Source organism: Coenobita brevimanus, chromosome 50 (assembly GCF_032717465.1).
Source record: "Coenobita brevimanus isolate Jiangsu-jjx chromosome 50, ASM3271746v2, whole genome shotgun sequence".
Classification (NCBI taxonomy): Eukaryota; Metazoa; Arthropoda; class Malacostraca; order Decapoda; family Coenobitidae; genus Coenobita; species Coenobita brevimanus.
The window spans coordinates 54,719,464-54,863,642 of record NC_137003.1 but is presented as its reverse complement, the minus strand read 5'-3'; the positions used below and the strand labels follow the sequence as shown (position 1 = coordinate 54,863,642).

General features: G+C 41.8%; 4 protein-coding genes across 11 annotated transcripts in view; all 4 read left to right on the top strand.

Annotated features, from left to right (window-relative positions):
• The window catches only part of para (sodium voltage-gated channel paralytic), a 234,681-nt gene extending 233,546 nt beyond the window's left edge, over positions 1-1,135 (top strand). For all 8 annotated transcript variants that reach the window (XM_080272415.1, XM_080272413.1, XM_080272412.1 and 5 more), the window contains one exon: positions 1-1,135. This exon is cut by the window's left edge and continues 2,679 nt beyond it. The gene's annotated coding sequence lies outside the window, so the exon portion shown is untranslated.
• A 7,320-nt stretch (positions 1,136-8,455) lies between these two features.
• On the top strand, positions 8,456-41,999 carry Ras85D (GTPase ras-like protein 1). The gene is made up of 6 exons (XM_080272406.1): positions 8,456-8,629; positions 16,730-16,778; positions 23,823-23,936; positions 26,512-26,654; positions 30,028-30,188; positions 38,801-41,999. The coding sequence occupies exons 1-6, from the start codon at positions 8,599-8,601 to the stop codon at positions 38,864-38,866; spliced, it is 564 nt and encodes a 187-aa protein (XP_080128532.1). The 5' UTR covers positions 8,456-8,598; the 3' UTR covers positions 38,867-41,999.
• A 10,613-nt stretch (positions 42,000-52,612) lies between these two features.
• Positions 52,613-72,395, top strand: LOC145399800 (uncharacterized). The gene is made up of 11 exons (XM_080272349.1): positions 52,613-52,682; positions 58,568-58,708; positions 61,996-62,097; positions 62,666-62,739; positions 63,199-63,364; positions 65,320-65,496; positions 66,090-66,173; positions 68,598-68,714; positions 69,824-69,939; positions 70,283-70,465; positions 72,255-72,395. Exons 1-11 carry the CDS (start codon positions 52,613-52,615, stop codon positions 72,393-72,395), a joined length of 1,371 nt encoding a protein of 456 aa, XP_080128475.1.
• A 25,016-nt stretch (positions 72,396-97,411) lies between these two features.
• On the top strand, positions 97,412-143,977 carry LOC145399672 (beta-catenin-like protein 1). The gene is made up of 11 exons (XM_080272214.1): positions 97,412-97,526; positions 99,139-99,342; positions 106,130-106,239; positions 110,802-110,973; positions 112,217-112,394; positions 119,235-119,458; positions 122,288-122,436; positions 130,066-130,240; positions 134,453-134,638; positions 141,100-141,286; positions 143,494-143,977. Exons 1-11 carry the CDS (start codon positions 97,497-97,499, stop codon positions 143,589-143,591), a joined length of 1,713 nt encoding a protein of 570 aa, XP_080128340.1. The 5' UTR covers positions 97,412-97,496; the 3' UTR covers positions 143,592-143,977.
• The last annotated feature ends 202 nt before the right edge of the window (positions 143,978-144,179 follow it).

The following is a 144,179-nucleotide window of genomic DNA, read 5'->3' as shown; positions in this document are numbered from 1 at the left end:
ACTCTGATGCCCGTCACACACGTCATCCTTGACATCAACACTTTTTTCATTTATGGGTTTATTATGCAAGTTTGATGCGAGGGAGCTGGCGGGGGTGCCTGGCCGCCACCAGTCTTCCCCAGGTGGCAGCCAGCACTCCCCCACCCCCCGGCCCATCACACTGTTATTATTGTCAGAATCAGGCCTGAGACGTACCAGCCAACTTACTGTCAACTCCCTCTCTTAATTCTGACTTGTTTTTTACAGGAAGGACAAGGAGAGGAGAACGCTGCTTCTTACCATGCCTCTTGTTCTTCCTGCACATCAAAATCGGAATTACGAGAGGGAATTGGTGATGAGTTTGTTTGTGTGTCCGGGTCCAGGTGATGTGGCCGCCGTCTCCCTCCCTCACTCTCCGCGCCCCGACCCACACAATGCCCTGGGCGCCCCGTTGCTGCTTCTCGCGCTAGCCCTCTCACCCTGTCTTCTCACATCCTCATTCCTACCATACTGTTCTCTCCTCACATCCTCTTTCCTACTTCTCATGGCTTCTCTTCCACGCTCTCCTCTTCTCGCATCATCTCACCAGCTCCCATCATTTTCCTTCCAGACTGTCTGCTTGTAACATCGTCATTTCTACCACAGTCTCTTTCCCGCCTCTCATCACTTTCCTTCCACACTGTCCCTTGCCTTCTATTCCGTTCATTCCTCACTGTATATATATATAGCTTGAAGCGCACTTATTTACATATAAAGAAGTCAATGCACAAATGTGAACTTCAAACGATACCTTCATCTTTTGTTCTTGCTCTTCTCTCACTCTTCTCCTCCTCCTCCTTCTCCTCCTCTTCCTCCTTATCAGCATCTTCCTCTACCCTTTTATTTTTGTTCCTCTTCATGCGCTTTTGTCTTCCTCTTTTTTCTCTAGCTTGCCTCCTGTTCCTCCTTCTTCAGCCAACAGAGGACCTCCCACACCCACCCCTTCCGCCCCTTGTCCCTCATTTCTCTCTCTCTCTCTCTCTCTCTCTCTCTCTCTCTCCTTTTTCAGTTCCTTTTCTTTTCTTACCCTGCTCCCTCATCTCTCAGGATTCTCTCCACTCTGCTTTCTCCTGATTCCCGGTTCCGCATCTTACATTCCTTTTCTTTCATCTCTTTCCTTTCCCTCCCCCAGTTTCTCACTCCTTCCTTCCTTCCTTCCTTCTCTCCCTTTGTTTCTTTCACCCCCCCCCCCACTTTCTTCCTCACCATTTTCACCAGATCTCCATTTTTCCCTCATTACTCTTCCCTCCGCCCATCTCTTCCTTGTTTCCCTTCCCTCCTTTCATTTCCTCTCACTTTTTTCTTTTTCTTTTCTTTCCTCTTCCTTCATTTCTTTCCTTCTTTCCTCCCTTTTCTTCCAACATTTTCTACCCCATCTCTTCTCAGATTCCTATCCCTCCTCCCCCCCATCCACCCCACCCCACCCCCGGCTCGCAGCACGGCCATGGTAATATCTTTTTAAAAATTACGCTAAACTATAATTGCTAAACTTATGATCAAGGAGACTAAAAAGAAATATACCGGTATAAACAAATATATATATAGATATATATATATATATATATACATATAAAAAAAACGGCGCCACTCATTCTATACATTTCAGCCTTTTTGCTTGCACTTTTTAACATGTTTTGGATTTCACAGTTTGTACTATATTACTGTACATAATATGTCATCGAATAAATTTTGATAATTTACCACGAATGAAAAAACTGGAGATGGTTTCTTTATGGCTACCCTTTACCTGTGTGTGTGTGTGTGTGTGTGTGTGTGTGTGTGTGTAAAGTAAACTGAGTATTTGAATCACCTCCAGAGTGTGTGCTTTCACCTTTACCGACGCATATTTGCGTGGACTCATCAAGGTGGAGAAATACGTTCGGCTGATACTCCGCCACTTCTGCTTCCTTACACATGCTGGCTGATATTCCTAAGAAAAGCTTGTTATGTTTCTCTGCACTGATATGTCTTTCATATGATGCAGCAAGGAGGAAAGTGACAGACATGTTGCAAATGTGAAGTAGATTCAATGGAGTAATAGGCGAGCTTTTGTTCAAGACTGTTCTGGTATATGTATAAGTTTGTTGCATTTGTCCCAGACTGTACCAGGTATAAAGGTAAGTTTTATTAAAAGGCCCTAGGCTCTGTACGATGGATTAAGAAGCTGTCTCTAGCGCCTCCCCATTACCAGTGTACTAATGCGGACACACTGGCCTGTGTCACGGTGGCTGAGTGATCAGCATTGCTGACTGCCAAGCTGCCAGCCCATTAGCTCCAGGGTTCCAATTCTGGTGCGGGCAGCAGGCGTTCCTCAACTTAGATGTCCATTCACCCCTTGTGGGTTGGTAGGTAGAATGAGTACCCAGGGTAACACCTTGGGGAGGTAACTGGTAACAAGGATGTAGTAGCCTTGTATCCCAGGGTGGGTGAAACATCTCCACATTCTTAAAGGCTTAAGTTACGGAAAACCACCGCGACTAAGCACCTCATGGCGCCTGCCCCCAACTTTACCTTTTACCTTTATGTCTGTGTACCTCCTTACCATAAATAACGACACTATCTCTTCTGTTCTTCCTGTAAAATTAAGACTAACATATGTCACCGTCAGTGTAGCGCTGATGCGGACGCTACTTACTTAAATCTCCAAGATCAATAAGACAATAGTGCGTGTTTTCGTCTGGCAAATATCCGTAACCATTTTTGGCTCGATGGCGAAGCGAAGTCAGAGTGGAGGTTCAATTTGTCTATATTCGCTTGAGATATTGAGAGATTAACACTACATTATGGTGCTAGTCAGAAAGAAATGCTATGGAAAAGACGTAGAGTCGTAGTATTATCTCATTCTGCCATTGAGGTACGGGAAATAAGCTGCAAAAGGACGAAAATCGGGGCTAAGTTAAGGTGATTGAACTAGTAACAAAGGAGACTCGTTCTGGCATCATATCTAAGGCTCATCGAAATCCATGCAACTACGGCTTAGTGTTTATGAGAATGGCTAAGTTCCCTCAGATTAAAGGAAACCTACTGTACATCCCTTCTCAAAGCCGTATCATCGTCTGCTGGAGAACCTTACAAAACACTTGTACAGTCGGCCCAAGAAGTGACGGCGGAGTATCTAGAAGTTTTCGGTCAGCGATAGTGCACATACTCTTGCTCATATCTCTACGAGGTGAAACCTAATACGTAAAATTGTTACAAAAAAAACAATAAATCAATGCTAAAGTACCTGTATATTTCAAAACTGTAGGAAGCAGTTCGTTAGTTACGATAATAGGAAATCCTAAACGGAACTAATTGAAATTTCACAACTATCGCTCAGGGACAGTCAGGAATAATTTGTGGAGTTCAAGTCTAGTATGGTAACACGCAATCATTTTATAGTCGTAAGACTGAACAAGAGGGAGCTTCAATAAACAATTGAAATTAATAATTATTATTTATAAAATAATTTCCGTTACAATACTAGAGAATAATTTAAAGTCATTTATTTCCGTTTCCAACGTCTTCATGGACGACGACAGAAAGCGGGAAGGAGGCGCAAGCCAGTAAGCTATTTTAAATGTTTCGATCAACACGCACGAAAGGAGATAACATTTACTCAAAGATATGAAGTTATTACACTGCATTTGGCCAGTTTTCCATCAAGAAAAATATCTGGATTATTTAATATATGCCAGAGGGCTATCGGTGAAAGATGTATAAAAAAAAGAACCCCGAAATTTCCCTAGAGTCGGAGCTCCTTGGAGAATGCTGACTTCTGTCATAGAGTCGCGTTCTCGTCAGCAGGGGAAGACTTCTATAACTTTTTTTTTTTTTTTAACTTGGATTCAAATTGCCATCTTCTCATTTAGAATGGTATGTTGTCACAATATATTAACACTAGAATATGATGTTAATCGCAAAGAAGTTCTATGAAAACGTCGTAGAGCTGTAGTAATGTTTCTGTCAATGAGCTGCGTGAGATAAGTTGCAGAAGGACAAAAGTCTATGCCAAGTTAGTGTAAAAGAACTATAGCTCTTTTTATTTTTAACGATATATCTCAAAGTTCAATTACACATGGAAATAAAATCTTGGGCTCCATATGGTATCAGATGCTGTAATCCTCTTTCTTTGTGTCATGTGAAAAATATGTATTTTCCTTAGACATAGACAATTTAGCAACACGCATTCGAAAAATTAAGTTACCTGTATCTCGTCAGAGGAAAATTTCAATGTGATGCCTTGTCCAAGAGCTACGTATATGTATCCTTTCTGCAACACAGTGCACCATTCACATCACTGGACACTCCTGTATCATTTTTGACTTACATGTCTTGCCATATAACTATCGAGGTAAAAGAAATGATTCATGACATCATAGGATTTTTTTTTTTTTTTTTTGTCTGGCCCCCAGACATAGATGTCATTATTTACATGGAGTGTGGTCACAGGGACGTTGGGGCGTTTATTATTAAATAATTTAATAGTGGACCAGACTTTGCTTAATGGGGTAAAACTTCACCGTGGACACAAAAGTCCACCAGGAGTCATGTTTAGCCCTTCTGATTATTCTCCTTGCCTCAGCACGTGCCTGTTGGTATACAATAAAAATTTTCTCAGTAGGCTGAGTATAAAAAAAATCCTGTATTTCCTGTTGCGTTTCCTTAATGTTTGTCGGCAATACGGTGTCTACTTATGAGCTCTATGGGAACTGTAGAAGTCTTCGGAATAGCAGCCTTAGCCGCGTGTAATAATGGAGTTGGTCAGATTTTCGACTTAAACATCAATGGTCTCCCCAGATATATCTAGATCGGCGATCCTTGAGAAGGATCCTCAGTCTGTTTTCTTAGTTAAATTTTGGGGGTGGAGGGTCCGAAATAATGTAGTGTGTATAAGAATGACAGATGGGTAAATGATCACTTCCTAAGGAATTGGCAAAGGGGTCTCACAAGAAGTCTTGATGTATACCTGGGGAAGCCAGAGATAAGTCAATAGCAGAAAAGTTATCAGCACGATCATTTACACTAGTCGCTCCACCATCGTTCGGTAGACAGAGGTTGGATTGTAGTATCAGGTCGGCTACTTGCTCCCCACGACCATCGATTCTCAAGTTGCCCCATCGATAGTGATGGGTGTTATAGTCGCCCAGCTCTAACTTATTCCCAAGAAGATGTTCAGACAGTGAATTCAGAGCATCACTGAGTATCAGTGGGACCATGTGGAAGACCATAGAGAGAGCAATTAGACAGAAACGTGTTACTAAATTTTACTCTGCACACGACAACTTCCAGAATTGAATTTAGAACTACTTCCGTTTGTGGGTGTGATCTGTGTGTATATATGGCAACTCTTTGACCATCATATCTTTTATACGAGTGGTAGTGTTTGAGCTGAGGAGGATCAGGGTGATCCACGAAGTGCGTCTCCTATAAACAATTAACATCTGGCCTGCGTATAGACAGCAAGATTGCTATATTATGTAATTTGTTCCCAAGAGTCCTACAGTTCCACTGTAACACGGTGAATGCGACGGTTTAAGATGTACGATGGTGGCCAGTGGGCTTAGTTTTTTTTATGCCGGCCGCCGCGCCGCCAGGCGAGTGGATACTGGGGGACCTATCCCGGTGCTTACTAACGGAAATCTCCATACGATCATCAATAACACGACTCCCACACTCCGCCGAGGAAGAGCTAACTCTTCTCTCCCTTGCTGGACCAGAAGCAGGTAAGAGTGGTCAAGTTAATCTTGTCAGACTTTGGTTTAGGCCGTATACTGAGAAGCAGCAGCTGCCTGAGAGTATGAAGATGCAACAGGGATGTCAGATACATAACTGAAACGTACAGGAGGGGCAGACGAGGGGCATAGTGAGTGGCAGGAATGCTGAGGACAAGGTCAGTCTGAGTCTCCACTGTGCACATAACGGGACAAGACAACCGCCGATGCACAGGAGACACTGAGCTTGGGGGTCGCATGCAACTCCCTTACCTTCTTCCTAGCACTGTAATATGATATGCCCTCTGTTGCTTTCACTGTGCACACCTCCTTCCCCTCTTTCCAGTTTGGGCAATCCCTCGAGGAAGTGGAGTTAGCACCCTTTAAGTTACAATGATAGCAACTTACAGACTTGGACGCGCAGTGTTCAGCCTCATGACCCTGAACTGCACACCTACCGCACACTGAGAAGCCCGACAAGCCTTGTCCGTATGCACATGTAGCTGGCATTTAGAGCATCGAAGGGGATTGGGGATATAATGTCTGACATTTAGAATTTCATGTCCAACTTTGACACTCGAGAGGAGTGTGGCCCTGCAGAAAGTTAAAACGATTGTAGCAGTCTTCTTCCTGAGGCCCTCCGTAGATCTGGTAATAAATCGAGCATATCGATATAACATCTTGCTCCCCAAGTTCGCGTACAATATCGTCCTCATCCATTACCATGAGGTCCCTACAAATGATAACTCCCTTGCAGGAATTCATGGAATGACGGATCCTTGGCGCAACATCGTAGCAATGAAACTTAGGTAGCTGAGCAAGTCTTTATAGTCTTAATAAGGAAATCTCCAGAAGCAAGTTTTTTTACTTGTTCAACTTCACCAGCACAGTCGTCAATTACTTTGTTGATAAGAAAAGGATTGGGACTAGCCAATGAGGCAGAACCAAAGAATACATAGGTAGAATTATGTACAGCAATGTCAAGTAGGGCTCTAGTCCGGGAGCGGTCATTCGGAAAGTCAGTCAGTCCGTGAGATAGTCTAGGGTTCGTCCACCCCTCCCCAAGGGGGGAGCAGGGGCGTCCGCCATAATAACCACTTCCCCCTAACGGGGAAATGGAAAAGGAGAAAAAAGAGCAAGGGACAAAGTAACCAGGGAATAAACACCTAGTCTGAGATAAACCTCTCAAACTACTCTCGGGAGGCCGCGTCTGTGTTAACACATTCACACCCCAGAGGGGTAAGTAAGCAAAGGTAATCTCATTATAAAGGTACAGACACCTACTGAACCAAGCTATAAGGAAGGGGAGGAAAATTAGAAACTACCGGTAGCTTGCCCAGCGGTCAACAGAAGGGGGGAAAAAGTATATAAATAAAACTAATGCCGGTGGAGCAGCCCTAGAAATCTAGAGGAGAGGTCATCACACACGTCCGCTAGCACTCCACGACCATGCATCAAAGTCCTTTAGCTTGCGTTAAATATTGCCTCATCGTTTGCAGACCAATAAACCCGTAAGTAGCCGTTTCATGATCTTGATCTTTGTTTCGATCTGCCCTCGATCTTTCGTTACTCAAAAGCACCTGACCTGCAGCTTCATGACTGTAAGACCGTGTCCAAGTCGTAGTGCAGCAATAAAATTCATTGCAGCTCTAGGCGCCTTTGTAACGTGACTCACTTCTATACAGAGGCACCCTTGAGGTATTCCCCTCTGATAGACTAAACAGAAAGATAACTCAGGTAGACTGTCGAGTGACTCACTGACTACTCACGCCCAACATCTGTTTGTGCAAACACATAGATAAAACATATTTCTTGGTTAAATTATTTATAAAGCTGGCAATTCCTTAAAGTCATCTTAGGTTTGACTGATGCCAAGACGGAAAACGGATGTGATTGTTTCGTTGATTGATGGTCGAACATACAAGCCACGAAACATTATATGCCACTCTAAGTTTGCCTTGCTGGTGTTCATGAAGTGATTATCCTGTCCTCTCCAGCCCGTTCGTTTCACCTCAAGGATCGCCTCATGTATTCATATTTTATTTGGTCTCAGCACTTGACAGATGATGCATATAATGCACGCAAAAATGGTCAGAGGTCAGGCACTTTTTTATTTACTACTATACCCGTGTGCCTTTGTCATGAGTCACCCTGCTCACTCCTTGCCGTGTGTCGCTAATTTATCTATTAGTTTTTAATGGCTTATCTAGGCACACGAAAATAGAAAGAGGATTCACTGCTTCGAGAATTTCGTTTTCCGTGGTCCAAATAATGGCAAGACTTATTTTTATAATTGATTGCTTGATTGAGCAAAATAAGGAGTTTGTCCATACGCCACATTGTTCTTGTCACCCCTTGCTCCCCCTCACCAAATGCTCGCATTTTTAGTTATGTATCATGAACGCTATCCTGTTTGTGTAAAGATACTCAAAATTACAGTATTTAGATGGCTTAAAAGTAGATGTACCGATGATACTCAAGACAATGTTAACGATATTGTTATTAAATAAGCAGTCTCTGCCACACTCTCGAACACCTGTATTCTCATTCTGCCTATGGTAGGGGTCATGTAAACTCATTACAAAATTATATGACTTCAGTAGATAATCTACTGCTTTTATTTTCTGTTATAAAAAAGAAACATATACCTTGAATAACGCTAAAGGACTTGTAACAGACGGTACAGTTTGGAAGGTTTGTAAAATGAATATGCGCCGTGGGGAAGTATTGGAACACGTCGAATGAAAGAGGGTGGGGAATCTCAGTGGTGTGTGTCTGGCTGGTAAACACTTATTATGCCGCTCATGTAGTGCCCTCAACTCCACCAGTAGACTAGAACACGGTAGATTGCGCCCCCAAGTAACTTATACTCGCAGAAGGAGCAGCCATGACGGAATACAAGCTGGTGGTGGTGGGAGGTGAGTTGGGACGGGTGATCTGTCAGGGGCGGCTGGCCGATTTGTTCGGGCACCTGTCGTGTTTCCTCACTTCTGTCGCTATTACTTTTATCACATTTTACTTCTTCCATGCATTCAACCAAACCAGTGGCCATTGTTGACCCCTTGCCGTTTCCCAGCGTCACGGCGAGTTCAGTTTGTAGACACAGGAGCTGTCAGGCGGCTGCCTGACTTGTGGAGGAACCTGTCCTATTTCTCTATTTCCTAATATTGGTTGTTCCTCTCTCATTATTACTTTGACTTTTGGTAAGCATACGCTTTACTTTAGACAACAGAAGCACCTTACCAAATCAGTTCTTCTTCCTTAGTTCTTTATATTTTTCTGGTTATTTTTGGGGTGGTAAATGTTTTGCAGTAAATTTTCACAATTGTTTTTAGCATTGTTCCTTCTGTTGTATCAGCTGTTTCTTTAGTATAATGGAGGACACTTATTCCAACATACTTCCCAGTTGCCTTTTAGTTCCTCATCTTACCTTACATTTAACCTTAACCAAACTCAACAACCTAATGTATCAGTTTAAATAACCAAACTTAATCAAAACTCAAGTAAGTTTTAGTAAGTCCACCATTACAAACGTCGGTGAGGTGTAAGGAACCTGATAGCAAAAAGAGGAAAAAAAGTCAACAGTGTACATTTGTTTACCACCATACAAATAGAAAAGTACAGAAAACTGGAGTAATAAGAAATGAATTGGTAAGGTCCTCCTGCTGCTTGAAGTAAAACATATATTTACCCCTTTTTTCATGAATCCTCATTCTTTCCTCCTCCATTCATTGTTTCCCACCACATTTTGTGATAATGTGCACATTTCAAGTACTGGTATTAGCCAGTGATGGGAGACTTTGTGAGGTTTATTTGTAGGCAAGTGGCGATGTACAATATTTATGCTTTACAGTTTCTTAGTTTCTTACAGCTGTGTTACTGGAAGAGGCTCGTTAATGAGCCTGTGACTTCAGCTCTATATCATTGAAATTTTTAGGTGGTGGCTGAGTGCGGTGGATGTTATTTGTGCTATAATAATTAAATTTTTGCTCTTGACATTCCCAAAATTATCAAGCCTTCTCTCAAATTCTTCCATTGCTCTTGACAGCACTACCCTCTCTGGTAAATCATTCCGCATATTTACAGCTCTGCATGGGAATGAGTATTTTCTTACATTCTTTGGTATTGAAATACTCTTCAGTTGAACTGCCTGTCTTGCTAAATCCATTATAAAATTCTAAAGTAGAACTAGCTCATACGATTCCTGGTGTTATGAAATGTAACTAAATATAAATAGTGTTCCCCTGTATGTAATATAGTCATTATTAACCCCCAAACACTGGGCTATTTTTAACGCAGTCATCACCTCACTGGGCAGTTTCCCAGAAATTGCATGTTTTCAGACCTTAATATCTTGGAAAGTTTAGTACTTTTGGAAACATATTAAAAACCATCTTACTTATCAACTCTTCCTCTTGCATGATGGTATCTCCAGGTCTGTAGGTTGTTGCTTTGATGAGTAATGATGTGAGGAAGAGAAATAATTTTCAGCTTGAGAGCAGGATGTGTTTGTTCGTCTGCGTGCCGCCAACCGTGGCTCTGCTCTCAACGTGATAACTTCTCCACAGCTAGATAAAGTAAACACTGTCGCATCTGAGGCATTCCTTATGACACTATCACTGATCCCTTTTCTAGCATCCTTGGAAAGAGGCTTGGCAAGGATGGATGATAACAGTTGTTTACAGGCAGTGCAGATGGAATCAGACAAATAAAAGCCTGAAGACATGTTGTACACCTGGCAAAAGCACAGGACAGACTCACTCTCACCTGTATGCCTTGGAGGGACTCCCTTCCTACCATTTGGTGCTGAAATGAATGGTGGCAGGAAGACACTTGCATGTATAGCTGCTACCCGGCAGCCACGTAGCACCCTGATTGTTATGTGTAAAGACGGTACCCGGCAGATGAGGGTTAAAAAGATAAACTGTGCCCAGGTTAGCATGATTGAATATCATGTGCTAGATAGGAAGAGGCTTTTTCATTTAAGGATTTGTGGTACAACCTTAACAGGAGTATCTGCTGTTATAGCCAAAACTGGTAACCACACCTAAAAAGAAGAGATAGCTATATTTACATAATAAAGACCCACATGCTCTCCAGTGGCTAATAAGTAGAGTTAACCATTGCTGACCTCATATAAGGCACAGTGAAGGTCTGCATGAGCCAAACTGCAAGCCTTATGTGAGGTGCAGTTTACATTGGTTATAAAAGATTGACTCAGGGAAGGTAAACTACCTTATAAAGAGTCAGCCCAGTAGGGGTTAAGGAAGCTGAAACTAACCATTTTGTTAGATGAAATAGCATGGAGAGATATTTAAGGTTTTTAATTTTTTGGAAAGGAAGCATCAGCCCAGTGAGTGACAAGCATTACTTTAGCCTAATAAAATAAACATTGTTGTTATTAGCTGTGGTAGGTATGGGTGCTCACATCCACTCAGTGTAGTGCTGCCCTCAGGTGACTGCCCTTTCCTCTCTTCCTTCCATCCCTCCACTTTTGTCTTTACTTCATTCTTTTCTCATCCTTCTGCCCACGGGTGACTTTACATTCTCTCTTCTGTTATTTTCCTTTATTCTTTCCTCTTCTTCTGCCTATGGGTGTCTCTACATTGAGTGACAAGCCAAATGGTTTCTTATACATCAGGAAACCATTTACTATGCTGGGGGTAACCATTTAACCAAATTTTGGCACCTGGTGGTTTAGTGGGTAATTACTGCTCTCCAATCGGATTGAGCCGGTGAAGGTTTATATCCAAGGGGTGACTTGGGGTTTATTGCTCATGTAATGCCACTCAGGGATGAGTGAGGCTGGTCACTCTTATCTTAATTGTCAGGACCAACTTGTCTAGCCCTGGGCTCCTACGCTTCTCATGGGGAAACATAGGATTGGCTGATGGATGGATGGTAAAGAGTTTTGTAGACCTTAAACTCATTTAGTATTCACTTGATTTTTTTTTTTTTCCCCTAAGTGAGTAAATGCTAAATGGTCCATTCCCTGAGGCCCAGATGGCCACATGCCTTCACATGTTGTCACTTTGGTGCTAATACCCACCAGCTGTGTTCAATATAAGCTAGGGCTGTCTCATTCAGGCCAAATATAATGGTGTTAGAAGGAGTATTTGTATGTTGTTGATGGATATCATGGAAGAGATCAGTACCGGTAGTCTGTTTTAAGAAAATTCAGATTGTCAGTTTTCAGCCTGAGTCTGGGGTTAATCATGCATCCTTACAGATCTTAGATTACCTCTTGAACCACTTGACCAGCACCTTCCCTGATGTGATGGTAACATCAGCATGTAGCTACAGGAAAGGAATGCAGTATACAGTGTGCTGAATGTTGAATGAAATAGTTGGCCAGAGTAAGAACAGCTTTGACTTGCATAATATGCAGTGTACATTAGAACTTTACAGTAATTTTTTATTTCTCATGGTAAACTGACAAGGAGAGTGCATGCATGTGAGGGGAGGGTGGAGGGGGAGACAGTATGAAATGGAGGAAAGGAGTAGTGAGATATATGAAAGAAGGATACGTGAGTTGAAGGGAGGGCAGCCAAATGGCAGACAATATGGAGGTGATTTGTTTGCGGCTGTCCCACATGAAATTGAGATATCTGGCTGTCAGTAGATAGATTTAAAAAAAAAAAAAAAAAGTAATAAAAAATCACTCTGAATAATACATAGTGGCAAACGAAAAATCTTTATATAATTACGTTTTACCTTATCTAAATGATGACTTGGAGACTGCAGGAATGTGTTCTGGCTACTGCCAGATTGCAACTGAGGGAATCACTTCTATATCTCCTTCAGTATAAGAGGCCTTTTGTGAGCTGCATAAATTTACTGCTAATAACAAAATAAGGAGAACTTGGACCATGCAACACCTGCACCCTACAATCAGTCTAAGGCCGAACCTTTGACCCTACCTTATGACTTTGCTCTTCACCTAGTTGTTTGCCAACTCAGAATATTTCCTCTTAGCCAGACCTCTCAACCAATCCCACCAGTTTTAGAATGAAGAGTCTTTACACAGACTTTGCCCTGTGGTCTTGACCTTTGACCTGTTGCTTTCAAAACAGAATACTGTAATTTCATCTTTGTCAGACCATGAACCTTTCCTCTAAGTTTGGTCAAAATAGTAATCAATATTATTTATTATTTATTTTTTTTTTATGTGTCTGACTATGGGGATAGGCTTCACAGCCTGCTCCCAAGGCCCAGTAGTCCTCCTACATACCATACACCTCTGCATGTCACCACTTTGGTGCTAACATCCACCGTCCATATTGAATACATCCTAGGGCTGTCTCATACAGGACTGGTGTGTTGGTATTAGCAGGGGTATTTTTCAGACATGTCGGCGGGTCTTCTGGTAGATCAGTAAAGTCTGCTTTTTATGAAATTCAAATCATTAAACTGTTCCCTGCCCCAGCGGGGATTTGAACCTGGGTCCGCTAGGATTGCAGGCCACCTCCCTACTGACTGAGCTACCGCCTCCCCCAAACCATTTAAATTGTCCTGTGGCCCTTGCCATTGATTGATTGTTCTCAAAATTAACTGTATCCATGACTGACCTTGAACACTAACATCAAGTGTGGTCTAAATCAGATTAAAACTGAGTTGGTTTTGCACATGACATATGATCTCTCCCCCTCCCCCCCTTTTTTTTTCTCTCTCTCTCTCATATTTAATCATTTGTTCTGATGGACCCCTGTTGTTTTTCAAAAATTTTTGCAATTCCATACTGTAGTTCTTCCATAATGCTGCTATGAGACAGACAGTTAAATGAACAAATAAACTGAACCAAAGTCATAACTCCCCTCTTTTGTGTCCACAGTTGTAATAACTCTGATTAAGGGATGACAGTTCTTTTTTGGGGGTGAAAATGAAATTATGCGTCAGTCTTCATGAAACTTTACTGGATAATAGCTATGATACCTACTTAAGCGTGTAGGAAGTTTCAGGACGATACATGAAGAAAAGAAAAAAAAATATTCAGTAAAATCATAATATATTTAACCTAACTTTCACTGACTACTGCTCCTAAGTGAGTAAACATATAATCATTTTAAAAATATCAGTGATTAAGTTAATCATTTACAAATAAAGCTCAGGGATTAATTTTGCCAAATATAGCTTTTATCCAGTAAAATTTCATGAAATTGATGCATAATTTCATTTTCAACCGAAAAAATGAAGTCTCCCCTTAATGCCAGATACTGTAGTTAAATTTGCTACTTGGAAGTCCTTCATTGTCAAGGGTTAAACAATATTTTGATTAACCTTAAAACTGTTGTCCAAAAGTTAATTGCAGAAGTACAACTAGTAAGAAAATGTGACTGAGATTGCAATGAGCTATGCCTCTGTGTATGTACAGGTATTTTGTGTTAATTTATACCGTGTGTCCATATTTGATTTAAATCAATGAAAATTAATTATTAGCCCATTGTCAATGGGAAGTTTGCATCTGCCAAACAAAATCATCTGACTAGCCAGGATATATTTCTAATCAGGGCTCTTGCTAACTTCTGATAGTTGCGAAACATTTGAATCCTGTGGTTTCAGATTTACAAGCCAAATAAATTTTTAGTAGCCAAACTGACTACGAGCCGAAATATTTTACGAGCAGTAATTATATGTATTTATTTACACAATGTGATGATTAGAATCATATAATGAGGTTTTAAACATTCACAGTGGCGACAAGGAAAGACTTAATATAGTCCATCACAACGTGCTTTGAGATCTACTTATTTTGTAGATTACTGGGTTTTGAAGTGGATGTATTTTCCCCCCTGCCAAAAGGCTATTTTCATGTAAAATTTGTTCGTCAAAGGGAAAAAATATTTGCATTTGCGAGCTGTGGCTCGCCAAACAAGAGCCCTGGTAATGTGTGTGCATTGTCTGTCAAGATGAAAAAATAAATAGTAGTTTGAATTATTTATCACAACATAACCATTCTGTAATGAAAATGGTGTATCTCTGACAGCTGCTTAGGTAATGAACACTTGCATATCACGAGTCTTGATAGCACAACATAACCATTCCGTAATGAAAAAATGGTGTACTCTTGTGTATCTCTGACAGCTGCTTAGGTAATGAACACTTGCATAATGTGCTTCTGGTTGAGGCAACCTTGAGTACAGTAATAAGGATACTGTACATACAGTACAAGCTAGACTTCTTATGTGTGTGTGTGCAGATTTTTGCCTGTGCTAATAGTAAGTGCATAGGCCTAATAGTAGGCTCACTGTAATAGCTGTTGGCAGTCAGTAATCACTGGCAACCATTGGTGTTTGGTTTGGTGGTACATTCATCATCTGATACTAGTCCTTCCAATATGAGTTCATTCCCACCTGAGGGCAGACATTTAAGGTTCAGTGATGCCCTTGTGTTCACACATGTTTATACCCTATCAAGATTCCTTTAGTATAATTGACATGGCACTCAACACGAAATTCCACGTTTTCTTCTCATTCTTCATGCAAAAACCATCCATAGCTGCTGTGTGTGTGTGTGTGTGTGTGTGTGTGTGTGTGTGTGTGTGTGTGTGAAGTAGTGGGTGGGGTTGGGCACTTCACCAGTTACATAAAATGATGTTCCTTGCCCCTGGGGCACTTCTCCAGGTAAAGAAAATGGTGTTTCTTGGCCCTACAGATCAGCTGCCCTTCAGGATGTGTAAAACAAGGCATAAATATGTTTCTATCGTAGATAGTGGTAAGTGGTGGTAACCAGCATCCCCTCACTTGATTTAGTACTGCTTACTTCTCCGTTAGGTGACTCTAGGCTGAGTGACAAACCTAATAGTTTTTTGTAACCCATGAAACCATTTATAACACTGAGTGGTAAACATATGCCCAAATGAAAGTGATGAGGAGCCTACTGTGGTGCCCTAATTAAATGGGTGGAGAGAGAGAAATGTGTCCATCCAGGAATCAAAGCTCCACACTTTTCACTGTGCCAAGTGCTGTCCACCGCAAGGGAGCATCAGTTCACTGCTTGTGAGAGCCCTGCAGGTGCCATTGCTTGCCTGTGGTTGATGAGCATGCTCAGGCAGACAAACCAGGTTTACTCTGCAACTACTACTAATAAGTTAGAGCTGCCCATTCATGTAAGGTGTGTGCAAGTTGGTCACTGTGTTACATACTGTATACAGAGATCACCTGTGGTTGATGAGTGTGCACAGCCAGAAAGACCAGGGTTACTCTGCTCCTACCCCTAATATGGTAGAGCTGTCCACCTATGTCAGATGTGTGCTAGTTGGCCACTATAGTACAGTACATGGATTGGGGTTGCCAGTCTTCATTGCTGATTATTTTCTTAATGTAAATTGTTTATGTACAGACAGTTGTCTTTTGTACAGGTATGTGCTGATAATTTAGCATCACCTTCAGGGAGAATAATATTAAAGAAAGTAATGCAAGTTATGCAGTAATATTAGAGTGAGCAGTTTTTGTCTTGTGGAAGCTGCTTCAAATATTAAATATACGGAAGTTAAAACTATCCATGGGTAAGGAGGGGGCAGGTTGTCCAAGTTACTGGCTAAGTGAATACATTAGTACAGTACCTGTTAGTAACCTACTCAGAACAGTATTGCAGTTTCATAGCAGTTTAACACTCCAGTAAGCTATGCAGGGTATAATACTTAAAATTACTGTAAAGGTACGTGCTGTCTGATCACTGTTGTTATATTTTTATGGGATCAGTTACAGTACACTACTGTTACTCCCTGACAGAACCCAGATGACATTATATTCATTTTAATACTTTTGGTGTACTTGATTTATTTTTGTACAGTGCACAACTACTTAACACTTTCAGCCAGAGAACATCTTTCTATTCAGTTTTGGCTTGTCAGACAGTCTTATTGATACTGATAGGGTTGAAAGGTGGCCAGAGAGAGAGAGAGAAGATTAAGCAGTATACTGTAGTTCATTTGTTTAGAGAGTTAGAGGTGTACAGATTAAGGTATAATATAGCTTTGTTGAAGTGTGTGACTAATGTGTCTGTTTCATTGGTGACAGCTGGTGGCGTGGGCAAGAGTGCACTCACCATCCAACTTATCCAAAACCAGTGAGTACCTTTGTGCCATTTTTACATTGTTGTATGTACAGTAGTTCATTGTTGTATGTATTGGGGGGCATGGCGGCTCAGTGGTAGAGCACCTGACTCGAGACCAAAGGGTCGTGAGTTCACGCCGCGCCCAGTTAAGTTACCCTGCCAGGAGAGGTAGTGTCTCCTGTCGCCTAGCTGGCTGTAGCAACTGTGGCTCAGTGGGTTAGAGTGCTCTGACCAAAGGGTCACAGGTTCGAGTTCACCTGAGGGTCGTTGGTAGACATAAGGAAGGGCATCTGTTCACAAAGTGCCACAAAACCAAAGTCTTCTACCCAGGGGCAGTGTCTTAGCTCTTACTGAAAAAAGGGGACATGGCATTAAAAAAGAAAAAAAAAATCCAATCATGCAACCTGATAAAGAGGTTCTATTATCATTACAGTATTGTCATTCATTCATTCATCATCTAATTCTGTGTTGCCCCATGAGGAGTGTAGGACCCTGGGGCTACAGTATTGTTATTAGTAGTAGTATTAGTATTCAGCAGAAGTTTGTGCATGTGAATTATTCTTTCACTGTTTTTTACAAAGTGCTGGAAATTTTAGTAAAGAGAAATTGACTGAACGATAGGTTCAGACTTAAACACTTCCAGATAACTTAAGCTGATAGATTTAGATTAATAGAAACAAAAAGAGATCCAGGTGAGACCTTGCAAGTATGATGTGGCTTACTGCAGTGGTTGTGTTTACCCTCCTTGACATTTGTTAATGAGTGTAACAAGCAGGTACAGTCCACAACAAGTACGGTAAAAGTAGTAACCCCTTAGAGGTGACTTGCAGGTGTAGTCCTATCCTTGAAAACTACACCACCCATTACTTGGTGCCATGTTATTGCTGTCATTACAGCTAATCAAGCAGCTAATACAGCCACTCCTCTGGGTTGGTGGGAGACAAATATTTGTTTTGGTTGTATTTTCTGATGTTTTATGTCAGTTTGTTTTTACCCCACTGATTTATTCAGTAATAGGTTATACAATATAGTTACACAAATCACACAGCATAAACTATTAAAATTTATATTTTTTGATGGTGTTCGTATACCATAATGCTGTATTTGAAGAGTATTTTAATAAACATTGTAATATGATTATGAATATTTTCATAGCTGAGGGTTATTATTTTTTTTTGCATACGAGGTCTGCCCAAAGGCAAAACAAACTCTTTAACTAGCGTGTCACCTAGCTGGCTTAATGTGATTGCAACAGGAGCTGTGTAGTGGCGACTTCGAGCTGTAGTCTAACATCAGTCCCAGGATGCAGTCCATAATGCTGTTTTTATTGTGCAGAACCAGACATGAAATGCCATATGCACCAAAGCAGGTGCAGTTGTCATCTAATATACTATAGCACTAGCCGTGTGTGTGTCAGTATGTGTGTGTATTTTGGGCAGCCGAAATTACATTTTCGAATTGCACAAAAATTGCAAAAAATTTGCTGATGTGAAAAAACTTGGTCCCATCATGATTGAAAAACTTGTACTATACAGTGCTCGACAAAAGTATTAAGCACCCTGCATCCCTCCTGTGAAACAAACTTTTCAAGATTGAAAAAACATGTAAATAATGCTTTATATTTACCTTTAATACTTGGTAGAGTATCCTTTGCGCTTCTTCATGGACCTGAGACATCGTGGAAGTGAAAGGGCGAGGTTCCTCAGGTGCTGGGGTGGTATTCTTGCCCAGGACTCCCGAATGGCTGCTTCCAGCTTAGGCAGAGAGCTCACGTCCTTCCCTTGGAGATTCTTCTTTACGAGGTACCAGAGGTTTTCTATCGGGTTGAGGTCTGGGCTATTGCCTGGCCAGTCTTTTATGAAGACCTCGCAGTCACGAAGCCAGTTGGTGACCGATTTGGCTTTATGAGCTGGTGCACCGTCCTGCTGAAACACTCGTGCACCTGTGAGCTCGAAGGACTCAGGTAAATGATCACAAAGAAGCTCCAGGTAACGTCCTGATTCACTCTGCAGTTCTTGGGAAGCACAACAAGCATCCCCAAACCCTTCCCAGAGAAACAACCCCATACCATAAGTGAATCAGGGTGTTTAACTGTGCTCTCCACGTAACGGGGGTCAAGCGGGTCACTACCTCTGCGCCAGTACATGCTCGCTCCTCGATTGCAGGTAACACTAAACGTTGCCTCATGAGACCACAACACTGACAACCATTGGTCCTAACCCCAGTTAAGGTACTTGTTAGCAAAGGCAAGCCTATGAAGTCGCTTGTAGCGTGTAAGAAGAAGCTTTCTCACAGGCCTGTGGCTCGTGTAACCATAGACTCTTCGAGACACCGTGCGCACTGAAACCTCGCCAAACACTTCCGGGTTGCTCTCCTTAATTTTCCTTGCACTCACACAAGGATTAGACTCCACTGCACGTTTTAACACATTAACAGACCTCGGGGAAGTTTTCCTGGGCCTACCAGACCACGGTTTCTTTGTAGGAACGTCACCGCTATTTTCCACTCGAAAATGGGCACACCACCTCAGCACTGTCAATCGAGCCACACCAACCAAATCACTAATTTCCTTTGTGGGGTGGCCTGCCCCCTTTAGAGCAATGATCTGTGATATGATTTCACTTGAAAGTTCATGGGTAGGGGTCATAACAAAGTGGCGAAAGCCATAACACTGCGGGACACTAGGTAAAAAATGGCACAAGAAGAGAGGGAGGAGCGGCGGAGTTCCTCTCTCTCACGCAACCCGTAGGCAACTGAGGCGGCAGCCAACCAGCGCACAGTAAGACCTCAGGCTGCCGTGACGTCATGTTAGCGGCCCAAACATCTGGCTCAATTTTTAGTACAAAAAATGGGTGATTCTTTTTTCGCCAAAAGTATTGCGCGCCCTGACATAGGCGCTCGATACTTTCGTTGAGCACTGTATTTAATGAGCGATCAAAGTTTGACCAAAAAATGCCGCTCGCTGTGTGAGTGCATGAAATTAGGGTTGCATTCACTGTAGAGTTTTTTATGGCTTTATATCGATGTCGCCTTGATGGCCGATAGTGACAACGTTAGACAAGAACAGCACATAAACGTGACTCGGATTACCTGAAATGATCGCAGTGCGTGCATGAAGTGCAAGGAAATGAGTGAGAAGCACGAGGAAATGAGTGCGAAGCACGAGAAAGCAAATGCACAGCGTGAGAGCCCTCCGTAAGGTCAAGTGCGACAGGGGCCGAAGGGCCCACGAGCACTTGTATATACTATATCGTCAGTACTGTACAAGCTTTTTGTGTGAGTTCAAGGAAAGAAATAGAGTTAACTATTCAAACATTCATGCAAATACTATTAGTGCTATTACCAGTGTTTTTAAGAAAACAAATTTTCATGTGAAATAAGCACAGCATTTATTCTATAAGTCCTTGAATTTATGCCACACGGACGTATGGGAAGCCCTTGTTTCATCAAACCCCAGTATATTGGATTTTAGATTTATTCAATCACTTCTGAGTCCACTGAACTTTTTTTTTTGGCAGCAGTGAACTAGGGTTGATAAATGGGGCTCCTTACACGGCTCTTCCGAACGGCTGGTAGAACATGAGTGATTCACAGTACGGTTTCCAAGGTTGCGGTTTCTCCCTCCCAGTTGGGCTAGGTTGGAAGTCTGCTGGTGGGAATAAATATTGAGTTGAGGTATTTTTGGCTACATCTGATTGGATTGGGCAAGACCAGTCTTTGGACACTGCATTACATGTGATTGGTCTTAGTCTAGTTGCATCTTCAGACTAAGCTGTGTACACATGGTACGCACAAGAGGGAGCCAAGGATGCCACTGTTCAGGGCCTGGACATCTAACATGCAGCACAGAGTCTTGCTGCACACCTTGTTGCTGAAGAGTTCAGATGTAGTGATAGTTGGCTGTGGAGGTTCAGGAAGTGCCATGGCATTGTTGACAGGACCATAACTGGAGAGGTGCGCTGTGCCAATGTTGATGCTGTGGAGCCATTTGTTCAGCATCTTTGGAACCAGATGTAGGAGGAGGGCCTGCATGAGTTCCAAATTTACAGTGCTGACAAAACTGGGCCCTGGTAGTGTGCTCTTCCACAAAACATCAGGCTTTTAAAGATACTGGCAGCACTCTAGGATTTAAAACATTTAAGGAGAGGCTTACCATTCTGGCCTGTGCCAATGCTGATTGCTCTCGTCACTTACAGCCAGTCATAGTTGGTAAGAGCAGATGGTCCAGGTCACTTAAGGACATAATGGCCAAGCCTCCTCTGGAGTACTGTGGGAACAGGTTTGTCGTGTTTACTGTGGATATCTAATTGGGAGTGATCGGACGAGTGCGTGACTTTGACCATTCAGTACAGAGACGGATGGACATTTTAGCTCTGGTTGTGGGTTTTGGACTACTTTCCACTCACGGCTCGAGCCCAGCAACCACGATACCGAATATTTGGACGTGTTGGCAGGCTGGCCGAAGTTCTCGGGCACTTTTACGTCCAGATAATAGCAAGTGAATTTGGATAATGGTTTAATAGAGCCAGGGTCCAGCGTTTGGATGCTGAACACGTCTGGATAATGAGCGTCGAGATAAATGAGGGACTAGTGTACTCTATTTTCAGATTTTTGCAATAGCAAGCATTGTTGATGGTGTACTAAAAACAGAGTTCAGCCAGAGCTTACTGGAATAAATTGAAATCTGTGAAGAATGGTACAACTGAACCAGCACTCCAAAGTTTTGTTCACACAGAGAAGAAAATATACTGCACTTACAAGGCATTTCTAAATATCACAATCTGAAACTTCTAAAGCTATAGAATAGCCAACAAGATGTGAGGTATGGGCTGAATTTTTGTGCTGGGCTTGTTACTATTTTTAGGGAGAGATTTTTTTTAATTTTGAGTTATAGTAACTGAGTATGCCAAGGTATAAGGCTTTGCACACCCTGTGGTAATAACCACTACATGCCACTGTTAAAGAATACAACCTTCGTACTTCGTGTATGTTGTTTAAGGTCAGTAAAGTGAGTCGTAGGAGGTGGAACCCTTGTCTTTGTATATCCATTCAATCACATAATCCTTGAGAACAGTTCCTCTTCAGAAGTGTACAGGGTTTTGGGCTATTCCACATAGACCAAACTTTGAAAGCAAAGTTACCAATCACCTCCTGAACTGCATTGTGTATGAAAGAGAGAAATAATGGATCTGAATAATGATAATATATTATCCTTGAAATGACTTAAGATTTGGCACTGTAGTGTCTGTCTTTGTATTATTCACAAGTGAAGCTTGAGGTAAACAGCATGACCAAAAATTTAACAGAAAGAAAAGGGATTGGGGGGGGAGAATGGGGCACTTAGAATTCACGTATGGTCAGTGGGCTTTCCTCTCCTCTTGATGCACTCCTTAAGGTATGTAAGGACTGATTTGGCCAGTTTTCTAAGGACACTAGGGTCTAAATTGGCCCATTTCTTCCTAAAGGCAGCCTCCAGCTCGGGGATGCTGCTGGTGTTCTTGCCCTGGAGAGGCCGCCTTGTGGTTACCCAGAGATTCTCTATTGGGCTGAGGTCTGGTGCACTCCTTAACGTGTGTAGCCACTGGTTTGGCAAGTTTTCTAAGGATATTAGGATCTGAATTGGGCCACTCCTTGCTAAAGTCATCCTCCATTGTGTCAGTTTTTTGGAGATGTTGCTGTATGGTTGCCCAGAGATTCTGTTTTGGGCTCAGACCTTAATTTCCTGGCCACTCATTAATACACTGCATTTCACAGTCACTTAGCCACTGTTTCACCAATTTCACCATGTGACATAGGGCATCATCCTGTTGAAATTCATCACCTTTGCACTTTTCAAGAGCTGGGTAAATAATCACACAGCAGTTCAAGGCAGTTTGTTAAACTGATTCATCATTTCGTTATTAGGAAGTGCTATTACGTCATCAGTGCCAAAGACTGTACAACATCCCCATGCCAGTAATGCCATGAAAACTTAGGTCTAGTGCGTCACTTCCAGGGCACCGATAATGTTGCCAGTCACTGTAAACGTGACTCCATTGCTCAAGAGCATGTTTTGTCTGCACCGTATCCCACTGTAGATATTTCTTAGCAAAAGCAACCCTGCACTGTCCCTGTGGAAGGATGATGATTGGCTTCTTCACGGGCTGGTGGCTGCAGTACTGGATATCATCATGTAAGCATCACTGCACTGTCCTTACCAGCACCAAACCCAGTAGCGAAAGTTTTTGTTCATTAGGCAAATGTCCAGTCAGACATGGATTTAACTCAACTTGATGTTTCAGGATAGTCATAGTGAGAGGTGAGAATTTATGGGCCTTTCCAGGACATCCATTGTGATTTAGTGTTGCCACCCCCTGCCATCACAGAAGCACTTGGTCCAAAGTTGAACATTTGGATGCTCACACCAACAGTCTTGGCTATATCCTTTGTGCTCTTCACTACTTTGTAGAAACTGGTTATGAATGCTGTATCCTCTTTTGACAAGTTGTTAGTCTCACCCATACTGCCACAAGGCTACAAAATGTGCAGAAAAAATGGCAGCAGAGGTGGGGGAGGGAGCCTTTGCAGGGGACAAAGAGTAGCACAGCCTGCCTCTGACAAGTCTAGGGGGTATATACCTGGTGCCCGACTACCAAGCAACACCTCGTCAGTTCCTCCCCTCGTGGATAGGATTTGCAGCTTCTGGTCAAGGAGATGAATGCAAAATACTTCCCAAATTTAGCAGACAGCATGCCCAAATGCCTCCAGATTTTATTTGAGGCCAAGGGCAACATGATCAAGTATGTTTCGTAGTTTTGTCTATATCGCTAATATATTCTTCCCCCCCCCCTTTTTTTTTTTTTAATGCCCTGTGATAGGTAGGTAGAGAGAGAGAGAGAGCAGAATCTGTTGTATGTAAGCTTGAGCACCAGCATATGTGATCATATGTACAGAGAACAGGTTGCAAGTTCATGGGTTTTGCAAACTAGGACTGATTAATGTAAAAAAACAGCCAGATATGTATAGCATCATAGCATACCAGTATTGTGATAATTGATAATTATTCTTGCATTGCAGCTTTGTGGATGAATATGACCCAACCATAGAAGACTCTTACAGAAAGCAGGTAGTAATCGATGGAGAAACCTGTTTGCTGGATATCTTGGACACAGCCGGGCAAGAAGAGTACAGGTAAGTATCTAGACTTGTAATTGTAGTACAGTACTGTATTGATAATGACAGTTTCTTAAAGTAGTTGGTTCCATCATCTTACAGGAGTTCCAAGATCTTGAGATACACAGCAACCATATTCTAGGGCTGAATTTTCTTTTGGTCCAGGAATGCATGTCAGGAATACACCTTTGCTGGAAAGGATTGTTGGCTACCATCTTCTTTCCAGTATCATGTCAGAGTGGTTGAGTTTATAGCCTGGGGTGAAATAAGGACATACGACCCTGTAACTGTTGTCTTGCTTTTACCTGTTGGTGGTGCCTAGTGGCTAGGAGGGTTATGAGTTAATTTATGATTGAAAGACCTTGGTGGCCAACTAGGCTGGCTGCCTGCTCAACACTTCAGGGTACACAGGACACGCAGTATGTTGATTGTTGTTACCACATGGTAGGATAGTGGCCTGAACCCAGATCCCTGTTAGTCAAGTGACCACCATCAGGATTTTTTTTAATGTACCAGAGATCACTGCTTCAGGATGAAACTTGTATACTTGTTCCACATGGGAGAGTTCCTTGTCTCAGTGGAGTGAACGGAGCTAGGGCCTGATTGACTGCTGCCTACCTTAAAAGCGCCAGACAAGGCTTCCGCACCACCCCTAAACATCCACACTGTGCAGTCTCCTCGTGTCTACAGGACACCCCGTAAACTTAACGTAGCGTCGCGTCATGTCATTATACATTTTTTGATTTACTGCACTTAATGCAAATGAGGTAATATACAGTAAGCATAAATTAGGATCTGCACAGATAGCCCTGAGTTAATGGTCACTACTCTTACTTTCGACCTGTGATGGGCTGTGGATCACTGAGGGTCCCTGTTAGTCAAGTAACCAATGGGCTGTGGATCACTGAGGGTCCCTGTTAGTCAAGTGACCACCATCGGGATTTTTTTAATGTCCCAGGGGTCACTGCTTCAGGATGAAACTTGTGTACTTGTCCCACATGGGAGAGTTCCTTGTCTCAGTGGAGTGAACTTAGCTTGGGCCTGATTGACTGCTGCCTCCCTAAAAAGCACCAGGAAAGGCTGCCGCACCACCCCTAAATATCCACACTGTGCAGTGTGTAGTTTCCACGTTATGTCCACAGACTTCGCATTAACTCAATGTACCAGTTTATAATGTCATGCTGTAACTGTTAGTTTATTTGATTATTTTCTCTTTCAGGTTACTCAATCGGGTAGCTTATAGACAAAATATTATAGAATGTGACCTTTCCTTTCCAGTTTTTCCTATGAAATTTCCATGTCAGTTTTTCCATGCTGCATGGTGGTTTTTCTCACTTTTTCCTGGAGGGTTTGGTGGTGTGGGGAGCCTTCTTGCTTTACTATCCTTATCCTTCAGCATGTAGAGTTAGATCTTGTAGTCATAGTTTTCTCTGTAACAAGCAGCCTCGAAAGGACCATAAGGTCTGTTGCTGTTTGCTTTCCTTTGTAATCCTATGTAATCAGCATACAACATTGCCCACAGGAGTCCATTTCTGAAGTCATGTGAGAGGGCTTCAAGTACCATGATAAACAACACAGAACTCAAAACTGACTCCTGATGCACACCAACATGCACGGAAAACTTATTACTCAAAGCTCTATTCACTCTTACCTAGGTGCGAACACCCACATACATGGCCATAACCACCCTAACCAGCCATTCCTCGATCCCAAGCTTTCTCATTACCCACTTCACCCCCTCTCTAGGAACTCTGTCAAAAGCCTTCTCTAAATCAACAAAAAGTACAGGTCCCTTTTCTTTCCTATGTATTTTTCCTGAAGCTGTCGTACAATGAATATGGCATCAGTGGTCCCCCTGCCTGGCATAAACCCAAACTGCATTTCATCAATATTCACCCTTTCTCTAATCATGCCCTCTAATACTCTCTCCACTACCTTCATTATCTGATCTAAAAGCTTTATATGACAATAATTTCCTCTTCTCAGGGCATCACCCTTCCCCTTGTACACATTTACAGTTACACTTCAGCCAGTCATCTGGGACAACACACTTATATATAATCATATTTATCAGGTCAGAGACTAACGTCACTCCTGTATCTCCTGCGGTCTTCAACATTTCAGCAGTCATCCTGCCTGTTGCCTCACTCACAATATCAGTGTCAGTCAAAGGCCAAGGACCTAACACTGGATCTGCTGGCCCCAAACCATCTGTGTCCCAGTCAAACTCCACATTCAACAGACAGCTATAATGCTGTCTCCATGCATCTTTAATATCCCCACAGTTCACCACTACCCTTCCTGCTTCATTTTTCACACACTTAAAGAGATCTGTAATTTTTTATGAGATCTGTAATTATAGTATCAGGATCCTTATCATTGAATTATTGGTACATTGTCAGTAGTTAGCCAAGTGAGATATAGCTGTTTGTAAAATGAAATAGGGTACATGAAATATACATGTTTGTATGTCTTCATTTGTCATGTATGACATCTAGATCACTTTATTGCAGCACTGTCAAAATTTCGTATGCTTCATTATTAACAGCATTTTATGTTTGAGTATTTTCAATGATGAAGTGTTGTGTTTCAGTGCAATGCGTGACCAGTACATGAGGACAGGGGAGGGGTTCCTTCTTGTATTTGCTGTCAACAATGCCAAATCATTTGAAGACATCAGCACTTATCGAGAACAGATTAAGAGAGTTAAGGATGCTGACGTAGTGCCCATGGTCTGTAAGTACACTTTTAAGGCTTTTTAAGTCCACTGCATGATATGAAAGCAGATGGTTGTGTCCAAAAGAACCTTCATGGTCTGTATCCCATTGTTTTATTAGTAGCATCGCATAATCTGTAATCCTTTTAACTTTACAGTTTGGAATGAGGGAGAGAGAAAGAGAGAATTATTAACCTCTTGGCTGCGATGTTCCTTTTAAAAGGTCTGATTGACAGGTCGCGACGTTCCTTTTAAAATCCATGAATCAATTTTAAATGTTGCACCCTGTATTTTGGCATGAGTACTTTGTGTAGTCATCTGCCAGTTCATCCTTTTGGCATCCTCCACACTGCATCACGCATTACATAACCACGTGAGCCCAGTTTGCTTCAGGAAGTCATGGCGTCTACAGGTGGTCCCTCATGTTTGCCCCAGCACTCAGCTTCGCATGGTGTTACCAAGAAAAGGGGTGCTAGAGGTCATATTCCACAGAAAAGGAGGTATGCACCTACTAATGACAGTGATTCTAGTGTAGAATATGCTGTAAAACCTCTGAAAAAACAAGCCAGCACACCACGCTTCAAGTGACGCCAGCCCACCTACGATACACAATCATGACTTTCACACACTCGTCAACTTCTAGCCCTTCCAGAAAAGTGGCTGAACAAATGAAAATAAGTGATAGAAAGTAATTGTAAGTGACTAAAATATAAGGAAAGTGAATGTGTCTGGTGTGAGCTATGTAAATATCTTTCGTTAAGTTTAGCATTACAGTATGTAGTATTACTGAGTAGTTTTTCACAGTTTAGAATCACACTATTTTGTTTTAAAATGTTTGTAAAATAATGATTTCGAAGTGCTCAGTGAACCATTCAAAATAATGCAAAGAAAGTGATGTATATAGTGGTGTGTGATCAGGAAATGAAATGTGGTGAGCAGCGGTGTAGGTGGTGGTGCATGATGGAGAGCTACAGTAACACAAAAAAACACCGAAAATGGCGTTGCTTCCACCTCTCAGCAGCATCGTTAGAGCAACTGAACATTCACTGATGTGCTCATGGGTAAGAAGAAAGGTTTTGCTTTCTTATGCATACAGTATATATATATAGCTCAATTAACAACATGTGCTTAGTTTCAGTAAATATGATATTTCAGTGTCATCTTTCTGTAAGTATAGTTTCAGTAATTATGTTATTTCAGTAAATGCCATGTTTTCAGTGGTACATGTCAGATGGTGTGGTACTTCAGTAAGTATTGTGTTGCACTTTGTATGGTATATCAGTAGGTTAAGTGTTAGGTTTCAGTATATTGTTTCGTCAAATATCATTTCAGTTAGTGTTGCGTTAGTCTGGTGTTTTGTCATATTTAAGTACAGGCAACCCCTGGGGGGTGGGGTTGAGGGTGGTTTGGGGGAGGGTTGGAGTGGGGGGGTTGTAAGGGGTAGGGATGGGGATGATGGGGTGAGGGGTGGGGGGGATGGTGGGGGGGTGGGGGGATGGGGGATGGTGGGGGGTGCGGGTGGTGGTGTGAGAGTAGTGGGGGGTTGGCATGGGGTGGGGGTGTGTGGTGTGGTGTGGTTGGGGGGATGGAGATGGGGGATGGTGTGTAGGTGTGGTGGTAGTGGGGTTGTGGGGGTGGGGTGGGGTGGAGGTTGGGGGTGGGGGTGTGTGACTGCATATGCGGAACCCATCTTTTTGGCCCCAGTACTCTCGGACAGCATATGCGGACACCCGTCTTAGTTAACCAAGTGAAGCAGGGCCCACTAAGGTGCCTGTGTTAGGTAAGTGGGTGGAGAGATGCAGATGCAGCCTGCACCCAAGAACAAAAACTCATTAATCTGTGCACCTGTCTGAGATAAGTCACCGTCACCCACATGGAAATATTGGTTCACTGCAGGGGACAGCCTGCAGGAGCAGTTGCTTGCCTGCAGTTGATGGGTATGCTCAGTCAGACACTGGGGTAGCACAGTAACAACAGCAGTAGTGTAAGTGGGTTTATGCTTTGGATGGAGTGACTAACGCCTGTAGTCTTGAAACTGAGGGCAGGGGTTACCCTTCTCTCACCCCACTTGGGGTGGAAGCTCACACCTTCAGCTTGAGTGGTAATCTTGAAAGCGGGAGAGCGCACCCCTTTGTGTGGGTAGGCGTGGCGAAGAGTTGGCAACACTGATTATTTTTGAAATTCAAAATCTTAAAATAAAAACAATACATATGACAGTTTCTAAGATTTACACACAATATAATCTATTAATGTTTGCAATTCTTACCTTTTCAATTATTAAAGACGAATTTGTTCTTAAATACTCTGTATAGGAGTATACATGCAGGATTTGGAGAACCTGTGCCGCAGGAAAAATTCGGTGTCAGACTTAGCTTCAGAGGGGTTCATGCAGTCAGTAATAACCCTACGAATACGCCTTGGCTGGTCATACCGATATTGACAATATTTCTGCCCCAGATGCTTGTTTTTGCCATTCTTCCCACCCAGAACCCAGAAATCCCACCCCCCAAGACACAGGGTGGGGGGGTTAATTTGAAAATCAATCATGAACACTAAAAATAAAAGTCAAATTCATTCAAATCACACCAAAATACACCAGAAAAATATATTGCCTAGCCAAAACAAAGCAGTGCGAACTTATAAAAGTTCACCGAACGCAAACATGAGACTTCGTAATTCTGACTAACAGACTGTGCACCAGTCATCTGTTTAGGTAGTACTCGGCCATTCCTTACCTTAGGAATTATTTGACATACCAGTCAAACTAATTATAAAAGTATCATGCACCATATCTGATAAACAGCTTGGTAGAAATACTGAGAAATAAAACGGAAGTGGATACAACACAATATCTCATCTTTGTTTTCTTCTTGTCGTAAATTAACCATCCCCGGAGAAACGGTTAAGTCTTTTAAAACGATAAAAATATTGAACGTTTTTTTTTTTTTTTTTTCTTTACACGATGTTTTTATTATTAAATTAAAATTCCCGTCACGCACACCATAGGGTCGTTAAAATTCTACATAGTTTTCTTTGCATGAAGGGGCATGCGAAGGGGTGCTACGAGACTCCCCGTGGATTCCAGTACTACGCTATGGTAATCCTCTCCCGTTCACCGGGGAACGCTCTCCCTTTCGTGCTTGAAGACTACCAAAAGATGCAAATACGGCAAGGTGAATGCCTTCCCACAGTTTAAGACTATGGCCGTAAAGTTGCACAGGAGTATACCCCTGTTGCCACTTAACATAACCCCATAGAACCCATGTTATTACTTGTTATTGGAAAACTATTATCTTGACTGTTTTTACTTAATCTAATGCCTTGGGTAGTGGGGATTGCCTGTAAATGTGGTGTTTCAGTATAACCAGTGTTCCATTAAGTGTGGTGTTTCAGTGGTGGGCAACAAGTGTGACCTGCAGGTGCGAGCCATGGACATGCAGCAGGCGCGGGAGGTAGCCAAGAACTATGACATTCCATTCATCGAGACCTCAGCCAAGACTCGCATGGGTGTTGATGATGCCTTCTACACCTTAGTCAGAGAGATCAGGAAAGATGTGAGTTATACAGTTATAGTTTAGTGAATTATATTATATGTCAGTAGTCTTGTTATTTCATACACTTCAAAATGGGATGGGTTTTGGCTTTGCAACACACAAAAAATGGTGCCTCTGCCCATGTACCCCTCATTTTTCATGTTATAAATAGTTATTATTGTGATTGTATATACATTTCCCAGTTATATTATGAATGCCTATTAATTTGCCAGTATTTTGGTAGGTTAACAATGAAAATTGGAGCAGTCATTACAGAGATATTGTATTAACTTGCAAAGCTGTAACCTCTGGAGCCAGGAATGTTCTGGTTGCAGCCCCCCTTTCCCTATGGCAGTACAGTATTTCTGAAAATAGCCATTTTTCAAACCTTGATATCTAGGAAAGTATAGCAGTTAGGGAAACAAATTAAAGACCATATTACTTGCCAACTCTTTTTCTTGCGAATGAAAGCATCCCCAGGTCTGCAGGTGGTTGTGTCAATGATGCTGAAAATTTTGGCACTTAAAGCAGGATGTCTTCTTGTGTGTGTGCTTGGCCCTGACTTTGGCTTTGCTCTCAGGATGATAACTTTGCTACTAGTTAAACTAGACACATTGGCTTCCAAGGCACACTCTATGGCACTGTCACTGAGCTCTTTGCTAATATCCGTGGGCAGAGGCTTGGCAGTGCTGGATGAGGCAAGGGGTCAGTGTGAAGCAAGAACGGAATCAAATGAGGTTTCAGAAAACATTGTTCAGCACCTGGCCAAGTCACAGTGAGATATGCTTGCGTTGGGTGGCAGGAGTCTCTCCCTACCCTTTGGTGACGGGATCAAATGGCAGCCAGTTCAGGCTGTGGTGGGATGGCATTTGCGGCGCCTCCTGTCACCCGGTGGTCTCCTTCTACCCCTTTTGCAGCGGCCAGTGTCATCACATGACGCATAGGTGTTAAATGAGTGTTTCTGTAAACCTTGTTTATGGTTGGTTGGCCTTTCTTCCATGGAACACATATGTGAAAATAATAAATAGAATACCTCACAAATAGAGTGGGGAAAAAAAAAAAAAAAAAAAAAAAAAAAAAAAATTTTAATTAAGCTTAAAGTACTGTACAGTAGACTCTCTCCATTGTGCATATTTCACTTTGTGTGGCAGAGTTAACCTTACCTGAGGAGTTGCTTTTGCATTCACAGCCTCCATTTGCACAGCACCAATGTTAGATAGCTAAGTTCAGATCCTAAAAATGCTGCTCAGTTCCCATCCTCTAACCCCTCTGCCACAGTTCCTCTCCTTCTCCCAATTAAGCAGCACCATTATCTTTGGAAGTGAGTGAAAAGTCCCACTCATTTGCCATCTATTACCACATTATGATGCTTGTCAACGATCAACTAGTCTTAACGCTTATTATATGGATACGTGTATTTTTGAGAAAAATCTAGAATTTTTTTTATTATTTTTTTTCCATCTGAAAAATAATAATTTTAGTGGAACAGTTAGTGCGAATCTGTCGGCAAAATGCTTTTCTGTGATACGTTAGCTGACAGTGGAGGATCTGCTGGAAAATATGATTGAAATCAAGTACTTCATGGCCAGTGTAATTAGTACTGTATACAGTATGCTGTTGTGTAAGTAAAGTTTTTTTAGACACATATTTGAAGCAAGAAGCATGGGATTGACCTAAACAGAACCGTGCCATAGGGTGGGAAAGGAGGTCCGGATGATGATGGTGAATATTATTTAGTGCCCGATCTTGGTCCATCCATCCATCCATCATCCAGTCCTTCGTTGTCTCATGAGGAGCGTAGAAGCCCGGGGCTAGGCAAGTTGGTCCTGACATTTAAGATGAGCATGACCAGCCTCATTTATTCCTGAGTGGCATTACGTGAGCAATAACCCCAACCATCCCTTGGATATAAACCTTCACTGATTGGAGCGCCATAATTACCCACTAAACCACCAGGCGCCATAATTTGGTTGTGTGGTTACCACCAAGCGTAGTAAATGGTTTCTTGGAGTACAGGAAACCATTTGGCTTGTCACTCAGTGTAGAGTCACCCTATCTCGGTACTTTCATATTCAGCCAGTAATCTGTAAGGGTCAGTAACAACATTGAGCATTTAACAGTTGAATGGTACAAATATACACCAGACACCAAAAATAAGCAAACGTGACATATGAAATCTGGGAAAACAAAAATATCAGATGATCTCTCTTACCACACTAGGATGTGGACAGGAAAACATCAGGTCGATTTAGACAGATCTCATAAATCTAGTCATATAAACTTTACATGAACCAATAATTAAGCAGTGGCTGACTTAAATAGCCATACCACATTTTCTGGCTGTTCTCTTTGTTACTTTCTTTATTTTTGTATGTGAAATAATTGCCTTATTTTCATGCAGGCTACTGAAAAAGTATTACACAACGTCAAATCTTGAGTGGAGGTAGTCTGGTATATATATATATATATACAGTAAATCCTCATTTTTCATGCTGTGGATGTTCCGCCAAAACCATGTGAAACGTCGAATTGTGGAGTTAAGAATTAATGGGAAAAATAGAGGAGCGTTCCGCTGGGACAAGTACCTACCCTATCATAAAGTACTTTAACACCAAACAGACCCTACCCAAAATATAATGAAGAGTGTTTACTAGTGCTAAAACAGCAGAACACAATAAACATGTACCTGAAAAGACATTAAAGCTGTTATAAAAAGCTGCAACACCAAAAATCCATAACAGAAATAAAGTGAAGACTGGCTTGAGTGGCAAGAGAAGGTGTGTTGAGGGTAGGTGGGCTAGTTACTAGGTGACATGGGCCTCACTGAGGAAGGCTCATCACCTATGTCAAAGCCCTCGAAGTTGAACTCAGGCTCCAGCACCTCCACTTTCTCTCTGTTCACTTCTCCTCCTTTATCCACCCCTGCTGGCACATCCAAGACTTGCAGAATAGCAGCCACATTCTGTCTCTCATGAAAATATCGTGTGATCCGGGCTTGTCTCTGCTCCTTTATGTTTCTGTTGTAGACGGCCATCACTTGAGACTTCAGATCACTCAAGGTTGATAGGATGTTGGTAGCCTCAGGCATAGTCCTGGTGTATGCATCGAAGTTGGTTGCCATATCGGTTATGGTGGACAGGGTGGTCGAAAGATGGCTGCCAACAAATGAGCATCGGTATGAGTCGTCGGCTGCCGGCTGGGAGCATCGAATTGTGGGGAAATTCGCAAATTGTGAGACAACTTGGAAACTTTTTTCTTGCGCGAAAAACGAGGCATCGAAGTAAAATGCATTCAAATATGAGGACTTACTGTATATATACAGTAATCCCTCTAATATCCGAACGCCCAATATCCGAACATCCCCACTAACCAGACATAATCGTCCCGGGATCCAGTATTCCCAAAATGGGCCAAAAACCGCAAAAAATTTGAAAAAAATCTGAATTTTTTCCCCTCTCGTAATTTGAAATTGCCGCACAGCGCCAAACAGCTGTTACACTATGGTCCCTTCACCCCTTCCTTCCTCCCCCTCCCCTCTCCCCTGTCAGGGTTGCCATGTGGTATTTTTCATTACCAAGTGTGGGCCACTTTTGTAATGAAAAATTCGTTTGGTAATGAATCAGAATAATGCATTACCAAATGGATTTTTCACATGTATGAGGATACACAGGATGGAGATGGTGGATTGTTTGCTATCTCTGATTAATCTGCTACCCTACATAGCGTGAAAATAATCAACATGCTGTTAATTATAAGGAGAGTGATTACATGTATTTCCACTTGTATATATAATTAGTGAAGAATAAATGCTAGCTTTACGAATTTGGTAATGAAAAGTTAAATTTGGTAATGAAAGTTGAGGAGATTGGTAATGTGGCCGTTGCGATCTGGCAACTCTGTTACCTCGCCATCATCAACAGTCACAGCCAAACTCCGATCGAGAGCAGATGCTTATAGCAGTGCAAGCCACAGGTGCTTGTTTTTTGTGAATAAACAGTGAATAAACTGCAATACCTCACCACAGGAACACACGGGAATTTACAGTGTTGTGCAGTGTTAAGAAATTATAATAAGCAGAGGATTAACTTCGGACTCCAAACTGGTGGTTCAAACCAGTCCAGGAGCCAGGGACTTGTAAGTATCTAGAATGTTTAATATTGTATAAACTCACCTCTAAAACCTCATTTTATGGTTCTTTTGCATTTATTTCAGTCTTTTATGTCCCTTACTGGTGTGATTTGGGTCTTAAATAGGTGCTATGCATGTCCAGAGGGAGTTGTATAGGTGTTTTTCTGAGTTAGGGTCCATAAGTACAAGTCCAGGAGGCTGGGGCCCAATATCCGGACAGGATCACTATCCGGACATGCCTTTGGCTCTATTAAGTCGGATATTGGAGGGATTACTGTACATATATACAGGGCCGGATTAACCCTGCTGTGGCCTGGTAGGCAATGCAGACAGTTGACCTGCGACATATAGATCCCTTTTTTCCATTATTTCCGGTGAAATTTTGGCATGACCTATAATGACTTTTTTGATTGCCTGATGGGTGTTGGCCCTTATTTGGATGCCCAAAGCATATACAATATTCCCCGTACTATCCGGACGCCCACTTTCCGGACACCCCACTTACCGGACATTGTGGGCCTGGACCTTCAGAACCCAAAAATGGCCAAAAAAAGAAAAAAATCCCCTCCAAAATCCAAATTTTCCCCACCCGTAATTTGAAATTGCCGCACAGTGCCAAACAGCTGCTTACACCACGGCCCCTTCACCCTTTCCTTCCTGCCCACTTCCTCCTCCACTGTCAGGGTTGTCATTTGGTATTTTTCATTACCAAATGTGGGCCACTTTTGTAATGAAAAATTTGTTTGGTAATGAATCAGAATAATGCATTACCAAACGGATTTTTCACATGTATGAGGGTATACATGATGGAGATGGTGGATTGTTTGTTGCTCTCTCTGATTAATCTGCTACCCTACATAGCATGAAAACAATCAACATGCTTTTAATTATAAGGAGAGTGATTACATGTATTTCCACTTGTATATATAATTAGTGAAGAATAAATGCTAGCTTTACGAATTTGGTAATGAAAATTGAGGAGTTTGGTAATGTGGCCGTTGCGATGTGGCAACTCTGTTTCCCCGTCACCAACACTTCCAACAGTTACTGCCTAACTTCGATCGCGAGTTGATGCTTATCATAGTGGATGCCACATGTGCTCATTTTTTGTGAATAAACAGTGAATAAACTGCAATACCTCGCCATTAGACCACATGGGAATTTACATTGTTGTGCAGTGTTAAGAAATTAGAATTTAGAGTGCAAAGGATTAACTGTGGAGTGCAAATTGGCGGTTGAAACTGGTGTGATGCATTTAAGAACAATGTGCAGTGTTAAACAATTATAACTCACAATGCAAAGAATTAAGTGCAGCACAACACTGGATTACTGAACGTGCTTCAAGAGCATTTTCACCACTGCCAAAGCCTTAGGGAAGGCAGCCACAGATGTGCTGTAAGTACCCTGGCTGAGGTACAGTCGTTTCTAATTCCTCATTATTTGGTTCCTTTTTATTTATTTCATGCTTTATGTCCATTATTGGTGTGAAAAGGGTCTTCTATCTATCTATTGCCAGACGCCTCAATCCCGTTTGGGGTGGCCACAAACAAATCGCCTCCAAGTCGCCCTGTCCCCCGCCATTTCACTGCCCTGCTCCCAACTCACACCCCCCTCTCTCATATACCTCTCCACCCCATCCCTCCATCTCATCCTCGGCCTCCCCCTCCCTCTTCCCCCCTCCACCTCACTCACATACACTCTCTTCGTCAGTCTTTCACCCTCCATCCTCTCCACATGGCCAAACCACCTCAGTGTGTTCCTCATAACACTTCCAATCACATCCACATCCACACCACAACGCTCCTTTATATCCTCATTCGTCAGCCTGTCTCTCCACGTGACTCCACAGGCTCCTCTTAAATAACTCATTTCCACTGCTCTCACTCTTGACTTGTGTCCTTCCAACAAGGTTTAAATAGGTGCTATGCATGTCCAGTAGGGAGTTGTATAGGTGTTTTTCTGAGTCAGGCCAGGTTGGGGTCCATAAGTACAAGTCCAGGAGGCTGTGGCCCACTTTCTGGACGGGACCACTTTCCAGACATGCCTTTGGCTCTGGTACATCGGATAGTGGAGGGATTACTGTATTTATTCCGCTCTGGAAATCTGGGTGACCTGTGACAGGCTGTGGCCTGGTAGGCAGTTGCCCATTTTGCCTATACCTGGTAATCTGGCCCTGTACATATATATATACAGATAGGTCCCATTATACGAACACTTGATATATGAGAAACCGATAATACAACCTGGGTAAATTAGGGATTATTTTATATACAATCTCGAAAATCCAATGATACGATATTCAGCTTGAGATGCCATTGTTTAGCCCTCAGACCCAAAACTCTAATGACAGGATGGGTGAGCAGTGTGAGTGGCAGGATGGATGTTTGTGTAACTTCTTTTTTTTTTTTTTTGGTCAGTCACTTAGGGGGAGGCAGTGGCTCAATCGGTAGAGAGTTGGCCTGCAGTCCTAATGGACCCGGGTTCAAATCCCAATGAAGCAGGGAACAGTTTAAGGATTTGAATTTCATAAATATCAAACTTTACTGATCTACCAGATGAACCGCCGACATGTCGTGAAAACACCCCCGCTAATACCAGTACACCAGTCCTGTATGAGACAGCCCTAGCATGTAATCAATATGGATGGTGGGTGTTAGCACCAAAGTGGTGACATGTAGAGGTGTATGGTATGTAGGAGGACTACTGGGCCTTGAAAGCAGGCTGTGAAGCCTATGCCCAGAGTCGGTCACATAAAAAAAAAAAAAAAAAAAAATCTACAGTATCCTTGACCTCCCACTTAAGGATAGGGTGAGTACTGGATGAAAAGCTTAGACTGAAGAAAACTATGTACAGTTGGGGTCAGAAGTTGTGTGGGAGCATCTGGTGTACACTTGGGGTCAGAACTTATGTTGGAGAATTAGTGGCCATGAATGTTATGTACCTCTGTTACCACTTACTCATGTGATACATTTCCTTGAGTGTATCTCAGTAAGACAGCTGTATACTGTAATCTTTCAATTATCCTGATGGCCATTACTCGGACGGTGTGATCTGGCTGTTTGAAACCATTATTCGTACATTTTTTTCATATTATCTGGCAAAATGTTTGCATCCAGGTGGAAATTATGGTCACGCGAAAAATTTCCAGCCCGAACGGGCAGGAATAGCCCTGTGGCACCGCCTTGTCTGGCTGGTTAGTTTACCCAGCATCCGCTAGAGACTCCCCTTGCTCGGTCTTAGTTCCTATGCGACAATTGTGTAGTAAACAGCTCCTCTCAAATACAGTAGTTGTTATAGTGGTGCACATGGTAGCTTTTGTCGTTGTTTCCTACCTGCATCAGGCCTCGCTGTTCCTTGCATGCCTCTTCCTAGGGTGTGATGATAGCCTTTTCATCAGGGAAAAGAAGAGGGTAGTGTTGACTCCAGAGAAGCAGGAGATCCTGGGTAAGATTGATGTGGGATGGTCAAATTGTGAATGTTGACGTTAATTCTAGCTTAGTGTACTGTACCATGATTTTATTCCATTTTACCATTATGTTTTGCATGCCTACTGCATTTTTCTTGTGTAGCCATTGTTTTCATGTCACTGCAGGGTATGGCCCTGCAGTGGTGATTGCTTGTCTGTGGTTGATGGGTCTACTTGACCATGGTAATTGCTTGTTTGTGGTTTATAGGTCTGCTTGACCAGATAGAGTATTGTTAAACAACAGGGAGGGCAAGTGTTGTACGATGTACTGTAGTGGCGACTTACACTGGCTTGCAAAGTTAGGTTATGTACAGAGGGGGGCCAGGGGAGAAGTCCAGTATCCAGACAGAGCCATTACCTGAACATGCCTTTGGCTCTATTACGTCGGATAATAGAGGGATTATTGTACGGTATTTCAGTTTGGCTGTATGTGCATTGACACACCTGTTTGCCTATAACATATTTTCAGTCACAAAAGTATCCTTCACCTGGTGACCAGTGGTTTGACAGTGATCCTTACTGATGTTTTGCATCATTTCTAAATGCGAAGATTTCTCTTTGGCTATTCCATATATTGTACTGATGAAAATAATAGGGATCCATGTACATGAAAAGTTGTGGGAGAAAATTTGCGAGTGTTTTGTTGACTTTCAGAATTTAAAGACAGAAAAAGTAAAAATACAGCTTTGATCAAGTGCAAAGTACATACTGTGTGTGGTGCAGAATGATTGCATGTTTTCACCCAAAAGGAATGTGCTTGTACATGTAGTGTAAAACAAAAGTTATTTTCATCTAAAAGCGAGGGTGAACTTATCCAAGTTGAGCATAATATGGTAATGTTTTGTCAGTTTTGGAAGCTATAATGTAGTTTCATTTAGCTACAGTACTATATGTTACTATATATGGCAGGATCATACAGTTCATGTAGCAGAGATTTTGTGATGAAAGAATGAATCATTAGGTATGATGACAGTTTGAATTCAGTAACAATCCCTTTGTTTGAAGCTTCATGTAACACTTTTTCTTCCTTCTTTTTCAGAGGGAACGTCGAGGAAAGATTAGGGGAAGACATAGGAAGCCCCATAAGAAGTGCATTGTGTTCTAGAAAAGTGTCTTGCTTAGAATTATAAGCCTAGTGGTATTAACCCCCCCAGTCTGGCGGCGGGAGTACAGGACACTTGGACAACTTGATCAGCCGAAACTGTGGGGTGGTTTGCTCCTTTCTCCTCCGCATCATCCAATCATCCTCAGTCTCTCTGTCTGTCTGTCTCTCTTGCTCTCTTGTTTTTCTTTATCTGTGTGTAGAATATTTACCTTCCTTTTAATTCAGCCTTCAGTGTTGCACAGCACAGGAAGACTGTAGTAAAAAATAGTGTCTGTCATTGCGTGTTGTGGCAGACCCAGGTAATGCCAAGAGAGAGACTGAGTTGGGTGCTGGAGTGATGCCTGGAGGTAGAAGCACTGCAGGTCCAGTGATGCAGGCAGCCAATATCAGCTGGCATAGTCACTTGAGGTTAATGGGTGTGTACTGAACTTTGCTTGATTACTGGAAGTCATAAGGAGTGAAGTGACCTAGGTGTGAGTTTGGGGTTCAAACAGTGCATACTGGACTTGGCCTGAGTACTGTACTGAAGTGAAAGGGGCACATAATGGACTGACTTGACCCAACTAGTGTGAAGCTAGGCACAGGAGCACAATTGCCAAGTCTCGGAACAGGACTTCTCTCTTTTTCAAATTGTCAACCTTCACCTTCCTGCCAGCACTGACAGTTTGCATACTGAGAGGATGAATCAGGACAGTGAATAGTCATTAAATACTAGATGATGGGTTTTTAAAATTACAACATTGAATTTACATCCAAATTACCCTTATTGGACTAGAATTATGTAAAAGGCATGGACTGTTGAATGGTGTTCATCTTTAAGAAGTTGAACTGGAACCATATGAAGCAAGGGTAAAAGATGGCAAGAAAAGAGGCTATACTTGTGATTAACTGAAAATTATTTGCACTTATATACACAGATTTGCATTTTCCAGAAGATACAGATGATGGGTCATGTCCATGTGAAGGAAAATGGTATCTGTTAAGTTTGTTCTACTGCACAAGTGAGTTTTTATTTAGATAGTAATGGTTTGTGAAAAATGGCAGATGCTGGAAGTGTGGATGGCCAGGATTTCAGATTTTGAAAAGTTGACAAATATGCACCCATCATAATATATTGTGTTCATGATGTGGACTTTTGTTGCATATGAATTGTGCATTACAGAATCAGGTTGAATTGTTGGTGACAAATTGTAACATATTCTAGGGGACAATTTTGTTGACTGCTAACATTTTTTTACCTCAGTTTTTCTGAACTAAGATGAGTTGTTCATTTTAATGCTTGTAATATATTTAAAAAGTTTTAAGTATTCAGTAAAATTATTTTTATCATTGTTATCTCTTTGTTGTCCATATTGCATGGTTAATAATAAGGGTAAATTTAAAGTGTTCAGAAAAATTGAAGGCTTTATCTCTTAATATGGAAATTTTATTTGATATATAAAAGTATAGTTGCCCAGGAATGATGAAACTAACCTATGAGTTTGTACTGAGAGTAAGGTGCACGAGCAGCATGTGAGGTGCAGGCTGCCACACTCACTTGCAAATTCAGTGTCTCAAAACGTTTCTCCAAGTGAATGATCAAATCCACGTTCCTTCTCAGTGTTATTTAGTGACGCTCGGGTGTTGATGGAGTTGGAGGGTGCAGGAGCAGAGAGAGAGTGGATGCAGAGTATTGGAAGAATAGATGAGGAAGATTGCACATGGGGTGCAGGAAGGGTGGGTGGATATGGGTGTAATCAGGGGATATTGGTGAGGAAGAAGAGAAACTTATAAGGAATGTATGAGAGGAACTTCAAGGGATGTTCAGAGAAGAGGAGAGAGCATGAGGGTATGTAGACTGATGGCCAGGCCAGGGAGATGCAGCTGTTGACTCTGGGATGTGCTAATGTAAGATTTCTGTGGGTGGCCGGCCAACTCGATCCACCTTAATCTGTCCTCCACATCTCCACTCCGTCGCCATATCTGTGTTATGTTCTTAATTTCACAGTGTTTCCTAGTGCTTATGAAGCTTAGGTGACAACAGGGGGAACCTGTACTTCCTTGTTACTCAGTGTGTGTGACAGTAACATTGGCTGGCTGTACTTGTTGATCAGTGACCCATACAGGTTGTTATTATGTGTTGAGCATATTTGTGGCATTCCCTTCATGTGTGGTCCTGTGGGTCAGAGAGGGTAGCACCAGAAGGCCCCACCTCCTGCCCTACACCCTGCCTTGCCCTGGTGCAACCCTCTGCCTCAGCCGCCCTCACTGCAACTGCTGCTGGGGCTCAGCCATGAGCAGCATCACCAGCCTGCTAAGTTTGTTTACTTGACAAAATCTCTTTAGTTGAAATAATATTGACTGTTTATAAATGTTAAATCCTGTGTCTGTGTACAAATATTGGACCACTTAGTGCTGAATCAATAGCTCAAACAGTCAAGTCAGTGTAAATTGTCTTCTTCATTTATGTAATTGGATAAGCATCTGCCTGGGGGGCCAACCTGTCCAACATGGCTCAGTGAGGCAAAGACACTTCCTCACTCACTGACCAGGCAGACAGTTGTCACTTTTTGTATGAATGTAATTTTTTTTAAGCAGAAAGCTGAGCATTGTACACAATGTTTGTTGAGCATGTCAGCCTTATATTTTGTTTCATATTTTGAACTGGTCAGCTTTTATGACCTATATAACTTTTGTAAATATAAGCACGTGCAGGGCAACTCTAAAATAGATATTGATTCATTAAAAAAAATTAATGTAATTCTTTATAGATACTGTATGTGTTCAGTAAAGGTTCTGAAAGGGTCACAAGTTTGCTTTGTCTTCATTAGAAGTATGGTTCTTCCAAATCTAATATAAGCTAGACATTATTCTGTGGAGTTTTCATTGTCCTGAGTAGGGAAAATGGCTTAGCAGAAATTTGTTTTAATGTCTAGAAGCTGAAGGCAGTCATATGATTGCCTAATAATGTGAATGTTGTCTGCATATCATTATGGAATGAGAGAAATAAAACTGACTAGTATGATTCGGCATGTTCGAAGTAGAACATATGAAAAAAAAAATTATATATTCTTACAGCCTGAGGACATGCTTTGTACCAGATGATCTTGTTCAACTCAGGAGAGACCCTTCAAATTGTAGGATTAAGGAGCATTCCTCATTAGCCTCTTCAGCCCAAGGACTTTTTTTTTTTTTTTTTTTTTTTTTTTTTTTTTTTTACTACTCGCATCAGATGATCTTATTCAACTTGGAGAGCCCCTTAAGGCTAAAGGGTTAGGAATTCCATTAACCCATTGAGGAGTGAAGCCAAGTAAAATCATCTGGCATTAGCCGGAATAAAAATACAGTAGGCCTATGTACAACACCACTTCAAAATGGGTTAACCCGGTAGCCTGAGAACATATTTTGTGTCTTATTTTGGTTTATGTCAGGTGATATTCAGCTTGAGACCTCTTTGGCTGAAGGCGTTTAAAAGTAAAATACTGCCAATCCAATTAACGCCCTGTGAGGCATAGGTCCTCGAGGTTAAACTATCATACTCCTGTCTGTGTATTGTGAAAGTGGATGACCAACTTACTTTCCTTGGTGAGATTACAAACCATGACTATTTATTGCTGTTGTGCATTGGTGTGAGACTGATATGATTAAAAAAAAAAAAAAAAAGTTGAATACTCTTAGGTTGCACAGGTTGAACAGGTTAAGAAACAGATTCGTGAAATCCGAGGGTAGAAGGTGTGGCTTGATGGTGTGGTCATATACAGGGAATGGATATGAACAGGGTGGTGAAAAGGGTATTTACAGATGGTCTGAAAGTAAGAGGATACATTGAAGGTCATAGAAATGGCTGGATATGGTAAATCTGTCAGAAACACATAGGGAAGTTCAGGAATAAAAAATTGATAGTACAGTAGAAATGGATAAAATTTGAATGGAGATAGATTTGACAAGGGTTGCATCCCCCTTTCAAACAACATTTGATGGGAAGGCATTTGTGAAGCATATTTACAAGACACTTGTACAGATCTGCTTGAGGCAGAACCAAGAATTTTGAAAGCTAGAATAACAAATGTATGAATTTGGCCCATGTCACTGGGCATTTGGTTGATATTTCTGCATTTATACATTCCTCCTGTTTTAGGATTCTGTCCTCCCCACTTATTAGGAAGAAATTGGGTAATGATCCATGTAGGTTTAAAGCTGTTGTATGTGTGGACTTCATATATGTTTGCCCCATGTGTGGGAATTTGTGCCCTCCAATCAGATATTTATGACATAAAAGAATCATGATAGTTTCAATAACTAATCCCACCAGATTTGCAAGTATGAAACTGCACATTGAGAGCTATCCACATGAGTAAAGAACTGTGGTATAAATTTGCAGTAAACCTGCCCAAGCAGAAATTCAATGGCAATGGTCGGTACAGTACAGATGCTCCAATTGGATTGAGCCTGTGTAGGCTCATCCAAGGGATGGTTGGGGTTTATTGCTCATGTAATGCCACTCAGGGATGAGTGAGGCTGGTCACTCTCATCTTAAATGTCAGGACCAATTTGCCTAGCCCCGGGTTCCTACACTCCTCATGGGGTGACGGAGGGTTGGATGATGGATGGATTAATTGTTTTTACTGTAATTTACTCCTGTTCTGCATGGTCAGCTAATGTGTTTGGGACTGCATTTGATGACCCTCATGAAAACACAGCTAAACGAATAAAAAATCAGTTATGCTTGGCAACCTCCCTGATATGTACAAGTCATTGATGCCTGACAACCCCTAGACTGGCAGGAGAGTCTCCCAGGATGGCAGAAGAGACGAGTCCTTTGAGGTTTTTGAAAAACCAAAATATCTAAAAAATCATGGATCCTAGGGGAAATCTGAGGAACATCAACCCCCTTCCAAAACACTACGCATCAGATTTCTGTATCCTTTACACATTCCCAAAGATAAATACAAAATTCCCCAAATTTCAAAACGTACCTAACCTCATGACAGAGATTAAGTCCCACAGTATGACAACATATGGTGGCATGTTGTTGGGGTCCAGGCTGTCTAATGTAGGAAAGGAAAGGGAGCTGTGCTTTGTTTTTGTTGATTTGGAGAAGACCTTTGACAGTGTCCCTAATGAGGTGGTGAAGTGGGCAACGAGAAAGGTTGGGACTGAGGAGTGGCTAGTTAGAGTGGTTACTGCTATGCAAGAGGGTGCTTGCACCCAGGTGAGAGTGAATGGAGATTTGAGTGATGAGTTTTCCATGAATGTTGGCATGCCCTGACCTGTGACATCACCAGGGCAATTGCATGGGTCAGCCATGAAAACAGTGTGCTTGGAGCAGGCCAGTGTGATGCATGCCATGTTTTATTATATACATTTCATGAGGGTTTAGTACGTTTCACTATGTGTAGTGTGCTTGGATGTTCTGGCAAGACATCCGATGGTAATTTTCTGTGACACTTTCGCCTGCCAGATAATGAGATCGCCAGAATGAAGTGGATACATTAGTGTGGATGGAAGGATAAGGTTTCCTCCCATGGCCAAGTCTGTGACAGACATTTCACATTGGGGCAATATCCAAGAGATCTGCAAAGTGAGCCGCTATGGACACTGCTGCCAATTTATTAAAAAATAATAATAAATAAAAAGACTGCTAAAGCCTCGGGCAGTCCTGGATCAAAATCTACCCACAAAACACAGTACTGTAATAAGTTAATTGTTTTACAGTGAAATGTAACTGACTACAGTATAATAAAATTCATTATTTGGGGATTTACATTCAATCATGGATATCAATGTTAACCCTTAAGATAACATATTGTTGTGCCGGTAGGATTAGGGTCGTGCTTCATACCTGTAGATATGAGGGACATTCCAGAAATTAAGTGTTATGCCAGTAGGATTAGGGTAGTGTTTGTATCTGGAGATGTGAGGAACATTCTAGAGATTTTTGGCATGTGTTTTGTTTTCTGTTGTACTGTAGGAATTAGTTCTTGTCATTATTGTTATTGTGCATTGTTAATTTAAGTGTATTATAGTGTGAGAAAATGTGAATTCTTTCCTAGGATCTAGAATGTGCATTATTGCCTCAGAAAATGTGAGTTCTGTTCTAGGATATCCTGGTCAGTGCTTGGAGGGAGAGCAGATGGGGAAGTATTTTAGACAACTCTTCCTGCTGAGAGGCAGTCAGACAAGTGTAACGGGCGGGAGAGTGTGCACGACTTCGTGTGGCGGCCAATGAGAGAGGGTAATCAGTGAAAGATGGAGTAGTCAGAATCAGTTAGAGAGAGTTAGTCAGCCAGTGTGGACAGTGAATGAGTAGTGGTGAGTGTAGGATGGAGGTAGCTTGAGAGAAAAGGCAGTGTTTTGCAAGTGTACCTTCACTGTGCTTAGAAGGAATTAAACTCTGAAATGTTCATCTGCCTTTGATTAACTGCCTGGCATGTCTACATGTCATTCTCGGCATATTTACAAACCCCAAAGATTGTAACAATTGGTGTCAGTGGAACAAATCTTACAATTGTAACAATAGCAAGAGGACTGTGTTGTCTCTACACAAAGTGTTATTACCAAAATACTATAGGGTGCTTGTGTTAGGCTATAAAACATACTTCTAGAAAGATTATCATTGCACAATGATTATATATTCATTTATCATAAAAATCTTTATATACCGGTACCATTATTTCATGATGATATGAGGGAGAGAGAGAGGGGGGTGTATTTTCCTGAGACTTTGGCATGGTAAATACTCACAGGTAAAACAGGTGAAGTCACTGCTCTCTCTCTCTCTCAACATGCAAAAGCAAGTATTTGCCTTATTATATTTACCTAGTTGTGATATACAGGAAATGGGCTACACTCTTGGGGTCCCGTCTCTGTGTCTCAATTGGTCAAACTTTGCTTTTAACTCATTTTAGTTTTTGGACTGGACAGTCTCTTTGTCCAGGCTATTCCACAGGTCAGTGTATCTATATGGAAAACTATTTTTTTATATCATTCAATTGTGGTAGGTGGGGGTGCTCACCATCCACTCACTCGATGTAGTGCTGCTCTCGGGTGTTTGCCCTTTCTTCTCCTCCATCCTTCTTTCCTTCCATCCTCTTCTTTCTTTCTCTTCTTCATTCTTTCCTCTTCCTTTTGCCTGCGGGTGACTTTACACTCCCTCTTTTGTCTTTCTTTCCTTCATTCTTTCCTCTTCCGTCTGCCTGTAGGTGACTCTACACTGAGTGACAAACCAAATGGTTTCCTGTACAACAGGAAACCATTTACTATGCTGGGTGGTAACCATATAACTAAATTTTGGCACCTGGTGGTTTAGTGGGTAATTACGGAGCTCCAGTCGGATTGAGCCGGTGAAGGTTTATATCCAAGGGATGGTTGGGGTTTATTGCTCACATACTGCCACTCAGGGATGAGTGAGGCTGGTCACTCTCATCTTAAATGTCAGGACCAACTTGCCTAGTCCCGGGCTCCTGCGCTCCTCATGGGGCAATGTAGGATTGGATAATGAATGAATGAATGAATATATCATTCAAGCAAGTTGTCTTTTTCAATATCTTTCCATGTCCTCTTGTTGCTCCCCGATCCCATACAAACAGGTTATTTCTATCAATTTGATCTACTTCCATCATTTCCCTAAACACTGCAGTCATGTCACCCCTCCCTCTTCTTTCTTCTAAGGAAGGCAGACCTAGCTTTTCTGGTCTTTCCTTGTATGATAGATCTGTCAGGCCAGGAACCATCTTGGTTGCTGTTCTTTGTGTTCTCTTAGTCTTGTTTATATTTTTCTTTCTATGTGGAGACCACACCACTGCTGCATATTCTAACCTGGGGCGGATCATAGGCACTATCAGTTTTTTCATCATCTCCTCATCCATGTACTGAAGTGCCACTCTTATGTTTGTCAGGAGCTTATGTCTATCTGACAATCTTGTTAATGTTTTTCGGGTGACAAATTAACCTGGATCAACACTCCCACGTCCTTCTATTCTCTTGCTGTTGTGAGTGGTTCCTTTCTATCTATCTATCTATTGCCAGATGCCTCAATCTGTTGTGAGTGGTTCCTTTCCCATTGAGTAATTCAGTGATGGCCTCTCAGTACTTTTACTCATTTCCAGTATTTTGCACTTTTTAGCATTAATTTTCCACACCCAGCACCAATCGTAAATCCTGTTCAGACCTTCCTGCAGCATTTTGCAATCCACATCAACTGCAACTTTCTTCATGATCTTTGCATCATCTGCAAACATGCTTGCATAACTGTTCATTCCATCCACCACATTGTTTACGTAGATCATGAACATTACAGGCGCCAGCACCAAGCCCTGCGGGGCTTCACTTGTTCCAGTTCTTCCTTCACCCTGGCATCCTGTCATTTATTACTGTCATCTTTCTGTTTGTTTTGAAGTCTTCTGTCCTTTCCAAGAGGTTCCCCTTCAGCCCTCCTATGTGCTCCAATTTCCTTATTAGTTGCTCATGGGGTACCTTGTCAAAGGCTTTCTCCAGATTTAATTATACACAATCCACCCAACTATCTCCTGTAGCATGTCAATTGCCCTTGAGTAGAAGTTCAACAAGTTAGAGACACATGATCTTCCATTCCTGAATCCAAACTGACTTTTTGCCAAAATCTTATCTCGTTAGATATTTTACCCATCTGTTTTTTAAGATTCTCTCGCACAAGTTTGCGACCGTCCTGGTCAGGGACGTTGGTCTATAATTCAGGGGTTCTTCCTTATTGTCCCTCTTGTAAACTGGTACCGCATTGGCCCACTTCCATTCCTGAGGCATATTCTTTTCTTCCAGAGAACACACAATTAAACCGTGAATCTTATCTGCCAGTTGTTCTCTGCATTCCTTTAGTATCCAATTAGAGATCCCATCAGGCCCTGGGGCCTTCCTTACATCTTGAGTTTCCAGTAATTTATTACACTTTCTGCACTCCCACTTTTATGTTTTTTAACATTACATTTCAAGTCACTCACTCCCCCTCCACAAAATCGCATTCTTTAGTGAAAACCGATTGGAAACTTTTGTTTATTATTTCAGCTTGCATTACCGCGTCTTTGTAGACCTTTCCTTCTATTTTCAGCTTATTTATTCTTTCCTTGTGCTTCAATTCGCCGTTGACATATCTATAAAACAATTTAGGCTCCTCCCTACATTTGACATTTATACGTCTTTCAGAATTTCTTTCTTCCTCTGTATGAATTCTTGTATAATCATTTTTAGTTCTTTTGTATTCCTCCTTTGTTCTACTGTTGCCTCTCTTTCTCCATTTGTTCCATGCAACATCCCTTTCTCCTTTTGTTATCATACACCTTTTGTTGAACCAATTAATTTTCCAGTTCTTTCTCCCACTTACTCTTGGCATACACACAAATGCACGCACATCCATACACATACCGCTCACTGGTAACGCTCTCGCATAGCATCTTCTAAGACAGGGGTTCGCGCCTTGCTCAGGATGCGAAAGGTTTCACTGACGAAGCAGGTGGGTACTGTCCCCCTTGAGCAAGGGGATGAGTGTGTGTGTGTGTGAAAGTCAAGCACTTGTCCTTAGATCGGACTATATGAGCTCTCAGCTCTCTTCTGGGAGGGTAAAAGCTGATGATCACAACCATCACGTGATCATGACCGACCCGGTGAATTATAAACATTCAGACCTAGACATTCTGGAACACACACACACACACACACACACACACACACACACACACAATCCTTCATCTTCTCTGAACATACTTGGGGTTTCATTCACTCGGGATTTATCTCGGAAAGATCATATTACCTCTCGTAAAATCTTTCCTAGAGATTAGGTGTGCTAAGCCAACTCCGTGCCTCCTTTACCCCTGTACAATTAACTTTATACAGGGGTCTTATTCGCCCTTGTGTAGAGTGCAACTCCCGTGTGTGTGGGGACCCCCTGGGGAAGGGGGGAAAAGAATACTTCCCCAGTATCCCTGCTTGTCGTAAGAGGCGACTAAAAGGGACCTTTTTGCCTCCAGTCTTTCTTTCCTTACCGTTGGCGACCTCGGCTTCTCTTCCTGGTATTTCTCTGACTTTTTTCATTGTTTCCCTGCCTGTTTCATGCTGCTCAACTACACCATCTCCTGCCTCACAGTCCCTTCCATGTACAACTGTATCCACCTACTCATCATCTATAGTAACTTTTGACCCTTGCTGTCTCCGCCCCCTCCTCCATCCATCCGTCCTGTTTCTTCGACTTCCTCGTCCCATCTTCATGCTGCTTCACGATCGACTCACCAACTCTATCCTAACCACCTGTCTTTTTGGACTTCAGACCTGGTCTCAGTATTTCAACATCACGTCTCAGATGACCCCTCGCTTCATCTTTCCCAGTTACGGCAGGTGGGCCCTGACATTCCATTCTCTGTACGACCCAACGGCTCTCGTCTCAAAGTCCAAAATGCAGCTCAATTAGAAAAAGCAGTAGCATTAGTAGACCCATAAAAAATCCAATATCTATCTATCCAGACATCCAATTGAATTCAGCAAGTACTGTCCGACTTCCTTTTCACATCTCTTTTGGAAAAAGAAATTCAGCGAATGCGCAGAAGACATAAAACTCATCCTTTCCACACAAAATCACCAGATACTGCCAATCCAGTGCTACACAATCCCTCCCAGAGGACGCTGCCAACAACCAGCCACCATCGCTAAAATGGTATTTCAATTCCGTGATCATCTCCTTCGTTATTATTGAATGCACTGTCCTCTCTGTGTCAAAGAATACATTCCTCCCCCTCGTTAATGCACTTCCTTCTGGCGTTTTGGCCATCCAGCAAAGTACTGCTGGTCACAAGCTGTTTGCCCCAACTGTTCGCAAACTGGGAACTCAGTATCTACATGTGTATCGACCTTCCAATCCTGCCCAAACTAAGGGGGGGGGGGGGCGCAACATACTGCCTCCTGCATGAAATCTATCCATCTATCTATTGCCAGATGTCTCAATCCCATAAGGGGTGCCCACAAACAAATCGCCTCCATGTCGCCATGTCCAACGCCATTTCACTGCCCTGCTCCCAGCTCACACACCCCTCTCTCATTTACCTCTTCACTCCATCCCTCCATCTCATACTTGGCCTTCCCCTCCCTCTCTTCCCTCAACCTCACTCGCATACACTCTCCTCCTCAGTCTCTCGCTCTCCATCCTCTTAACATGGCCAGACCACCTCAATGTACATCTCCCAACGCTTTCTATCACATCCACTACAACGTTCCTTCACTTCCTCATTTGTCAGTCTGTCTCTCCACGTAACTCCACATGCTCCTCTCAAATAACTCATTTCCACAGCTCTCACTCGACTTGTGTCCTTCCAGCAAGGCCCAAGCTTCACTTCCATACGTTCGACTTTTTTACTTACATGCTCACTTCCCAGTTCCTTATCACTGCTACAGAACCAGCAACTTTTATTCCCTGTTGTATGCTTTCAAGCACTTCACCCTCTAAGCTTCCATCCGTACTTATCACATTACTCAATTACTTAAACGCACTCACATTTTCAATTTCCTCCTCATCCAGCCTCGCTGTACATGCAGTGGCTTCATTTTTCTCAAAGACCACATAACTTTACTCTTCCCTACATTCATCTTTAGATTCCGTTTCTTACACACTCTCCCAGACTCATTCACCAAGCCATGCAGTTCCCCTTCGTCTTCACTTAACAATACATTATTATCTGCATACAACAGTACAAGGAGTTTCCAAACACTACCCGTACTCATTAGGGTCGCACCAACATTCACTGCCCTACCTTGTACCCAAGTACCTCTTTTATAACCCCATCCATATACAGACTGAACAACCATGGGAACATAACACATCTGTTTCAGTCCCTCATTCAAATAGACTAGCTGTTTATGTAAACTGTCTGAACTATTGGTCAATACGCGACTCATGTGGCACCTTGAATTTCGTACGTTGTCTTCTCTTCCCGTTACAGTTCGGGTATTGCAAAGCACGCAGCACCTTAGATCCCCTTCACAAACTCGAATATTCCGTCCGTTCTGCTTCTTCACTCCGGCAGTCGGTCATTGCCATTTTTTTTTCTTTAATTTAGAAAAAGCTTACGATGCGGCATGGAGGTGTGGTACCCAGTTCACTGGTTGTCTTATTCCCTTTTACGAGGGGTGATTAGAAAGAAATGACAGTGAGTCCATAAACTTTTATTAGCATGAAGAACTATCAAACTATGACTCACATTCCTTCAAAGTACTCCCCTCCAACCTCTATGCAGCGTTCCATTCTCTTTCTCCACTTCATGAAGCAAGCGTGGTACTCTGAAGACGGTATACTTCGGAGTTCTGAATTGACGATCCGTGCCAAGTCTTGGATGCGATGAAATTGCTTCCCAGCGATGGCAGATTTAATTTTTGGAAACAACCAAAAGTCACAGGGAGCCAGGTCAGGGGAGTAGGGTGGGTGGGGGAGCAGAGTTACACCTTGTTGTTCCAGGTACTGCATAGTGAGGCGAGCTTTGTGGGGTGCAGCATTGTCGTGGTGCAGCAAAAGGCGAGACCGACGGCGGTTTGGTGCGGTGTTGGCCTTGTGTTCCAAGACTTGTGGAAGGACCTGGTCTGTGTAGTACTGGGCTGTGATAGTGGACTTTTCAGGCATCACATCCACGCATATTGGTCCTTGAGAATTGAAAAAGATGGTGAAAAGGCGCTTCCGGCTGCGAAATCCTTCCTTCAAAATCTGAGGTCGAGGGTCTTCATCGCCCAACCACACCATGTTTGACTGCTTGTCACGGGTTGTGAAGAATGAAATCCAACACTCATCTCCAGTAGCAACATCTGAGAACCGTTTTGGACCATTTGGTTCAAATTCAGCAAGCCAGACACGACAAATCCTCACCCGTTCAGCCTTTTGCTCATCAGTCAACAAATGGGGTATCCATCGACAACACTTCTTCCTCAGGTGTAATTGTTCATGCACGATGTCATATGCACTCCCATAACTGATATCAAGCTCCAAGGCTAAGAACCTAAGAGTTACAGTTGGATCCTCGTCGATGGACCGTGCACGGACAGTTGTTGCTTCGGTCACGGATGTCCGGGGGCGTCCAGAGCGTTGTTCATCTTTCAATTCAGTTTTTCCTGCTGTGAAAGCACGAATCCAGCGGGAAACAGTTTCCAGGGAAGGAGTAGTGTCTGGATAAACTTGTAATAATTCCCCTCAAATCTCTGTTGCTTTCTTTCCCAGTTTCCACCTCGTAAAAATGTAGAACCTGCAACCTTCTTTCGAGTAATCCATGTTTCTAGCCAGAGAGCAAAAACAAGAGTGAAGCATTCACTCACAACAATAAAACAAGAAAAGTCAGGCATACGGCGACAAGTTCAAATTCGTAAGGACAGGCAACTCTGCACTCTCCTTGCTCCCCTACCTCCCATCATTCAAGGTTTTCATGTTATAGCACGAACTGTCATTACTTTCTGATCACCCTTCGTACCACGGTGACAGGGACCAATTAAGGTGCAAACGCACTCAGACGTGGGAGAAAGGAAACTCGTTGGACCTAACAGCATTTTAAGATTACAGCAGGTGCGGTCTATAGGAAGTAGTCAGCTGCTGTAAAGATGACAGCTCCCGGTGGTGTTGGTGATATATTTCTGGTAAAGCTGGTGGTAGTGCTTATGGCGAGACTGGCCCAAGTGCTGGTGAACTAGTTTGCCCAAGTGCTGGATGTTGACGCTCACCCTGGTCTGACTTTCCCTGTGTAGCGGGAAATCTTGACTCCCTGGAAGACCGCCATGTGCCCCTGGAGTCAGGCACACAAACTATGCGGCGCTACCCATGAGAAAGCCTCTCCTTACTATAAAGGTCAGTGATAAGAATATGGTTGGAGGATAAACGCCACCGGAGCCCCTCTCCCCCCTCCCCCCACTTCGTGTAACAAACCTACATATTTATAAATAAGATGCTGTTATTTCCATCTATAAGCACAGAATAATTTAGGAATAGAATGTCCTGTAGCAAGCTAAAATACAGTATACTAGAAATGCTTGGCTATTTAGATAATTTTACAAGACCATATCGTCCCTGGGAACGAAATACGGGTGCGAGTCGACAAAACCCGTGGGGGAGAGGTGGCGACGTGGAGCTAAATATTTGGAGGTATGTTGGTAAATTATGCATCCAAGTTAATGTCAGATTACCCGTGTAATTTCTCGATAGATTTTTGGAACGGCAACAATCTTAGAGTTTGTGTGTTAGCCAGTTCAGCATTGTAGTTATATTTGGAGGGAAGACATGCTCGATCGTCTCCAGTCCAATATCTTGGTGTAACAATCATGGCACTGAAAAATCATAATATAAATATGGCATTTTTAATGAGGTGCTTCTTTTAATTTATAACTTACAGTATAATGTATGTATTGGTGATTCATGCTGCAGTGGTAGCCAGCAAGTCTGAAAGTCATCCAGTAGTGTTCAGGATACAGTATTACTTTTTCGCCATATTTGAGGCTAAATTGATATATAACATAAGATTATTTGCATATTATATTACAGGACAAGAATTACAGATATTAGAGTTAGACCAGTGTTGGTAAATGGTTAGTTAGGTTTTTATACACAAGCATAGTTACAATAATGAGTAAAAAAAAAAAAAAAAACCAGTACCATCAATAGAAATGCAATCATTTAAGTTCCTCATTGAAATATGTAGTTCGTTTTTACACCAAAGTAAATTAATACGCTGATATAGGTAAGATTATGTTAGCTATAGGTAGAGTTACAGTACTGTTGGTAAAAGATTGAATTGATTGGTTAGGATGCTGGCTAAAATATTTACCAGTTTCATTCAAAATCTCAGATTTGAGCATGAGTGTGTTGTTAAATTCAGAATTTGTTAGCAAAAAGTTGTTAGTCAAACAACGAGGTTTTTTGATGTGATTCGCAGTAAAGGAAGAAAAACACTACATTCAGAGGCATATTTCTATCTCAAGAGCATTTCATACTTATAAATAGCAGCAGGCGTAAGGGAAAGGGCAATACCATGCATATATACAGGAATACAATAATTGGTCGATCAGATAGAAATGAATTATTGTAATGGAGGAATGGATGGGGGAAGGAAAGACAGGGAATACAGATTTGGGTGGAAGGATTATACAGAAGCATTAAAGGAGCAGTTAGGCAGCGTCTGACAAACAACTCAGCATTATGCATATGAACAGAAGGCCAGGTTAACAAGCAGATTGAGAATATATAAAACAGAAGTGGATGAAAGCACTGTAAAGGTGAAATGATTTATAAAAGAGGTAAAGCTTATCTAGCAGAGTGGGATATTATCCATAAACACCCTATAGTTCTTCTCGCAAGCCTTCCCCACTATCTGTCTTACTGCAGATATTTGATCCACACATCCTCTGCCACTCCTAAAGCCACCCTGTTGATCGCTCGCTAGGACTTGTGATATATTTCTTAACTTTCTCTGTAATAATCCCTCCATATACCTTCCCTACCACACTCAAACTTATGCCACGATAATTCTTGCACTCACTTCACGCACCTTTATTTCGGGGGTACAATCACAGCCTTTTTCCACTCTGCTGGCACAGTTTCACTCATCCATGCCTTCTTACATATCTCCAACAAGCACATCATTCTGCTCTCTCCACCACGCTTAATTATTTCTGCATACACCTCATCAGCCCTAGCTACTTTCCCATTTTTCAGCTGCTTCACAACGCTCTTCACCTGTGCGAGTGTCACGTTTCTTGGCACAGCATTCCCTCTTTGCACACCCCCAAAACCAGTCATGTTTACAGCGCTCTGCTCTCTGTATTCCCATTCATCAGGCTTTCAAAATATTCATTTCATCTGGTCCTTACTTCATCTCCATGGGTTAATAATCTACCACTTACATCCTTCACACTTTCACATCATCCCACCACATTGTCACAGTTATTACCTAGAACACACTTTAAACTTACTATATAGCTGTCCTGCTGCTACAGAAGACGACGGCTGCGATTCTCTCTAAGATAGTGTGTTTCTCAGTCTTTGGTGCCAACATGTATGACTGTGTAGACCAATTTTGGATCCGCAGACTGCCACACAGTTGGCATGTCAAGTCCGGTGTCATATGCACGGAGTGACTTTATGTTGGAAGTTACCGTTCCCTTCTCTGTTAAGCCTAAATTAACCAAACCTAACCTAACCTTATCCTAGATCAACCTAACCTAAATAAACCTAAATTAAACTAATCTTAATTCACGAAATGACTAATTTCATAATCTTCCTGTAACATACATATATATCTTTATTTATACAGTATATCCATATATCGACCTATAGTTACCTACAGGTCGATAAGACATCCAACTATCTTCCTGACACATGTATTTCATACAATGTTGTTGATAAATGGCATAAAATTTGGAATAACATGCAGATACTTTCAAAATAGCAGCCAAACGGCCATTCGGCGCATGCGCAGTGAGCGGAACGGTGACTTCCAGCATAAGTCACTCCGTGCATACGACACCGGGTTTGCTTGGAGAACTCGGAAAATGCTCTCTCTCTCTCTCTCACACACACACACACACACACACACACACACACACACACACACACACACACAGCTTCCAACCTTTAGTTTCTTCATTTTACGTTAAAAAGAATATAAACCATTCCGAAGTGATGACGGTGTGCTAGTGGGTAACTTACAGTATAAAGCAGGAGAGAGAAGGGGGGGGGGTGACCGCACTCCTCATGACGTTATTACAACCGCTAGCAGTCTCATTATCATTAGAGCACTGAACCCCGGGTGCTGGCGCAGGCGTTGGGGTGGGGTGAGGGTGAATATTCTTGGAGATTTCAATGTTCACCACCACCTTTGGCTCTCCTCTCCTTTCACGGATCCACCTGGTGAACAAGCCTACATCTTTTCTATCCTTAATGACCTAGAGCAGCTTGTACAGCACCCTACCCGTATCCCTGACCGCCTTGGAGAGAGCTCCAACATACTTGACCTCTTCCTCACAACTAATCCTTCTGCTTACTCTGTTAATCTTTTCTCTCCGTTGGGCTCCTCCGATCACAACCTTATTACCTTAACCTGTCCTATCGCTCCAGTACGGCCTGCGGACCCTCCAGGGAAACGTCGTCTCTGGCATTTTGGAGCTGCGGACTGGGAGGCCCTCAGGCAGTACTTCTTTGATTTTCCCTGGAATGATTATTGCTTCCATGGCCGTGAGCCATCTGAGTGTGCCTTGCGCATTACGGAGTTATTCTCTCGGGCATGGAAGCATACATTCCTTTCTCATATCCTTTGACTAACGCAAGAAAGCCTTGGTTTAATCACGCTTGTTCTAATGCTGTCCGCAACAAGGAGAAGGCCTACAAAAGGTGCCGGAGCCAACCCACCCCTGAATCACATAATCTTTACGTTTCTGCCCGGAATCGTGCTAAGTCTGTTCTTCGCTCTACTAAAAATAATTTCATCCATACTAAATGCTCTCAACTCTCCAACTCGAATTCTTCTCGCTCCTTCTGGCACCTTGCCAAAAATCTTTCTAACAACTTTACCTCATCATACTTCCCTCCTCTTTTCTACTCTGATGGTTCTGTAGCTGTTTCTTCTACTGATAAAGCAGATCTCTTCGCACAGACTTTCTCCTCCAATTCCACCTTAGACGATTCCGGTGCTGTTCCTCCATCACTTCCCCCTCTGACTTCCTCATGGCTGACATTAAAATTTCTTCAGTTGATGTATTTTCTGCCATTACTGGCCTCAGTACTAACAAGGCATATGGGCCTGATGGAGTCCCTCCTGTTGTTCTCAAAAACTGTGCTTCTGTGCTTACACCCTGCCTAGGCAAACTATTTCGCCTTTGTCTGTCAACTTGTACCTTTCCTTCTTGCTGGAAGTTTGCTCTCATTCAGCCAGTCCCAAAGAAGGGTGACCACTCCCAACCCTCCAACTATCGTCCAATTGCTTTAACGTCCTGTATTTCAAAAGTTTTCGAGTCAATTCTTAATAAAAAATTTTAAGGCATCTTTCCTATCACAACCTTCTTTCCGATCGTCAGTATGGGTTCCGTCAGGGACGCTCCACTGGCGATCTTCTCCTACCTTTCAGACTCCTGGTCATCCTCCTTTCGGGACTTTGGCGAAAGCTTTGCCATTGCACTTGACATCTCAAAGGCTTTCGATCGAGTCTGGCATAAATCTTTAATTTCCAAACTGCCCTCCTACGGTTTCTATCCTTCTATCTGTGCCTTCATCGCTAGCTTCCTTTCTGGTCGTTCTATAGCCGCTGTCGTAGGCGGCCATCGTTCTTCTCCTAGATCTATCAACAGTGGTGTTCCTCAGGGCTCTGTCCTATCACCAACTCTCTTCCTTTTATTCATCAATGATCTTCTAAGCTGTACATCTAACCCTATCCACTCATACGCTGATGACTCCACCCTTCATCTTTCCATTCGGTTCCCGCAACGCCCATCTCAACAGTTACTTCAAGAAACAAGGGATGAGGCTATGGCACACCTAATGTCTGACTTTAGCTCATATCTCTGACTGGGGTAAAAATAATATGGTTGTCTTTAATGCATCTAAGACTCAGTTCTTACACCTATCAACCCGACAAAATCTTCCACAGGTATACCCACTAATGTTTAATAATATTCAGATTAATCCTGCATCATCCTTGAACATGCTTGGGGTTTCATTTACTTCGGGACTTATCTTGGAAAGATCATATTACATCTCTTGTAAAATCTGCTTCCAAGAGATTGGGTGTGCTAAGCGACTCCGCTCTTTCTTTACCCCTGCACAATTGTTGACTCTATACAGGGTTTGATCCGCCCCTGTGTGGAGTACAACTCTCATGTGTGGGGAGGCTCCCACATACAGCTCTTCTCAATAGGGTGGAGTCAAAGGCTTTTCGTCTCATTAACTCTCCTCCTCTTACTGACTCCCTTCAACCTCTGTCTCTTCGCCGCACTGTTGCATCTTTATCTCTTTTCTATCGCTACTTTAATGGTCACTGCTCCTCTGAACTGTCTGCTTGCATTCCTCCACCTCTACGACGGGCGCGTAGCACCCGTCTGGCAGCAAACTCTCATCCCTTTTCTGTCCAACTCTCTAATGCAAGAGTTAACCGTTACTCCCAGTCTTTCATTTATGCAACAGGTCAGCTCTGGAACTGTCTCCCTCTGTCTGTATTTCCTCCTGCCTATGATCTCCAGTCTTTCAAACGTAGTGTGTCCAGGCATCTCAAAATGATCGGATCTTGAATTTGGCTCTCTATTGTATTTTGTTTTTCTCTTGGAGGGAACTGTTACTGCGGGCTCATGGCCTTTGGTTCCTTCTTCCTCGCATAAAAAAAAAAAAATAAAAAAAAAATGTGTGAGGTGAGCGGGGCAGGCTGAGTGCGGAGAATGACAGTAGGGTGTAAAAATGCACAAATTGCGTGTCTGGCCATTCAACGCGGTCCTCAACACACAACTCGGTAATAGTTCTGTTGACGTCATAATTACTGTAAGGAATTCGCTGGTACCAGTTGGAGGCTTTTACCACTTGCACAGTCGGAGATGAATCTCTCTCTCTCTCTCTCTCTCTCTCTCTCTCTCTCTCTCTCTCTCTCTCTCTCTCTCTCTCTCTCTCTCAGCATACTCGTCAGCTAGTCTGTTAATTCAACCATTTTATCTATCTGCCTGTTGACCTACCTTTCCATTATGTCATATGTCTGTTCCCAGGAGGTAGTGCTGGCGGAAAGGATGAATCAAGGAGGCTCCAGCACATGACCTTGCAACACTCGCTACCACCACCACCACCACCACACTGCGCGAATAACCACACCTCCCACCACCACCTGAATCACGTGGATGAACGACTGTGTGAGTTACCCCTATCTTTCTTCTTCCAGCAGTACAACTAGGGGACCTGGATATAACATCGATGGTTGCGGGTTGTATTCTACAGTAAGACTGACAGCAGGAACTACATGTCTTCCTTGATGATCCTTGTGTAGTGGATAGCTGCTTATCTTATTGTTATTATTATTATTGCTGTTGTTCGTATTCTTTTTATTCTGAGAGTTAACCCCTTCTTTCCTATGGCGTAACCTCTGTCTAATTCTTACTATCTCTGGATAATTCTCTTCAGCTTAGGAGAGATTTCCTTAACTGAATGGATTATATATAGCCTTCATTCATTCTTTCACTGGCAGAGTGATATCCAAAGCTGAATAAAATAATCTAGGCGCAGCTAAATTAATTAGAAAAGACTTACTCTGGCTGAGGTGGTTAGAGGAAAAGGAAAATCAAATCACCAGAGAGGTAGATATAGTACAGACAAACATGGAATGGCTGAGTGGTCAGTACTCTTGCAGTTCTGACAGCGGGAAGTTAGCAGTATTTTCATTGGCAGGAAGCGAGGCCAGCGGCAGTGGGGTTGATGACCGGTGGTACCACTATATATCGTGGGTGGTACTGACACGGCAAGGCTATAACTCGTTTCTAAACGTGACAGAGATTTTCGTCTTTTTACAGCTCAAATAACAAAACAGTAGAATACGACAATATTCCGATAGTGTTTTGATATGATTATGCCGTGACTTTTCAAATGAATGAATTGTGCCAACATTTGGAAAAATGGTTTATTGAAGAAGGATACCGTATATAACAATTTGGGCCGAAAGTGGCGTATCTCCACAAGAAACAACTCCAAATACAAGTAAAATAATTCTTCCAGCACTACGGCTCTGCATATTTCCGCGGAACTTCTTCCAGGCAAGTACCATACAGTAGTCTTTTGCTGATTTCTTGTTGCAGCTCAAAATTCAGGAGGGAGAAATGGCTATTGTAGGAACAGTTAAAGTGTTTAGAATACAATAATAAGGGTACAGACAGAATTAGGGCAACGTTACCTGCAACAGCGGTAAATCGGTATTCCTGCTTCTTCCTTTTATTCTCCATTATCTCAGTGTCTTGTTAAGCTTTGATTCATCTTTTCAGTTGCCTTAGTTTGCCACTGCCTGAACATCTTTACAGAGATGACTTTTTTTTTTTTTTTTTTTTTTTTTGTCAGGCCTCTGCACATTATTCACTTACAAAGGATGTCTTGTAGTGAAGGGAATGATAAAGGCTACATGGAATTGTTGTGATGGTAGGAAGAATAACAAAAATACTCTACTTCCTCTGCCTGAAGGAGTTAAACCTATCTTGGTGGTGTTGGTGCAGTAGATAACACAGGGCTTTGTGTATTCATTACAGTCCGCTACATATATGCACCTATAAACAACGAAATGTCAGCAGTATTAAAGGACAATATAAGATCAAATTTGCACGCGCACACACACACACACACACACGCACATTAAAAACAACCGACTATGCAAGTGCTGCTCATATCCAGGCACCATGAATTGCCCGCCTGCAGCTCCAATACCTTTTTGCACTTTTTTTTTTTTTTTCACTGAGTGGCGTCTAGCGTGATATTGCACCGTGTATTAACATACTTAACAAAGATCAAAGTCTTATATACCTTACTGACGACTCTCATCATAGTCATGTCACCTAATTTGCAGTGGATCAGTGTTTTTGACTGCATAAATATAGTTTAGAGGGAAATTCGGGCATAAGATAAAGGTTTAGGGGAAGTAATTATCTAAAAGAACCATTAATGGTGGGTCGCATTTAGGGAGGAATACAGGTGGTGGATATGAGGTGACACACACACACACACACACACACACACACACACACACACACACACACACACACACACACACGTATAATGGTGGTCCCCGAGAGTTGGTGTGATTCTGCTCTGGGGACAGCCATGAAGATCGTCCTGGTCTCCCTTACACCTTTCTTAATCGCCTCAGTCACAGCTGAAAACACCACATGCCAAACGGACGCCAGTGGTGAGCCTTGTTATACCCTTTTTAGTCTAACGTGGCCTAAAATTGCCATGTTTCTACCATGAATGATGAGTTGCTGCAATCAGCACTAGAATATGATGCAAGTCGTGAAGAAGTGCATGAGAGAGGATGAAAACCCGTAGCATTTTCATTTTCTACCACACAGTTGCGGGAGATATGCTGAAAGGAGGACGAAAATGTGAGTTGAAATGAACATAGTATAAAATAAGGATTATATATATATATATATATATATATATATATATATATATATATATATATATATATATATATATACCGGTATGTTCATTATGTATATACTGTATATGTTATTTATAATTATATATGATATATATTATGTATATATATATAAAGCATGGTGGATGATGTCCTTTAATCCAAGAACACAATTTTCACATTTTTCTCGCTTCCTTCAATTATGTTGAACTTTGTAAAGGATTCTAATACCGAAACGGTTAATGAACGACATATATAACTTTTTCAGTTCGAAGTCTGTCCTAAGCTCAAGAAAAGCGTCTGAAAGTATCAAGAAAAAAATAAGAAGGTCGTCACTGATCAAATGAGTTGAATACAGTAAAGCTGCGGTCAAGAGGTCCTGTATGCCCCCTCCAAACAGCACCAAATCCTAATGATTTTTTGCCTAACAAAATTGACTGAGATTAAGCTTCATTAGTTCAGAACCCCAGAAAAGCACAAGAATGGTTCCACTGTGACTATACGTATACAGTGACAGACAAATGACGGAGTAACTGATCGTAACTGTGTAGGCGGTATATAATTCCTTTACACACTGTACAGGCGATATATAAGTCATTTACACCGTTTGGAAACTGTAAGAGCTAATGTGATAAAAAACAGACCCATACTTTTCCGGCGAGGAGGGAGCTGTAATCTGAAGTTACAAGTTTGAAACCCCCAGAGGTGCAGAGGGACTAAATCTGTGCAATCGTAGATTTTAGTTTATATTTAATCTTACCTCTGTCTGGGGGTAAAGTCATAGCCAAGGTTTCACATCGAACGAAGATCTTTCCCTCATTGTTCAAGTGATTGTTTGGAGCGTTGCGCGACCACATGAGGAACAGTTTACAGTGATACCATTACTTGTGCAATGTACAAAAGCGTTGAGCAACCAACAACAGGTCGTCGTTCACTGGAAAAGACTAGCTAACCGTTCCTTTCAGTCAGGGATGGTGTGTGAGCAGAACTATGGCTGATCACTGTACCCCCTGTGTCCAACAGACGATGTGTGTGATGTGGCCATGGGAGCGTGGACTCCTACTGCGGGTCATCTACTGGACGCCAACCACTCTGACGTAACGGAGCAACGGCAAGATAAGCTGTGTATGTATGCATAAACTCCATTATGAGGACGGTGTTGCTTAGCTCGTGTGTGTGTGTGAGTGTGTGTGTGTGTGTGTGTGTGTGTGTGTGTGTGTGTGTGTGTGTGTGTGTGTGTGTGTGTGTGTGTGTGTGTGACCACTTAAAGAGCTGACATGCACCCAGGGATTAATTTGAATATGAAAACAATTGGTCAGTCAAGGCAAAGTCAGAACGTTTTGGTGAGATTTAAACTAAATTTGGTGGAAGGTTTGAGTGTTCGGAAAGGATGGCAGGAAAATGGCAGAGTTGACCGTACAGCGAGATGATTAATGGTAACAATATTAACGCCGGGATCCTATGACTCCCTCTCACCTAAATAAAATTATACGTCAGCTGGACAGTAATAATAGAGTTGTCCCGACCACTAGAAGATTAAAGGTTTAGAAAATGATAATCTGTATTAAGCTTAATATCATAACACTTTTTAAGTGTTTTCTTGGTACTGCCATATAATCGCATTCCACTCAGGGTAGACTTCTACGATCAGATTCACAAACAAGCTTACGATCGATTTCCTCTCGTGACTCAGATTTAGAGATGCAGGAAGAACAGGGGGCATGGGATGCTCCTGCACTCTTCTTTGTTCCTCCTACAAAAACAAAAGTACGAGAATTATTCTTTCCTCATAAATGAGACCACTTTCGTACGAGGAATAATCGCCAGGAAAAAGGTGCTACGGAGCCTCCTATGCAGCCTAGAAAACTGGGCTAAATCTGAGGTGCCTGAAGTGTGTAGACACCGTAATGCAATAATAGCACTACTTGCCATCACTTAATTCCTACATTGACGTGACCTATTAATGGGTGTATAACACACACACACACACACACACACACATATATATATATATATATATATATATATATATATATATATATATATATATATATATATATATATATATACATACACACACCTGTATATATTGTTGCCACCATTAAGTAATTATGTTCAACTTAGGAAGGACTTCTGTAAATGAAAACACTGACAAAGACTATCATCAAGCCATTTCAGTGTGAAAACATGTGTTGAGCTGTACTGATACTGCATTTGCATTAAAAGGCTGCCTCCACCCCGTCAGTGCCCATCTTCACTCTGGTACGGTTCCCCAACGCTGCCTGCTCCGTGGGTGGCGTGAGCGGCACCTGCTATACGGCCACCGACTGTGTCAACCTAGGAGGCACTGAACTGGGGCCATGCGCGCAGGGCTTCGGGGTATGCTGCTACAGTGAGTACCTGAGGCTCTATTTTAGGGGAAGACTGAGAGTAAAATCGATTGTTTTTTGAAATCTCATTCTAGGGGAATATACTAGCCAAATTGAATGTCTGACTTAACCACTTCAACCCAGTCATATAATTTGCACTGTCCTCATACTGTCACTAGACGACTACATTCATCGTCTTGACTCCTGTGGCGTATTTTCCATTATATTCTTGTTACTTTCAGACGACTTTGTTCAGCTTTGGTGGAACTTTTCGAATTGGAGGAGTTAGATACAGCCTTCATTAACCCTTTCACTACTAGAGGTCTGTCTTAAGTTTAATAAAATCGTCTGGTGGTGGGAAGAATAAATACTGCGTCACCGATAAGAAGGTATTAACTTGACCCAGCCGCTCGTCCTCTGTAGATTGTTTCATGCAACTTCTATCTATTTACCTACAGTAGGCTGCTTTCCCCAAGAGAAGGAGGGTTGCCGAGACAGGACGACTCACTCCCAGTTTACTCATTCACACACACACATTTTTACTCGTACTTAGCCCTAAGGAGAGAAGGGAAGGGTGAGGGGACTAAGGGCCCCCTCATCTGCAGTTCCAACAATAAAACAGAGACATTCATGCAGCTTAGTGGAGGAATTCTACGGCTGTACGTCTTTTTTCACAGCACTTCTTGTGAAGTATAATAGTATTTTGATGTTAAACCCTTATTACAACTTGGATTAAAAATGACGAAATGTTGATTTTAGGCCAAAGAGCATAGAATGAAGAATATAGAGTAAAGTTAGAGAGCCTTACTTCCATGTTTTTCCACCATTTAGCTGTCATAAGTGATTAACATTAGAATGTGGTACTAGTCCCGATGAAGTGTTATGGAAAGGATATATCACCTTAGTGTGGTTTCATTCTGTGTGTATAAAGAGAATGACACTGAAATATCATACTAGTCACGAGAAGTGCCACGAAATAAGTGTAAAGGTGTAAAATTTTCATAATTCGCCATACAGCTACTGGAATTATGCTGCAGAAAGATGAAAATCTCCGTCAGGTTATAGTTGCGATTTTGTGACAATGCTTAATTTTTTCTTACTTTTTGGGGTCCGTCGTATTGTCCAATGTTCGCTTACTATTATAACTTACACTAGCACGGTTACCCAGCGTTGCCCGGGTAAGACCCTATGATCGTGCATACCGGGATTGCTTGACACCCTTGATGGCCATTCCCTCTTTGGGAGAAGGCCCACGGGGTCCCATTTTACCCAACGAACCCATGTTCCTCATTGGGCCCATTTCCCCATTATATTCCTCATGGACCTATTCCAACCATGGATCTGTTTATCCAATACCCACCCACCCACCTACCCTACCCTACCCTACCCTCCCACCTACTTTTCCGTCCACCCTGCCCACCCACACACCCAACTACGCTGCTCCACCACATCCACACAACTTTGCCCACCCACCCTGTTACCCTCTCACCCACTCCACCCACCCTGCCCCTCCACACCCACCAATCCACTCGGGCATGCCCATGCACTCAACCGTCCTATGGGTCCTGGTCCTGCCCACTCCACCAGTCTATCTGCTCATCCTACCCGATGTAGCTAATAATGATGTGGATGTAGAAGTAAAGAAATATATATATATATATATATATATATATATATATATATATATATATATATATATATATATATATATATATATATATATATATAACTACCACGGTAATTAGCTACCATGTGTCCACCATGTTTACCTGATTGTTTCTGATTGGTTCTAGTCTCGGCCATCAGGGACACCATTTAAACAACTATAACGTACATATTTAAATTCGCACACACACACACACACACACACACACACACACATTTCTTCGAATTCATGAATTCATGGCACACAATTTTCTCTGGACTGATTGTGTGTGTGTGTGTGTGTGTGTGTGTGTGTGTGTGTGTGTGTGTACAGGTGAAGTGACGTGTGGTGGGGAGTCATCCACCAACTGCACACACCTTGTCAGCCCCGGCTACCCCGCTACCTACAACGCTGCCCGTACCTGCACCATCACCTTCACCCGCACACCAGACACATGCCAGCTCCGCCTCGATTTTGTGGCCTTTGAATCCTTCCCTCCAAATGAGTTCGGTAAGTCACTGCCGCTTGTGTTAATTTATTTTTTCATTTTATTTTGTATATTTATGTATTGTTAATCATTTCTTTGTTGAATCTCTCTCTCTCTCTCTCTCTCTCTCTCTCTCTCTCTCTCTCTCTCTCTCTCTCTCTCTCTCTCGTCTTCATATGCCGTTGAATAGTAATAAGAGATGAACACAAGAACATGGTGTTAGTTACAGAAAGGTGCCATGGAAAGGATATGGAACCGTAGTAATGCATTATTCTGCCATTGAACTATTGGCAGTAAGCTGCAAAATTACAAAAACCTGTACCAGGTTATGGTGGCCGAACTATAGCTAATCACAGTTCACAAACCAGATGTTATGCAGGCGTGGTGGCTTGCAGGGGCCGTATTTATAAACTCCCTCAAACTTGAATTGTGTTGAAGATTGTTTATATATACGATTGTCTTCACTCATGCAGCTACCAAACATCGCAGTCAAAATGTAGTGAACATAAAAGTAATGAAATAAGAAAACAAAACAACTTATGATAATGGTGGACTGTTCTGGAGACTTTTAAAAATTCTATAAATTGGTTATGATCCTTTGTCAATGCTTTGCTAGGTGTGTGCGGGGAGGACAAGTTCAGGGTGGATGGTGAACGCAAGTTTCAGTACCTGTGTGGATCGTCACCTCCAGACTGGCACTGTAAGTACTTCATTTGTCCTACAGACCGGTATTCGGAGTGGCTTTGGATATTTCATAGCACTGCCTAGCTCTATTAATTTACAGTTTATATTCTGTAAATTGCACTAAATTGCACGTCAGTATTTCCTTGTATGTCAGTGATACAGTGTCGATATTAAAACAATGAAGACAACAAACAAGAGAATATTTAGGTATGCTATGCAAATTAAATCGCAGAAGAAGAGATGCTGCCAAACCTCCTATGCCAGGTATAGAACAGACTTCTTACTACTTTACGAGGGATGTGTTCAAATTTTCACAACATTTTCTATACACCTGACACGGAATATTGAGGAATATTGGCATTGTTTTAAGCAATGGAACGTTAAAGACTTATTAATGTACCGTGAATCTAGCAGTTAAGAAAACAATGAAAAAGTCTATTTATCGTGAGAACTTAATGTACAAGTATTTGCTTTACTGACACTCGTGGCAGCAAATTACCACTCTTAACGCGTCTCATAATGATTCAGTCTTCTTCACTGACATTTTGATGATAATTTTGAGTTCATATGTAAACAAACACCATTTTTTTTTTCAATTAGTTCCATTATAGGTCATTCATTTTTAGCTTTCAGATATGAGTGCACTGCTTGTTAACAAGCTGTATTTTATACTGTATAGTATTTTATTGCAGCTTATCAAAATCTTGCTGGTTAGTACGTTTCAGTGTCTATGAATAGATAAAACGCAAGACTTTTTATTTTGTGTTTCTTTATCAGTATACCTGCCATACATCAACATTACAAGACATCATTTATGAGAGGAGGCCCACAAAATATATCAAAGAGTCAGCCTTTAGGAAGGCGGAGGGGTTGAAGGTGAGCACAAACTACGGCTGACGAGTATTCATTATTGCCCTTTTATGTGTGTGAATTCAGGACCCCTTGTGAGTGAACCAGCAAGTACAGTAGTATAATATCAGTGCTAGGACATTCCGACACTTAACAGAATGTGAGATAAAGAAGCGAAATCATGAATATTCCAGCCTGATTGACGACCATTTCAAGATGTTCCAGTCTCAAGGTGAAAACAGAAATAACAGAATGAATATACTGTATTAATGTAAGTAATAACATAGGCAATTTTAGGTAAAAAGTTAGATGTAAGGGTGTAAAAGTTTGGAAAAATTTTGGCAATAATTTCTTTAGCATGTGACGATGACAAAATATATCCATCTTTGCCGTATTGGTGTTGACTACATGCACTCTGTAATGTGGAATGGAGGCTGATCATAGCTATCATCTGCAGGTGTTCCACAACGGTCCCTCAATTAACATAGACTTACACCTTCGAGTTCTCAGTTTTTAACCCTCTCCCTCCGGTGACGTACTTTCATTTTATTGTTACTACCTTCAAAATATCTTACTTACCTTAAAAGTGGTTTGTCGAACTGCACGGGTTAGATATAGGTTCAAGCAACTTCTTCAGTACTATAGATCTTTCCTGAATTAAATAATCTAGCCTGGTGGTAGCAAGTAAACACCAAAATAATGCGTCAGCAGATAGATGGGGTTGATAATTCGCCTGCAAGTGTGATGGCCATTTCCTGAGTACCATAGGAGGCATCGTTGCACATGTTCAGTAGAGATTTATTTTGTTTATCATAACGTAATTTACTTTCGTATGTTAGTTATATAGCTTTGATATTTACGTAATTTGCATCAGTATCATACAAGAGGATATGTGGGTGTAATAGGCGGAACGAATCGCTGAGGAGGAAATGTTACGAAATCACTACAGCCACTGGGAATGGTGACTGTGGTTGTGGTGGCGAGGAGATGGATGTGTGATGCCTGTGGTGGTGGTGGTGGTGACAGTTCTACTTCAATCGCATTATTAAAACTGAAAGCGCAAAGGTGTGGCCAAGCCCCCAGCTTAACTTGTGATTCTGTGAGCATGTGATACTGACAACATGTAACCCTTCTGTACCCTTGCTAACCACACCACAGTGTGAGATACAGGATGATGCCACCTAACAATAAGGCGCAGACGAGGAACCTACACATGATGGCACTGTGCGCCCAGTGTGGAGCTAAGCAGTTGAGGCGTCCACCCGGGAACCAGACCACCTCATATTTCCCAGCACCGACCTTTGTAAAACGCTGTTTACCACAAGGGGGAGCTGGTTTCCTAAACAGTACCTGTGCTGTACATGTTGGACGGCCCCGCAGAAGCAGTTTCTTACCTGTGGTCTACGGGTCAGCTCGACCAGACAGCCCAGGGCTAAACAACAACATCAGTAATGATAACAACAACAGCAACAGGTGTTCCACAATTGACGGATAAGAATAAAGGGCCTGCTTCCTCTTTGGCGCTTTCAGTGTTATTAATACTGGTGTCAGAATACGGCCCTAAAGCACAAGTCCATCCTGATGCTTTCAGTCTACCTGGACGTGAAGGGCAAGGCCAACCCCACCGTGTTCACGTTCCAGACCACGGCGGCGAGCTTCGACAGGAGGTTCAAGATCAAGGTGTCCATGATCAGCTGTGACCAGAGAGGTGAGTGACAGACAGATTTCATCCTCTCAGTCCGGTGCTATATTTTCTTTTTTTATTCTTGCTATTTCCAAACGATTTTATTCAGCTTAGCAAACTCCCTGATGGCGAAGGGATAAATAAAGGCTGTATGTAACCCCCTGTGTGAAAAATCTATCCCAGGCTGAGTATAATCGTCTGAAGGCAGAAGGAATAGCATCATAGGTACATCACTAGGTTGAATTTGAGGTTAATGCCTTCAGTATTATGCGTTTTTAAATTTGTTCTTGTGGATTATAGACATTTTCCTTTCAGTTGGGGTTCATCACTTCACTTCCGTGACGTATTTTTCATTTTAGCCCATCACCAGACGATTTAATTCAGTATTGGTGAGACTCCGAACTGGAGTTAGATGCATCCTACATTAAACCCTTCACTGCTGGAGATATTATAAAATAAATAAATCATCTGTTGGCAGCAAGATTAAAATTACGAAAATACATTCATTGACTCTTTTAATGCACATAGCCAGATCTGCAAATGCATACTAACAGAATTGCCAGATATATGGGCCTCGTCACAGTGAAGTCAGAATCGAACATAATAAAAGGCAATTTGTTGTAGTGGTGTAGGTCGAGGTAAATGCAGGATTAAAAACACCATATTTCATTAGGCTGGGTTTGGGGCATTCAGTTTCTCCAGACGATGCAGGTGACAGTGAAAAACATTATGCCCTGAACATTACATAGTTAAACACTGTGTTCTTCTCAGTTTTGCCCCTACCTTCACAACTGGATAGTTTGTGTCTGAATACAGTAAACTTTCTAATATTTCTGTGTACATTACCCGTTCCATGTCATTATACGTATCAGGGAGGAGATGTAATCGTCTTCTCATCATTTCACACGGAAAAATAAACAAGCTGTTTTGCCAGCATTGGTGTGTGTTCAATTATTGTACAGTATTATATGTCTGTTGATTTTTGTATATTCCTGTTTTGTGTAAATTTGTTGTGCTTTTGTAGGCTAGGATAATTTTGAAGTCCATTATGCCATTCATCGGGGGCATGGGGGCTTTCGGGGGTTGGACGTGCTTTATTCGTAAATACAGATTCCTATTTTTTGTGGTGGCAGTGCCGAGCGGGTGTGGACAGTACTTCACCGGCAACACAGGCATCATACAGAGTTTCAACTACGGAGGATTCTATCTGGCCGGAGTCGACTACGGCATCTGTACCAGGAAGGAGAAAGTAGGTGGCACAGAGAGAGAGAGAGAGAGAGAGAGAGAGAGAGAGAGAGAGAGAGAGAGAGAGAGAGAGAGAGAGAGAGAGAGAGAGAGAGAGAGAGAGTTTTATATACGTAGATTTGAAAGAGAGAAGGCAAACCCTTCACGAGCGCAGCGAACGCATTAGCTTCATTAACTTGAGTATCTAAATGTAATTTTTTGTCGCTTGCATTTATACCAGTGTGTGTGTGTGTGTGTGTGTGTGTGTGTGTGTGTGTGTGTGTGTGTGTTTACTCAAGTACGATGAGTGCATATGTTTTATTCCTGTCACCACTAGAGTAAAGTAGCCGTATGTCCCTACCCTACAGAACAAGTGCACCACGACTCTTACGGTGCTGGGTCCTTCCTTCATCGCCTGCCCCAATGACCTGTACCGCCTGCCAGTGGGTCCCAGAGCCACCCCCTTCAGAATCACCGCCCTCGCCACCCTCTCGCTATACTGCCAGCTGGACACCGCCGTACCGGACTTTGCACCGCTGGGAAGGATAACGGTAGGGGCCACTTCATTCGTATATTTCTCATTTCACAGTAGGAACGATAGCGGTATATTTGCTCCCAATACTAGGTAGTTAGAACAACAATCAATATATTAATTACTTCACATTAGAAACAATACTGGAACCCGGCATTTCACACATTTTCTTTTCTCATTGCACTTTACGAGAGTGGGCCATTGCTCTCTGTACCATTTAGTCAGAACAATGTGACTTTGATCTCTTCTCTCATTCCGCGTAAGGAGGGTCGGTCTTTTCATCGAATCACTTTATTTTTTCATGTATGATCGTCTTGTCTTTCTGGCATCGACATACAGTATATAAATCACATGAAAAGAATATCAGCGTCTTGTCTGCAGGAACAAAAAAAAAAAAATAGTAAGGATCTTTTCATTTAGTGCTACCGAGAGCCACTTGATCGGGTCGGTATTTTCACTTAGAGCCATCCAACCTAACCATACTTTTCCAGTGACCCTCGTTTTTTCTGTGATCAAGGAATGAAATCAGCAAGGGTAATCGCCCCATTTCTGAGTTTTATCATTCGGTCAGTAGCTACGCGTTTACCGACGCAGTTCGTTGACACGTTAAGTCGGGAACAGAGACTTGAACATTGCGCGTGTGATAAATGCTACGGCGCCTCGCTATATGCACATCCAGAGAGAAAACGGGAGAGAGAGAAAAAAAGTGAGAAAGTAAATACTTTAGCTCAATTATTCATCTGTTATTGTTCAGCTTCCCCAGAAATGTTGAAAGTTTACACCAAGATGAAATTATGATAGGCGTATGTACAAACGCTCGCTCTCTCGTTATGCTCTCACAAAGCACACTTAACTGATGTTAACCTGTTGCTGTAGTTCAGTATTCAAGATGCAGAGATGGCAATTTTAGGCCCAGTTAAAGGGTGTAACCATGCCACTGACCAGCATATAAAGTGAAATAGGCCACTGAATTATTCACATATACTTCTTGTCCTGAGTAGGCTATATTAGCTCCATCTTACAAGCCTGATAATCTACCCACATGATTTGTGATACTCTTTGTTATGTTTCACATAAATAGTCAATCCCTTCACCATCATTTTATAAATTATAGATTGATAAACGCTTTTCTTGAGCTCCTCTGTACATAATTCATCCTACCAGCACGATCTTAAACACACACACACACACACACACACACACACACACACACACACGAACGTCCACCTATTTGAACCACTCCTCCTCCTCTAAGCTTCAGAATTGTTCGTATATACCAGCGGTTCTCAACCCTTTGGAGCTTGCACCCCCTCAGCAGCTGATGCACATGGCCGCATCCCCCTCCTTTCTTTCCGTATCTGATGCCATTCTAACTTCTTTATATATATATATATATATATATATATATATATATATATATATATATATATATATATATCAGGTGGTCTACACTGTCAGGCCTAATGGTTTCCTGTAACCCAGAATACCATTTACAGCGCTAGGTATTAACCATTGAACCAAATAACGGGGTGACGTGGAGCCTACTATGGTTCCCTTCTTAACTGGGTGGAGATTCGCAAATGCGGCCCCTGTCCTGTAACCAAATTCTTTCCCGAGCCTCGCTGCGGCGAGACGCTGTCTACCGAAAGGGAACATTGATTCACTGAACGGGACAGCTCTGCAAGGGAGGTTGTTTGCTTACACTTGATGGGTCTGCTCGGCCAGACAGACAGAGGTTACTCAACAACAAGAAGACTAAAACAAAACAGTACGAAAAATAAAAATTAGTAATGTACACTATATTTCAGTCGCCCCTGAGGAGTGTGAACAACGGTCCGTTCAACATCTGGCACCAAACCGTCATTGACACCTTCCGCAACTACCGCGCCATCGCAGGCTGCCCAGCGTGCTCAGGATTCTACCAGTCTTTCTCACACAACGACTGCTGACATGGTCCGCCAGATTCACAAAATACCGGTATTTAATTATCAGTCTAAAACTAGACGCCTTCATCCTGAAAGGGGTGACCACGAACGAATCGCCTTGTCTTCCGCCATCAGGCTGCCCTCGTCCAGCTCACACTACTTTCACTCATATACCTCTATCTTGTCCTTCCACCTTATCCTTGGCCTCTCTCTCTCTCTCTCTCTCTCTCTCTCAGAATAACTTGCAAAAATGTTTTTCGTAATTAAGATTCATTTTTGCAGTAAGACCATGAGAAACAGGAAGAGTCTACTTTTTCGTGTTCTTGTCCTTCCTGTAAGACAAATCCAACTTACGACAGGAAACTAATCGTACGTCAACGTTCTAGATATGCGTAGGACCTGCAACGCTTGGGACACTTTCATGCACAGATGAAAAACGACGACCATTTTAATAACTGTTCCTTTATTCTGTCGTAAGCGAATGTACGTACAGTCAGCCAGGTAGTGTCCATTTAATCTCGAATGTACGTAGGGTCAGACAGGTATTCTCCACTTTTCTCTTCGATTCAGTGACATATTCATAGCTCTATACGATTTTACCAACCTTAGGATAGACTTTTCCAACTGGAGGGGTGTGATAGAGTCTGCATTAACCCTGTCACTACCAAAGATCCTTCATATGTTGGTCGTATAGTAGTGGACTGATTAAAATGAACACTACGACATTAGAATAAAAATGGTAACCTTGGAAACTGGTAGCTACCGGAACTGATCGTGAATGACTGAGTGAATGCTGCTCTTGAGGACATAACCGGGGATCTTGGATATTACCTGCAAATTATTCTGTACGTTGCCAGGCGCCTTAATCCCATGAGGGGTGACCACAAACACTTCGCTTCCATGTCGCCCTGTCCTCTGCTATTTGCTACCCTCCTTCCAACTCACCACCCCCTCCCCCCTTCGTATATCTCTCCACTCCCTGCATCCTTCTCATCCTTGGCCTCTTCTCCCCCTCCATATCACTCATACACATTCTTGTAGTCAGTCTCTCATTCTTCACTCTCACTACATTATTCATACTCAAATAAAGCAGTAGTGGGTGATGTTCAGTCACGCAGCTAACCTGTGTGGCAGACTTTTATGGGGCCGTATTCTAAGTGGCTTCGTGGATTTCGTAACACTTCATCAGCGATATATTCTGTACATTACATTACAGTGATCTGTGTTGATGTAAATAATATCGAATATCAGGGTGTAATATATTAAATAAATCCCTTACTAAGAGGTACTACGAAGCCTCCTGTTCCACCTACTGTACAGTACGGCCCACAATCCAAGCAGTGGCCTTTGGGAGCTATCTAAGTTGACCCTCATGTTATAGGCACATTATTCAAGCCCCAAAGAAGAGGCTGGAGGCTTGTCAAGTAATACCACCAAGAGCTTGGACCTTAAATATTGATGACCTTATAATCATACGCCTCGAAATGGGTAATGTGGGTCTGCCTGTTAAGATTTACAATTAACGCCGTCAGTACGATGATGTATTTTATTCATACCACCAGGCGATTCCTTTCTGCTTACTCGTAGGAGAGGCCTTTTGACCTAGGACGTTTAGATATATCCTCCAATAATCTCTTCAAGACGAGGTCTTTCTTAAGGCGACGAAAATCGCCTAGAGTTAGAAAGCGTATACTAGAAACAGACGTCACCGCAGTAATGAGGCTATTATACCATTTTCAAAGCTTGTGGAAGAAAAAAAAAATCTGTGTTTTCCTGCTGAATCCGGTCACAGCGTGTTCTGGCCATTGTAACATGACCACATCATATTTTTACCTGCTGTAATCGTAGTGCAATCTTGATATTTTTAAAGTTCATTAGCCATTACAGCCGGAACTCCTGTAATTGCCAGGCTTCCTCTGTGCAAAACATAGAACCATATGCCTTTAGAGTCAACACTTTACCTTCTTGATTGCCGGTAGAGAGCAACAATTTTTCTGTCGTCCTTGTCAAGTGATGACGATGGTGTAGCCAGATCTTCACACATGGGGTTTGGGGGGCAAGGAGGGGGAAAACCTTATTCCTAGGGGGTGGAAGAGGACCATTAAGCCAACGATGTAAATGTGTTAACTCATTCTGAAATAATTCTCACAGCCGTGATAACGTCAGGAAGCGGAGGACTTGAATGTCTTAAAAATGTTGTGGTAGTGTGATTAGCAAAGATAGAAAATTCGAGGATGAAGCACAAGGAGAATATATGAGGGCAGGAAGGTTACAAACATTGAAGGCAGTGGTAAGGAATAGGGAAGTGAGCATGGAGGCAGATAATAGGATTGTGTTGGAAGGACAGAACACAAACGTAAGAAGAGTGAAAATTAGTTATCTGAGTGGAGCAAGTGGTGTCACGTGTGGAGACAGACTGAAAAGAAAGCAATGGAGCCTTGTGGTGAAGTGATTGCGCTTGAAGGTTTTAGAAGTGGTTGGGCCATGTGAGAATAATGGAGAGTCAAGTGTTGAACTGGAGAGCGTATGTGGTAGAAGTGAAGAGGCAGAAAGGGGAGAGAAGGTCGACAGTGAAATGGAAGAATGGAGTAGAGGCATACGCGTGAGGGTGATGAGCTGGAGGAGGGCCGCCTGATGGCAGAGGACAGAGTGACATGGAGGGGATTTGCTTGTGGACACTCCTTCCGGGGTTAAGAAATTTTGCTGTAGACAGACAAACAGATAGTTAACAGCGCTATGTACTCTTAAGGTGTCTTGCACGGAATGGGTTGAAGCTGTTCACGATTTTAAAAAGTTCAGAACAAAGTTACATTACGTATTATTAATAAATAAATCTAACAGGGTTTGAACAAAAACCTGATAAACGAGATTACAAGAAATAAACAAATAAGAATAAATACCACACATTTTGCTAATCATATATGACCGTTGTGATCTGAGCACTTGAACCGATTATCAGCGGAGAATTAAGTGATAAATGCATTATAAATATGACATAGAGAAGAACTTATACTTTCTTCGAATATGAAAGAATAATGTGCACATTAGATTCAGAAATTTCAATTGGGGACGCCAATGGGAAGGCAAGGATCTGAATGGGAAGACCGGTCCCTTCCCCTTCCTGGCCAAGGATCTGATAGGGGGGACCTGGGCCCCCCAGAATCCCATGTAGTTGCGCCGCCGAGCGATGAAAACTTGTCTTCACAGAACTACAGGGTGACGGTAAAGTCAGTCCATACTGAATAACTGTTATTTCTCAGGAACTACATCAATATTTTGTTATGTCATCTACTTTATGAAAGTAAGTTCTCTAGCACTGCTAACAGTAGTATTAAGAGAAATATTTTGTTGTCATATATTGTATGAAACTATATAATAATTGCCAACAGTATTATTTAAAGGAAAATTTTATGTCACGTTCTATGAAAGTATATTCTCTGTTAGTACCGAAAAATATTTAAAGGAATATTTTGTTGTCATATGTTGTTTGAAACTGCATTCACCACCATTTCTAACAATATTATTTCTCCCTCTCTTGTGCAGATGAATCATGTACGGAACACATACACTTATGGAGAGAGCTCACATTGCAGCTTGGCAGTGGCCAGTTATTCTGGTGCTGACGTCGATGGTGTTCCACTTTGCTTAGGATTAGAGTAGAACCAGTGATCAGTTTCTTATGATAGTATTTTTTTTTCTCGCACCTAAGAAAGAAATCTTGCTATTCACACGACACCTCCATCACAGAACTTCCACTGCACACTACTAAATCTCGTACTGGTTGTTTTTTTGAGCTCCTTTCGAAAGTGTGAGTTTTCTGGATATGAATTATCTGCAGAGAATAGTAAAAGCTGGTAGTACTGCTGTAGAGCGTCCTTTCATCAGCGGCATACCATATATTACTTGTAGTTTCTAAGGAAATGATATTAAATATGCACTGACTTTGTAATCACCGTGCTAAGTATATTTTCGAACAATTAATGGAGGAGGTTGCAAATAAAAGTCTGTATAGATGTGTAGCGTTTATTACATTCCATTATTAATGAATGCACGAATGAGTTTGTTGGGTGAAATGCATTGTACACACACACACACACACACACACACACACACACACACACACACACACACACACACACACACACACACACTATTCTTTGCTTCGAGAAAAATATAACCTGCACTCAGTTTACCATCTCTTTCTTTAGTGAGGTACAAATTGGTTTGTAAATGAATGCCACCACATCCATGTAGAAAATATAGATAAATATGTACATCTTGTAAACATAGGCTACGTACAATTTAAGCATATTTGCAGCCATCCTGTTATTGTAACCCTGTTTATACGAGTATTAAGCTAATTTCAAGACTTATATATTACGAAGAAGCACCGTCTAAGGAACATTTACAGTAACTCCAGGTTTTTTCAGAGGTCTGCATCTAAAACAGATGAAGCACTGTATCACAAGTGGTTATTACATATTCCCATGTACACTAAATTCATCAGAAATACAACTATTGCTAAAGTAGACAATAAAACCCAACTCAGGTTATAAAATACAGATAGAGCCACAAGTATCTTTCCAAAGGCTGATGAATACAAAGCGGAAAGACTAAACCATCTGCAACGCGCACTATGAATAGTAGATTTTTTTTTTTTTTTTTTTTGGGGGGAAGGGGGGTCAGTTGAAATTTACTTAAGACGGAACTGGGAAAACAGTTGTTTTTGTGATTGTACAATTTAACAAGACTTAGTGTACTGTATGTGGTTTGTTTAAACTAAATTATTTAAATTACGGAAACTTTGGCCATCCGTTCCTTAACTACATCCTCCCCCTCCTTAATTCGTTTAGTACGATTACCTTTTCTTAATTTATTCCCGTTATGAGTATAACAACTACTTCGTCGGACGGAGAGTTATTGAAGGCTACATCTAACCTGTTGTATACGAAAAACCTTTCCTAATTAGACTCATAGGAATTTACATCAGAACAAATATGAGAGACGACATCGAGTTGTAAAGTTAAACGGAGATTTGAACTAAAGAATCCCTTCCCAGTTCCGAATATATGAGACAGCTACAACATTCAAAAGAACTACGCTCGAAAGAACTAAGGTCGTTTAACTTCAGGTGCACAGGAAAAGAAATAGCGCCAGAAGATAAAGCTGTTGATGCTGTACACAACGCCTAACTCGTAAGTCCATTACCCCCTCCCGCTTAACCCCACCAGTACCACGGCCTCTTTTACATTATATTCTGTTTGCCTTCAGACGATTTTATATAGCTTATGAAAAACTGACGTCATAGAGAAATGGTCAGAAACAGTGCCAGGCCCTCGGTACTCTCTTTCATATTTCTTCCTACAGTCAAATTAGGCTGTATTTCCCTTAAGATATAAGTTTTGTACTAAATACGGTATGCGAAGACATAACGGTGTGACATCAACTTGTGGCCGGTAAGATAAATGTTACTAGTGCTTTAGCCTTCTATTTACGCACAAAGTTGGAAACCACAAGACGATGATGTTCAGTTGAGGGGAGGAGAATGATGATGAGAACGAACCTCTTTAACCCCTTCAGGGGTAATACATCTGAATTTTGTTATTCTTGTTTCCTCCAGGCCATTTTGCCCAGCTGAGAAATGGTTTTCTGTCCTGTGAGGGTTGTGTCAAACAACTGTCTCAAAGAACAGGGAAATATGAACATTTCATGTCTTACTATCACCAGTCATCTCACTTCAGCGTAACCCCTTCAGTCCATTGACATACTTTACTGATTTGCTCTTGCCACCAGCAAAAGATTTCATTTAACTTGGCTAGGCCTCATGCAGTGAAGTGGTATGTGAGGGTTATTTCTAACTTCTTCAGTTTGAAAAGTCTCTAAAGCTGTATAAAAATGTCTGGATATAGCAAGAGAAAATGAAAATACGTCCTAGTAGTAATGGAATTACGAATGGCTTGCCCCTCGTGCAGAGTTGTAACGACACTACAAGTAGTGATGCAACGTAGCTGAGCTATCATTTTTTTAGTGAGTAATTAACTTAAATACCTGTAGTGTTGATAACGCTGCATTTTGCTTCAAGTCGCGGTAACAGTAGTGCCACTACTTTTGGCAGGAAGTGCAAATACGGCCTCCGGTAAGGGTTAAAATAAAAAAAATGAACCTCCTCATTCCTGTGATGTATTTCTGTTATTCATATATTCTTGCATCTTGCATTTTTTTTAATAACTTCAGAGAAACTTTTCGCACAGGATGGATTAGACGCAACCATCGTTATTTCCTGTCTTCACTAGAGGCTGTCTTACTCGTAAGTTGAATAAGATCGTCAATGAATTAAAGAAAGTAACAGTAAGAATTTAATCATATTTGGACTAGGTTACATGAGCAATTCAGTGTGCATGTAATATGTACATGTACATTTCAGTATGAACGCAGTTATATACACATGAAATCACGAAATGATAAGAGCCTCCAACAGTGAACATTGAGGTGACTAGTGTGGTGGGCAGTGAACAGCTAGGATCGTATTATGGGCGTGGGCATATATATATATATATATATATATATATATATATATATATATATATATATATATATATATATATATATATTAGGCTTAGGCTCCAAAGCAAACCTTCTTTTCAAGTTTATTTATGCATACCTGTTAGTATTGTCTTTTGCGTTATGTATGCAAACTACAGTATATCATATTAAAAAGTCATTAATATCCTAACACAAGAGAGGACATTAACCCTTTCACTACAGGTGCGTCATTTGTATTTTGTTGTTGCTGCTACCAGATAATTCACGTTAAAAAAGGGGTTGAATTCACGCTTCATTACCCCTTCTGCACAAGAGGTCCCTCTGACGTAGAATAAATCATCTGCAGATAAAAATAAGATATTAAATACGCAATGGCTGTGAAATTGTGAAAATTTAATTATAATCATGTGAGTTAGACGTGTTATGGAGCCTTCATCGCCCATCAGAGTACAGGCGGCGTTACAGTGGCGGTGTGGGGTCTAGGTATCACATGTATAGTGAATACCAGGTAGCCTGAGCCAGTTGAAATCCAGTCTGATTCCACGATATGGTGGGCGCACCTGCAACCCTATTTACCTCCCCCCTGTCACTTGTACCATCCCTACACCGTCGCCCTCCCTCCCCCCACACACCATGCCCTTCAGTAAACCTAAGAGTGACAGACGCTTCTGCCACCAAGGCTTCAGTTGTGTTAGTGGTTGGCCTGCGGGTGCGTGGTGGAGGACATGGGGCCTCAAGATTTCTCTCCTGGTCATCAGATGTCGCTCCTGAGGCAGAATATGTGTGTGGTGGGGCTGAAGGAGAGGTGTACGAGGGTGTACATGTAAGAATAGAGGCAGCAGAATTGAGAGAAATGCCGAGACACCCGACCATGCTGGGACTCACCATATCCAAACTTGTGGTGTCCTGCAGATCGCCCAGAGCGGGGCTGCTTGGGGACTTCCTTAGCCTGATGGTGTCAGGGGTGGAGGGCGGCGAGAGTTTATCCAAAGCGGGTGAACTTGGTGATTTAGAAATGGACAGTCGGTTACCTCGCTCTTGTCTGGGGCTGCTGCGAGCCCTCCTCAGGGAAGGGCTTAGAGCTGCAGGCAGTCTTAAGAGGCCTCGCCGAGAGATCTGAGGTGTGACTCTACCCAGCCATCTCCTGAAGGGCGGCACGTCCCTGGGATGAATCTGGAGGCGAACCTTCGTCGGTGATGAGGGTGGATGTGATGGCATGCTGGACTCGGTGACCACGGAGTAGTATGCCGGCGGTGGGGCCTCGTTGTTTACCACGTCCTCGTAGGAGGGCGGCAGGTCCTCCTCTGCAACACTTTCCTGCGAGAATACTCTTATTAGCACATGCCAGTGCAGTTAGTTTCACATGACAGCATGCAGGAACATAAGGGCATGGAAGACTATTCACATTGCCTTTTATATTAGGATTAAGTATTCGCAGCAAGTGATCTTCAGCCAGATACAAAGAAATAGGTAAGAGAGAAAAATCGTCATCATAATCATCCAGACCTCCTTTACCATCCCAAGGTGGTGTGAAATAGGATCCAGAGCCAGGAAAAAAATGACAATGAGATGCTAACTAAAGTTTATCCATTTGAATGAGCCACAGTCTTATTCACTCGCCATGTAGACCTCCGGAGTCTTGGCTCCACCTGATAGGAAGAAAATTCGGAGAGCCCTGGAGGACCCAGAAGAAATTATAATCTTTTTAAATGCTTTACTGTGGGCCGGCTGACGATGGAGGCAACACCGCATTATTACTACTGATCATTTGATTACAAATCGCATAATAAAGACCATACCTCTCTGATAACTGAACGATAATGGTGAAGCGGTAACAGTCAGTCCCTTATAATACCTTCTGTTACATCCCGGGGCTAGGCTACCGTAGTCCATAATATTTGACCAATTCAGCCCGATGGCGTATTTCAAAATTCATTCTTGATGTGTTCATACGCTTTTATTCAGCTCAAGCGTGACCTTTGGAACTGGAAAGAATAATCTACATTCAGCCTTAATAACACTTTCCGTACACTGCGCTGTCGCCCTCATCACAACACAGTCCTTCAACAAAACCTCAACAAAATATCTCTGAGAGTCTAGTTGAAGTGACCAATTTCCTGCAGTCAGCGGTTGCAACACCACCACCACCACCATGATCGAAAAACTTTCAGTCACCTCTAGGAGTTTCAAAAGGATGCATAATATCGATCCACTTTTTGACCATACAGTTATGAAACCCTCATACAATATTCTGAGACGTTTGTTAGGTCCCGAAAGATCGTATTACTGGATTTCAAAGGTCACTGCTCACTATCTCATTAGTTAGCGTTGAAAGAATGGATCGCTATTACCGTCCGAAATAGTATACCCAATAAAAAAAAAAAAAAAATCGGCACACCTGGGTACGCCCAGGGTACGACGAGCAATGAAATGATTCGTACAAGTCAAAACAATGTTCATTTGGAAGTGCTGGTAATATAAAATCCTTGATCCGTGTGTCAGTGTTTCACACCACATGAGTTCCTTTTTTTTTTTTTTTTTTTTGTGAACAGCAATTAATGATAGGAAAACCAAATGGTCCACATTACGCTTAGCCTGGTGAGATTCGTAAATGACATTGATTATTTGCTGGAACGCATAAATACAAGGCAAAGAAGACAGTGTTGCTTGTGTATTGGTGGCCGACCTTCACACCAACTTGCTACTACCTTGTGAGACGTGTTAAGTCTGCACTTCACCCCTGTGTGATGTGACTGTTCCTTTACGACATTCTGCCTCTCTCCTACCGCAAGGACGGATTATAAATTCTATCGACAAATATTAAAAATAACTCACTGATGAAACCTCTTGCCGATTTATATGAAGTCTACAATGTGTATGACTTTTAAATGGTTACATTTAGGGCTAGATAATATTATAACCTTCATGTAAAAGAAAACGAGAGTAAATAGTGTGAGTATATTCTGTTGCCGTAGCATCGTCATCTTTGAATATCAATGAATGACGTCATGGCGCTGCCTGGTGTACTGCTACATCCATTGTACCCAGAGATGCATCTTGGATGAAAGGGATCACAAAGGAGTCTCATCTGGTGCCCATGCAGTGACTTCCTGCCCATTCCCACGGTCCTTCCTGTATACCTTTTTTTGTTTATTTGTACACCGACTAGGAAGTACTGTTCATATATGTAAGCATCTGCGGGACGTTAGTGTACGTCACAGAAAATAAAAAAATAAGTTGACCCTGACTCCGACATGTAGCTTTCGATATAACCACGAACTTAGGTTCTAGTTGCAGTTGTATGGGCGAAGAGACTGAGTAATGAGATGCTATGTCCATGGTCTAGTGGTAGGGCCAGGAATCGAAGCCCGATCAAGACAGTAGACAACGGTGCGTTTTCGTACACCCCAGCGCCAGGAACGAAGTTGTTAGTAAATTCCTTGGTGGATGCCATAAAAAGAATTCCAAATAACCTAGTAGCTACTGTCTATCTGTCTATTGCCAAACGCCATAATCCCGTAAGGGGTGGCCACAAACAAATTGCCTCCACCCCGCCCTGTCCCCCGCCATTTCACTGCCCTGCTCCCAGCTTACACTCCCCCTTCTTTCATACACCTCTCCACTCCATTCCTCCATCTCATCCTTGGCCTCCCCCTCCACCTCACTCACATACACTCTCCTCGTCAGTCTCTCACTCTCCATTCTCTCCACATGGCCAAACCACCTCAGTGTGTTTCTCCTAACGCTTCCTATCACATCCACATCCACACCACAACTCTCCTTCACATCCTTATTTGTCAGTCTGTTTCTCCTTGTGACTCCACATGCTCCTCTCAAATAACTCATTTCCACTGCTATTGTCATAATGTCATAAGAGGAAATCCTTGGTGGGTGTCATAAGAAAAATTCCAGGTAGCTGCTGTTGTCATAAGAGTAGGGAGTGTCATAAGAAAATCAGATTCTCGGAGCTTCTAATTATTCTAAGGTTTCCAATTATAATAAGTTGGCACGATTTCAGCTGTGCCAAGGAACAAGTTCAGAGTGTGCATTTCACAACAGTTTTCACTTCACTTTCTCAAAAGCCACAAGAACTAATAACACCGTCGCAAATATTACACCAGTTTTGCGTAAGACAGGCCTGGCATAGGCTACATCACAACACATGATCGGTTTGGGGGTAATTTTCTAGGCTGCACAGGAATCTTCGTAGCATTTCTGCCTCAGCGATTTACTTTACCCATTATGCCTTAATATTCTCCTGTATTTTATATATTACTGTAGACAATATTTGGCATCAGTAACATAGCAGATATTAAAGGAAAAGGTGTTATGACATGTCCAACCACTAAGAAAATAACCACTGTGCCAGTGTGGTGCCGTGTATAGTTTGGGTAATTGGCGACCAACACCAGTTGCCATGTGCAAGGACTGCTGCCTCTCTTTAACGGGTTTTCATACTTATGGTCAAAGTCAGATAAGCCTACTGTGCATTTTTTTTTTTTTTTTTACTAATCATATCCGGAAAGAGACCCATGCTTTGAATCTTCACCCCGGGTATCCTACGTTGACAACAGGATCATGGTAATGGTGATGGTGGATCAAGATTAGACATCTTCAAAAACAGACTTGAATATAGGAATTGGGATCAAAACGTGTGTGTGTGTGTGTGTGTGTGTGTGTGTGTGTGTGTGTGTGTGTGTGTGTGTGTGTGTGTGTGATGCTACAAATGCCCTTTCGCAGTACTCATTTCCGCATCCATCGTTTATTTCCTTAACACGTACAAGCCTCACTGACACACCCTGCATATATCCTGTCTAGAGGACACACTGATCTCGATGCATGACAGGAAATGTGCATGATATAGTACGACTGCAGTCATTTGGACATATGAGGCTACGTAGCGCTTTTCCCCAGGCGATTAATTTTGTTAATTATTTTTATTTATAATAAGACTACTTGACATCATAACAAGTAAGGGGAGGTTAAGGTGTAATGGGCAAAATACAGGGTGACCCGTAAATAGCGTTCTACTAGGAACTCTCGTGGCAGTATATTTTGTGTTGTGGGGACGGCCCAGTCGGCAAGTTTGGCGTGGCTGTGGCAGTGGGAGTAGGAAATGAATGAGTGATACCGGGGAGATACTAATAACACTGACTGAGCCGTCCCCACAACACACAAGAAATCGCCTGGTGGAGTGGATGTGGTGTTTTATATAATATTGGGTCACCCTTTACATCACGGTAAGAAATCTGCTGAGCCAGGAAAGATGTTGCTCTTATTTGCTCTAGGCAGTATATTTGCAGTTCCTCGTGCAGTCCAGCAGGCCAACAGGGATTCAAAAAAACATATACGGTCGATTCCATCCCCTAAGTTTGTGTTCGTAGGAAGACCTTGATACATGGGAAGGTTTTACACTCTCCTTATTCTCCCCTAAGAAAATGGATATACAGTAATCCGTAAGATAATATTCTTCATGTAATAAATTAGCCTCTACACTACGATGACGTCCTCTTTATTTTATGCGTTCTATCAGCAGATGCATTTCTTCAGATTTGGAGAAACTTTTCGAGATTGGGGGACTAAATAGAGGCTTCATTACCTTTCAGTATGAGGGTAATCTCCTAAGCTGAATGAAACAGTCTGACGTCAGCTGGAAAAACAAGTCTCCCTGCTGAAGAAATTAAGGTCTGATTTTTGTAAGAGGAACAGGAGAGGGGGAGACTCAATACTCTCCTTTCGTTGCCATTCCTAGAAAAACAGATCATAGATACGACTGAGAATTGAACATACTGTAAGGTTGTTCTTGGAGAAAGGGGGGGGGGGTTACAGCGCTCTCCTTTCTTACTCTTCCTAGAACTGACTCAAATCGTAAGGAAAGTTTCCGTGAAGTCAGTTAGTCTCATTCTCGTCGGCTCTTGATATACCGCAACAACTCTGCCTCAACGATTTATTCAGCTTATTACGTCTTAATATCCGCCTACCTGCTACAGATGTAAATTACACTGAACCTTTAATAAATGTTAATAGTGTGCACCTGTATATCAAGATGTAAAATAAAAACATAATAACTACCAATTAGTAGTAGTGGTAGTAGTAAGAGTAGTAGCAGCAGCAGCAGTATAAAATAATAGAACTCGCAAAGGTAAGCGTGCAGCATTGTGTGGCAGCGTCATCACATACATTATGAACTTGTAAGTACAGTAGGATCGTATTCTGGCCATCGTAGGAGGCGCTGTAACACCTCTTCATTAGTGACATAGTTTGCATTCCCCAGTATGTTATTATCTATTTTGTTATTATGGTATTGCATCATCGGTATGGATTGCATAACTAACAGGTAAATTATTACCATGCCATATACAGAAGCATTTGAGAGGAACATGGAGAGACAGACAAGCAAATGAGGAAGTAAAGGAGCATTGAGGCATTGATGTGGATGTGACTGAAAGCGTTAAGAGGAAAAAATACTCTGAGATGGTTTGGCCAAGTGAAGAGGATGGAAAATGAAAGACCGACTAGAAGAGTGTATGTGAGTGAGATGGAGGAGGCAAGGAAGAGCTAAGGAATAAAGTGGAGAGTTATATGAGACAAGGGGGGAGTGAGTTGGACAGAGGGCAAAGAAATGGCAGGGGACATGGTGCCGATTTGTTAGTAGGTAACTCCTTACAGGACTAAGGTGCCCGGCTATAAATAGATAAGTAGAAACTTGTTAGGAAGAGGTGCTAGAAAGTTTCCTAAGCTTGCGAGGGTCCAGGCCTGCCTGCTGCGTCTTGCCATGAAACGTGCTCAGACTACCTAAAATGTATAAAACTGCGTGTGCATACGTTTATCTTCACAGCACAGCCACCAAACACTTTGCAATCAGATTAAAGCGAATATTAGAGTGACAACATACGAAAAAAAATTAAAGGATCTGTGATTATAGGCGACTGTTATGAAGACTGATCCTCAAACTATTTAGGATCCTTTAAAAATGCGATACCAAGAAAAGTGTGTCTACTGTAGGTGTTAAGGTCGGCCGTATCCCTTCACTCTTAGGTAGCCTTGTGATCAGCACCTTTACTCTCACCATGACTGTTTTTTTAGATGCTTTATGGACAATACATTACCATTCAGTAGAAACCCCAAGACTCTGGGGAACGTTGTCGCTGGAGGCCAAACAAAAAGAGCAAAGGGATACATTGATGCATATATGGGGCAAAAATTATCATATTGAGTACAGTTATAAATATTTACACAGTAATGGGACACGATACTAATTTGGAAAAAAAAAATCATTTTAAAATTTTTATCCCCATACCATTTAACTAGGGAAGATTATAAGTACCGTGAACGTTATATGTATCCTTATAACATCGCTTCAATACCACAACTTAATAAAATTGTTGAATAAATTGTCTGATGGTGGCTTGGCTACAGTGAACAGTACTGTACATCGTCGGACAAAAACGAGTAACACTTTCATTGTCGGGATTACTTTAGCATTTAGACAAGGGCCTCGCTGCCCTACCGGCCTGCAGGAACCTGACAGTTCCAGTTAGTCGGTGGTTTCATTGCCTCAGGACGTACCAAGAGGTGACAACGAAGATAGTACAACTGTACCGTCCACCTGCAGGTCTTGTGTATTTACCAAGTTAACAAAATACTTAACTTACAGCCACATATTTGTAAAATCAAGGTGTGAAGACCTTGCGTAAAAGCAAAATGCAATATTAACACGAGCCACATTGCAACGGAAACGGGCCAGGTAACCTTCGGCAAAACCAACTGACATCTTCGTAGCTCCCCAAATCAGCCTCAGAACAGTCTTGGACGTGCATGGAAAGAAATTATGGAAACAGCGACCAACACAATGTAACCAACAGTTTTTAATGAGCAGCACGTCATACCAACGAAAATAATGAAAATATTGCGAGTGTACTGTGGAATGATTTAAGTAACTGTACAGTGAAAAATTCTGAACTCTTACGATAGGGCCTCACTTTTCACAAATACTTTGTTAGTGTTACACTTTCATTGTTATCTCAGAACTGTTAACAGGTAGGTCATTATATTTCCGATAACGTAAGTGCGTGTGTTCAGTTGTTTAGCTCTGTTAGTACCCAACATACCGTCTCGTCCCAGCTAAGATCTATTTGGACCCCAGTACCAAACAGGGCCTGGTATGATTTTGGAGGCCAAGATCGCGCTTGGATGGCAAAAATATGGTTTAAAAATCATGGGTTATTTATTTGCTTTATCTGAGCTCAATAGGGTTATGAATTCCAATCGCGAAGAAGTGGGTTTATTGATTGGCAGCTTCAGACATTCTTCTTCATACGGCAACGTTAGATTTACATTTTTTTCACGTTCTAATTACCGTAATCTACTATTTTATAACAAATCCGTACATTCATTGTTTGATAAATATATCAATAATTGTGACTGCCTAACAACAAACTTAAGGAAATAGAAATTCACCCACAGCTCCCAAGTTAAGAAATACGTTTAACATTTACTCCATCACAAGACATGGTTCCTTATTGGATGTTTCACAAGTGTGTCTCGTAACCTTTGGGTATAATCTGTTCATCTGTATGTTCGCAGCTGACAGAACTGGGCCAGTCTCATGACTTGGATACCAAAAGTCATTGTTGCATGAAATTCGCTGAACCCTAGTTATGAGGCAAGAATGAATTTCGTTTTTAACATGTGAAATAAACTTTCCTGTTTGATTACGGCCGGCCATCATGTGAATAGAAAGGGGCCAAGGGTCTTCGCCAGACTTCAACAAACGCTGTGGTCATTTTTGTTTCCACAGCATCACAGCCTGTATTTAGGGGACATTATACCATTCCTTCTCTATCAGCAGGCAGCCATAATCCCACATATTTAAGGGTCATGCAATACATCCTCACCTATATCCCGGCAGGCGAGAAGGCCAAGGAAGCATCAGTCACACAGCAGTCATGTGACCAGCTGCCGCGCTAATAAGGTAAATTTATTCTACTCACATTCTCGTTTTTAGTCAGTCACATGTAAGATAATGGCATCCACTTAGCATCATAATTTTCAACATATTATCACAGGGCGATTTAGTTTAATAATAACACAAATATTTCATCAATACTATATTCAAAGTTGAAAATTGGTATAAGAGGAGGGTAGGCGCGAGCGTGTTGGTGAACCCCATAGCAGTGATATGGCTGCTGGCTTGATGAACTCGTCAGAGCACGTACACGTTCAACAACAACAGCAGCGACAACGAAAACATCAGTAAGAGTAACAACAACAACGTGACTAACAACTACAACAGATCATAATAACAACAGGAACAAAAGTAATAACAACAGTAGGAGTAATATCAACAACAGCAGCAGCAGCAGCAGGTCTTGTAATAGAACCCAGACTCAGCACACACACACTGATGGATTTGAACCCAGACTCAAGATACTGAAAACTGAATGCTGATCGCGATAACCAGAGAAACACGTGGCTTCAGAAGTAAGCATTAAATCTGTTATTCCGTCTGGGAAGTATCAGCTCCACTTCGCCTTATATTTTAATGCTTCTGTTCATCAGTCCCCCTCAGAGCGGACTGCACTAACTCATCCAACATTTGCTCCAAACCTGACCTCTCCCACACGACTTAAACACAGATGGCTCTTACGCACACATGGCTTTACATTTTTTAATTTAGAGATAAATGGAAGAAGAAAAAAAATAATTACAGAAATAAATTCAGCTCACCAAATTACAGATGTTTTCCATTCCAAAAGAGGGGGGGGGGGCTTAAAATACTGTGAGTTGAAGTTTTTTTTTTTTTTTTTTTTTTGGGGGGGGGGGACAATTATGGGGAAGTGGATTCCAAAGAGTAGCAATACTGGACCCGGACTAAAGGAAATTGGTAGACAAGTTCTGCGGCATAGAGGTGTGACGGTCGTCATGAGCGCTACCAGATGCCCACGTAGCACGGGAGAAAGCGCGGAGAGGTGGCATTGTGGATGCAACTCCACTTGAACATTTACATTAAAAATATCTGTAAAATAATGCAAGGGAGGCAACATTTCTACTTACTTGTAGGTGGGGTAGTTCGTTTGTAATTGCTGGGTTATTAATTATACATAACTTTTTTTTTTGTCTAGTTGTTTAGTGTAACCTCACCACATCCACTCCACAAAGGTGAGCATGTGCTAGCTCAGAGCGCACATGATTCGTAAATGAAAACTAAATGCTCGTCAGTGAGGAAGAGGAAGTTACGGACTCTGTACAATAATCTAAGTTTCTTAGAGGTGGTTTTGGCAAGTAATATAATGTGAATTTCAATACAGTTAAAGATAGAAATATAGACTGCATTGAAGATAATGTAGCTCTCAGGCAGTATGTTAGTAAACTGGATATATTTTGTTTTCCTGTAATTGAGAATATTATTTTGTACCCATTCAGTGATTTATGGAGATTGCTGTTGTTGAGTTGGGAGTTAAGGACATCAAATTTTGTGAATGGGTGGTTAAGCGTATAAGAAACTGAAGCACTGAGTCATCTGTATATGAGCGAATGGGACTGCGGGTAACAGACAAGGGCCTCATTAGTATAAATGAGGGACAGGGTTGGATTCAAGATGTTTAACGGTGTGCTTCTTAATGGCAGTCTCAAGTTCTTTACAAAGAGAAGATGTGATAGCTGTGGGTCTGTAGTCAGACGGATCAGAGGAACTTCCTTTCTTTGGAATTGGGTGGGTGTTGGCTTTTATCGAAAAATTAGGGCGTTAAGATGTACTTAAGCCAGAACAGGAGCAAGTTCTGGAGAACAGTTTCAGAACTATGGCAGGAGTTCCATCTGGACCTTGAGCTTTATTGGTCGATAAATTATCTAGGATTGATATTACATGTATAGTCTGCATCAGGAATACTGTAGTTTCGGGAAGGTCAAGTTTTAGTAAAGAAACGTTCTGATTGTTTTCCTTTAAGGTAGAATTTCTGGCAAACGTACCGACAGTTTTCAAAGTAACCGTCTGCGGATTTTAGTGGGGAGGTGGTTGATGACCTGTTGAAGTTCCTGTTGAAGGAACTGAGAGTTGACCAAAATATTCTAATGTCATTTAGATTTTTAATAGGCTGGATGCCTGGTTATGAAGAATGTTTAATTTGGCAAGATTTCTTACTGCCTTTACTTGGTGTCTGGAATTATAAAGTAGTTGAGGGATTCGGAAACTCCTGATTTTAAGTAAGAGTTACATGCTATAGAGTTTTTGGAGGTTGCTGTGGCGCAGTTGTAATCAAACAGTTTGGGGGAGTCCGATTTTTGTATTAAACTGCTACCGGTTTGAACATTTCCGTTCTAGTCTCTATGAAGTAATTACCGGTAAATGTGGGACTCAGTAAACTGATGTCAATTGAAAAAAAAAAAAAAAAAAAAAAAAAAGACGCCATGGAATAGCAGCTGGATAATTTTTTAATTCATCCCAGATAACAAGATATTGTATGTTAATGCGATATCTTGTAAACGACGGTCAGGATTCTGCGTCGGACAAGACAGGGTGTGTGTGTGTGTGTGTGTGTGTGTGTGTGTGTGTGTGTGTGTGTGTGTGTGTGTGTTTGCACCAAAGAAGGCCTCACATTGATGCCGCCGTATTGGAAGCAAATCAAAATTAATGCACAGCCACAATTTCCTCGGACACGCTCACCGACAGTACTAGATACCAGTTGTAGTATCCTTGTTTTCTTTTTCTGTACACGTTTCTAATTACAAATACGCACAGTGTAAACACACACACACACACACACACACTATATATATATATATATATATATATATATATATATATATATATATATACACGTACCGATACAACTTTTAATTCTAATATCAGCCCGTTCCTGAAATGAGCCGTTTCTTGGAAAGATTTACATGCTGGTAGACCACTGAGCAAGCATTCGAAGAGTTAATGGAGATATCGAATAGCAAGATCATTGAGTCATCCTTATCGATAAAAAAAAAAAAAAAAAAAAAAATGCTTCTTACTCTTTGATGTTTTTTTTTTTTATAAGTTTGACCTCGTGCGGTCATTTTTTGTTTGTTTGTTTATAATATTTGAACTCGGAAAGGAGAATGCGGAGTATTTCCAGGCCTACTGTTCTGCAGAATTAAGTAAAAAAGCCCATTCCAGGTGGTATAGGAGGCTTCGTAGCACATCCCCCTTAGCAATTTATTCATCACATTACACTTCAGTATCATCTTATATGTTGCTAATCTGTGCAAACCACATCTATATTAAAGCATTTTAAACAGCGTGCTAGAAAATATTAAAGTACAATATGTAAAAAAGGTGCTACGAAGCCAGCCATGTCACCTGGAGTACGGAAAATGGTCATTAGTATTATTGTTGATACCAGCCCAGCTCCTCTCCCCACTGGCCAGGAAGCGTGACACCGCATTCTCTGGGCACAAGGTCGTCTTATGTTCGCTGATGCCACAACACGCTGCTCAAAAGAAAATATGTAACTGCGCTTCCTAAACCTGTTTCCCAGTTAAAAAGAAAAAAAAAAAGTGGGTAAGATGTAGAAATGGAACAGGAGTAAATAAGACGTATTAACAAAGTGTAAAGTTAAACGGGATTCAGTCATTCTCCTATCATTCAGGCCATCAAAATCCTTACCTCACGTCACAGCCAAAAATGATTCACATTTTTTTATTTCCGTTTTAGTGCGCTACATGAATATTTGTGTATTTGTGAGACAAAGCCGTTCTGCAGTAGTGAGATAAGAAGAGATGCAGTCCTGTTCACATACATACATACATACACACACATACGAACATTCTGATTGTTATGCAGTCTTGTACGCTTCCAAAAATATACAGGCCACAGTCTCGCCTCCGCACATTATGACTGGATGCAGATCGGCAAGATCAGTAATGCATTTTCAAACAGCGAGCAGCCCGAGACACTTCTGGAGCAGCACTATCATCGGTACCAGGGGTGGAGGAACTACACCTGTACTTCGAATGATACGTTATTATCTTCACCATCGACAGTCAATCCACTGGAGGACAAAAGGCCTTTCTCATCTTCCACTCTTACCTATTTGTTGTTAGCCTGCCCTTAATTCCAGTCACAGCATATTTGCGAATCTCATCTCACCATCCTGTTCTCTGTCTGCTTTATTCTCTCACTTCATGTCTGGGTTGACACTCCTGGTTGTCCATCTGTCAGCCATTCAACGAAAGAAGTAGCCTGTCGCCATCCATAGATGCTTTCAGTAATTAAATCCTCTACTTTCGTCTGTTCCAAGTAGCTTTCTTTTTGTCTTTCCATGTGACCCCTAACACCATCCTTTCCATTCCTCTCTGAGCTCTTCCAAGGTGACGTCCGAGGGACTTTATTAGATTCTGCGTTTCCGATCCATAAGTTAAAACAGAAAGAAGGTAGTGATTATACAACCATCTCTCATGTTATAACCTTCGGACGGCTTTTCCAGCTGGCGCTTCGAACCCTCTAAGTCTAACGAAGGATCATTGACTGCCCCTTTTGTTACGAGAGTTGGGGCACCTGGAGGTTGGCATAGCAGTGCTGTCAGGAGTGTGGCGACCCGGTCATGACAAGATCAGTAGCGATAGTTCTACACACTGTTGGTTTGGCTATGACGATGGTGCCCAGCTTAGATGTGCTGCCGTGGCAACTGCTGCCCGCTTTGTCTATTTCATTGACAGGGTTACTCCAGATGGTAAACGTATAAAGCTGTTGAGGTTGAAACACTCCTTATAGGCTTTATCTCCGTTATTGCAGTATATCGTTCTATCTATCCATTGCCAGACGCCATAATCCCGTAAGGGGTGGCCATTTGACTCTGAGTTATTTGTTTTCCGGGGAGAGGCACTAACCTTCTACCAACCCACTAGTTGACACGTAGGGAGCACGTAATGCTCTGACTAAAAAAGGTAATCTTGAAGAGAAAGAACTGTTTTACGCCAATCTTGCATCAGTTGTAGGAGAACAGTGCCCTCACGAGATACCCTATTGGTCCTGGGTGCCGTCAGTCCGGCTACTGAGAACTGGCAGGGAAAGCTTTGCGGAATGTGTAGATACCCCACACGTGGAACCAGGAATTCCAATAATTCTTACCTGAAGTTAGGATTTCACAAAGTCCGTAAGTTGAGAATAGCTGGATCCTGGTTCCAGCAGCCAGATCTTCACTGCTGAACATTGTTTTCCAGTACTGAAGGGATTGCAGAGGAGATTGACCACATCCTTATTTGTACTTTTCAGAACTGCAGGGTTTTCACTGGTGCAGAGTTCTTTGCTACTGATCACAGACTTGTTGTTGCTACTCTAAGGCTACAAATAAAAGCTGTGAGACGCTCAGTATGCTGCCAAAAACAGTTCCATCTTGAAAAATTCATTGATGAGGAGAGTGCTTATGAGTAGGCAATGGCACTCTTAAATTAATTTGAGGTCCTTTCTATCTCATTCACATCCACTCCACAACGCTCCTTCACCTCCACATTTGTCAGTATGTCTCTCCATGTAACTCCACATGCTCCTTTCAGATTCTGTGTACTCTTGTGAATAACACAAAAAATATGGCATGGAAGGAAAGGGGTTAAGACAATAAATAACATTTTTAATACCTGCATCACCTTGTAAACAAGCACAAGACTTGTATAAAGACACCAGTGGATACCGTATATGGTGAATATGTGGACTTCACTGGCCACTGACAGATTGAAAATATGTTGTAAAAAACGTAGTCATTTGAATCAACCTGTTCTCAACTTACCACTCAGATTTAACCCTTTCATTCCGATAACGTTTTTCTAATTTTATTCTACCTTCTTTCAGAAGGTTTACTCTGTTTAGGAGAGACTCTTCGAGGTGCAACGATTTAGTCTTAAGTAAACTCTTCAATAAGAGATGCCTTTCCTGAGTTGAATATATTGTCGGGAGGTAGAAAAATGAAATAAAATGTACGTGGTGGCTCTGAAGACTGACACATACTGCCTCCTGTGACTCACTCCCACATGAATAAAGCCGTCTGGCGTTATCTGTAATAGTATACTAGAGTTATCCCAACCATAAAAGGGTTAATGGTACTTGTATCAACATTCGCAGCTTCAATCTCAGCTGAATAAAATCATCTGGAATTGAATACTAAGAGTTGTTTCGACCATGAGAGTGTACGTGTACATATTTCACGCGGATGTCCTTCTCAAACACAATAATACACGTACCGGTACCTCCAAGGAGAAACAGGAAATCTTGTACGGTCGGCAGTAGCAGGCTAAGATAATGATGGTGGAGATGACAGCGGCCCCAGACAACACGACGATTCTGTTGGCGTGGGTGGTGCTGAAACCGACGAACATCACCAAGCCCAGCATCATACCCATTGTCATCGCCACAAGCATGCCACCAATCACAAACTTCATCACTGTCACCACTGGAGACAATTCATGGGTTTCATCTTCCGTGTCTGACATTGTGATTAAAGACTTCGTGTGATTCTTCTTTCGGAGTAACGATTACACAGGGGCAAAATACAGTGTACAGTAGATAGGGGTGATGATGGTGTTACGATAGATCCGCTCGATACGGTGTCTAAGCAGGTAGTGGTGGCACGTACGAGGTATGACGCGCAGGACCTTGCCTCCTCCTTTTGGGGTATGCCGGTCACGTGCTCCTGGTGCTGAATAACATAACGCTGCCTCATACACATCCTTGCCTATTTCCTGTCTCTCCTCACACCTATTGTTTTCCTCCAGCAAGATCACTTGTTTGCCCGAAACATTTTACACACACACACACACACACACACACACACACACAGGATTACAGTAGATTAGTTAGAATCGAGGAAGATTAAAAAAAAAGAAAAAAAAAAAAAAAAAAAAAGGCAGGTTCAGCCCTTCAAAAGTTATCACAGGTTGTATCAGCCACCCTACCCCCGGGAGCTTTGAGACTGTGCTTGAAAGCCATCCCTATTTTATTCATAAAATTGACAAGAGAGTGTAATGTATAATATGTATATCGTTTAATGGAGAAAGTTGGAGAAATCTCTTAGGAGAGAATGCTGGACAGATCTCCAAGTTTGAAAGTTTAAAACACAGAAAAAGATCAGGAAAGAAAGATATAACGAGCGGAGCCCCAGCGCTTACACCTTTCCATACGCTGGATATCATTTCACCGCCTTGTTCAACGCGTTAACTTGGGTGAATTCCAAAACACTGGCTTCGAATTGAAATGTTTATTGTTGTAAAAGGTACAGAGTGCTAATACAACAGAAGAAGGTGGTGGGTCTTGCCACACACCTTCTTCAGCCAATACAGGTACATACAGTTAGTAATTGGACATTGAAGGGGGCGGCCACACCAGTTTTTTGGGTGTAGCCGCATACTCTTTGATTTAACAAATTAGTTACATTTTATGTTATGAAATATAGAGGCATTTGTATGATGTATTATATACAGAAGTATAGGGTAATACTAGAGTAGTAAAGAGACACAGTGAACAAGTCAGTAACAGCCCTGGCCGAAGGTGATGACAGCATCGCCTTATCAGCAGGTCGGTGAGTGATAGCCACACCACCACCACCATCACACCTACCACACTTTCCACTACACTGCCTTTTCAGATCTTCCCTTCGTGGGGTTCACAGATCACTGCCACCATAATACATAAACATTTCATCCTGGTGTAAAACGGATATGAAACATGAGTACGAATATCGACATACTGTACAATGATGTGTTAAGGCAGGTTTAGGTCCTAGGGTGCCTCTGAAACATCTTCCTGAACACAGCTGGGGGCCCACAGAGGTAAAAAGGTTGATGGGCTATAGCCTTCTTGTAATGTACTGTTCACACTGCCACATAAAATTTGATGATATGGTCATTTTCTGGTCTGTTCAGCCTAATAAAGGAACTTCCTTACTCCACACCGTTCACGTTCACTTCTTTTCCTATTGCACACACACACACACACACACACACACACACACATACAAGACAGAGTCGAGGGATGGGCAGATTGTGTCTATCTCGATCTCAAGAAAGCATTTGACAGGGTGCTTAATAGGAGACTGCTGTGGAAGTTGAAGACCTTTGAAGAGGTGCATGGAAAACTATTAGAGTGGATGGGAGACTATTTGATAGGAAGGCTGATGAGAACAGTCATAAGAGACAAGGTGTCACAATGGAGAAACGTGACTTTTGGAGTACCCCAGGGCTCTGTCTTAGCCCCAATAATGTTTCTGATATATGTAAATGATTTGCCTGAGGGTTTGAATAGTTACATGAGTAGGCTATGTTCGCAGATGATGCTAAAATCATGAAACAAATTACAGGTATTGACAGTTGTATAAAACTGCAAAAGGACTTGGACAAACTCCACAGCTGGAGCCAGATTTGGAAAATTGATTTTAATTCCAAGAAGTTTCATGTATTAGAAATGGGAATGAGTGAAAAAAGACCGCACTGGACATATAACATGTGCAATGAGATAATTAGTAGAGATGAGAAAGATTTGGGAGTGATTATTCAAGATGACTTGTCACCAGAAAAGCATATAAACAAAATCATTGGAGGAACTTATGGATTACTGACCAGCATGAGAGTGGCTTTTAATTAATGGACGAGGAAATGCTGAGGGAGTTGATAGTGAGCATGATAAGACCAAGACTGGAGTATGCGGCTGTGGTATGGTCACCTCATTTGAAGAAGCATATTGATAAACTAGAGAGGGTTCAATGGATGGCAACGAGGATGATAGCATGCTTAAAGGGAACTCACCTATGAGGAAAGATTGGAAAAACTGACGTTACCAACACTGCACGAGAAAAGGGAAAGAGGTGATTTGATCACGATATTTAGAAATGTAAGAGGAAAGGGTGGATAGAGAGGATCTTTTTGTGCTGGATGATGGAAGAACTCACCTATGAGGAAAGATTGGAAAAACTGAAGTTACCAACACTGCACGAGAGAAAGGAAAGAGGTGATTTGATCACGATATTTAGAAATGTAAGAGGAAAGGGTGGATAGAGAGGATCTTTTTGTGCTGAGGAAAAGTAGATGTCTTAACGATCTTAAAAGGTTCAGTTTCCATAATAGAAGCCTAAGTATTTGGAACGACTTAGACGAAGAGGTGGTGCAGGCAAAGAGCATTCATGTGTTTAAAAGTAGACTAGATAAATATAGATATGGAGACAGGACAGCTCGAGCTTTGCTCAATTCCTGTATACTGCAAATAGGTAAATAGATAAATACACATATTCCTTAAATTTTAACACTCTACTGACTGTGGATATCTATTTTGTTGAAGGAGGTGTGTGGCAAGACCCACCACCTCCTCTTGTTGTATTAAGTACTCTGTATACCTTCACAACAGTCAACATTACTCTTTCTCACTCTCTCCTTTTTCACTAGTTTAGGCAAATTTATTAGGAGTACAATATGCAGGTTAGTTTGGTACACTGAGACACTCATTCGTAGGGAGGTGCAGGCAGCTGTATAATGTAAACAAGGCCGAAGAAGAAGACGCTGCTGGAGCGGAAGGATCGAGTTCTGTTTAAAAATCACTAGCTGTTGCATACTGATCAGAAATTGTCTACCATGGATGTAGGAGAATTGTTAGCGTTTAAGGTAAGATTGAAAATACGGTATCAGGCAAACATTCTGCTTAGAAATTATTGATTGAGAATAAACTTTGTTTTGTGGGTTCAACATCCTTGCTGTACGTTGTTTTTCTGTTGCACTTAAAATTAAACTCTTAATCTGCTTATGACATAGATCGATGTGAGAAGATAGCCCAAGGAATGCAGACAAAATCTGCCGGTGGAAAGCTCTTCAGCTGCTGGAAACTTTGTAAAATTGTATAGTTTTTCAAGCTACGGTAGTTTAATCCCAAGCTGTTGTCTTGAGTCATGGCTGCAAGGGAACATTTTTGAGCAATAGCAGTCTGGAAGGTAACAGCAAGAGCAAAACTTTACCGCATGGGCATAGTGATTGCAACTGTATTCTTATAATGTGATCTTTAGAAGGTGATTTAGTACAGTACAGTATGGAACACAGTTGATGTATTGCTGCCTACCTCTTCCTCTGCCATTATCATTCTTTTTCTGTGTCTGCCCTCCTTTCTTCATATTTCTCCCATCTTTCCTGTTACTTTTTATCATGTGGATCTGCATTTCAGGTGGCTTTACATTGAGTGACAAGCCAAATGGTTTCCTGTAAGCCAGGAAACCATTTACAACATTGGGTGGTAACCATATAACCAACCCACACATGTTCCCTGTGTGTTAGCAATTGGGTTGGCAGAGGGTTAGTGCCCCCCCCCCATAAAACCACTAGCTCAAAGTGGGATTATGGCCTCTGGCTATAGATAGATAGATGTAACACAGATAGTTGTCTGGTTATTTTAATGCAAAGAAGTGGATGGTGGCGACCATCATCCACTCACTTGATGTAGTGCTGCCTACTTCCTTAGCTTTTATCATTCTTTTTCTGTGCCTGCCCTCCTCTCTTCCTATTTCTCCTGTCTTTCCTGTCACTTCTTATGCCTTTTCTTTCCTTTACAGGTGGCTTTACATTGAGTGACAAGCCAAATGGTTTCCTGTAAGCCAAGAAACCATTTACAATGCTGGGTGGTAACCATATAACCAAAATACGTGCTCCCTACGTGTCAACAAGTGGGTTGGTGGAGGGTTGGTGCCCCTCCCTGTAAAACAACTAATTCAGTGTCAAATGGCCACCCTTTACGGGATTATGGTGTCTGGCAATAGATAGATAGATATCTTTTGGGGTATTTAAGGAAGCCACAAGTTTGGCTGTGGCAGTCTGTAATCTACTGAACACGTTGATTACCAGCGATATTGCTGATGATACATGTTAATGCATCATACTTTAAAATCTATAGGATGCCTAACTATTCAGCCTAACCTAGCTTATCCTAACTGAGGGCTTTGCCCCCCAGACTTCCCCTCTTAATTTTAACCACCTAGGATTGCCACTTAACCTAACCTTAGAGTGCCCTTGAATACATATCAGGCCAAGTCCCAGTCTGTGTTTTAATTTTTTATTTTTTTCCTCCACACTGGGTGCATATCAAGTTTTCCTTCTCACAGTTTATGGGTTAATGGTGATGTAGACTTTATTGCAGTATTTTCTCATATACAATTATGGTTCTATCTTCCATATTTTCCATAGTCCATAAAGGCTGTCCATTGTGCTGTACAGTAGTTCATTTGCATTTCAGCCGGAAATGGCAGTGAAGCGTGTAGCTGAGGAAGATGAGGAGGAAAAAGAGCGTCCTGGAAGAAAGCGAGGAAGACTAGAGGTGCGAGGACTGGGGCCACAACCACCAGCAGTAAGCACCACTCCTAGTGTGACTTCAGCACGGACCCTTCAGATTGTTGAGGAGAAGCTGCAACAACTAGATGAACAGGAAGATGCTGAAGTAGTAAGTACATCTAGTAAAACTTGTCCATAACTACTATTGATTTAATTATCAGTTCAGAACTTGAAAGTCTTGTATGATATATGCACGTTCAGTAATTTACTGTACAATATTTATTGTGCACATCTATATCTTCACTAAATTCTTTCCAGTCATATTCCCTGAAATAATTTTCCAGTGCCATGAAATCAGCTTTGCTGAAATTATAGCTTCTTTATGCCCTTTTTCCTTTCTTCCTCCTCCAAATAATGACCTCAAGTTCAGTTACTAAATGATCACTCTTTCCTGTTCCTGCAGTCATACCCATTTTCCTTTCTTCCTCTTCCAAATTTATGTCCTCAAGTTCAGTTACCAAATGATATCTTGCCAAAGGGACAACTGTACATCATTTGTATCGTGTGATATGTAAACGCAAAATTTAACCTAGATGATTCATATTCACCTCTCATTTGTGTGTTCTTGATTATCTGAACCAGTAAGGTATGTTACCAGTTCATGAAATTTATAACTTTATGTATATTATGACCTGCCTCCACCTCCTCCCAGTTTATGTCTTTGCAGTTAAAGTCTCTATTTAGGACTTGTCCATTCCTTCTTTGTGCAAATTTTCCAGATACATTGACATATCTCCAGCCATATCCTCATACTCTTCATCATTCCATGTTTTTTGGGGGGTGACATACAGGGTGGTGCAAAAGTACTGTAGGTTGACATTACAGAGGCCTGCCAGGGAATCAACACCAACCTGGACCTGTGCATTGCTGTGTGTCGAAGTGTGGCTGACTGACTCCAGGAATGTGTCAGTGGTGAGGGCGGACACTTTGAACACTTACGGGACTAAAAGTGTGTCTTTTGTGTTGGAATAAATGGTAAATGTCAACCTACTTTCACACCATCCTGTATCAGCCACTCTTATAACCATCTTTCTCCCTTTATCATTCTGATTTCTACTGTTAAGACTGTTTTGTTGTTGCACATTTCCACCTTTCTTTCCTTTTAAGTGCTACCTTTCATTATTAAATCTCTTCTGCCAGATGTACAATCTGTCTTTTCTCTATATACTGTACTATATCCACCCACGTCCAACACCTCAAGTTTTATGTCCTTATTTAGCTTTGTTTTACTTAAGCATGTGTTTGCTAGTTTTTCTTGGATTATGTAATCTTTTAACACTAATTTTGGGGGATTAATCCATGAACATTACTGTACATAACCATTATGGTACTGCTCTCTCTTAATTTTACTTGCTCCCCTCTCATCTGCATTCTCCTTCATGAAATGTGGAAAATATTAAGAATACATGGGGTAAATGGGAAGTTGTTGAATGTGGTGAAGAGTGTGTATGAGAGTGCTAAGGCTGCAGTGCCTGTGGATATTGAACTGAGTCAGTTTTTCTATCTGAATGTTGGATTGAAGAAGGGGTGTGTTGTCTCCATGGTTGTTCAATCTGTATATGGATGGAGTTGTAAAAGAGATACAAGGTAGAGCAGTGGATGTTGGAACGGCCCTGATGAGAAAGGGCAGCGTTTGGAAACTTCTTGTATTGGTGTTTGCAGATGATACTGTATTGTTAAATGAAGACAAAGAGGCTTGGTGAATAAGTTTGGGAGAGTATGTAAGAAACAGACTTTAGAGGCAAGTGTAGGAAAGAGTAAAGTTATGGTCTTCAAGAGAAATGAAGTCACTGAATGTACGGTGAGGTTGGATGATTACGAAATGGAAATGTGAGTGCGTTTAAGTACTTGGGTGGTGTGATGAGTAAAGATGGAAGTTTGGAGGATGAAGTGCTTGAAAGGATACAACAAGGAAGAAAGGTTGCTGGTTTTTTGAAAGCAGTGATAAGAAACAGGGAAGTGAGCTTGGATGTAAAAAAGTCACTGCATGAAAGTATTGTGATACCAACTCTAATGTATGAAAGTGAAGTTTGGACCTTGTTGGAAGGACACTAGTCTAGATTGAGAGCAGAGGAAATGAGTTATTTGAGGGGAGCATGTGGAGTTACGTGGAGAGGCAGACTGACAAATGAGGAAGTGAAGGAGTGTTGTGGTGTGGATGTCATAGACAGCTTTAGGAGAAATACATTGAGGCGGTTTGGCTATGTGGAGAGGATGGAGAGTGAGAGACTAATGAGGAGAGTGTATGTGAGTTAGGTGGAAGGGGGGAGAGGGAGGGGGATGCCAAGGGTGAGATCGAGAGATGGAGTGTAGAGATATATGAGAGGGGGGGGTGAGCTGGGGGGAGGGCAGTGAAATGGCTGGGGACAGGGTGCCATGGAGGCAATTTGTTTTTTGGCCACCCCATATGGGATTGAGGCATCTGGCAATAGACAGATAGATAGGTTCCCCCCCTCTTTTTTTTCCAATACACCATTTTACTACTTTTATGTCTTTCACTCAAAAGAAAAAAAAGTGTTCTCTCATCATTTTTCTTCATTGCTTCTGCTAGCAATTTCTTATTTTCTGTGTCTCTTCCTGGTTTAGGTCCTTTCTTATAGCTGTCCCACTGAATCTTACACTATCTTTCAATCTCCATGTGGATCTTGATACCTCTTCGGTAACTCTGGCCGAAGTGAACTGTATCTTAAATGATCTCTTCTCACTCATTTGATACTGTCCCAGTCTCCATACTCCTTCAATCTCTCCCCCAGCCATTACTGTCTGTCTCTTTCCTGGATCACTTCCCTGGGCCCTTTTCCATTGACTCTTTCCTTTCAGCTTTGTTCCTAATTTCATCTTCATTACAGTAAACTCACAATTATCTGTTGTCACAATATCTGCTGCTGCTGGCTTGGCTTTGTCAAAGCAGTATCCAGCAAAATTATGCAACATCCAGCGCCAAAACGTGACGTAACTGGAAGTTCTATGCAATATCCATTGTTGAGGCATATCAACTGACTCGTAAGCAGTAGCCAGCCGGCACCTGGGAAAACCCCGAAATGTGCAAGTCAGTCCGAACACTTGCTATTTGCCAACCAGTTAGGATCTGTCATGGGAGCTGCTCACCTGGCATGCTGAGCATAACGTCACGCTCTCATTCTCGCCTGTGATCTTGTAAAGATGTGTCCATGTACCCCGCACTTCTGACCACACGGTCACAAAAGACTAGTGCTGTGGCTAACTCTGTGGCGTCTTATGCTTGTTGTTGCAAAGCATTTAGCCTGTCAGTGCTCGTGTCTAAGTACAGTACAGTACTCTATTGTGATCTAGAAATTACGACTGCATGTGGTGCTGCACAGCACAGTACTGTACTGTATGGTGTACAACTCTACGCTCCATCGATGCCAACACCTGGTGAGTAGATACAGTAGTACACTATGTACTGTAGTACTGTACTGTATCATTACTGTATTGTATTTTATGTTTAGTTTTCATCTTTTACTCATAGGAAAGTTTTTAGGATAGAGGGTCAAGACAGATAGCTTGATGCCAAATGTTGAGCTGATGGGGCGGGGGTGGGGCACTATGCAATATCTGATGTTTCATTTTATTCAGCATAGGGCTTGACTGATTTACAGTGGATAATTGAAAGTTTACTGTATCTCCAAACACAATCACACTTTTTTTTTTTTTTATCATCTGTTTCTTTAACTATATTTAATACCATTTAACACACATGCTGTGAAATTTACTTTTTCTACTTTTTCTTCCCTCCAATTTCTTCATTGTTCATTTCTGTTTCACTTTTATCTCTGTCAGCGTGGTTGATCTCTTATCTTCTTTTACATGCTATGCATTTTTCATATTCATCTGTGTTTCTACCACCTCCTTGTGTGTGTGTGTGTGTGTGTGTGTGTGTGTGTGTGTGTGTGTGCGTGCACGCGCGCACATGCTCGTTTGTTTTATGTAGTTTCGTACATTAGAAACGTATTAGGAAGTCAGTATAGCACACTTTAGGTAGTCAGTACACAGTAGGCATTTTGGTAACAAGTTGGACCAGATCAATCCACATAAATAGGCTTCTGTTCTGGTCCCCCAACCCTTGCCTTTACATATTTTTGTGAGATTAGCTTTTGTTACATAAGTAGGCTTCTGTTCTGGTTCCCCAGCCCTTGCCTCTACATATTTTTGTGAGATTAGCTCTTGGTATGCCCCCTGTGCATAAGGACTGTGATGTTTGAGACTTCCACAAGAGACTCAGGATGTGCATTTTGTATGTCAAAAGGCTACAGTATTGAGAAAGTTGGTAAAGTTTTATAAAATCAGAGTCCTGATTAAGCACTAAAAGAGTTTTGTCAAGATTTTGCATATACTGGTAGTTCCTACAGATGCAGAAATCCCTCACTTAATAACAAAGCTGTAAATGATATTTCACTGAACATTGAAGTGAAATAGCGGGGGACCAGGTGATATGGAAGCGATTTGTTTGTGGCCACCCCTTACAGAATTAAGGCGTCTGGCAATAGATAGATAGAAGTGTGGTATGTATGGAGAGACAAATGACAAGGGAAGGTTTGGCATCCCATTTTTAAATGAACAGTTGATGGAATGACTGACCCACAGCTGTATGTGAAGTGTATCAGTAAAGGTGGAAAAAAAAATGTGCCGGTGGGTTTGCTCATGACGTGGGGTCAGGATTAAATAAGCTTAAATGATATGTGATTAAATTGAATGTTTCATTTCACTGGGTATGCTGTATGATTTTTCTCCAGCCTATATGCTATCTCTTTCTAAATCTTTGTTTGTGGATTTTTGTGTCAGGTGGTGACAACCATCATTCACTCAGTTGATTTGGGGTTGCCTACTTCTTCACTAACTTTTATCGTTCTGTTACTTTGTCTGCCTTCCTCTCTTTGTACTTATCCTATTCCATCCTGTCACATTCTGTGACTTGTCTTTCCAGTTCAGGTGGCTCTACACTGAGAGACAAGTCTGATGGATTTTTGTAACCCAGGTAAACCATTTACAGTGCTGGGAGGTAACCATATAACCCCATCACAGGATAAAGTGGAGCCTACTGTAGTGCTCCTGTTATCTGAATCAAGAGATGCGACATCCACCCAGAACCCAAACCTTCTCACTTTTCCCAGTGCCTTGCTGTAGCAACATACTGTCAGCTGCAAGGGAACATCAGTTCACTACATGGGACAGCCCTCATGGGCAACTACTTGTCTCTGGTTGACTGTCTGTGTGACCAGACTGGGGTTAACCAGCAACAACAACAACCTCATCCCTTCTGAGAATTAGGGCAATGATGATGACGGTGGTGATGGTGGTGGTGTTGCAGATTGAGAGGTTGCAGTACTTTACATAGTGAACCTGAGTTGTAGATGTATGTAGAACTGTAGTATGCTCTCGTGACAGTACCACCACTACTGACTTGAAATTGTCTAAAGAAAGATTAACAGTAGTGGTGAGCAGTGTTGTAGGTCTCGAGACCGGTCTTGGTCTCGAGACCAGTTTGATGTGGTCTTGGTCTTGGTCTTGATCTTGAAGCTTCTAGTCTCGGAGTTTTGACTCAAGACCAGCATTACAAAGTGCATCGCGGTGTGGGGAAGGTCGAAATTTATGATCATATACGGAGAAAAATCATAGCTGATTCGATTCATGGCGTGCCATACAGCATTGTACTGTCTATAGATACCAGTGTTGTAGGTCTCAAGACCAGTTTGATGTGGCCTTGGTCTTGATCTGGTCTCGCTTGATGCGGTCTTAGTCTTGGTCTCGGAGGGTCAGGTCTTGGTCTTGGTCTTGGTCTCAGAGGGTCTAGTCTTGGGCTTGGTCTCGAGGTGCCTGGTCTTGACTACAACACTGCTGTTGAGTGTAAGATGAAGCTTTTGGTTGTGCTTAAGTACCAGATGTGCACATGTATGACCCTGAGGCATCAAGATCCTTATGACCTGGGGGTGTACTGGATTATTAAACCTTTCATTATCAGTGACATATTTTGTATTTTATGCCTGCATTTTCCAGGCTCTTTTATTCAGATATAAAGAGTGAACTGGAAAGGTTAGATATAATATACATCAACCCTTCAGTAAGTGAGATCTTTCCAAAGTTGAATAAAATATTATGGTCATATTAATTGAGACGTACACAGTGAGGATAACCAATTTTTTATTTATTTATTTATTATTATATTTCTACTTGACCATCAGTGAAATGACTCCACCCCATAGGTGTTGTGCGAGTTACTTAAAACTGTGGAATATTTAGAGTGCAGTTACTGACTTTTCCAGTGAGACTGAATGGAGAATTATGATTTTTAAGTGATGTGTAAAGTGATGTCATTCTCACATGGCATTTTGTTGAAAACCTACCTCTAAGTTTTCTTCCTGTTTTTTTCATCATCATCATCATCATTATCCGGACCTCCTTTCCCACCTTAGGGCAGGGTGAGGAGTAGCAATGCCCAGGGAACCCAAATTTGCCCAGTCCAATGGGCCACACTTCCATTCACTCACCATTCAAGCCTCCAGAATCCTGGCTCAATCTGATACGCCAAAAACGTTCACCACGTTCTGTTGCTTCACATTCACGTATCTGACAGTGTCAGTCCAGACACTGTCTTGTTAAAGAGGGGTGCCAAATCCCTGATCATGTGCTTCCCCTCACAATATTCATCCAGCCAGCATGATCTCTTGTCAGTCCCCTAGCCTCACTGACTTCCAAACCTCTCTTCCTCACACACTTATCCACCATGTTTTTTTTAATCATAAATTAGGATTTAGGATGATTGACATGAGAATGTATGGTAGTAGCTATTGTATACTGTGCAGTGAACAAGCTAGATATAGGTAGCATTGCATTAATGTAAGTAACATCTGTAGTGTAAGAATGTCTTCTTTCAATAGGTGGACGGACCTATGGATGAGCCTAAACTGAAGAAAATGATTCTTGGATTTGAGAAGAGGGTACTGAAAAACCAAGAGCTTCGTATAAAGTTTCCTGATGACCCAAGAAAGTAAGTAAGGAAAGGTAGTGCTACTGCATAGTTTGTTTGCTAATATTCAGTATTTTCTAAATTTAAATCTTATTTCCATACTAAAGAAACTTTTGCAACTGAATTATCTTACCTAAGAACAGGTTAATGTGGTCTATCTATCTATCTATTGCCAGATGCCTCAATCCTGTAAAGGGTAGCCACAAACAAATAGCCTCCATGTCACCCAGTCTCCCACGATTTCATTGCCCTGTTCCCAGCTCACACACCCCTCTCTCATATACCTCTCCACTCCATCCCACCATCTCATCCCTGCCTTCCCCCCCTCCCTATCCCCCCCTCCACCTCACTTGCATACACTTCCTTGTTAGTCTGTCACTCTCCATCCTCTTCACATGGCCAAACCACCTCAGTGTATTTTTCCTAATGTTTTCTGTCACATTCTCAACTTAAATGTCAGGACCAACTGCCTAGCCCCGGGCTCCTACGCTCCTCATGGGGCAATGTAGAATTGGATGATGGATGGATGGATGGTTTTCTATCACATCCACATCCACATCACAATGTTCCTTCACTTCCTCATTTGTCAGTTTGTCTTTCCATGTAACTCCATATGCTCCTCTCAGATAACTCATTTCCACTGCTCTTGACTTGTGTCCTTCCAACAAGGACACAATATAGCATATATTATAATAAGCACAGTAAGTCCTTATTATAGATCTTCCATGTTTTTGCTACAGAGCTCTAGTAAATTGGAGAAAAACTATTAAATTCCATTGTTACTTATAAATGTGATTTGCTAGTTACCCCCAGTTTACAGTACCAGTTTTGTGGAAAGATGTGATATATAGGAATACTTCTTTGGCTTATAACAATAACTGTTTGTACTCAGAAATCTCAAGCATTTTTAACATTTTGAAGATTTAGCACCTTATCATTTTTTTCATTCATTCATTCATCATCCAATCCTGTGTTGCCCCATGAGGAGCGTAGGAGCCCGGGGCTAGTTTTAACATATTCTAGGAAATAATTTGGACTGTTCACTTTTCTCTAGCCTTTGGCTGAGCTGTATGCACAGAAATATTGTATCAGATAATTTATAAACACTCCAACATACTTGCATGCATCAGCCTTGGTCACCTAATGGCAGCTGTCCACGCAACTTGATATCTGGCAACCTCCCTATTTAGTCCCTTATCCCAGAGGTCACACTCTATGACCTCGTCCCAAGTCTTTTTTGGTCTACTACTCGCAGCCCTATCCAAACATTCACACTTCTCACCTTCTGCCTCCAGTTGTCATCCTCCATCCTCTCAACATGCCCAGACCACATCCTGATCACAACACCAGTTCATTCCAGTCCCATTCTTCTTAACCCTTCAATCACAATCCTACCTCCCCCAGGCCTTACATTCAAGGATACCATACACATCCGTCTGATTACTGTCATTTCTTCACATTTGAGCCTAAGAATATCCTTTTCCTTTACCAGCCAGGTCTGACTGCCATACAGCAATATACTTCAAAAACATGTCGCATATGAAGATCCCTTTACATGGAGGGAAAGCCATTTCAATGTCATGAGAGGCAGCAGCTCCTTGAACTTCCACCAACCACTCCATCCTTACTTTAGCCACAGAGCTAGCTCCAGTCACACTTCCAGCACATGTCCCCCAGAGAACAAAACTCCACACACTCAAGGGAGTCTCCAGCTTGATCAATCCCTTCACGCCTTTCAATCTTTACATGCTCTCCCCAACACACCGCACACACAGAATCAGCATTACTGTATTTTGCAGCCTACCTGTAACATCACTACATCTATTATGCACCCACATGTCACGAACACTGCTCAAGATGGAGCTACTTCCCACACCCCTGTATAAAATGCACATGACAACACTCCAGTACTGTCACCAGCCCTGTATATCATCCCTTTTGTTTTATCCACACTTACTCTCAAACTCTTGTACCCCATTTTGTCTCTTCACTTCCTGAATCTTTCCTTCACCTATCTTCCACTCTCTGCAGTAAGCAGTAAGTCATGAGGTTACGACATGTCCCATGGGAGTCTAGTTCTGAAGCCACGTGAGAGAGCTTCAAGCACCATGACAATCAGTAAAGAGCTCAAGACTGACCCCTAATGCATGCCAGCATTCATGGAAAACACCCTTTCACCAGCCACCACTCAGTCCCAAGCTTTCTCATTGTCCACTTCACCATTGCCTGAGGGATATTACCAAAGGCATGCTCCAGATCAACAGAATTAAAGTACAGCTCCCTTTTTCTTTATTATATATTATTCCTGAACCTGTCAGACAGTGAATATGACATCATCGGTCACTTTGCTTGGCATAAACCCAAACTACATTTCATCTGTATTCACTCTTTTCCTTATCATACATTCTAGGACTTTATCCATTACCTTCATTATCCGTCCAAAAGTTTTGTACCTCTGTAATTTCCTCCTTCCAGGATATCATCCTTCCCCTATTGCTTGTTGATAGTCACACTTGTTAGCCAGTCATGTGGGACAGCAAACTCATATATAATTGAATCTACCAAATCAGTAACTATACGCACTTGTACAGTATATCTCCTGAAGCCTTCAGCATTTCGGCAGTCAACCCAGACACATCTGCTACCTTCCTATACTGCATCCTGCCTATTGTCCTGCTCACAGTAGCAGCAGCAGTCAAAGGCCAAGGGCTAGAGTGGGAATGAATGTGTGGATCAGTTCTTTGCAGTAAGGCACGTAGTAAAAGAATCATTAACCGGTAGGTAAGATTGCCAGCTATTTGTGGCAGTAAAGGAAAAAATGTTTTACAGTGTAAACTGAGAGAATTTATGGTATGGAAAGAAAGATGCTGGATGCTCTAAAGGGTGTTTATGATGGTTGCATAACATGTGTTAGGTTGTGTGGATTTTGAGTAAATTGTTTTTGTCTGGAATGAGACATGGATGTATAATATCCCCATGGTTGTTTAGTATATGAATGGTGGTATGAGAAAGCTTAAAGCAAGAGTTGTGAAAAAGAGCTGAAGGATGAAAATTAGCTGAAAATATATGTACCTTGTATATACATGTGAAGTTGATATTGTTTGCACCCTTTTGTAACTTAGCAGTCAGTAAAATTGTTTTGTTCCATGAGTGTTACAAGAGGACTTAATGAAATGAAGTACTGTACATAGCATGAAGCTGGTTTTCCCATCAAGGAGGAACTGAGAACTTTGAAGGTTTGAAGAGTTAGTGTCATTTCACTGAGCACTTGCTGATAATTCGTCTCATACAGTGCACCCACCTGACTCACTGTAATTTCCTTCTGAACTCATGCTGTGAGTTAGAAAAATGAGAGTTTAAAAAAATACACCTTATGGGGAAAAAGATATTTGATTCTGCCATGGTGTCAGGTAGCCTAGTATAACATTAACGGAACCCCTCTTAACACCACTTAACACTAACATCCTGTCTCAGAAGTATGTACTGCATATCATAGAATGATAGTAAACAATATTAAAAGACATTATATATCCCTGTATGATAATAAAAAATACTGCAAAGCATTTTCCTAAATCCTACTGTTGACAATGCTTATGTCGACAAGAGACGGGTAGCAGTTTCGGCACACTAGCCTAGTTGCAGTACTGGCCACTAGGTGTAGGTGGCATGGGTGGAGAAAGCATTGTTCTGATTGGCTGCACAATCACAAGGACTGTGTGCTTAAATATGATTGGCTTCCAGTCGCGAATTGCGGCTACAATTCTGTGAGTTAAACATCTCCTCAGAAATAAGCCAATTTCTAGTGGAAAAACACGAGTTAAAGCATTTTCTGTGAGTTTGGTGATAATGGCGACTTACCGTAGATAAGGACACCGTGAGTTAGAAGTCCGTGAGTTATGCGGGTGCACTGTACTGTGTTTCCTTTGTCTTGCTTTTGTCAGGGGCAAGTGTCTGATCATCTTGCCTTAAATATCTGGACTGTGGAGCCTTGTCTCAGTCACTGCACTCCTGATTGGGCAAGAAAGGATTTGATATCGAATGAATAGGTGGATGGATGCTGCATATATTAGGGTGAAAAGTAGGGATATGGTAATGACAAGTGCTCGTGGGCCCTTCAGGCCCCTTGCACTTGCTCCTGCGGAGTGCTCTGGCGCTGCTGTAATATATTTTAGTTATGCCTGTGGGCAAAAAATTCTACAGAGTTCCTATGCCGGTCGCCTGGAGCAGCGTTTTTTTGGTCAAAATGTGATCGCTCATTATATATAGTAAAAGTTTCAGTCGTGTTGGGACCAGGTTTTTTCACATCAGCAAATTTTTTGTGAATTTTGTGCCAGTTTTGGTGCGATTAGAATGTGTAGCTTCAGCTGCCCAAAACACACACACACACACACACACACACACACACACACACACACACACACACACACACACACACCTACTGCTTTAGTATATTAGATGAGGATTAGTTTTAGCTGTACCAAATTATCTTTGAGTAAAAGGACATTTTGCATATTGCTCTTTATTGTATAAAGAGACATACAGGTTATAAAAATAAACATAATAAAATGGTAGTTTTTCCACAGGTTTATGGAATCTGAGCTGGAGCTGAATGAAGCAGTAGAGGAGCTTCATGTTGTGGCAACAGTTCCCCACCTGTATCCAATCTTGGTGGAACTAGGCACTGTCAAGAGTCTTCTCTCCCTGCTTAGTCATGACAACACTGACATTGCCATTGCTGTTGTTGATCTCCTGCAGGTGTGTGATTATATGTGTAACTACTTTAATAGACAGATTATTGTTTGCTATATTTTTTGGTGCTGAAGTGCAGTCATTCATGCATTCATCATTTAATCCCACATTGCCCCATGAGTAATGTAGGAGCTTGGGGCTAGGCAAGTTGGTCCTAACATTTAATCCCAAAAGTACTAAGCTCGACGATAGACGTTTTTTCATGAGTTTTTAAACAGACGAGGAATGTCAATCATGCAGCTTCCACAAAAAAGTGGTGGCAGCTTGCTTCACCCCAGCTGTGATGTAGATTGCTTCTGACCAATCAGAACTAAGTATTGGACACATGGGAGGGAGGATCCAGGCCCATACCCAGGCAGTGGGGGGTGTGCCCCCCAGCTCCCTCTCACCGCATCCCTCTACCCCACTACGTTGTTACTACTCTACCTCCCTCCATTCCCACCACCACCACCACCCCTCCCACACCCTCCTCATGCATCCTCCAAAGCCCAGTAGCAAACCTTGCACAACAGTCCCAGGCGTGGAACTCAATACATTTACGAATTAGTCAAAGTCTAGGCTGAGACTGTTTTTATCATACATGTCTCCTGTGTACAACTCATACTTTTTAGGGCTATGCCTCCTCCATTTAAGGACCTTTTTCTGAGCTACAGGAAGGCAGCTGCTTGCTTGTGGTAGCAGACTGGGGTGGAGCAACAACAACTACTACAGAACTGCTGAATTATGTACAACCCCTCAACGTTGGGAAAGAGTCGGTACCTAAACAACATCCTGGTAGCCTTGGCCTACTGCTACTATTCTGCCAATAGCTTTAGGCTGTTTGCTTAACTGGCTGATTTTCCTAAACATTGCAAAATAAACCAGCCATTGCTCTTTTTCTGGTCATGCAGGGAGCATGTGCAAAGTTGACATATGCCTTTTAAATGGAGGCATTAGTCTATCAGTGCAACTACATACATTCATACTCTTTTGATTTCTTAGATTACTCCATATTGGATTTTAGGTTTTATTCCTGACAAGCTGCATTGTTTAACATTATGAACTTTCAGATATGTAAAAAGTATGCAGTAAACAAGAGGTTGCTTGACCTAGAAACATTACTTTGTGTGTGTGTGTGTGTGTGTGTGTGTGTGTGTGTGTGTGTGTTTGTGTGTGTGTGTGTGTGTGTGTGTGTGTGTGTGTGTGTGTGTGTGTGTGTGTGTGTGTGTGTGTGTGTGTTTGTATACCAGACTACCATGTCTGCCAACAGGAAATGACAGAAATTGAAGAGATTGAGACTGATGATGAAGATGATGATGGCAGTGCAGGGAGTGAAGCATTGATGGAGGCATTGCTAGAGGGCCAGGTGGTCACCATCCTTGTTCACAACCTACAGCGCCTTGATGAAGGCCAGAAAGCTGAGACTGATGGTGTGCATAACTCATTAGGTGAGTCCTTAGGTGGTAATCTGTTGCCATTTATTTGGTAAAAAAAATTGCATTATGTCGTTAGAGGGGTAGGTTTTTATATCTTTTGTTTTATTAATTGTTTCATTAATGACCACTTTAATGATGACTTGCTTTTAGTCTTCATAACTTAAGCTCCATTATCTTTTCGTATTGTTAGTGATTTCTCCTTACCTGTGTAACATATAATGTGGTGGTGGTGTTTACCCTAGGCTCATCCAGATGTTAACCCAATGAAGAAATATAGCCTCTTCATTTGGACATACCCAGAAATATGGTGTTGGTCCCAGGCTCATCCAAATATTTACCAAGCAAATACTCTGAGCTTTTAGAAGTATATTTTAGAGGCCATGGAGGATGTTGTTTGGCTGATGGTTTTGGATAGTTTGTGGTGGCTGTGTATTTGTAAATGGTAAAGGTACCACCTTAGACACAAATCAGCTTTTTTTTTTTTGTAAGTGATGAAGACATAAGTGTAGTTAAACTATGTAAAAAAAAAAAAAATTAGATTTTGATATATGTGAGGCACTCAGAACCAGAAGATACACACTGCTGTAGATCCCATTTTTTTTTTTTTTTTTTTTTTTTTTTTTTTTACATGATCCCTCCTTCATGGCTGCATATTGAATGTACCACATGGAACTCCCATTAGGTTGATTGTCCAGTTTTTTTTATCACTCAGTTTTTGCCAATGCCTCATTGTATAGAGATACACTTCACCACTGATTATTGCCCTTTTTACCCCAGGTTGTCTTCAGTCATTCATGATTGTCTTTTTTTCTCTCTCTCTTGTTTTTTATCAGAGTGGATGATTGATAGTAATGTATCTTGAACACCATATTAGCATTTTTATTAACTCTTTTTTATCTTTATTATGCACCGCTCGATGTCAAAAGGCCGGAAATGAGTCATAACTAGGGAACCAGTTGCCTGATTGGACTGGAAATTGTTTTATTCTTCAACTTTTAGCATTTTTAACAGAACCTTCCTGTAACAAAAATTGCACCACGTCCTGTACTTTTGGCTGTGTTATGGTAACTTCATTGCCCACAAACAAAGTGATTCGCCTAAAGGCTGCCAATTAAGAGGCCAGAAATGAGTCATAACTCGGGAACCAGTGGCCTGATTGGACTGGAAAATGTTTTATTCTTCAAGTTAGAACATTATAGTGGTACCCTGCTCTTACAAGAATTGCGCCACAATTCACAGTTTTTGCTGTGTTATGGTCACAATTGGACAAACCAAAAACCAACAAACATACAGAAATCAGATCATTATAATACAGATTTATCATTTCCTTGTGTTATTTTAATTTAGGATATTGTGCCATTCCATGACTTTAATTTGCTTCTGCATTTTGAATGCAATGTTATTAAACAAGAAAAGAAAGTACAGTGGGCTCACATAGTACATGTGATCACAGTGCGCAAATCGCATTGTACACAAGTGACCAAAAATCTTAATCATTAAACTTTGAATGGGCAAGTTTATCTCACAGTGCATGAGGCAGAGGGAAGAAGTGGCCCAAAACCATTATTTTCCCTGACTATGTGACCTCCCCCGCATTCTACTGTGCAGCGTGGGTGTGAAGCGAAAGGCCACGCCATTGCAGCCAAGACTCGTGCACCGTGAGGATACGCTTTCTCAGTGACGGCCACAAACAAATTGCCTATATGTTACCCTGTCCCCAGCCATTTTGCTGCCCTCCCCCTTGCTTACACCCCCCTCCCACATATATCTTTCCATTCCATCCCTCCATCTCATCCTCGGCCTCGTGCATCATCTTCCCCTTTCCACCTTACTCACATATATACAGTACACCCTCCTCATTAGGTTCTTGCTCTCCATCCTCTTCACATGGCCATCCCACCTCAGTGTATCTCCTAATACCTTCTTTTCCATCCACATCCACACCACAATGCTTCTTCACTTCCTCATTTGTCAGTCTGTCTCTCAACATAACTCCACATGCTCCTTTCAGGTAACTCATTTCCACTGCTTTCACACTTGACATGTGTCCTTCCAGCAAGGTCCAAACTTTGCTTCCTTACGTTAGAGTTAGTATAACAGCACTATCATGGAGCAGCTTTTTTACTTCCATGCTCACTTCCCTATTTCTTGTCACAGCTTTCAAAGAACCAGCAGCCTTTCTTCCACTCTTGATATACTGAATCCTCTTTTAACAAGTTTAGGTTTTAATGACCACCTTGAGCTGGCCAGACATTATGTTCATTTAGCTAATTTTGTCCAGTAAAAGAATGGATGCGTGGGAAACGATGACTAGCGTGGCATGATGAACGAACATAGATTTATCTAATGCCTACTCACAGTCTTTATTTACAGTGCAGTTAATTCATGAAAGGTAACATTAAACACATAAGTCAGTAGATAGTGCATTTATTGAGAAAGAGGGCCATTTAGACTTAGCTGTATGTTATTGCTTACTAGTGTACAGCCGAACAAGTCTCTATATTTAACAATCTTTGTTTGGTAAAAGCCACAACGCCTGGGAAATTACCAAACAGAATGGTGTTCCGCTTTAATGAACTACAGTAATCCCTCAGTTATCCGACGTAATAGAGCCAAAGGCATGTCCGAGTAGTGGCAGTGTCCAGATAATGAACAATGTCCCCTGACTATACCCAGAACCTACTGATACCCAGCCTCCAACCTATACCTAACTTATTTGTACAATACCTCTTCTTGCATTGGCAGTGTTTTCCTGTCATTCAGGCATATTTAGACATCAAAACAGACATAGGAATATCCAAAGTAATGCTAAACACCAAGAAAACCATGCAAAAAAAAACAAAAACTGAAAACCAAAAAACACCCTACCTGTACACTACTGGATATACAGTACCCCTCCTAATTTTGGCACTGTTTTCAGGTCAGTCTACCATATTTAGACATCAAGACACACATAAGATTATCCATATTAATGCTAAATATCAAGGAAACCATGAAAAAAACATTGAAAACCAAAAACACCTTACCTATACACAACAATATGTACAGTACCCCTCCTAATTTTGGCACTGTTTTCAAGTCAATCTGCCATATTTAGACATCAAAACACATATAAGAATAGCCAAAGTAATGCAAAACACCAAGAAAATCATGAAAAAAAAAAAGCCATTGAAAATAAAAAAACACCCTACATATACACTAGGTACTGTCCCTCCTAATTTTATTTTGGCACTGTTTTCAGGTCAGTCTGCCATATTAAGACATCAGAACACACACAGGATTATCCATATTAATGCTAAACATCAAGGAAACAATGCATGAGCAAGAAACATCCTCGAAAAACATCTTAAGAAAAACTCAGTATGTTGGAAAATCAGTTATCTGACACCAGTGCTAACTGCGCCCGGGCCACAAAAAAATTTCACTGCCATATATGCCACCAGAAATTGGTTAAATTGGTATAAATGGTATGCCATCACATTTGCTGGTGTTTGTACTATAAGCTGATAAAAACAGAAAACTGCTGGGTAAAAGTACAGAAATGCAGTGATAATAAGTAGTGTTCGAGAGTAAAGCTTACCTTCATATAACTTCCCGCCATCCTAGTGCGAAATTTTGCCCGTACCTTCCAGGAGTTAAGCACATGTCTAGATGCAGAATTTCATGAGCTTTCTCGTGGTCACTTCGGAATTTCAAGATGACCATTAGTATTCAAATAAATTGCAAAAACTTTAAAAACTCACAAGTCGGTGCTATCAGCACGAAGGAGGGGAGGGAGTGAGGGGGGAGCCGGGAGGGTATGGAGGAGGAACAGGAGGGGGGCAGAGACGAGGCTGTGTACAGGATTTTCACCCTTCTGTCATGAGGTGGACGTGCGCCTTTACCGTACAATTACTTGTGACTTGTGGTCTGTTAGACAGGTGGTGGCCATTCGGAAACAATAATCCCAGTGACTGGGCAACTTTGGACGTTTGGTAGAGCAGTGGACGGCTACTGTCACTGAACATGTACTTCTGGTTTGTAGTCTGTTTTCGATGCGTGGTGGCAGTTGGGAAAGACATAGCTCGGTGGCCGCGCGACTTTGGACATTCAATGGGGATGCGTATGGATGTTTTGACACTGCTTGTGGGATACAGACGTATTACTCGGGCGCTGGAAGTTCTTTGGGAGTGATCGGACCAGCGCGCAACTTTGACCATTCAGTACAGGGGCAGACGGATATTTTAGCACTGATGGTGGGTTATGGCCTGTTTCCTGCTCATGGATCAAACTCAGTGGCCATGATACTGAATGTTTGAACATGTTGGCTAGCTGGCTGAAGTTCTCGGGGACTTTTACGTCCAGGTAATAGCAAGTAAATTCGGATAATGGCGTAATAGAGCCAAGGTCCAGTATCCGGATAATGAACAGGTCTGGATACTGCACGTCCAGATAAATGAGGGATTACTGTATTGGCTCTTAACGTCAAGGGTCTGGTACCAATTAGTTCATTATATCGAGGGTTTAATGTACTCGTTAAATGCATTCACATTTTCCATTTCATCAAAACATTTCCATCCTCAAAAACAAAACAACAGAGCTAAATTCAAGATCCATTCATTTCAAGATGCCAGGACACACTGCATTTAAAAGACTGGAGATCATCGGCAGTAGGAAATACAGATAGAGGAACACATTTGCAGAGTTGACGTGTTGCCTACGTGAAGGACTGGGAGTAATGGTTAACTCATGTTTAGAGAGTTGGACAGAAAAGGATGAGTTTGTTACTAGACGGGTTCTATACTCCTGCTGTAGTGGTGGAGGGATGCAAGCAGACAGTCCAGAGGAGCAGTGACCATTGAAGTAGCAATAAAAAAGAGATAAAGACGCAACAGTGCGGCAAGGAGACAAATGTTGAAGGGAGCCAATAATAGGAGGAGAATTAATGAGACGGAAAGCTTTTGACTCCACCATGTTGAGAAGAGCTGTTTGAGGGGAGCCTTCCCATGCTTGAGGGTTGTACACCAACACAGGCAAGTAAAACCCGTGTATAAAGTCAACAACTGTGCAGGGGTAAAGAAGGCATGGAGTTGGCATGGCACACCTAATCTCTTGGAAGCAGATTTTACAAGAGAGGTAATATGATCTTTCCAAGATAAATTCCAAGAGAATGAAACCACAAATATGTGTTTAGACCTTGTGTGAAAGGTTTAATAGCTACAGCTTTAGCATAGGGATTCTTTTGCTGGGAAACAGTGAACTGACAAGTTTGGGAAACCATCAACAAGAAACCCGATAACTGAATCTTTTTAGTGTTTGTGTGGAGTGTTTGTGTACGGGTGTTAATTGTGGAGGCAGTAGTTGTGTGAGTATGGGGATTGTTGGAGGGGAATTGTTTTGGTGACAGAAGGAGGGTTTGTTGCACCTGTCACTTACAGTGTGTTGTGGTGTTGTCTGTTGTTTGTATGAGTAGTACATGTGGTTGTGGTAGGTGGGCATGCACCATCCACTCATTTGATGCAGTTCTGCTTGGGGTTTCTGCCCTTTCCTCTCTTCCTTCCATCTTCTTCTGTCTTTCTTTCCTTCATTCTTTCCTCTTCCTTCTGCCTACAGGTTACTTTACACTCCCTCTTCTGTCTTTCTTTCCTTCCTTCTGCCTGTGGGTGACTCTGCACTGAGTGACAAGCCAAATGGTTTCCTGTACACCAGGGAACCATTTACTATGCTGGTGGGAACCATGTAACCAAATTATAGCACCTGATGGTTTAGTGAGCAATTTAAGGTGCCCCAATCGGATTGAGCCGGTGCCGATTCATATCCAAGGAGTGGTTGGAGCTAATTGCTAACGTAATGCTACTCAGGGATGAGTGAGGCTGATCACTCTCATCTTAACCCCTAGGCTGCAGCAGGCTCCGAGCCCTGGTGCGGATACTTTTGTAAAAAATCGGTCAATTTCAACTCATGTTTGTTTATAGTTAGAGACAAAAAATAAAAGAAAAAGCACATGCATCAGAAGTCGACACCTTTCTACTTGCCTATGAGCGTGTTTGTGAAGAGGAAGAACCTTTTACGGCATCCTGGGAACAGGTTGAAGAAAGGTCATTTTTGGCTGTTTTTTTGGGTCACTGAGTCCGTGGCTGCCTCGCCACTCACCCTGCGTGCTCGCCACCAGCCCGGTGACACTGGGTGACTCAGAAGATCACTGTGTGGCAACTCTGTGCTTGGGAGGGATGATATGTGTCGCATTTCCGCCAAAATCAAAGGTGCAGAATTTGAAATCAGAGTTCACCTTCTGAGAGGTCTGTATCAGGCTATCGATGGGTCTGCCTCAGAGGCTTTTAGCAGCCAAGGGGTTAAATGGCAGGGTAGGATTGGATGATGGATGGATGGATGGAGCACATGTGGTGTGGATCCATTCATTGCAAATGTATTCATCTAGTGTTGCGATGGGTAGGGAGCAATCCATCCAAATGTATTGTGTTTGGGGCCTGGGGTTGCTCACCATATCTCTAGCAAGTATGAAGAGAAGGGAAAAAGACTGCCAAGGAATCATTTTCCCTGTGTGAAAAGTGGATTAGGAGTAGCTGTCCACATGTTGGAGACAATGCCCTAGCAGACTGGACTGAGGTCCTCCTTACAGGATGCAGGGTAGGATGACAACGCTATGTTCCCAGGCAGAAGTTGCATCTACTCTTCTCTACCCAAGGTAATGTTACCATCTTGTGAAAGCTCCTTTCCAGCATCTTAGCTCTGGGTAAGAGGATTTAATGTAAAGTATATGTACAGTATTAATTAGAAAGGAGAGATATAGAATCATTATCATTCTCTGTCATCATAACTTAGGTTTCTATATTGTGCTTCTCGCCATTCCAGGTATCATTGAGAATCTAGCAGAAGTTCACCCAGAAATTTGCAATGAAGCAGGACCAGGAGGTCTTTTGGCATGGCTTCTTCGACGCCTCCGATCTAAGATGCCCTTTGATGCTAACAAGCTCTATGCCTCTGAAATCCTGGCCATTTGTGTTCAGAACAATGAGGAGAATCGGCGCCTTGTAGGGGAAATGGATGGCATTGATGTGCTTTTGCAACAGCTGGCTGTAAGTAGTGATAAAGCTGGGATTTATAGCAGAAACAGAGGTATATTTTAATACATAAAAATCACACAGATGTGTGTGTGTGTGTGTGTGTGTGCATGCATGCGTGCATCTGTGTGTGACTGCGTGCGAGCATGCTTGCAAGTGTGTGTGAGTGAGTTTGCATGTGTGTGCATATGCGTGCATGTGTGTTTGTAACCAAAAGTGCCTTCGGATTTCACTGTCCCTCTGAATGGCATTTGGGGGCATACAAACATGGGGACATCTGCATCTGTTGATTCAGTAGGGATGTAGTTCTGGGTCTCCAAAATGTGGATGTATTAATTTGTTAGAAGGAAAAGACACTTCACTCAGCACCTTCCATGTGTTCAGAATATCTAGAAATTCAAATGTGATGAATGTGGTTAATGGTTTGTCTGGAAAATCCACTTCACACAACTTGTACTAACAGATTCAGGAGTGAAGAAATTCGTCTGAAGGCAGCAAAAATAAAGAATAAAAAACTTCATTGGAATGAAGGAGCCCCTGCCTGAAACATCAGAAGTAAATTGAGATGTGATGAATGCTGAGTGTTGTAAGAAATACAAAAGTAAAAACAACTGTGTAGAAGTAACAAATACAGTAAACTCTTAATTACAGTGTCTGGCGTAATTCAGCCAAGCCCTATTTCGTTTAAAGCAAAATGCTGGAACATAACAGAGTTTTCCCTGTTCAGTCAGTGTACAGAAAATACCATTCAACTGAAACTGCATTAACAAGGATCCATAGTGGCTTGGTGGCAAACACCTGTAGTAGGATGTCCTCTCTCCTGGTTCTGTTGGTTTTGTCTACAGCTTTTGAGATAATAGATCATTATTATTGGATGATCTTCATTTTTATGGTGTTCGTGACAGTGCTGTTTTGCTTCTTACGTTGTATATCAGGCAGATCTCAGAGAGTAGTTGCTGATTACGCTAGCTCAGATTCTGCTCCCCTTCTGTTTGAAGTTCCTCAAGGATCAGTTTTGGGTCCAAGTCTGTTCACAGTCTACATGAGTAGTTTATCGTCTTTACTAGATGCTCATGACGTGGCCTATCATTTTTATGCATTAAGATGTCAGATATTAATGATGCCAAGACAAAGCTTGAATCTCTAATGTTTGAGATTAAGATCACGATGGCAAGGAGGAAACTTAAGCTGAATGATGGTAAAATTGAGATTATCATCTTCAGAAGGAACAGAAGGGGTGACGACACCGATAATGACCTGGCTGTGAACATTGGTGTGTCACAGCTTCATCCAGTCAGTTTTGTTCAAAATCTGGGTGTTTATTGTAATTCAAACCTAAATTACAAAGAACATATTAATCAGGTTGTTAGAGGTTGTAACTTTCATATCAGAAATCTGTACTCTGTGAGGAAATTCTTGAATAGATGTTGCCTCTTAACATTGGTCCACATAGTGGTCTTGTCTCATGTCAGTTATTGTAATTCACTGTGGATTTGTCTTCCAAATAATATACTGTATTAACAAAAGTTCAGTCTGTGTTGAACAGGGCAGGAAGATGTATTTTTGGTCTCTCCCCAAGAACCTCTACTACCCCATTTCTAATTGAGCTGCATTGATTACTAGTAAAGGCTGGAATTGAATTTAAACTGTGTCTTATTACATTCAAGGTTCTTAAGTTTGGTAAACTGAAAAATTTTGCTGAATTGTTGAAATTCCCACTGGCACGCCCAGGTGTGATGTTACGTAGTGAAGATGATTTCCTGCATATTGATGAGCCTGGAGCCATTCATCAGTCATCTTTCTCTGATCGTTCTTTTGTGTATGGAGGCCCTAGGTTATATACAGTATTGGCGAATTCTCGTTAAGCGATTGCTGTTTAACTGTGACTTGCCTGTACTGTGTTGTGCTATTTGGCATAATGTACGAAGGACTGGTCCATCCATCCATCCATTATCCTTTCCAATATTGCCCAGTCAGGAGTGTAAGAGTCTTGGCCTAGGCTACTCATTTCAGACATTTAAGGCAAGAGGAACTGGTTGCTCACTGCTAAATGGCATTGCGTGAGCAGTAAGCCTCAGTCATCCTTCTGAATGACACCTTTATGGGCCACATCCAGTTGGGGTACCTTAACTCACTAGAACAAGAGGTATCTAAAAATTGTATATGGGCAGGGGAACTTGAACTTAAGCACTAGAGCCCAGATTCTCATCAGTCAAGGAGTCTCCGTAGCATCTCTTTCTCAGCAGTTTATATTTCTGCCTGGTTAGCTAATATAATTTTGTAACTTTTTATGCAGAGTATGTATTAATATGATTTAAGCAACAAGGTAATAGTAATGTATAAGGGGTGGTTGGGGTTTATTGATCACATAATGTCACATAGGGATGAGTGAGGCAGGTCACTTTCATCTTAAATGTCAGGACCAACTTGCCTAGCCCAGGCTCCTACAATCTTCATGGGGCAACACAGGATTAGATGATGTATGTATGTATAATATATAAAAAAGCTGATGAGCATCCAGGCCTTATGTCAGTATTTACTGGTAGCTGAAAGAGGCATCCCTGATGCACCCTACATGCAACAAAGAAATGTCCCATAAGGGGGAAAGTACTCAAGGGTGTTAGGATAATACAGCATATGCATAACTGCACAGTTTTCTGTTTGATGGTATATAATTTTATAATACTGTATGGAAGTTTGATTTGAAAGGCTGCTAGCATTTGTGTCTAATGTTCTGCATGTATTATTTTGGTTTGAGGTAGCATGGTGCTTAATATACAGTATATATATTTTTTTCTTCTGTATAAAAGTCTAATTGCATTATCTATTGTATATTAATTACAGGTGTACAAGCGTCATGATCCATCCAGCAGTGAAGAGCAGGAAATGATGGAAAATCTTTTTGACACCTTATGTTCCTGCCTAATGTTGACAGCCAACAGAGACCTCTTCCTGCGTGGTGAGGGGCTTCAGCTCATGAATCTCATGCTCAGGTGCTGACATGCATGTTGTTGTTTTTCTTACCAGCTCTCCAGTTCATGCACATTGCCTTATGCTTGGTCAGATGTTCATCCCCGTGCTCATTATCATATGGATGCTCACCACAATGTATAGAAGTACCATACGTTAACATTAAGGTTTAGTACCATTCTTAGTGCTAGCTACAGAATGTAGTGACATTTTTTAGCCTATCTGGTGGAGCCAGGATTCAGTAGGCTTGAATGATGAGTGAGTGGAAGCATGGCCCATTGAATTGGGCAATTTAGGTTGTCTGGACATTGCTACTCCTCACCCTGCTCTAGGGTGGGAAAGGAAGTCCGGATAATGATGATGATGATGGTGATGATGGTGACTTAGTACTTGAAATATGAACAATATCTGACCTCTGAATGCCACAGCAGAGGCATAATGTAGATATGTGTATAAAATTATGTTTAATAACTACTGAATTCCAGCCATATTGATAGCTGATATTAAAATACTCTGCGCTGGTATTGCTTCGTAATACTTTGAATTTATAATTTTTCTATACAGTATACTGTACCTTGGTTCAGTCATTGATACCTGTATTTATTTAGCAAAACAAAATTTTTCACATTTATGCCTTAGTTCAAACTTAGGTACCAGGTATTTGTTTTGTAAATTACACTGATCCCATGGGTGTCATGCATAAATGGCACTGAACATGATGCACGATAACAGAATTGCACAATAACAAAAGAACAGAACCTATGGATTTTGTCCTAATTGGTACCAAGCATTCCAATTGCAAGCCTAAATTTCCCTTTTATGACAATTCTTACCCACTAAATACATACATACTGTTATGGTACGGTAGGTATCAGAAACACAGAAAGGCATGGTTAATAGGTGATGAAAAGGGCACAATAAGGATGAACAAATTACCATTGAGAGACCTGAAATGGGCCTGAGGTAAGGGGTTCAGCAGCTAGGGGGTGGAGAGTTAGTGGTCTCTGTCTCCAGGGATTACCTCCTTGAGGAGGAGCCAACTACAACACTCTACAGACCATGCAGAACAAGGCCCTAAAAATAATCACAGGCTGCACAGCTACTACTGTACACCCACAGACCACCTACACCAAGAAACCAAAGTCCTCAAAGTCAAGGATCATCAAGACATGAGAGGCACACAAATTCTTGCTGCAGCCTCCACAAACCCACACCATCCACAACACTACATGGCAGCATAGTCACACACACCAAGGAACATCAAAACAACACTCAGGACATGATGTAATACACAAATACCGTCATCTTTGCCCACTCCCCTGCCTCTGATCAGCGTCCAGAAACATATCCATACTCAAATCACTCACCGCTCCATTCAGTCACTTAAAGACAACACACAGCTGCATGCATGGCTTCCTGTTATCCACCATTCTGAATCCTACCTCCCTTGTGAGGACAAGGTCCACCTGGCCAGCCCTCTTGAGTTATCAGATGAGGCTGGATGACTCCGTCGCTGATGACTGGGCAGGATGCAACACAGCACCTGATACTATTAAGCACATTATGGAAGACTGCATTACACACAATCGCCTGCACCAACAACACAACATACATTCCTTGAGAGCTCTGTGAGAAAGCCTGGTCTCAGTTGTGGCCCTCCTCAGGGACCCTGGGTTGTTTGGCCAGACTGCCTAGGGAACACCTACTGCTACTACTACCTCTTTGAATAGGGCCTCATCTTTTCATTCTTCAAAGCCATCAGGAACCAGAGACATTCTGTTGACAGAAACCAACTCAAGTACAAGATAATGACATTTTTTTAGCTGATAAATATGCAGTAACGACAGGAATGCTGATATTCATCTTGCATTGATAATGAAAACTGTTATAACCAAGTGTGGGATAACCAAAGGATCATTGTATTGAAATTTTTTCATTCATACATTGATTGAAACATACAAGCCAACTCCCCTCAAAATGAGAACTTGTTTTTAACCACTTATTACCAGAGGAAAAATTTGAATAATGACCACACCTTGGAACAACAGGAAATTTAAAATGAAAGCATCTTAGTCACCATCTGCTGTACCTTTTCCAGTTTACTTTCATGCATCATCAAATGCAGTAACCATATCTCTGTTGCTTATTTTGATTTCAGTCTAATCATAAGCAGAATTATCTCAATATTTCCTCATCCAGATAGCAGAAAGTCAGTCTCATGTTGGCCATCAGTCTATATGCCCACCAGTGATCTTATGTGCTTCTCTGGTGATATATTATCCTATATGGTCCCTCATAGAGCTCTCTCTCCATTTTCTTTCCTGCTCTTCTCTCTTCCCATGTTATACTCATAACTAGGTCTTTTGCTACTTATCCCCATTTCTAGGACATGGCATTTTTTGTGCATTAAACTCCATTTTCCAAGTCTGGTTCCAGTTGTACAACTTGTCCAAATCATTTTGCAACACCTCGCAACTGTCATCATTCTGGATTTGCCTCATAATTTTTGCATCATCTGCAGACATATTCATATAACTGCTTAAATCTTCTGGCATGTCATTTACATAGAACAAAAACATAATAGGAGTCAAAACAACCTTGGGGCACTCCACTAGTCACGCTCTTCCAATGGGAATACATGTCCTTGTCTCACATAACTGTTCTCATGTGTCTTCCTAATAAATAATTTTCCAACCATTTTAGCAATTTCCCATGCACTCATCAAACAGTTTTTAATTCCCATAGCAGTCTTTTGTGCGGCACCTTGTCAAACAGTTTCTTCAAATCCGGGTAGACACAATCTACCAAGCCTTCTCCTTCTTGCATGATATCCACCACCCTGCTGTAAAGGCTCAGCAGGTTTGTGACTCACGTTGGGCTTTCCCTGAATCCCAGCTGTTTTGCTGTTATTAACTCATGTTCTTTTAGGAACATAATCCACTTTTTTTTTTTTTTTTTTTTTTTCACAGTTTGGAAACAATGCTGGCAAGGGATACCAGTACTGTATATTATTTGCTGGGTCTTCTCTATGACTTCCCTTGTAAATTGGCACTATATTTGCCCTTTCCCAGTGTTTTTTTTTAATTTCTGTCTTTCTTCCGTTCATTATATCGATTTCGTCCTAGTACATTGGTATTGATATCACTGTTCAGTTTGGATACGGTTAGACATACAATGTCCAATGTCATCTCTTTTATATAATCAGTCAGCTACATTTTCTTGGCTACCAACCCATCCATGTTACTGCACATAGTCCTGAAGTTGTATACCACATCTACCTTCCCCGTTACCTTTATTAATTTCCATATTTCAGTTTAATTCCTATATCCCTCTTACCTCTGAGTTCTTACTTACCACCTCATGACCTTTGTATCAATCACTTTCCAGAAAACTTTTGTTCCTCCTCTGTTCTAACATTTTTTTGTTTTACATCTATTCTCATCATTTTTTTTTTTTTTTTAAAGTCTCTTCCTGCAGTGCCTTTAGCTTGTCTTTTTCATCCTCATTTAGATTATTTTTGTTTTACTTCTCTCATGTTTTTTTTTAAAGTCTTCCTGCAATGCCTTTAACATATCCTTTTCGTCCTCATTTAGATCCCTCTTTATGAAAATATATTACCCTCTTCTATATTAGTGAGTCACATGAAACATCTAAAATTCCATAGAAACACATTCCATATTCAATTTCACTTTTTTTGGTCTGGTCTCACCCTTCTCATAATAACAAAGCCTTCTCAGTTCCTTAGTCTCTTGTTCCCAATCTCTGCCTTCATTATTAATGCCACTCAGCATGTGTCTAACTCTTTCCATCTTTTCTTTCATCCTAATCTGTTTTATTTCCTGTTCTTGCTCATGGTCACCAGATATTATCACACAGCTACTTCTTTCCATTGTATCCCAGTCTCACAACATTTTTTTCTTTCATCTGTACAGTCTTAATAACTTCATTTTTAATAACTTCATTTTATATGACTATTTTGTCCCAGATGATTGGCTGAAGAGTGTAATTGTAAATGTGTATAAGAGGAAGGGTAATGCCCCGGAAAGAGGAAATTATTGAGGTATAAAGCTGTTAGATCAGATAATGAGGGTAATGGAGAGAGTTCTAGAAGGTATGATTTGAGAGAGAGTGAATATTGATGAGATGCGGTTTGGGTTTATGCCAGGCGGGGGGACCACTGATGCCATATTCATTGTTTGACAGCTTCAGGAAAAATATATAGGAAAGAAAAGGGAACTGTACTTTGTTTTTGTTGATTTGGAGAAGGCTTTTGACAGAGTCCATAGAGGGATGGTGAAGTGGGCAATGAGAAAGCTTGGGGTGAAGTGGCTGGTTAGGGTGGTTATGGCCATGTACAGGGGCACACCCAGGAATTTTCTAAGGGAGGGCCCATAGTGAGGTGAGGTCAGGTAATCCGATAATTATGGGAAGGTCACATGCAGGTTTAGAGTCAGGGAGCTGCTGGCTCATGTGTTACTCTTAATTTGTACTTGCCAATTTTTCATGTATTGCTATTATCGAAATAAATATATAAAAATTTTTAAAAGATCCAGACAACTAAGGGGGGGGCCCAGGCCCAGTGGCCCCCCCCACCCCTGGGTGTACCCCTGGCCATGTATGTGGGTGCTCGCATCCAGGTAAGAGTGATGAGTTTTCTGTGAATGTTGGTGTGCATCAGGGGTCAGTTTTGAGTCCCATGTTGTTTATCATGGTACTTGAAGCCCTCTCATGTGACTTCAGAAATGGACTCCCATGGGAGATGTTGTATGCTGATGATTTAATGTTGATTGCAGAGACTGAAAGGGAGGCGGAGGAAAGAATTAGGAAGTGGAGATATGTTATGGGGCACAGTGGCTTAAGAGTAAATGCAAATAAAACAAAAATTATGATATCTAGGGTTGGTGGTGGTACTGTCAAAGAGGAGGGAGAGTGGCCATGTGCAATTTGTCACAAGGGCGTGGGAAGTAATTCCATCTTGTGCAGCGTTTGTGATAAGTGGGTGCATACGAGATGTAGTGGTATTAGAGGTAGAATGTGAGATAGTACTGACTTTGTGTGTGTGGCATGTCGGGGAGAGCAGGTGGAGGTTGTCAGGCGTGAAAGGACTGAACGTGCTGTTGAGTCTGTTGAGTGTGTGGAAGAGTTTTGTTATTTGGGAGACATATGCTAGAAGTGGGGTTGGAGCTAGCAGGGTGAGAAGTGGTTGGAAGAAGTTCAGGGAACTTTTTTTTTTTTTTTTTTTTTTTTTTTTTATGTGTCCGACTCTGGGCATAGGCTTCACAGCCTGCTCTCAAGGCCTAGTAGTCCTCCTACATACCATACACATCTCTACATGTCACCACTTCGGCGCTAACACCCACCGTCCATATTGAATACATGCTAGGGCTGTCTCATACAGGACTGGTGTATTGGTATTAGCGGGGGTACTTTTATGACATGTCGGCGGGTCATCTGGTAGATCAGGAAAGTCTGCTCTTATGAAATTCAAATCCTTAAACTGTTCCCTGCCCCAGCCGGGATTCGAACCTGGGTCCATCAGGACCGCAGGCCGCCTCTCTACCGATTCAGCCACCGCCTCCTCTCCTGACATTGAGAGGGCCCTTCCTAAGTGCTATGGAGATCTTTGTATGCAGCACGTGTAAGGAGTGTAATACTGTATGGTAGTGAGACCTGGGCAGTAAGGAAGAGGATATTCATAGGCACAGACATACAGAAATGACAATGATTATTGTGGATGTGTAGTGTGTCCCTGTGTGCAAGGCCTGGGGGGGCTGGGTTTATGATGGAAGAGTTGAGAGTTAGGATGGGTCTGGAATGCATTGGTGTTGTGATGAGGAAAGGTAGATTGAGGTGGTTTGGGCATGTGGAGAGGATGGGGGATGATAATTGGGTGCAGAAAGTGAGAAGTGTTAATATTGGGGGTGGGGATGTGAGGGGTAGACCGAAAAAGACTTGGGACAAGGTCATTAAGTGTGACCTTAGGGTTAAGGGATTGATCAAACAGCATGGAGAGCCACCATTAGGTGATCAAGGCCGACGCATACACCCATGTTGGAACCTTCAAAAGCAAAACGTAACGGAACGATCTTCGAATCCACTATTACACATTTAATTTTATTTTTTATTTTTCTGCTCTTGCCCTTCTGTCATTTTTCTGAGGCTTGCAAATTCATACTTCGTCATTCTATCACTCTGCTTGAATTTGTTTTTCCTCCTTTGTTGCTGCAACCACAATACTTACCATTTCCATATCGTCCTTCAGTTGCTTCTTCAACTCATCATTTTCTCTCTCCAGTTTTTTGGTTTCTTCATTTGCAGTTATCTTATTTTCTGTTAGTACCATCAAGCTGATGTCACCTTTCTCAAGTTTTCTGTTTCCCTCTCAGCCGTAACTTCTTTCTGCCGACTCTCCATTAATTCAGTTTTCATAAATAGCATCTTAAACACATTTTCAGTGTTCTGTTCTTGTCTAAAGCCTTCAAATCCTTCTAAATCATCAGAAATTTCTATACTCACAGTTTTCTCTCTAAGCTACCGTATTATCCCACGGCCTGGATTTAGGTACCGTACTTCTCATGGAGTCCATGTTGATGCCCTGGTATCACATCAACTTCTGTATTTGACCATCCATGGTTCTTTCACCGGCCCAGGTTTTTATGGGCTTGACTACCCAGCCTTATTTAAAATCACAAAAAGTACAGCACTATCTCAGCACTACAAAACTAGGTAGGTGTGTGTGTTTCCCTCACTTTTTTTTTAAGAATGTGTGTGTGTGTGTGTGTGTGTGTGTTTGTGTGTTGTAGCACTGCCTACTTCTTCCTTCAGTGTGTGTGTGTGTTGTAGCATTGCCTACTTCTTCCTTCAGTGTGTGTGTGTGTGTGTGTGTGTGTGTGTGTGTGTGTGTGTGTGTGTGTGTGTGTGTGTGTGTGTGTGTGTTATAGCACTGCCTACTTCTTCCTTCAGTGTGTGTGTGTGTTGTAGCACTGCCTACTTCTTCCTTCAGTGTGTGTGTGTGTGTGTGTGTGTGTGTGTGTGTGTGTGTGTGTGTGTGTGTGTGTGTGTGTGTGTGTGTGTGTGTGTGTTGTAGCGCTGCCTACTTCTTCCTTCATCTTTATCATTCTTTTACTGTGTCTGTCCTCCTCCCTTCCTATATCACCTTTTATTGTTTTTTTTTCCTTTTCAGGTTGCCTTACATTGAGTGACAAGCCTGATTGTTTCCTGTAAGCCAGGATACTTTTTACAGTGCAGGGTGGTAACCATATCATGAAACCACACGTGTTCCCTACATATCAGAAAGTGGGTTTGGTGAAGGGTTAGTGCCCCTCCCCATAAAATAACTAACTCAAAGACAAATGGCCACCCCTTACAGGATAATGGCGGCTGGCTGTGGATAGATAGGTAGATAGTGTGTGTTGTATTGTTCATGTATTTAATTTACTCCCCTGATTATTTGGGGGGGGGACCTCTGATACTGGATCCACTTTCTGGGTTTCGTTTTTTTATACAGTATCTGTATTTCACTGTCTCCTCATATTTTTTTTTTTTTTCCTGCTCAGGTATACTTGAACAGGTACAGTACCTGTATTTATCGAGTGGGATGTCACACATTTTAAGTTAAACATTGATCATACTTCTGCATTGGTGTACCTCAGGGAGAAGAAATTGTCTCGTAATGGAGCACTGCGAGTTTTGGACCATGCCCTAACAGGAATGGAAGGTAGTGACAACTGCAACAAGTTTGTAGAAATTCTGGGGCTTCGAACAATTTTTCCACTCTTCATGAAAACGCCAGCCAAGCATGGAAAGAAAGGACTTACTAAAGATCAGGTTGGTAACTCAAGCCCTACACTACATTGATTATCTTATTAGCTAAGTACAATAAAAGTGTTTGGGAGTAGCAAGAAAAAAATAAATGAAGATGCTATCATACTAATGAGGTGATTAGAGATAGGTTCTAATTCTTCATTATGGAGGTTTTTATGGTTTGTATGAAAGCATTGAGTGGTAGCTACTGTAAGATAAAAATGTTGTCCATTGCGGTGAAGTTGTTACAATTACAGTTCTGTAATGATACAGTATAATAGTTGTGTGGCATGCATCTGATACAACAAAGAAATGGCATATACTGTATTTCAAATTTTTACTGAACTGTTTTGTATACTTCTTATATTCTGAGACACCTTTATCCATCCATGCATAAAAATGAACTGTTTTACAGAGTTCTGTAGCTTAACTGCAGTATATTCTGCCTTTTTAGCTTAGTGTATCTAGTTGTAGATGTTTATTAATCTGTGCTCATAGGGGGGTATAAATAATATACAGTAAACTGCAATTTGTTAAGTCCAGGTAGGAATCTTTCTTCTCTGATCTACCTCCACATCACTAGATCAGTTTGATATTAATACACTAAGTCTTGGGTATAAGGCACCCTTAATCCCCATGACCGCAGTTAAGGTGGCAATTGTGATGCTGCTGGTGCGGCAGTCAACCCAAAAATCACCCATTATCGGCTCACTAATTTTCAAATTAATACATAAGGAAAAATAAATAGTAATACATGCACAAGAAAGCTAAACCTTTCTACTTACTTATTAGCACTTAGTGAATGTCTAGATGCTCCTACGTTGCTGTAGAGATAAGTGGAAACAACGTTGTTTTTGGTGTTTTTGTGTGTCGCTGTAGCTGTCTGTCACCACAGCCACCCCCACTGTCACCCACCACCCTTCACTTCACTACCACGCACCACTATATGCATCACTTAGGTTTGCAATATGGTGTATATGTCACTTAGCACTGCAGTATCATTATATTGAACAGTGAAAAACTAGTCAGTAATAATGCTAAACTCAACAAAATATATTCACATAGCTTACACCAGATACTTTCATTTTCCAAATATGTCATTCACTTACTCTTACAATTTGTTTCTTTCACTTATTTCACATCACTTAGGTTTGCACTGTGGTGTATGTGTTACTTAGCACTGCAGTATAATTGAACAGTGAAAAACTAGTTAGTAATAATAGATACTGTAATGCTAAACACAAAATATACTCATGTAGCTTACGCCATACACTTTCATTTTCCAAATATTTCGTTCACTTACACTTACAATATGGTTCTTTCACTTATTTATATTTTATTAACAACGTTCCTAGAAGTTGACGAGTGTTTGAACGTCGTGGTTGCAGTCTCCCATACATAAGCCAGCCTGACACTCTGGGCACCATGTTGTCACTTTCATGCGTACTTGTTCATGCCTGCTGGTGTTCATGCAAACATGGCACAAAATCTGTCTTCTTTTTCCTGCTTCTGTTGTTGTTGTAAGTGCCAGGTAGTGATGTTGCAAGTACTCCTTTGCATTCAACGTGTCAGGCAGAGCAGAATATCTTCGTCATCTTTCTGATGTTTGTAGTTTCCCATGCTTTTCCAGAAGCTGGAACACAACATTGTATGAAAATTCATGAAACTTTAGTTTCTTTTGTGAACGAAGGAGGTACAAGTTGTACGCGTTGAGAAGTGTGATATCAATAAGATGCAGGAACAGCTTTATGTATCATCGTACCAACTTCCTGACACATTCTACATTACGCAGCTCTCAAATGAGTTCATATTCAGATTGTAATCTAAGACTGCATCTGGCTTCTGTATTTTTTTTCCAGTACAATGGTCAACTTTATCATCGTCTACCATTTTTCGACGGTGTACTGTTGTCATCGCAGTGACATCCCTCTTGTCCTGCCAACCAATTGCCAAAATACTGTTTGACTTAGACAGTTGCACACTTCCTTGTCCTGCAGAAGGTGCAAAACAATGCACAAACTTACAAGTCCTCTGTAGAGTGCCACAGGAACCAGTTATGTTGGAGTGGAGGAATTGTGCCAAGGAAGGGCTGGTATACCAGTTGTCAGTATACAGGATGTGACCTTGACCGAGGTGCCTGTCCATGAGTTTTTTTATGACAGCAGCAGACACCCCAAGAGGATCAATACATGGTATATCTATGTCTGTAGCTGTGTATACCATCATGTCCAAAACATATTCTGTGTGACAGTCACACATCGTAAGTAGCTTTATACCAAAGTGTTGCTGCTTCGGTGGAATGTACTGTTTGAAGACTAGTCGACCTCCGGACAGTGCAAATGATTCATTGATGACTATCTTCTGGAAGGGGACAAAGTACTTCATGTACTTCCCCTTCAGCAGCATGATGAGGTCACATATCTTCCACAGATGGTGTGTGTTGGAGGGATGCCTTTTGTCTGCAAAGTGCAGGAAATGAAGTAGCACCAAGAATCAGTCACGTGGCATGTATTTTCCAAACACAGGTGTAGGGATTAGGGCATCGTTTTTCTAATAGTCACTGAGCACTTGCTTTTTGCAGTGTGGCATAAGCATGAGTAATGCCAAGACATCAGCTTGTCTTTCACTACATTTGCCCACCTGTTGACACATGACCTGGGACTGAGCACTTGTTGCCCAGCGACAAACTGGTAATACAAGTTTGTCTAGGTACAGATAAGGTCGGTTATGTCGTCTGAAATAAATACCTCAAAGTAAGCAATCTCTGGGGCATTCAAGAAGTGTTGCCATTCATCAGTAACCCCACTGTTACTGGCGTCAAAGTGGTGGTAGTCAGGAACAAAATCATGTCCATCAGTCTAGGTAAATGTAGGAGGTGGTGGTGGCTGTGGTGAGGCAGCCGCGGGGAGCTGGGAGGTGGTGGTGGTGGTTGTGGTGGGGCGGCAGTAGGGGAGCTGGGAGGTGGTGGTGAGTCTCACTTCAATGATGATGGTGCTGGTTGGGATGATGATGATGCTGGTGCTTGCTGTTAATGGGCATCTTGGTAAGTCAAAAGATGAGTTGGTGGATGGTTGTGGTTGTGTGGTGTGTGGAGGAGATAGTTAAGGTCACAGTAGTGGCATGCATTATAGCAGTGCATTTTTCCTCCACCTCAGTTTCCTCACCTGCACTTGGAAGATCACGAGCTAAATCTTCATCCCCATCACTCAACCATTCTTCTGGATCATTATCATCACTAAAGTCACTTAATTCCTTGTTAGTTTCATCCAGACCAAACAGAAGCCCTGAAACTTTGAGGGTGTAACATATGTGGGGGGTGGTCTCTGTTTCGAGCGTGGTGTTGCTTGCTTGGTACTTTTTTTCTTTTCTTTTGGGATATATTCAACACTCGAGTCACTCGTATCACTTTCACTAGCAGGAGTACTGTATATTTTCGTTTCTGTCCCTTATAGACTGTAGCACCTTTGTTCTTGCCCACACCATATGAGGTGGAGGGTAGGGGTAAACGTGGCGGACCACCTCATGACGCCATGACTTCTGGAACCAAACTAGCCTCCTTTGTCTGAACAATGTGGTCAGTGGGAAGTTAAAATGATGAATTGGCAACCCCAAGCATGGGGAGATGAATACATAAAGGTCTCTCGTGGAAGAATACAGAGCGCGACTTTTGAAACAGAACTGTGGATTTTATAAGGAACGCCGCAGTCTGTCGATAGGTCCTTTTAAAAGGAACGTTGCAGTTAAGGGGTTAATGTTGGTGTCATTTGCTATTAAGTTCACCACATATGGTATTACAGAAAAAAAAAATCTAATTAATGAACATCGTTATGAATTGAATTTGCCGATTCCCCCTAGTTTATTGTATTGGCTGTAATATATTGTGATTTTTGGAGGACATCCCTGATTGTTTAGTTATAGAGGTGTTAACTAAGCTGCTTGAATTTATATAGCAGTAGCCAGAGCAGATATGAGAAATTTTCACCCTAGTGAAGGAATCATTGGAGTCTGAACTCTCTATCTAGTCTGAATAGAACTGATTGTTGATAGTCACCATTAAACAAAAAAGTTATCATAGTGAAATAGTCAGAAAAGCATTGACAGGGTAATACTGTAACTATAATATTTTAGAATTTATATCTTGATCAAATAGTGATCTGCTAGAGTACAGTATTCTGTATCTATATATTGATATGCAGCCTTTAAAGTGGTGTAGTTAGCAATGTACTCATGTATCAGCACGAGGAGCACGTGGTGTCAATCATAGTGTCACTGCTGCGCAACTGCCGACCTAACCAGCGCACACGCCTCATCAACAAGTTCACTGAAAATGACCATGAGAAAGTTGACCGCCTCCTTGAGTTGCACTTCAAGTATCTGGAAAAAGTCCTAGCTACAAACTATGCCCTTGAGGAACAAGCTAAGGTAAGATACACTTTTGGTAATGTTATACTAGAGCCCCCCCCCCCCCTTTTTTTTTTTTCTCTCCAGGTGATGACTTAGGATCGAACAAAGGACATGGTATGGATTGTGACATGGAACGTAAGGGGTACAAATGATGAGGTGAGAAGAGAGAGAGATTGTCCAGGTGCTAAAGGATGGAAAAGTGGACATAAGTGAAATAACTGAAACTAAATGGAAGAGGTGAGAGTGTGGGAGTATGGATGGGGTGTGCGGGAGTAGGTGAGAATGAGAGGGCAAAAGAAGGAGTATGTATTGTTGTGTGCAAGAGATGAAAGGAGAATATAAGAGAGTATGGATCATTTAGCTCAAGGATTATGTGGGTAAGATTGAAACTAGGACTACAAATGTGGACGATTGTGTGCGTATGCACCAACACAAGATCGTGCAAATAGAGTGAAAGAAGCGTGCATGGAAAAGCTTGAAAGGAATGCGAGATTGTTTTTGATTGGAGATATGAATGGAAAAGTGGTGAATGTGATAGTGGATTGAGTTGTTGGTGAGTGGGGTGTGCCTGCAGAAATGGATGAAATAACAGTGCTATAGTGGACATTTGTGCAGGGAGGGGGTTGGTGATACCCAATACCTTCTTTAAACACAAAGTGATCCACAGGTATATGTGGCGAGTAATGGGAAGGGAGGGCGGTGAACTGAATGAATGGAAGGCAATGATTGATTATGTGTGTGTTGATGACAGAATGAGAAGGTGTGTAATGGATGCAAGAGCATACAGAGGTTGGGGGAGTGGACTTTCCAACCATTATGTGGTGGTGGCAAAAGTCAAGGTTCAAATGCAGTGGGACAATAGAAGGAGGGAAGGACAGGAAGAAGTAGTCCATACAAAGAGGGCAGAGGTTTCAAGAGAATGGAAAAAAGGCAGAATATAAGAGAGAAGTGGAGGAGCAATTGGGTAAATATGATTTGGAGCAGATACTGTAGGGGAGATGGAAGATGTGTGCAAGATATTCACAGAAGAAATCTGTGCCGCATGTAAGGTGGTGTGTGGGGTGAAGACAAAAGGGGGTTCAAGGAGCAGCATGGCTGAATGAAGAGGTGGGACAAGCTATGGCATAAAAGAAGAAAGCATATAGTGAACGGATGGGAAGCAGTGGCATGGAGGAAGTTGAGAGATGGAAGAGAGAGGTATATTTAGAGAGGAAGAGAGATGTGAAAAGATTAGTAAGAGAGAGTAAGACGACAGTGGATGAGGAATTTGGAAGGAATTTGAGTGTAAAGTGGAGGGAATGTAAGAAAATGTTCTAGAAAGAGGTGTAAGACAGGATGATGAAGGAGTTACTGTAGTTGGGGAGTGAAAGATAAAAATGGTAGATTGCTTGTGGAGAAGGGAAAAGAAGTGAGCAGATGGAGTGAACACTTTCAGGAACAATTAAACATTGAGATTAAAAGTGATATTTTTTTTTTTTTTTTTTTTTTTTTTTTAATGCGAGGAAGAAGGAACCAAAGGCCATGAGCCCGCAGTAACAGTTCCCTCCAAGAGAAAAACAAAATACAATAGAGAGCCAAATTCAAGATCCGATCATTTTGAGATGCCTGGACACACTACGTTTGAAAGACTGGAGATCATAGGCAGGAGGAAATACAGACAGAGGGAGACAGTTCCAGAGCTGACCTGTTGCATAAATGAAAGACTGGGAGTAACGGTTAACTCTTGCATTAGAGAGTTGGACAGAAAAGGGATGAGAGTTTGCTGCCAGACGGGTGCTACGCGCCCGTCGTAGAGGTGGAGGAATGCAAGCAGACAGTTCAGAGGAGCAGTGACCATTAAAGTAGCGATAGAAAAGAGATAAAGATGCAACAGTGCGGCGAAGAGACAGAGGTTGAAGGGAGTCAGTAAGAGGAGGAGAGTTAATGAGACGAAAAGCCTTTGACTCCACCCTATTGAGAAGAGCTGTATGTGGGGAGCCTCCCCACACATGAGAGTTGTACTCCACACAGGGGTAAGGATCAAACCCCTGTACAGAGTCAACAATTGTGCAGGGGTAAAGAAAGAGCGGAGTCGGCTTAGCACACCCAATCTCTTGGAAGCAGATTTTACAAGAGATGTAATATGATCTTTCCAAGATAAGTCCCGAGTAAATGAAACCCCAAGCATGTTCAAGGATGATGCAGGATTAATCTGAATATTATTAAACATTAGTGGGTATACCTGTGGAAGATTTTGTCGGGTTGATAGGTGTAAGAACTGAGTCTTAGATGCATTAAAGACAACCATATTATTTTTACCCCAGTCAGAGATATGAGCCAAGTCAGACATTAGGTGTGCCATAGCCTCATCCCTTGTTTCTTGAAGTAACTGTTGAGATGGGCGTTGCGGGGAACCGAATGGAAAGATGAAGGGGTGGAGTCATCAGCGATGAGTGGATAGGGTTAGATGTACAGCTTAGAAGATCATTGATGAATAAAAGGAAGAGAGTTGGTGATAGGACAGAGCCCTGAGGAACACCACTGTTGATAGATCTAGGAGAAGAACGATGGCCGTCTGACAGCGGCTATAGAACGACCAGAAAGGAAGCTAGCGATGAAGGCACAGATAGAAGGATAGAAACCGTAGGAGGGCAGTTTGGAAATTAAAGATTTATGCCAGACTCGATCGAAAGCCTTTGAGATGTCAAGTGCAATGGCAAAGCTTTCGCCAAAGTCCCGAAAGGAGGATGACCAGGAGTCTGAAAGGTAGGAGAAGATCGCCAGTGGAGCGTCCCTGACGGAACCCATACTGACGATCGGAAAGAAGGTTGTGATAGGAAAGATGCCTTAAAATTTTTTTATTAAGAATTGACTCGAAAACTTTTGAAATACAGGACGTTAAAGCAATTGGACGATAGTTGGAGGGTTGGGAGTGGTCACCCTTCTTTGGGACTGGCTGAATGAGAGCAAACTTCCAGCAAGAAGGAAAGGTACAAGTTGACAGACAAAGGCGAAATAGTTTGCCTAGGCAGGGTGTAAGCACAGAAGCACAGTTTTTGAGAACAACAGGAGGGACTCCATCAGGCCCATATGCCTTGTTAGTACTGAGGCCAGTAATGGCAGAAAATACATCAACTGAAGAAATTTTAATGTCAGCCATGAGGAAGTCAGAGGGGGGAAGTGATGGAGGAACAGCACCGGAATCGTCTAAGGTGGAATTGGAGGAGAAAGTCTGTGCGAAGAGATCTGCTTTATCAGTAGAAGAAACAGCTACAGAACCATCAGAGTAGAAAAGAGGAGGGAAGGATGATGAGGTAAAGTTGTTAGAAAGATTTTTTGGCAAGGTGCCAGAAGGAGCGAAGAATTCGAGTTGGAGAGTTGAGAGCATTTAGTATGGATGAAATTATTTTTAGTAGAGCGAAGAACAGACTTAGCACGATTCCGGGCAGAAACGTAAAGATTATGTGATTCAGGGGTGGGTTGGCTCCGGCACCTTTTGTAGGCCTTCTCCTTGTTGCGGACAGCATTAGAACAAGCGTGATTAAACCAAGGCTTTCTTGCGTTAGTCAAAGGATATGAGAAAGGAATGTATGCTTCCATGCCCGAGAGAATAACCTCCGTAATGCGCAAGGCACACTCAGATGGCTCACGGCCATGGAAGCAATAATCATTCCAGGGAAAATCAAAGAAGTACTGCCTGAGGGCCTCCCAGTCCGCAGCTCCAAAATGCCAGAGACGACGTTTCCCTGGAGGGTCCGCAGGCCGTACTGGAGCGATAGGACAGGTTAAGGTAATAAGGTTGTGATCGGAGGAGCCCAACGGAGAGAAAAGATTAACAGAGTAAGCAGAAGGATTAGTTGTGAGGAAGAGGTCAAGTATGTTGGAGCTCTCTCAAGGCGGTCAGGGATACGGGTAGGGTGCTGTACAAGCTGCTCTAGGTCATTAAGGATAGAAAAGATGTAGGCTTGTTCACCAGGTGGATCCGTGAAAGGAGAGGAGAGCCAAAGGTGGTGGTGAACATTGAAATCTCCAAGAATGGAGATTTCAGAGAAAGGAGAAATGGACAGAATGTGTTCCATCGTAGAAGTAAGATAGTCGAAGAATTTTTGATAGTCAGTAGAATTAGGGGATAAGTAAACAGCACAGATATATTTAGTCAGAGAATGACAGGAAAGCCGAAGCCAGAGAGTGGAGAATTCAGAAGAATCAAGTTCAGGAACACGAGAGCAAGATAAGTCGTTGCGTATGTATATATGAGGGTAAGTGGCTGGGGAATGACTGGGAGAAGGAGGGAGGTGGGAAGAGAGAAAGAAATCAGTAGGATGGAAGTAGTGGAAGCAATGAAGAAAGTCAAGGTGGGGAAAACTCCAGGAATTGATGGAGTGTGTGGTGAAATACTGAAGCATGGGGGAGAGGTAGTAGTAGAAAGGATACAGAAGATGTGAAGATTAGCCTGGGAGGAAGGTAAAGTCCAGGAGTACAGGTATTGGAAATCGGGTATAATTATTCCCCAGCACAAAGGAAAAGGGGAAAAAGGAGTGTGCGGCAATCATAGGGCATTTGTCTTCTTAGTGTAATAGGGTAAGTGTATGGTAGGATACTTATTGATAGAGTTAGGGAACTACCAAAGGAGTTAGTTGGTGAAGAACAGAGAGGTTTCAGGAAGGGAAGAGGTTGCACAAATCAGATATTCATTCATAGGTCTTTAGTGGAAAAATATCTAGAGAAGGGAAAGACGTTGTATGCTGCCTTCATGGATTTGGAGGAAGCATATGACAGGGTGAATAGACAAGGAATGTGAAAAATATTAAGAATATATTGAATAAATGGAAAATTGTTGAATGCCGTGAAGAGTATGTACGAGGGGGCTAAGGCTGCAGTGCGTGTGGATAGGGAACTGATTTCATTTATATATTTGAATGTTGGATTGAAACAGGAATGTGTTATGTCTCCATGGTTGTTCATTCTGTATATGGATGGGGTTATACAAGAGATACAAGGTAGGGCAGTGAATATTGGAGCGGCTTGAATGAGAGAGGGCAGTGTTTGTAAACTCCCTGTACAGTACTGTTGTTTGCAGGTGATACTGTATTGTTATGTGAAGACGGAAGGGAACTGCAAGGCTTAGTGAATGAGTTTGGAAGACTGTGTAAGAAGTGGAATCTAAAGGTGAATGTAGCGAAGAATAAGGTTATGATCTTCGAGAGAAATGAAGTCACTGGATGCACAGTGATGTTGGATGATGAGGAAATGGAAAATGTACATGCATTAAAGTACAGCACTTTACTTGGGTAGTGTGATGAGTAAGGATTGAAGTTTGGAGGATGAAGTGCTTGAAAGGGCTCAACAAGGAAGAGAGGTTGCTGGTTCTTTGAAAGCAGTGGTAAGGAAGGGGGAAATGAGCATGGAAGTAGAAAAGTTGCTTTATGACAGTATTGTGATACCAGCTCTAACGTATGAAGGTGAAGCTTGACCACTAATCCTTTGGAACTCTGTCTTCCTCCCAGGCCAGTTTACATATCTTTCATTTTCCTTCAGTCACTGTGTCCAGCATTTTGCTCTACACTCCAACTCCTAAGGCTTTCCTCAGCTTGACTTTCTTTAGTGCCTCACACACTTCCTTCCTGCTGATCTCTTCTTCACTTTTCACTTCTTTTCTTCTCCCAGCCATTCCCCTGCCACATATTCTTGCATTGCTTTTGTCCTTCTATTCAACACCTTCATAAAATGGTCTCCATCTGTTCACCTTCTCTCTTCTCCACCAGCGTTTTGTAATTATTTATCTCCCACCCCTCTGCCACCTTTGTGATCACCCTGTCTTACTTTCCTGACCTCCTTTAAAAGCTGTTACATACATTCCATCCAGTTTGCACTCAAGATTTCTTCCAAACTCCTCATCCACTTTTTTCTTACTCTTTCTTACTAGCCTTTTCACCCCTCTCTTCTTCTTGGTGTACAACTCTTTTCCATGTCTCCATATCCTCCATTTCTCTGCTACCCATCCAATCACTATATGCTCACTTTTTCCACAGCTTGTTTCATCTCTTCATTCTACCACACTGTTCTTTTCTTGACTTTGCAGCTTCTTATCACTTCACACACCACGTCACATGCTACACAGATTTCTTCTGTATATACCTTGTACATAACCTTCCACCTTGTTTGCCTGCTTCAAATATTGTCTACTCAATCACTCCTTCATGTCTCTTTTGTACGCTTTATGGAAAGAGAATTGTCAAGTCAGGCATTTGTTGTCAATGATATTTCATTACTCTCAGAGTATACTATGTATTCATGGCACAGTGCAGTAACATATTTGTTCCTTAGGCTCATGTTTTACCACATCAGGCTAGAAAAAATGGTTCAGCCTAGTTTTATGCTGTTCTGCTTGACATGATGGTAATCTTTGAATGATATCCTGTGCAGCCCTGTAGGCAGAGATGCCAGTGTCATGGTTATCAGGTTGCATTGTAATCTGTCATGCCTCTCATCCTCGTCAGGCTGAGAATTTGGATGAGGATGATTTGTACCTGCGCCGGCTGGATGGGGGACTGTTTACGCTGCAGCTGGTAGATCACATTATGTTGGATGTGTGTGCTACGGGCCCGCCCTCCATCAAGCGACGTGTCCTCAAAATACTCAACCTACGAAACGCATCCGTCAAAACAATCAAGAACATCATGAGAGGTTTGAATTTTGTTTTGAACATTCTCATATTCTCTCAGTTATTGGCATACCCTCTCATTTACTTAGGCAGTTACTCACGGTCACAGTAATTAACTCTTACAATCACCCACTCAGTTTCATCTGTAATTTCTTGATGCTGTACCTGGAATCAGCCACCAGCAGAGGTACAGTATACCCATACTATAATGGACTAATTCAGGGGAAGCCTGATCCAATGAAGCCAATAGTTCGTTGTGTCCAATGCTCCCCCCCCCCCAAGTGGGATTTGAAGCACACAGTTGAAAACAGATGAGTACAATAGCATGTTCTAGTACTGTACTAAAAATGAAAACTATATCCATTTTACACTAACCTGGCCATTAATATCTTCCATTTGCAGCTTATTTCACATCCTAGTACAGTATTCATGCTTAATACAGTACAGTACAGTATTCCTATAGTAGTCTGTTATTACAACTCACTAGTCACAGTGCAGAGAGAGCATTTTCAGGCCAGGTTGGAGTTAAAAGGGTAGGAAACACACGTATTGCAACCCTTTCCGCCCCATTAAACTGACATTGTTTGTTATAGCCGATGGAAGTTCAGTGGCCTTCGTAGTGTCTGATAAATCCAGTATCCTGTCTATCAAGGTCCATTAAAACATGAGTCTGTTGTATATGACAGTTCCTTGATAATACAGTTCAAAGCTAAGACATACAAAGTTTTGTTAGGCCTCACTTGGTGGTAAGTTGAATGTTTCATCATTTCCTGTAAAATTTCCTTGCCCTTCCATTTTCCTGGGCGAGGTTCACTTCCTTTTCTCTGCATACACTGTGTGTGAAAAAGATAGATGTTGAGAAATTTCATCTTTTAGCATTGTGTATCTGGCTTCTTCATTCATACTACCTAGTCAGTTTGGGTAATATGAACTTGTGAGGTACTTCTTGTCCTCGTAACTCCTGCTTTGTCTTACTTTTGCTCACTATCACTGTTTTGCTTGTTCTTACGCGTTACGAAGATGTTGAAGTGGGGAATGAGAAAGCTTGGGATCGAGGAGTGGCTGGTTTGAAGAGTTATGGCTATGTATGTGGGTGTTCACACCCATGTGAGAGTGAATGAAGATATAAGTGATGAGTTTTCCTTGAATGTTGGCATGCATTAGGGCTAAGTCTTGAGACCCTTGTTGTTTGTCATTTTGTCATGGTACTTGAAGTTCTCTTATGGGACTTGAGAAATGGACATCCAAGGGAGATATTGTGTGCTGATGACTTGGTGTTGGCTGCAGAGAATGAAAGGGAGATAGAGGAGAGATTAAGGAAGTGGAGAGACGGAATGAGGCACAAGGATTTGAGAATAAATGTGGATAAAACAAAATGATGATATTTAGGGTGGATGGAGGTACTGTCAAAGCAGAGGGAATGTGGCCTTGTTCAGTTTGCCACAAGGGTGTGGGAAATCACTCCATCTCGTGCAGTGTTTGTGATAAGTGGGTGCTTAAGAGATATAGTGGTATTAGAGTAGACTGTGAAATAATGCAGATTTCTTGTGTGCTTTGTGTCGAGGAGAGCATTTAGAAATTGAGAGATGTGGAAGGATCGATGTTTGTTGAGAGTTTCTTTGAATGTGTGGAGGGGTTTTGTTATTTAGGGAACATGTTATGGGCAGGAGGTGGGACAGGGTAGGAGTGCCTGGAGGAAGTTGAGGGAGGTGTTGTGTCTCCTAACCTTGCGAGGGCTCCACGACCATTCTACGGGATCCATGTATGCAGCATGTGTTAGGAGTGTATTGCTGTATGGCACAGACCTCGGCAGTAAAGGACAAGGACATTCATTGGCTCAAGCATGCAGATATGTTGAGTTGATGAATGTGTAGTGCGTCCTTCAATGTGAGGCCGAGGGAAAGGGGAGGGGATATGGGGATGCTAGGGTTGTGACTGGTGAGCTGAGAGGAAGGATAGGACTTGCATGTATTGGTGTTGACATGAGAAAGGGTAGATTGTTGTCATTTGGGCATGCTGAGAGGATGAAAGATGCAGAAGGACTACTTCGGCTTGCAGTTTGCTGGGTTCATGTCCAAATGAGCCTGGGGTGATAACAACAGCAGTAACAGGGGAAGATACTTGAAAAATTATATGCAGACTTTAACCCTGTATTGTATCATCATCATCATCATCATCATCTCATTAACATGTACCACTGTTGATAACCTAATGTTCTTCTCTCCATCAGAGTATGCTAGTAACCTGGGAGATGTCAGCAACTCAGAATCCCAGGCTGAGGAGCAGGACAGGATACTTGACTTACTTGACAAGTTCCAGAACACTTAAAGTACTGGTTTTACTTTAGCTTAGAGTGTTGTATTGTACAACTCTAATTTGTTGAAACACTGGTGACCGTATGGAGAAGTGAACACTGTAGGTAGCAGTATTCAATAATTAGATAAGAAACTGGAGCAACTTTCCATATGGCATTTATTGAACTTTAGTGTACAGATGCTAAGTTTTATTAATGTTTCATGTGGCTTCACATACTGTTGTTGAGACTTTACATCATTAGATACCGTAGGTGAGCAGGTATACAGTATATTTTTTAGTTTTGAAATTTTTAAAAAGGTTGACTGTGTAAATGGATCATGATACTTTAGTGTGCCAGTTTCATGGAGGAGGAGTGAGCACTACAGAGTTTCTAGGAATGATAATAAAGTACCAGACATTGGAATATGCTGTAGTAGATTACATATTTTATTGTATGTAAATAAATTTGTGAAATAATATGTATGCCTCTAGCGTTATATCATAAAAGTGTGCGTAGGCATTTGAATCAAACTAAATGTATATGCTATATATTTTGTGACATGTATTCATCTTACCATTGGCAATTTTCAGTGACTGTATGGTATTCAGTAAACTGAAGGT

What these genes read in the sequence shown, in the direction of transcription:
- LOC145399800 (XM_080272349.1), top strand. Translation starts at nt 52,613, where the DNA reads ATGTGCCCCTGGAGTCAGGCACACAAACTATGCGGCGCTACCCATGAG. An exon ending in CTTCCCTCCAAATGAGTTCG is followed by an intron (nt 65,497 to 66,089) that starts GTAAGTCACTGC and finishes ATGCTTTGCTAG; the next exon opens with GTGTGTGCGGGGAGGACAAG. An exon ending in GATCAGCTGTGACCAGAGAG is followed by an intron (nt 68,715 to 69,823) that starts GTGAGTGACAGA and finishes TTGTGGTGGCAG; the next exon opens with TGCCGAGCGGGTGTGGACAG.
- Ras85D (XM_080272406.1), top strand. Translation starts at nt 8,599, where the DNA reads ATGACGGAATACAAGCTGGTGGTGGTGGGAG. An exon ending in ATCCAACTTATCCAAAACCA is followed by an intron (nt 16,779 to 23,822) that starts GTGAGTACCTTT and finishes CTTGCATTGCAG; the next exon opens with CTTTGTGGATGAATATGACC. An exon ending in GCCGGGCAAGAAGAGTACAG is followed by an intron (nt 23,937 to 26,511) that starts GTAAGTATCTAG and finishes GTTGTGTTTCAG; the next exon opens with TGCAATGCGTGACCAGTACA.
- LOC145399672 (XM_080272214.1), top strand. Translation starts at nt 97,497, where the DNA reads ATGGATGTAGGAGAATTGTTAGCGTTTAAG. An exon ending in CTCATGAATCTCATGCTCAG is followed by an intron (nt 122,437 to 130,065) that starts GTGCTGACATGC and finishes GGTGTACCTCAG; the next exon opens with GGAGAAGAAATTGTCTCGTA. An exon ending in CCCTTGAGGAACAAGCTAAG is followed by an intron (nt 134,639 to 141,099) that starts GTAAGATACACT and finishes CATCCTCGTCAG; the next exon opens with GCTGAGAATTTGGATGAGGA.